The sequence below is a fragment of the Phaethon aethereus genome (assembly GCF_964289735.1).
Source record: "Phaethon aethereus genome assembly, chromosome: 3".
In the NCBI taxonomy this organism is placed as follows: domain Eukaryota; kingdom Metazoa; phylum Chordata; class Aves; order Phaethontiformes; family Phaethontidae; genus Phaethon; species Phaethon aethereus.
This window is the reverse complement of record NC_138576.1, coordinates 109,033,660-109,168,100: the sequence shown is the minus strand read 5'-3', so window position 1 is coordinate 109,168,100 and position 134,441 is coordinate 109,033,660. Positions and strand designations below refer to the sequence as shown.

Genomic DNA, 134,441 nt, shown 5'->3' with positions numbered 1-134,441 from the left:
TTCTCTCTCCACTTTCCTGTAGAACCTTTTTCATTTGTGCTGCAGCCTTGTGAACTGAAAACTTGAACTCTGTGTATTGGCTCCTGTAAAAAGTGATTCACGTTAGACAGTGTTCAGAGTTCCAGCCTCCTTGTGCACGAATTGTCTTGTGGTTGCCTATAGAGGAACTTCCCATGGGTATAAATCCTACCACATCAGCATCTGACACTAGCTTTGCACCAGAGTATATGTCTACATGAGCTGCAAGACAGTCACTAGAATTTGGGATTCTGCTTACAAGCTAGGAGGATAAAAAGAATCAACCTCATACATGCAATTATCTGTCACCTGCTCATCCTCCCAGAATGGGAGATTTACAGAGGGATCTCTCCGTTTGCATCGTTGCAGGCTGATGATCAGATCCATGGCTCACGAGTAAGCACAGAAGGAGCAGTCCTTTTCAAACTCCTTTTCGTTCTTTACTTCAGGCAATCCCGCTGAACCCTACTCAATGGTATGTTTTAGTTCTTCATTTCCATACAGTTCAGACAACCTGGCAGGCCTGGAAACTGAGAGCACATTTTTCCTTTCCATCTTATTCGGGATGCATATAAAGTCCCAGCCTGCTGTTGTTGTTATTCCAGCCTAAGCTTATAGACTGGAGATTCAAATGAAGTCCATAAGAGTGAGATTCTGGGTGCGAAAGGAACCCAAATTCCAAAGCTTTTGAAGTTTCTCCACCACTAATGATGTCCCCAGCGATAGTTAATCTTAAAGTAGTGCCCTGCTACTGCCTGACAAGCTTGTTGCCATGGTGTCTGTCTCTCTCTGTATAACTGGCACGTACAGCATAAAATCCTCTCTTTCTTTAACAGAGCAAATTACTGCACTTGTTACTGTTGGCCGCTCATTAACTCCTTCCTCCATCTTCGAAATCTTTGGTGCAGCTCTCACCTGAAGTGCAGGCCCCCACCAGTGCAGCCTCAGCTGCCTGCGTGGGTGGGAGGGCTTGGCCAGCGTGGTTCTTAGGGAGGGTTGCGTCAGAAAAGAGCGAGCACAAAGCAGAAAATAATCCATGGGAATGGATCTGGGAGATGGACTAAAGAAACACCTGGAAGAAGGGCTGGATAGCAGCCAGGAAGAAGCTGAATGAGTCAGCTTTTCGTCCATGCAGGAGCTGAACAATATTAGGAACTGGAGAAAATGGTTTCTTTTTTGACTCTTGCTGCTTTCAGGGAAGAAGGCACGTGCACTCTTTATAATACACAGGGTTGACTGACTTAGAAAAACAAATGCTCTTCTCGTATTTGGAAAACTCTGTAAAACATTGCTGGTTTTGTCTACTTGCTCACCTCTAAATGTGTAAAAACTACATTGTTGGCTCAAGGGGTGATTTACGTATTTCTTCTAACCCACCTCCTATTCATCCAAAGAAACCCCACCCAAAACCAGTGATGCTTTCTTTAAGTTCAAGCTAGCTGGTCTGCTCCTCGATATGATCCCTCACCAGCTTAGGTTTGCCTAGGCTAGTTTAAATGCAGTAGCTTGATCTAGCTCTTACACAGAAGGTAACAGTGAGGGGCTTCTTCCAATGTCTTAAAACATTTCAGGCTTCCCTACATTCCCACATCCTTTTTCATATTCTTTCTCTTATTCTCCTAACTGCACAGACGGTCACATTTTTATCTCTGCTGTGTGCTTCTTGCCAGTTGATATGGCGAAATGTTTCAGTGTTCCTCTGTTATACGTAAAAAAACCCACTGAATCTGGTTTTGAAGGGGAATTTCAATTATCCCCCTTAGTTATTCACTCCCTGCCAGCCAAGACACAAGCCATACCCAGGTAGCAGGGTCTATACTGGTGCCCCAGACCTGGTACATCACCACCAGTTGCTGAGGTGGAGCAGCAGGCATAGCTACAATCGCTGGCAAGGGGAACATCACCCGGGTGCTCTGCTGAGGCCATACACCACTTCGAAGCAGCTCACATAACAGAGGTGCGTAGGGTGCAGAGTCCCCAAGAAAACTGCTAGGCTATCCGTGTAGAAAGCATCACAAATCCTTCCAAAGATGTGTCTTTATTGCGTTGTAAACACGTGAGTACATGAAACACATTTCAATGTAAGTGGTTTTCTCAGTTTTCTCTGTGTCTTTATTCGACCCTGTAGCTCCAGGAGGACACTACTGAACTTCCCCCCGTGAATGTCGCTGCCCTGGCATTGGCATCACAGACTGCAAAGAGAAAATAAGTAACCGACCTCTGTGCCATTGAGGGCCTGTATTTAGACACAAAAGCAAACAAAATAGTGTGGCCAGCAGGAGCAGGGAAGTGATCGTGCCCCTGTACTCGGCACTGGTGAGGCCGCACCTTGAATCCTGTGTTCAGTTTTGGGCCCCTCACTACAAGAAGGACATTGAGGTGCTGGAGCGTGTCCAGAGAAGGGCAACGAAGCTGGTGAGGAGTCTGGAACACAAGTCTCATGAGGAGCGGCTGAGGGAACTGGGGTTGTTCAGTCTGGAGAAGAGGAGGCCGAGGGGAGACCTTCTCGCTCTCTACAACTACCTGAAAGGGGGTTGTGGTGAGGTGGGTGTTGGTCTCTTCTCTCAAGTAACCAGTGATAGAACAAGAGGCAATGGCCTCAAGTTGCTCCAGGGGAGGTTTAGACTGGATATTAGGAAAAATTTCTTCACCGAGAGGGTGGTCAGGCATTGGAACAGGCTGCCCAGGGAGGTGGTAGAGTCAGCATCACTGGAAGTGATCAAAAAACGTGTAGACGTGGTGCTTCAGGACATGGTTTAGTGGGCATGGTGGTGTTGGGTTGATGGTTGGACTTGATGATCTTGAAGGTCCTTTCCAACCTTAATGATTCTGTGATTCTGTGATTCTGTGAAAAATGATTTATATTACTCAGTACCCATACCTCTCATTGCCTTTCACACCTCTGAAAGAAGTCAGGTTACATCTTTGCTGAAGCCTTTAAAGGAAAAAGAGAATAGACCAGGGCAGTGTGACATTGGTTTAATTATAAAATCATCAGTGCTTTTTTTAATAATGAATCCTTTTGCCAGAGCTTAGCTACAGATAGCACAGGATTTGGGATTTCCAGAGATTTTTCATTTCCGTGTCTTATTTTCTCTGCAGACCTTAATTGCCTAATTAGCCAGCACACCTAGGCCAGTTCTTGGGCACAGCTCTCTGGATACCTGGATTTTAATGTCATCTGTCCTAATGTCATCCATGTGGGTTTGACTGGAAAATAAAAGCTTTCCTTTTATTTAAAGAGGTTTATTTTGTAACTGATATTAGAAAATATCTGGCACAGTCACTAACCTAGCTAACTTAAAATTGTATGTGTTTGTAAAACTGTACATATTTTCCCAAGCTGTTATCACACTCTTAGACTGCTGTGTAAATTTACCCAGCACATACGCCGAAGCAGGTATGATCTCTTGGGATTTTAAAGGGGCTTTGTGACAACACAGTTTATGGCAAATTGTGTTTTGCTAAGTTTTAGAAGCTCATCATATTTGTTCATTAATTTGCAGGGAGTTGGAGCTCAGGAAATGCGGTGCTCCTCAAACACAGGGTTGATTATTGGTGGTGGCTGGCGTTGCGGCAGGCAGCGGGGCATCCCGCAGGGTCTCTGTGCTGGAAGGCAGTGGCATCCCTGGGGCTGTTCTGGTGGGCAGGTTGTGTCAGATGAAGGATGCTCCCCACTGCCTTGGGTGGCATCTTCTGCTGGGAAAGCCTCGCCTGGGAGATGGTAACCGTGCATACAGAAAACTAGGAAAATATTTACAGTTTCAGAAAGAATCAGCACGGAATTATTTGAACAGAGGAGACGAGATTAAAGGAGAAATGAGAAAATTATATAGTACCAACCTGGCCTCTAATTTGTAAAGCACCTTTAGTCAAAATCCTGAGAGAAGGAGCCATCTGAAGGAGCAGTTGTGAATTTATTAATAATGAAATTGATTCCAACCAAGAGTGCCAGCCTTCTCCATGTTAATTTAATTTGAACTCTTCTCAGTTTGGGGTTGGGTTTTTTTGTGTGTATGTGTGCACTTTTATACATGCTGATAATCTTTGAATTTCAGACATGCTGGTCTGGTGCATGAAGGCTTGAATGAGAAATTATCTAACCAAATTTTAGTGCCCAAGCTGACTAGAGCTTGAACAATGAACAAGCTTTATGGAGAGAGAAAATAAAATTAATTTCACAGTTCATACCTTGCATTGTATGGTGATACCAGTAACATGAGTAACAAGAGAAAATCATGACTTGAAAATGATGCGGGTCACACCAGGGATTTCCAGTGTGTTCTGTCAAGTTAGTAGAAAGGTTTAGTGCAGCCTTCTGAATTAGGAATCTGAGGTTCAGTTCTCTTCGCTAGTGACTTCCAGGATATCCTTGGGGCATTCACTTAAACTGCCCGCCACCTGCATTTAGACCCCAACATCAAAGCTGCAAAGCTGCTCAGACTTGCCTGCGTTCAATTGCTACCTCCCTGTAGAGATACCTACGCTCGGAGGTGCTGCAGAGTTTTACTGGAGCTGCTGAGGTCCCTGAAAGCTGTGTTTCTCTAAATGTGCAGAAATATTGAAGTTTTGACAGTTTTCAGGTTTTGGCATCTAGCTCAGACTCAAGACTAACTAGGTTCCAAGTACAAGACGTTTCTCTAGGAAAGAGTCCTCTGAGAGTCTCAGTCCAAGAGGAATCTCTGAGGATGGCATCTCTGAGGATGCCAAAAGCATCTTGGGAGGATCCAGTTCTTTTTGAAACACAGTGATTTTCATCTGAAATTTGTCTACAGGGGAGTTGTTTCCCTGCCACTTTCACTCTCCTCCCATACATAATGGTGTAGTGGTTTAAGCACTTAACCAGGATGGGTGTGAGAAGCTCTGCTTCAAGCCCCCCTTCTCTTTAGATGATGCAAGTCAGAATCTCCTGTCCCCAGGAGAGGCTCTACCACCTAGCCCAGGGGCGATAATGGAGGGGAGGTGCCTCTTCAGTTTTTCTCTGGAAGTTACATCACTATACAAAATAAATTCAAATGTTTACATGCCAGGAATACAGAAAGCCTGGGTGCAACGGAGCACTCTGAGGGGTAGGTCTCCTCCATAGAGCAGTGTAGCCTGAGGTCTGACCCCAAGAAGAAGTGCTGCTCATGGGTGGGAGCTCAGCACAGATGACTCGTTGGAAAAGGTCTATGTTGTGGTTTAGCCCCAGCCAGCATCTACGCACCACGCAGCCGCTCGCTCACTCCCCCACGGTGGCACGGGGGAGAGAATTGGAAGAGTAAAAGTGAGGAAACTCATGGTTTGAGATAAAGACAGTTTAATAAGTAAAGCAAAAGCCGCGCACGCAAGCAAAGCAAAACAAGGAATTTGTTCACCACTCCCCATGGGCAGGCAGGTGTTCAGCCATCTCCAGGGAAGCAGGGCTCCGTCACGTGTAATGGTTTCTTGGGAAGACAGACGCCATAACTCCGAACGTCCCTCCACCCCTTCCTTCTTCTTTGTCCCAGCTTTATATACTGAGCATGACATTATATGGTATGGAATATCTCTTTGGCCAGCCTGGGTCAGCTGTCCCAGCTGTGTCCCCTCCCAGCTTCCCGTGCACCCCCAGCCTGCTCGCTGCAGGCCAGCACGAGAAGCTGGACTGTCCTTGAGTACTTAGCAACCACTCAAAACATCAGCACCTTATCAACATTTTCTCATCCCAAATCCAAAATATAGCCTCACGCTAGCTTCTATGAAGAAAATTAACTCTACCCTGGCTGAAACCAGGACAGTCTATGACTCCTGCATCCCAGGGTGTCCCAGTGACTCTGGCACCGACAGACTTAATTTTGCCTGTCCTCATAAGAATCCTTGAGCCAGTTCTGTCCACAGGACTGCCAATATTATTCTACTTTAAAGGATATCTCTCTTCAGTACCTGATGTCCTGTCACCATCCTGTGATGTAACGGAGCTATGTAATGGCAATGTCCTAGTTTCAATAGGGTTGCACTTTTTTTTTTAAGACGAGGTGCATTTTGGGAACAGCATCTACATGAGCACGTCTTGAAAAATCACGGTATTTGTCAAATCAGGATATTGCTTCTATGAATTCTTACACATAGAACAGAGGAAATTCCCTCAAATACCGGGTGTATGATTTTCTTTGTTTCAACTTGTTTTACTCTGAATGAACACTTCTGGTTTGGGATTCCTGGGAAAAAAAGTAAGTAAAATACTGTTGTCCAAGTGTCCTTTACTTCATTGAAAAGTAGCTGGCAACATAGTGATAATTGGCTTGAGGATACTTGGTGAGGAAATTTTTCCATCCCTAAATTCAAGATCATTGCATGGGTCGATAGAGACAGCTAAATCAGAACTTAGCTAGAAGATGAATGAACCTGACTGGACCAAAGAGGTTCACTGCATTGAGCAAAAAATGAACAGCATGTTTTGATATTGGTTTTGGTAGGTTGAAGTATTCAGATATATGTAGTAAATTATGCTCGATTATGCCACTGGAGTGGTCAATAGAGAAGTCTGGCAATAGAACTCATTCAGCGATACTGTAAAACCAATTATACCACCAGCAGATCTTAAAAGTACCACAGAGCTAGACAAGGCTGTGCTGCAACACGTCTTCAACCTGCACTCCCTAAACGTTTACTTCTAATTAATTTTCGTAATTGCATAACAGTGCACTTGCTAATTACACTGGGGAACCACTCTTGGATTGTAACAGGGTCTTTATCTACTGCTCAGATTATTCTGGCTGTCGCTCTATCAGCATACTCCCTGGCCTAATTTTGTGCTAGCCCGTATGTCTAGGAGCACAGACTGCTTGGGGAATGCTTGACAGATCCTTCAGCTGATGCAGTTACATCTCCGAGGACCAGATGGATACCCTTATTCACACTGAGTTACTACTTGAGTAGTGCCATTGAAATCAATGGGACTACTGTGGAGACGCTTACCGCTTGATGTAAGGGTTCTGTTAAGAGCTGCTATAAACAACAGCCAGAGGAAGGCATTTGCAGTGCACATCCACAGTTTTATTCATCCTACAATACCCAGGAGCTAGACTATGTGTTCTTGAGTGCCATCTAATTTGGGGAGTAACTGACTAAGCCCTTATCAACAGATGGCATGCCTCTGAAACAGGGCACAATCAGCCCCCAAATTAGTCGTTTTCACCTGATGCTAGCAGAAATGAGGAACCCATAGCCCCAGATTCCTCCATTTATCCTGTCATTGTGACTGGCATACACAGCGGTACAGGCAGGTATATAATAAAGCCATGCAAGAGTGATTACAATCAGGCAGTAAAAAGACAGGTAAGCCAAAACCCCAGTGTGAGGAGTCTGGTTTTGAAGGAACACACATCCCAATGCTGCCAAATACATCTGCCAGGCAGTAGTGCTCTTTTTGTTTCACTCGGCTATGCGTGTGACCGAGGTTAAATACCTTCACAGGTAAACACTGTGAAGTATTCCACATTTTTCAATGGCACCAATGTGCTTTAACACAAGTGTTGGTGCCTCTGGGTTTCCACCACCACTGGGAAGTAGCTGGAGTCTGGATCCTTTTTGCCCTATCTCCATATTTTGCTGAAACCAACCAAAAAATTCATAATAATGTTCAGTAGATTTTCTATCTCTTTTCCTCTGTTTTCAAATTTTGTAAAACCTGGCTTCCTAGCCAATGGTTTTACCAGGAGCTCCCCCAGAAAACACCTGCTTCACTCCAGGAGAAGATGTTCGATATAATATCAAAGTAAAGTAATACATTTAAACCTGATCAAAGGAAATATATTTTACAAAATGTTAACTAAAATGTGGAACTTATTGTCACTGGATGTTGTTGGTCTATAGTAATTGGCAAGATGAGAAAAGGGATCAGACATCTGTATGGACAAAAAGGGTAGTCAGTGTTTTAATAATTATCGCTACAACATCTTTTGGAAAATTATAAAACCTCATGGTTTCAGGCTTTGAGCTGACTGCTAATATTAGATGGAGAGCAAAGCTGCTGTGAAGTTTAAAATATCCCTCCATCTGTGTGGGTACTCTGAAACACTCGATCTTGGACACTTTGAGACAGGATGGTCCACTGGATGGACCACAGATCACTTCCAGGACACCAGCGTTAGCTTCACGTTATATCAAGTAGACTTGTACTCATTTGCTGTGCAGTCGCCACCGGCGCTTTGTACTTCACCCTTCTGTGTTGCTGGGAGCCTAATGTCATCTTCTGCTTTGCTGAGGAGGGAGGAGTTGACATGTCACAGAGCAGAAGGAACTTGTCCCCTCTCAGAAAGATTTCACTTCTCCTCCTCCTTCTTTTACTGCTTTTACTGCACCCTAAATAAATCCCTCTGAGTGGTAAGTTATATGTTTATATAGACTTAGAAGGCAGTGGAGACTGTGAAATGTATTTGCAAAGCACAGTCCTGGCCAGTTATTGAATTGGCTGAAATATGTTTGACCAGTAACTATTAGTCTAAAGCAGAGGACAACTTATAAAAGTGTAATTGTCTTTTTCTATAAAAATAACTTATAATGTGTGGGCTTGAGGGCACTAAGACATGTATTAAAAATATTTCACAAAATCCCGGTCTCTGCCAATTGTGAAAAATCTCTCTGGGTTCCTAGTGCTCCCTCCCTAGTGCAGCATGGGATCAACTCATGGCTCTGTTCTCCAGATCTGATGATAATGGTGACTATAGTCCCTGGATCACCTGAACACATCCCTTCGTAATCCTTGTTTTCTAACAGCTCTAGAATATTACTTGTGGGATTGAATAAAAACCCGATAGAATTCTAAATAGCTGTTCTGATAGAGATCAGTCTCCTAAAGGGAAGCATCTGGGTACCCAAAGGAACAAATATTTCTGTCTGCAAACATGCTTCTTAGTGATGATGATATACAAGCAGTAATGCTTCTTTTTCATCTAGCTCTTTTAACACAATCGCAGCAACACATGGCTTCAGCCCGAGTTTTTTCCTGTCATCCATTCCAGCGACCAAGATCTGTGAGACAGATCTGCTTTCAAATTGGATAAGACACGTACCAGGTGCTGCATCCATGAGCACTGCACAAACAGTGAAATCCAAAGATTGCCTTTCTACACAGCCTGATTAGAACCAGTATGAAACAGCAGCGGGGGCCTGCCTGAGCCTCCGGATCCGTCTTGCTGCTTGCCCTCTGCAGTGCACTTCAGACCGCCCTGCGGGTGGCTTTCCCACCATCGTGCGTTCTAAGAGTATAAATGGAGGCTGGCAGGCTTTGAAAGCAAAGGATGGTTATGCGGTTGCTATTAGACTGGGTCTTGGGAGATTTGGGTTAGACTCTCAGTTGTGTCACAAATGACTTGCCTGATTTAGAAAAAGTAATTCCATCTCTCCTGGGGTCTCAATTTCCCATATTTGCTGTCCTTTCTTCAACAGGTTGGCTCTCCCATCTACATGAACAGCAGGCATAAACTGCTGCTCAGCTCGCATTTCTGCACTAGCACTGTGATTCAACCATCATGTTGGGATCTCTCTCTATATGTGATAGTCTGCTATACTGGAAATGCAACACCATGTGAACAGTGCAAGCCCTCTTTTAAAAATGAAAAATTCCTCTACATGCAGTCTGGCAGAGCTCTGTGTCCAGATTTCCATATGAAATTATACGTTCAGTTTCCAAGTGAAAGAGTTGTTAACTTTCTCAGTGACACCCATCAACCTGGGCAGATGTCCCAGACCATCATGATGGGTACAGGTGCCACCAAACAAAATAGGCCCTGCTGTTTTTTCAGCCTTGACCCTAAGTGGCATCTTTGCTTTAAGTGAATTTGCAAAGTATAAATGTTTGGGAACTCAGTATGCGATTACCTTGGTGATATAGAAGGGAAATAAAATCTGGACCACACTTTTCAAGATTTATAGGAGTAACAGGAATAAAAGGCAATAAAACATGAGTTATGACTGAAGTTTGACCCTAGTGGAAGTAAAGGTGAGATCAGCTAATAAAACAGTTCATTCTTTCCAATTCAGATTAGGAGGGTGCTTTAATCCGGAAAACATCCTTATTGAATATACTCACATATGCCAGTGCCTGTGGCTAGCTCTAAAAATATTAAGTATGATTCATTTCAGTTTTGGACATGAGTTGAACTATGAGGATCATGACTCACTATATGGGGAAGAGTCAAGGGGATATGACCAGTTCATACTCTGATGAAGGAGTTAGTATCACTTGTTTTCAAAAGTAATTTCAAGGCTAGAACTCTTTAACTGCGGAGTTCTAGTGAGCACTTGTGCATAGCAGGACTATTGAAATGGTAACGTGCCAGCTCCTTTTGGCAGAGCCTGGACATTTTTAAGCAGAGCTTTTCTGGAAGTTTTCTTTCCAGCTCAGTTGCTCACAAGCAGAGGAAAATTTCAGGTCCCCTTGGGCTCTGCTGTAATGTGCTGCTGGGTGCTCTCAGCTGGCTGGTGCATGGTGGCACTGGAGAGATATGGGCTGCCTTGCAGATCAGAGGAGAACCAAAGTGAAAGACCCTTACAGGAATGTCCACCCCATTTTTAAAGGTCCTCTGCTGAGAAACCTGTTTAAGAAACATGGCAAGAATGAGCCAAAGATACATGAATGATGGAGAGGTGTTGTAAGTATCTTCTCTCTCAGAGAGACTTCTGAGTGACTTGGTCTGATCTATCCTTGCTGAAATGGTCTCGTTTTGGTTGTTGAAATTCTAATTATCTCTATTTCTTTTTTCCATGTAGAATTTATTATATCAATTTCTATCCTGAATGCAATATTTTCTGTCTCTAAAGAGACATGGACAGATTGCAGAAGTTACTAGGTACTGATTTTGTTAACACTCAACGTTAAATTAGAGCTAATTTCTGAGCACGTGTAAAGAATGTTGTGAATCTGTTTTTAAAAAGAACTCCATTGAAACATACTAAAATTGGTAGGTACCATTTAAATAATAACATAAACCTTATGATAACCAAATTTGAATACTATAGAGATGCATATCTTCTTCTCTTTAGGAAAAAAATACATAAAATGACAGGAGGATCAGCGATACCTAAAAAATCACGTAGAATAAAGCATTGCCCCTGGCTTTCCAGGTGGCCATATCCTTTATTTCCAGCTAGAAAGGGTGCCCCTAACTTTGTATTCAATACAGTCCTGCTGCCAGTGACTTCCACCCATGCCTGCCCGCTGGAACTGAGGACATCACTTACAGAGATGCTTCAGTGCAGAATCAAACTGTCAGCGTGGAACTAATCCCAAGCTTGAGCCCAATCCCAGCTCTGTCAGCTGTTTTGATCCAAACCTGTGTCCAGGCACAGGCTTCGGGTGAGCCCTGTCGCATGGCTGGGGGAGAGGAAGCAAGGACTGAGCCTGCATGTCCTCTCGCCCGTGGTGTGGATGATGCTGGTCCCCCGGCTGGGTCCTCCAGCTCTGCATCCCATGGCAGGGAGCCAGAGTCTGAGAGACACGTCAGCCAAGGTTCTTCTTGGAAGGACCTGTCATCCTATGGGGCAACGTACCATGGGGCATGGAGACGGACGAGCCGCTAGAAATTCAGAAACTGAGGGTGAAGGAGTACCAATGAGTATCATTAGAATAACTCTTAGGATTGTAATATTGTTTTTTATAAGCAGCTGAACGTCACTGTGAAAAATGTTTACATTTTGAAGAATAAACAGAATCTTTTTTATTGCTGATTTGAATCCCTCGCTATGCCTTTGCAGTGCCCCAAGGCTGACATTTCATGTCCTTATTATATTCATTTCTTAGTCTGTTTTTATTTTGTTTTGGTTTGGGGGCTTTTTTTTTTTCTTGTTTGATGAACAGTTTGTGTATGTGACCTGAACACCACAAGATAAAGTTCAGTTGGATAATTTTAATGAAATCTGGGAGGCTGGGAGAGAAAATCAGGAGGTGTTTGAAGAAAGTGCTTGTATTTCACACTGTGTAGCAGCAGCTGAAATTAAATTCTGATTAATGTTGTTCACAACCAGTAGTAAGGGACTGTATTGACCTTTGATAGTCAGTATTTTTTTAATACATGCCAGAGGTAAAACAAGTAAAAGACCAAGGAGGTATGGCCAGGGGGCATGATGGGGAAAAAACAGGGAGGGGGTATTAACGTGTTACACGTGGCATGTAGTAGCACGTACATGCCTGCTATTTAACTACAGTTCGTTCCTACTTCATACCCTCAGGCAGCCTGAAGCTAATGACCCTGTCATCTGGAGGGATAACACAACACTGATCATCGCAACTTCACTAAATAAGGAATTTTAAATTAATTATGTCACATCCTAATAAGACCAGCTCTGGTTGACTCCTTGCTTATCTTGGATTACTTTGTCAGGACTGAATATATTAATTTTACAGGTAAAGCTGTGTGTGTTTATACACCAGTTGATGGCGAGTGTCTCTCTGTGTCACCTACTATCTGCACCTCTCTGACCTCCTGAAATCCTGACTGAACCAGACTCACCGGGCAGGGAAAGCCAGAGAATTTTTCCCTTCTCATTTAGCACTGCATGATGCCATGCCGCGGCTGCGCACGCCTTCCATGGAGGTTGTTATTACCGTCACCTCAGCTATGCCAGTTTCTCTCAAGGCATCAAGGACTGCAATCCAAATGCAAGCCTGGAGCTTGTGACTCAGCTCTCCTACGTGTAACTATGCTCCGAAGCAGCTCCCTCGACCATTTTGATAAACCCAGAGTCTGCTGGTTGATAAAGTAGCCCCTTTATTTTGATATCCCAATGATACGAATGGCACCAACAAGCTGCAGAGAGGAGGGTGGGAGTAATGGGCAGGTAGCAGAGTGGGCAGAGGGAGATCTTGGAAAGCTCTCAGCCTGCCTCTGTAACAGCTACTTGAGAAACATTTCTTCAAAATGCTCTTTTTGTCAGAAAGTGCCTCTGTGTTGAAACAAATCAGGTCTACTGCATTTTCAGTCTCAGAGTAGAGGTGAAGCAGGATGGGAATACCAATGTACTGATTCAATTTTTTTTTCCTCAAAATTTTAATTTACAGGAAAAATGTTTGAAATCAAAACATTGATATGATTGTAATATCATCTTCAAGCAAAAACCCCTCATGGTTTTGGCTTTTAAACCTTGAATTAGAATAAAGGAGAAGCAGGGATATTCAAAGTAATGGTAATTCTCTTGGGGCAGCAAAAAATTCCCAACTGGGAATTCCCCCGGGGGGGCCTGGCATGTTACAAACTGGACACTAATTTCAATTTTTGAAGTCGTTTCAATAGTTCAGTGGAATATTCACCTTAGAGATCCTCCTGGCCCATGAAAGGTCTGGCCTTCAGAGATTTATGAACCAAAGGCATGTGACCTCCTCCAGTTTTGTTCAGCTCTGCTCTGTTTTCTAGGATGAAGTGCTACAATCCAGATGTCCAAGGTGAGGGGAAGGAAGAGGGAATGGAGGTGCAAAGTGTTACTGCATTCCCAGTACTTCTACGCAATGTTCTTTTTAATGTGATGGTGCATCAGTGAGTTATAAGAAATGATGGCTCCTAAATAGTAGGATTTGCTAAAGCGAAGATAAGCAATGAGATCAAGCCCTTCTTTTGTTGAAACCATTAGCCAATGCTTCAAAGAAAATGTGTCCAGGGACTTACATGGCAGATCAGGATGCCACCTGTGAAGGAGTAGTTTAGTAAGACTTGGGGATGGTGATACATAGAGGGTGAATCTGGGATTACTAAGTGTGCTTAGTAATTTCACTCTACGTTTTTAGTCAGCCTATGTTTGGGAGGTAAAGGCAGGTAAATGAGAAGCTGGGTTCCTGAGAAGGAAAAAGACAAACTCATGAAGTCAAGCACAAGAAAGTAAAAAGCAGGGCTGGAAATCCACAGCCGTTAGGTGGGAGCTGAAGAATGCGCATACCAGCATGTCATACTCCCAGAAGTGGTCTAACCAGGCTGCCACAGCTAAGACGCCTGAGTTAGACAAGCACTTGCCTTCTCTGGGGAATTATAGAATGCTACTCACCAACAGACACAGTATGCAGGATTTTCCCCCCCAGTATATAGTGTTCTCTAAAGCAGTGTGTCCTGCATGCAGTCAAGAAGAAAAGACAATCCCTAAATGCTCTGTGAGGTGCTGAACTATGCATTTATGAAAAAAAAAAAAGACCAGTCTAAAGCTAGTCTTGAAACTATACCTGTAAGTACAAATGGAGGCAAGTAGATGCCATCACAAATTGTGTATAAGACACTACATTACAGCAATCCTTGTTTTCACTTCAAATCCAAGTTCCTCAGGATTTGCCTCCTCCCAGAGGTCATATTTTCACCCTAGGAAAATGAGACATTGCCCAATTAGCAATATTTTATCCCTTGCGGTATAAGAGATCTCCTCTCTCAACAGCTGTTTACTTTATAGTATTCCCAGTAAAGCTTGCATCTATTTAAGATAACTGAGCCTTAATTTGCAACTGCTGTTAGATGTTCTTCAAAAGTTTGATCTGAATTCAAGGTTGATAGTAGGAGGAGAGAATTATAGACTTGAGTCTCTAGTCAAAGGAAATAGGTTTCAGTGTCTCCCCAGAAGGAATTTGGTTATGATTAATGTGAACCGGGCAGTATAACAGTTGGTGAGAGCAAAGACTGCTTACAGGAGGGAAAACGGTTATTTGCCATCAGAATTAAATTGCTACCTTTATTGCCTAGACCAAGTATGAAAACTCTGTGTCTTACACAGACATAATAGGGAGACACATGTCCCATGACAAGGAAGTAGTGGCAAAAGGAAGTGTTTTCTTTTGGGTTTCTTTTTTTTAAGACTGACTTTCTCCAGGCAAGGACACTTTACACTTATTTTACCTCTGTGTATTGCCTTAGTTAAGAGACACGTCCACAGAGGCACTGCATGGTCGGCTAAGACTACACTGTAATAAAGGCTACTTTTACTTCAAGTGGGAAAAGATTTTCAAGATAACATGCTTTTACCGAAGCTCCTGAAGTTACACAAATCAACAAGCTCTCAACACTTATACCACACCGATTTTTTAGTTCACTGGAGGTGTAAACAGTCCAAACTGGAAACTGAAATGGTGCTAGGAGCTGCTCTGACTTGTGTTCTAGCTCATGCAATCCCACAGGCTTTCTGCGTCAGGAAAAGAACTGAAATGAAGAGATGCTGTGACCCTCAGCTCTGACTTCTTCTCTCTAGCTGCTAACATACATTTGGGACATTTGCCAAATGGTTCTTTTACAGAGTACACTGAGGAACTACAGGGTCCAGCCTGAAGCTTTGTGTCCTGAGCAGCAGGACTTAACAAGAACCATACATTTGCCAAGGGACTAATTTAAAATGTATGGTTTTTCTCAGCTGCTCCACACAGGCACAGTGGTCCTGTCTATAGCATTACAGAGGGCCTTTCTCATTCTTCTCCTCCCTGGTCCACACAGTTTTCATGTGCTTTTATCTTTTTTCATATGGGATTTTTGCCATATCATCCTCAGCTGAGACAGATCTACCCAAGCAAGCAGAGACAGTTTCAGTCTTGCAGCTTGGATCTGGGGTATGTAATCAAATCTCTGTGGTCTTACAAAGGGTCTGAGGGTAAGACGTGGACCACTGTTGGCTCCAGTCTGTCACCGATGGCATGATGTAGTGCCTTGCAAGGGGACTCAAAACACCTTAAAGCTGATGCCTGTGTCTGTGGTTCTTTTCAGCAAAATGGGTTGTCTTTCTGCATTGTGTACTAGACTGTCATGTGCACTAGCTAGCCCTGGTTGCTCCTTGGGAAGTCCTGTTATAGTGGAGAGAACTGTGACATGTCACAGAGCCTTGTGTATGGGACTAACTTCAACCAACCCCCAAGCTAAACAACACACAGGTGGAGGCGGCTGTCTATTTTAAAGGTTTTGTACAAAACGCTGCATGCAGTTCATGAGCTTGTCTGAAAATAGTGACTGTATTTGGATTTTGTAATAGAGGCAGTTGTGGCTAGATTAAGAAAGAGGTGTGCTCCTAAACCTCAGTGGAATTTACCTGGGGAGTATTGCTCAGAGGAGACAGCCTGGCTGCTCAGCGGTGGGTAGTGTCAGAAATAAATGGCAGTTAAATTGAGAAGGAGAAAGAGGAGGTGAGAAAGTGTAAGGAATAATAACCAGAAGTTAAAAATCCCTAAGGATGATGTAAACTATAGTGTATCTGAAGTACAGTGCAATGTTTAAGGTCAGAGTAATTCTATTTTCAAGCCACATCATTGCCAGTATTAAGAATAAAAAGAAGAGATAATGTAAATAGTCTTGACTGTGTTTTCATTTCAGACTTAGTATAAATACTTGCAGTATCACTGTCATTCAAGTCCCTCCTGTTTAGACCAGACCCACCTTTTCCACATTATTTCTGTGCTTTTGCCATGTCCACCACACCAGCCTACTCTGACCTTGAGCAAGTGTCCTCCTCTATCTCTGTTCCCTTTCTGTTAAATGTGGGTGATAGTATAGCAAGCCTCAAGGAAAAAATGCCCTGGATTAGTATCATCATAGTGGGTGCCTGTGAACATGTTTTAAGGAAATAGTCTCTCAAACACAAGGTGAATTCAGGTTTAAAATGGCTACAATGGCAGGTTGATCTAAAATTTCTGTTCCAGTTGCCCTTGACTTTTTTGGGTATTTCAAAATCAGATTCCAATGAAAGACACTGCAGCAATATGCAATGCAATGTGTCTGAGGGCTCGCACGTGCTGGTTCACATCAGTGCCCTTGAGTATGTAGGGCTGGCTGCCAGTCAAAGGCTCCGTTTGTCCAAGCTCAAATTAACTTCATGTCGTTCAGCAGAGCCCACTCTGCATGCAACTGCTGCTTCTCATCTCGTGTTTAGACTAATGAGGACAGAGCCCGCATCTTTTGTTAAATGTACGCTGTAGTGTTCACAGTTACATTCTTGGAGAGGCTTGGAAAAAAAAAACCACCCAAAATTAACGCCAAACACAAAAGCATTTTCATAACAGGTTTAAATATGGCCAGCTACCCTGAACTTATTATTATATTTGATAAGAAAATATCTAATCAAAGATATTAAGATCTTCATGGAGGTGCTGGGAATGCCGCAGCATGTCCTGGAAACTTGATTGGAACTAGGAGTCAGCATGGATTCAGCAAGGGAAACCCTGCTTGACCAACCTGATAAACTTCCATGGTGTAATGACTGCCTTGGGAGTAGAGGGGATAGCAGTGGCCAATGTCCACCTAGACTTCAGGAAGGCTTTCCATGCTGTCTGCCAGTATACGCTCATGGAGAAGCTGAAGAAGCATGGCCTGGCTGACCAGAATGGGAGGTGGACGTCAGCTCAGCAATAAAAGCTAAGAGAAAGGAGGAGGAGTGGGGGGCATCCGTTTTCTGATGTTTGTCTTCCGGAGCAAGCACTACATGTACTGAAGCCCTGCTTCCCACGAAGTGGCTGAACTTTGCCTGTTGACAGGAAGCAGATTTACTAAAATTTTTTGTTTTCTTTTGCTTCCACATGTGGTCTTTGCATTCTGTTTATTAAACTGCCTTTATCTTGACCATGTGTTTGGTTATTTTTTTTTCCATCCTAATTTCTTTCCCCCGTCCTGCTGAAGAGGGGAATGATAGAGCAGCTTGGTGGCATCTGGCATCCAGCCAACGTCAACCCACCACAGTCCTTTTTGGCACCCAACGTGGGGCACAAGGAATTTGAGATAAGGATAGGAATTGGAAAAGGTAGTGGGCAAAACATGGGCTGCACAGTGCTAGAGAACAGAATGATCATGGGGAACTTTTGTTGTAATTGTGGTGAAGGGACGAGAGATGGACTGTCTGTGTAAATTGTCCACTTTCGTTTGGTGTTGTGTTGATGCTATTTTGATTTTGGTGTGGGGAGTTCTTTTTTGTTGATGTAAGTGAAGTTTGTGAAGGTTGTTAAGATGATGTGTTAAGATGTTAAGATGTTGTTAAGATTAATGTGGATTTTAATGATAATTTTTAAATATATGATTCACAGAGGCGAAGGGTGGAATGTATTTGGTTTGTGTGGTAAGGTTTTGGTAGCAGTGGGGGCTGCAGGGGTGGCTTCTGTGAGGAGTTGCTGGAAGCTTCCCCTGCGTCCAACAGAGACAGCGCCAGCCAGCTCCAAGACGGACCTGCTGCTGGCCAAGGCCGAGCCCATCAGCAACAGTGGTAGCTCCTCTGGGATAACATATTTGGAAATGGGCAAAAAACCCCAGTATGCAGCATTTGCAGCTGGAGAGAGGAGTGAGAATATGTGAAAACAGCTCTGCTGACACCTAGGCCAGGGCAGCAGGAGGGGCAGGAAGGGCTCCAGGTGCTGGAGCAGAGATTCCCTGGCAGCCCCTGGGGAAACCCATGGTGGGGCCGGCTGTGCCCCTGCAGCCATGGAGCTCCATGGGGGAGCAGATCTCCGCCCGCACCCGGGGAGGACCCCACGCTGGAGCAGGGGGATGCCCAAAGGAGGCCGTGACCCCGTGGGAGGCCAATGCTGGAGCAGGCTCCTGGCAGGACCCATGGACCCATGGAGAGAGGAGCCCACGCTGGAGCAGGTTTGCTGGCAGGACTTGTGACCCGGCAGAGGACCCAGGCTGGAGCAGTCTGTGTCTGAAGGACGGCACCCGTGGGGGGACCCAGGCTGGAGCAGTTCGTGAAGAACTGCAGCCCATGGGAAGGATTCACGTTGGAGAAGTTCGTGGAGGACTGTCTCCTGTGGGAGGGACCCAAGGCTAGAGCAGGGCAGAGTGTGAGGAGTCCTCCCCGTGAGGAGGAAGGAGCAGCAGAGACAGTGTGTGATGAACTGACCACAACCCCCATTCCCCGTCCCCCTGCGCCGCTCCAGGGGGAGGAGGTAGAGGAAATCAGGAGTGAAGTTGAGCCTGGGAAGAAGGGAGGGGTGTGGGGAATGTATTTTAAGATTTGATTTTAGTTCTCATTATCCTGCTCTGATTTTGACTGGCAATAAATTAAACTAATTTCCCCCAGTCCAGTCTGTGTTGCTGGTGATGGTGGTTGCTGACTGATCTCTCCCTGCCCTTACCTCGACCCACGAGCTTCTCGTTATATATCCTTCCCCCTGCCCAGCTGAGGAGGGGGGTGACAGAGCGGCTTGGGTGGGCACCTGGCGTCCAGCCCAGGTCAACCCATCACAGTGGTATAATTGCATCAGCTCCCCCAAAAAGCTTCTGAAGCCACTCCAACAGCAGTCGGACTGCTGAGGCTTTCGTGCACGCCGGGGCGATACAGGGGATGCCGGCACCCTGATAGAAGAGGAAGGGTGAGCACTCTCGCCATCGGTACGTAACTTTTGCTCACCGGCCATTGTGCTTTAACCTTGGGCAGCAGCTCAGCACCACACAGCCGCTGAGCAAAGAGCACAAGGGCTGCTGAGCAGTGCAGTGGGAGGAAAATGGTCTGAGCGGCCGGGCTCAGAGGGTGGTGACCAGTGCCACCAAGTCCAGTTGGAGGCCAGGAACCAGCGGTGAAGCCCAAGGCAAGGGGCACTGCCAGCAGGTGGAGGCAGGTGGTCCTTCCCCTCGGCTGTGTCCTGCTCTGGGCTCCCCAGGGCAAGACAGACATGGCCGTACTGGAGAGAACCCCCAGCCCAGGCCCCCCCAGGGCCCCCCCAGCATCCGTTGGGCTTGGAATGTTGGTCAGTTGGAGCCAATGGCCACCAGAGAGAGCAGGACGCAGCTGTGCTGGCACGGAGCGGCGCTGGGACGAGGCAGGCTCTGGCCGAGCAGCGCTGAGCCGGCACCGGCACCCTGCTTGCCCTCCTTGCTGTCGCCAGCTGCCCCACATCCTTGGTGCGCGGCGAGGGGCCTCCTGTCCCGGGCAGGATGGGCCAGGCCAACTGCTGCTGCGGCTCCAGGTGGGCTCCCCCCGCGGCTCGGGGACACGCGGGCACGGCCGGGCCCCGCAACAGCGGCCTTGCTCATGCCCGCAGCTCTCGGCTCTGCAGGGAGGCTCTGGGCGATGCCGAGCCGGTGCTGAGCGCGGACGTGTGACTGACCCGGGGCCGCAAGAGGAGCGAGAGGCGCCTTCTCCTCCTCCAGGAGGAGCTGGTGATTGCCAAGTTATAGTAAGAGCCTCAGAGCCCAGCTGCCTTTCCCCCACCCCTGGCCCTGGGACCAGGCCAGGGACACCCTGGCACCAGCCCCAGGCCCCGGGACCTTGGTGCTGGATGCACCAATGTCCGTCCCAATGGCAGGCGGAGGACAGGGCTCTGCCTGGAGGGACCCCAAAGAGGCCACTGCCAGTTCCCTGCCTGCCTCTCCTCCCTGCAGCTGTGGCACCACCCTGCGCCCACAGCTCTGCCTGGCCCTGGACCAGCTGTGGGTGCTGACTGGCGGGAAGGCAGCAGCGGAGGAGAAGGAAGAGGAGGAGGAGGAAGGCAGCAATGAGGACAGGACCTCCCTCATCTTCATCTGGCCCACCGGCTCCTGCGTTGCCACTTTTGGGTGAGCTGTGAGCTGGGCAGGAGAGGTTCCCAACCATGGCCACACCACACTGTGAATGGCCTCTACCCTCCGTGCAGGGCCTGGGCAGGGAGTAGGCAGCACACCAGCACAGGGAGGGATGGGGGCATTTTCACATCCCGCATCCCCTGCTCCCCTTTTTGTCCCCCAAAGGGAAGGGCAAGAGCAGCTGCTGTGGCAGGACAGAGGCCACCAGGGCTTGGGCAGCGCCTCTGTCCTGCCCCACAGGGCTTCGTCCTGCCCCTGTGTCCTTTCCCATGGGGCAGGGCTGTGCAGGCACCTGCCTCTTCCCACGGGATGGGGGTCAGTGGGGCCTGACACTGTTTCTCCTCCCTTTCTGCAGCTCCTGAGCACTGAAGGAGCTGTGGCTGGGGACACTGCTGGGGTAAGCTGGGGGGATGCTCCAGGCGCAGCCGGACGGGGGAACACGGCTCCCCAGCTGGGGAGAGGTGCCCCCGCGTCCACGGGCACCTCTTGGGCAGAGCTGCCTGACAAGGGAGAAGAGGCGGCTGGGGGCTCAGCCAGCTCTCTCCCTGTGCCTTCCCGCTGCGCAGGACACCAGAAGGAACCAAGAGAGCCCGAGTGAGCCGTCTGCCATCGCTCAAACTCCTCGAGAAGGAGCTGAGCCGCCGCCACGCCGTGAGTGTCTCTCTGCTCTGGGGTCTATCCCCCAGCACTGCTGCTCCAGCCAGACAGCAGAGGCATGGCTGCTCACCTTCTCCCACTGCTTCTCTCTTGCCCAGTGGAGGACATTCAGTGCCAGGAGCCTGGAGAGGCTGATGGAGGGCCAGGCAGAGGTGAGAATGGCTGCCTTTCATGCGCCTCTGGCTGTGCTGGCATGCCAGGGATGTGCGGCGAGGGGGGTGAGCCTGTGCAGGAGGGAGGGTCCTGTGGTGCCACGCAGGGAGTGGAAAGTGTTGGGGAGCCACCAGCAACGCCGGCATGTCCTTGCATGGTGACACTGGAAGGAAACGTGCCGTGTGGGACAGAGAGCCTGGGAGGGCAGAGGGTCCCAGCTCTGCCGCGCTGCGGCTGCTGGTGCTGGGTGGCAGCTCGCCAGTGGCCCTCGCTGCTGTGGGGCTGCCCTCTAAGCGCAACCCGGTTCTTGCAGGCTGATCCCCAGCAAGGGCCTCCAATGGTCCCATCTAGCAATGGAGGGGGACTCTGCCGCTCACCAGGTGAGTTTTGGAAAGAAAGGCAACCTCCTGCCACCAGTTGAGCTGTGCTCACGGGTCCCTTGAGTGTCACCATGCAGGTTGAGCACCCCAAGGAAGGACATCACCTGGACCAGCAAGGGCACCCGCTGGGCAGCAGCCACTGGACGAGGTTCTGTGGGGACATGGAGCCACTGCTGCTGTCCACAGCTTGGAGGAGGGCAGGGCGAGGGCTAGGCCAGGCTGTTCCAGGGGCATGCTGGCTCTCAGGAGCCTCCCAGCCAGAGCCACTGAGCCAGAGCCATGGCTGCAGCTGCTGACTCCCTGCCCATCCTGCCGCACTGCTCAGCACCACGGTGCAGGCAGGGCAGGGCAGGGCAGGCTCTGGGAGCACTGGCCTGGCAGTCTCCACTGACGGGCTCTTGCTCTGGTTTCCTTTGCAGCAGGAGGGAGCAGCAGGAGGAGGAGGAGGAGGAGGGGGCTGCCCTGGCCCTTTGCTCTGCGGCAGACCACGGCCGTTGCCCAGGCGCCAGGGCAGGCAGGCTCCAGCTGCAGCAGGCCGCTCTTTGGGCAGCCCCTGGCAGCCCTCTGCGGGGAGGACGGCATGCTGCCCCAGCCCATCCAGGTAAGCCAGCCTGGACAGGGGGGCCCCAGCCTTCCCTCCAGCTGCTCCAGAGAGGAGGTGGGTGTCCCCAGGAGTGCCGGGGATGGGGGATTGGGCTCTTCACCACCAGCAAGGAGCCAGGTCTGGGGCAGTGCTCCGGCTACCACTGTTGGAAGGCAGCTTCTCAGCCAAGAAACTGTCCTCCTGGCTCTCCTGCAGGAGCTGCGGGCTGTCTTGCAGCAGGAAGGGCCGGCAACGGAGGGCATATTCCTCAGAGCTGCCAGCGGGACAGTGCTTTGGGAGCTGCGGGAGGCCCTGGACCATGGCGCAGACGTCGACCTGGGAAGCCAGCCTGTGCTGCTGCTGGCCGTCATCTTGAAGGTGAGCGCTTCTGAGCTGCAGCTGGAGGAGGTCCTGGCTGGCCTGGAGAGTCCAAAGGCTCACCTGGAGCCCTTGGCATTGCAGGACTTCCTGCGAAGCATTCCCTCCAAGCTCCTTGTGAACGACCTCTACGAGGACTGGATGGCAGCAATGCAGAAGAGCAACAAGGAGGAGAAGATCTCAGAGCTGAAGGTGTAAGTGTGGGCAGTAGCCTGCGAGCCTGTTGAGCAGGAGACCCAGCCGCTGCCTGAGAGCCCCTGGAAAGCTCCGCAACACAGCCGCTGGCTCCCACCTGCCTTGGGCAAGCCTGGGGGTTGACTGTGGCCGACATCTGCTTCGTCACGGTGGTGTTCCTGTTCCCTCAGCATGGCCCATAAGTTTCCTGCAACCAATCTGCTCCTCCTGAAGCGGCTGCTGTCCCTCCTCCAGCACATCGGCCACAACGCAGCCACCAGCAGGATGAACTGCAGCAACCTGGCCATCTGCGTTGGGCCAAACCTACAGAGCCCAGCCAACGAGGAGCTGCTCCCACTGGAGGCCATGCTGGAGGTGACTGGCAAGGTAGGCTGCGTTGAGCAGCAGGCTGCAGCCTTCGCAGCCCATCAGAGCTTGGCTGCCCAGAGGTCTCTGGATGCCTCCTGCCTTGAGCAAAGGTTGGTAGGGTGGCTGCCTGCAAGAGCAGGCACAGGCACAGCCTTCTGCGCAGAAGCAAGGGTCGGGAGTAGGAGAGGCTGCTTGTTTCATTGTCAGTCAGCAGGGTTGAGACCAAAGGTTTGATGTGTGCAGGTGAAGGTGCTGGTGGAGTTCATGATGGAGAACTGCAGGGAACTCTTTGGGGAGGTGGCAACTGACCTCTCAAGCCCAGCAGCCACGGAGTTGCCAGCCCCCACAGGGGGATCCAGAGGTAAGAGGAGGGACTGAGGCTTGTCACAGTCTGGGGCGAGGGATGCCAGAAACCTCAGTGTTGTTTCTGGTGGGACTGGGCATCGAGTGTTTTCCTCATAGCCCCACTTGTCTCATGGCCTCTGGCTGCTGCCTCTTGGGGCATGAATGGTTCACTCTGCAAGATGAGCTGAAGCCTGCAGACAGGCCATTGGAGCGCTGAAAGCACACGTGCTGTAGGGTTTTGCTCTAGCTGTTGTCTGCTTCTGAGAGGTCACATTTCTGGACGTGCTTTTGCTTTCTAGGCCTGCGTTTGGAAGAGCCAAGTGTCCCTGCAGTCACAGCAGACACTGAGCATCAGGCAGAAGCCTTGCTGCATGCAACCCCCTCTCTGCTCAGTGTCCTCAAAGAAGCTGAGGGGGATATGGTGGTGGTGTCTGAACTGGGAGAGGTGTGTCAGGTCCCCAAATGCTGTGACAGCATGTCTGATGCAGGAGAGGAGTTTCTGATGGGCCCAGTGGCTGCTGTGCCTCTTCCTGGCAGTAGGGCGGGTGTGTGTTGGGTTCTTCTTCCATCCACAGGGTGATACATAGTAAGGGAAGCCGGCAAGGTGGTTTCTGCAATGCACTGGGCATGTGCTGAATCAAAGAAAATGCCCACAAAGTACCTACGAAAAGACAGAGGGGAGCAGCTGTCAACTTCAGAAGAGTTTTGCTCAGGTCCTACTTTGTCAGAACTTCATCAAGTCTATTTTGGGGGCGTGGGGGGACTGTGTGAAACGTGGCTGATGCAAACCAGGCAGAGGGATCTCCTCTGGAGAGCTAAGGTAACAATTTGGCAAATGGTTGCTTACCAGTGAAGGTCATCACTTGGCACCTGCCAACTCCAACATTTCTGTTGTAGGCACCTCCAGCTTTGCGTTCATCCACCCCCGAGAGCGCGGCAGACTCCTTGGCATGCCCAGAGGACTTGTCAAGCCTTTCAGAATACAGAAGGTAAAATGAGCTCACGTTGGTTAAAATCAGAACTGACTCCAGTGGAAGATGGCTTTTCCTATCTAATACCACTGTGGGACGGACAGGTTTGCAGGCTCTCCCCAGGACAAGGAGAGAAAGAGAAACAGAAAGAGAAAACAGGCCTGGGGAGAGGAGAGTGAAAGGCACACGGAAAAGAAGAGGAGGAAGAGAGAAAAAATTTCTATGGGTTTACCAATGAAAAGATGCAGGAAGGTGCCGAAGGTCAGGAAGCCCAGGTAGTCAATGCCAGCAATAGCTCTCTCTCGTGGGCCGTGAACTATTCCTCATAAAGTGTGTTCCCTAGAGAAAGGGGAACAAAATCCGGCCTCTTCTGGCCTTGATGGATTTATCAGAGCTTTCTGACTCTGTCGTTGCAGGTGCTGATTCCTTGTCACTGGCTGAACTGCTGTGACTCCTGGTCACAATAAAATGATCTTTCCTCTCTACCGACTGTGCCTGCCATAGGATATTCCGGAGTGGGGAGCTGTTGCTTTGTGAGGAATCCTCAGGGAGGAGTTTGGGATTGTCCCTTGTCCCCACATCCTTTCCAGCAGGCATCAGGGCTGAGTCGAGGTGCTTAAGGAGTGAAACCAAAGCGCAGTCACACAGGAGGGTGGAGGTTGCAAAGGACCTGTGGAGGTCATGTGGTCCAACATCTGCTCAAGCAGGCTCACCTTGAGCATGTTGCTCAGGACCACGTCCTGGTGCGTTTTGGGTATCTGCTCGGAGCAGTGCCATGAGGTCAGAGCGAGGGCAAGACATAGGCAGGGCTCAGTGGCCAGGAAAGGCTGAAAGCCCTTGTGCCTCGACTCTCACCTGCAGCTTGCTGTTCTCTGCAGCCATCCTCCTTGCACACTGATTGTCGGGCCGTTTCTTGAGACCCCCCTAACTCTGGGCAACTAGAGATTAACTTCCATGCTGGGTAGTATAAATGTGTTGGCTGCACTAAAAAGCTTTTGAAGTGGCTCCAACAGCAGCCGGACTGCTGAGGCTTTTGTGCATGCCGAGGCAATACAGGGGACACCCACACCCTGATGGAGGAGGAAGGATGAGCCCTCTCACTTTTGGTATGCAACTCTTTTGCTCACTGGACGTTGTGGTTTAAGTGTGGGCGGCGGGGAGAAAACTCATGGGTTCAGGCAAACACAGATCTCTAATTAAAAAAAATATTGTAAGAAAGAAACCCAACAACCAAGAAAGAGAGAGGAAAATAAAGGCCAAGGAAAACAAGTGATGCAGAAGAAAGCAATTGCTGACCACCAGTGAACAATGCCCTACTCTTGAAGTGGCAGACACTGGCAATAAGAAACAAAGCACTGTAAATATTGCTCCTTTCCTGCCTTTGAGAACTTATAGTGAAATTCAGACATGGCAAGGGGAGAAAAGTATGTAACAGAAACAGAGCTGTTGAGGGTGCTGAGAGCTAAGGACCTCAAAACTCCAGGCTTGTGCTTTCGCACAGCTACTCAAGCTAGTGCCGCGTGAATACAAAATCCAGGCACTCTGATTTTTTGTCATTTCATACCCATTGTGCATTTTGCATGAGGGACTTTGAAAACAAGGTGCATGGGAGAGAGTCTCTGGCATGAAGGTAGAGAATTGATGTATGAATACGGCTTTCCCTTGAGAAAGAAAAAATGACTTGCCCATGGCAAGCAATCAGGAGGATGCATCTGGTACATTATTAGGAGATGGGTACATGGGATAAAATGAGACTAGATACATGTGAGACTTTGAACAAGATGGAGAAGCCAATGATGGGTGGAGCAGTTGCAGGGGGAGTCCTTCATAACAGCATTTTGCACAATGTTACGTGTGAAGACAAGAAATGGGGGATGGGGTTGTTTTCCTGATAGATCCAAGATTTTTGGGTTCTTTTTGGTCTTCACATCTGGGGGTCTGCTGAAACATCTGCATCTGAACACGGAGAGATTTTCATTGAAATGCTGTATACCTTTGAAGGCAACACAAAGCATAGCCTTATACTTACAGATCTGGTACAAAGCATAGAAATAACCGGCTTTGAGAATGGCCATAGTAACCAGACAAGATACAAAGAGTTTCTAAATCCCCGTAGCCCAGTGGATAATAATGCTGGAGGCGGTTCATGCTGTAATTTGTATTCAAGGCCTGAACACTGCAGAGAGACCACTTCTTGTACCTGGAATTCAGAACAGGTCCACTATAAAGATATGGCTAGAAGTTAGCCAATAGATGTGATCTCTTATCACCTTAATATTTGAGATGAGTCAGTTCAAGGTTTAATTTTCTCCAAATAATATACAGCAATCTATGGGAGGAAGGGAAAATTGCAAAAATGAATAAGGAAAGATTGTTCGCTCTTTCTTATAACACAGGAATTAGTAGGCAACACATAAAATTATTAATCACAATAAATGAAAGGAAGAACATCTGCACACAATATATAATTAAATTGTGCACCTCCTTGCCACAGGATGTTTTGGATATCACAAGTATGAATGGGCTGAAGAAGCAATTAGAGAGAATCAGGGAAGAAAGGTCTCTCATGGGCCGTTAAGCTCTGGGAAGCAGGAACAGCCTCCAGAAATCCCTGAACTAGTGACTGTCAGTAGATAGAGGGTACAGCAGGGGAAGGACCATGCTCAGCTTATCCCATTTCTTATGCTTTTTTCCTACACATCTTTCACTGTTCAGACTCAGAGACAGGATGCTGAGCTAAACGAACCTTTGGTATGACCCCATGGGGTTATTCTCATGAATTATACAAGACTGAGTTCCATACATGCTACAGATGCAATTCACATTCATGCAGAGCATCAGCTTATGGCCTTGCAAATTCTGCTGAATATTTACAGCGAGAATTTAAGCAGAACCTAAGTGGCTGAGTTCATGCATTCACATGGTCCCATTTCACCCCATCTGAAATTACATACTGCCTCTTCTGCAACTGGTTTTTGGCTTGGGTGCAATTTGACATGCAATTAGTCAAACATCCTCTCCTGCGATATCAGTCCTGTTGTGAACAATTAACGTTGCATAAGGGAATACGTTCTGAGGCTTGCATCCTGGGGATTCCTGTCAGTTTGCATTGACAGCATGCTTACAAGAAAGGAGCTGACAGGTCCAGCTGGAATTGAGTGTTAGCAGCCACAGAGGCAGCCACACACTAGCCCACAGATGGTCCACTTTTTGCTCACATTCTTAGCTTTGCCTGCCTTGAGCATCCTTTTGTTTTTATATAAATGTTACGCAAGGTATTGAATGTGTTTGAATGCACTTCTTAATGTTTCAGCTATGGGCTAAGACCACAAGCGGAGTTCTTAGATATTTTAACGTGCAACCCCTGGGAAGGAAATCATTGGGTTCTTAGTTACATACAGGACAGCTTCTTCTTGTCAGAGAAGAGGGGACAAGCTGGCGGAAGGCTGATCTGATGCTGCTCCCAGGGTGGCCAGATTGCCTGAAAGCAAACTCCACTTGAAGAAGGGACAACTTGACTTTGCAAGGAAGATCAGTTTGCTTCTAATGGTGGTTCTCAAAAAAATCCTGCTTCATGATGATGAGTTTTTCTTCACATTAAAGCCTGCTCATGAGTAGCTGGGTATCTTACAAGCCCTTGCAGAAAAAATGCACCCCCCCCCCCGAATCTGCCCTCATCCAGAACTAAATTTTCTGGGTGAGGGCAAGAAGAGGCAATTTTTTCAGTGATCAGAGCTCATATGTTGGGAAAGCTATCAGATGTTGTCTTTTCTTAGCATTGTAAAGCCATTTAGCGGTGTTCTGGAAGTAACTGGCTTTTAGTACTCTGGCTAATCAGATCCCTTCTTGGTTTACCCTGAACTAATTAACTCTCATCTCTTCGAATTATTCCCAGTGCAGCTGATCACCTAAAGACCTCCCGTCCCTGTGCAGCAGCTGCGGTCCATTGCTGATAAGGTGAGACATTCTCCATCATGAGACGTCTTCCCAAACAGAACTAGGTCAAAATGCTAAGCAGTGCCAGAATATTGCACCAAATAACAGCCTTTTCCTGAGCTGCAAATTTTTTCTCTCTGGGGTCACTGCCGGCAGCTCTGGATGCTGGTTTTCTCTTACATGGGCTGCAACATGTTACCAGGAAACAAGACTCCATGCACATGGGACAGCTCAGCTTGATCAAGCGTCTTCGCCCTTCTGTGGCTGATGATCTGTGTGTGGTAAAAGACTACAGCCCCACATGGGTGCAGAATGCAACATCATTTTCCAAGCATGAACAGCATCCCTGGGTTATCATAGAATCACAGAATCATTAAGGTTGGAAAGGACCTTCGAGATCATCAAGTCCAACCGTTAACCCAACACCACCATGCCCCCTAACCACGTCCTGAAGCACCATGTCCACACGTTTTTTGATCACTTCCAGAGATGATGACTCCACCACCTCCCTGGGCAGCCTGTTCCAATGCTTAACCACCCTCTTGGTGAAGAAATTTTTCCTAATATCCAGTCTAAACCTCCCCTGGTGCAACTTGAGGTCATTTCCCCTCATCCTATCACTAGTTACTTGGGAGAAGACACCGACACCCACATCGCCACAACCCCCTTTCAGGTAGTTGTACAGAGCGATAAGGTCTCCCCTCAGCCTCCTCTTCTCCAGACTAAACAACCCCAGTTCCCTCAGCCGCTCCTCATAAGACTTGTTTTCCAGACCCCTCACCAGCTTCATTGCCCTTCTTGGGACACGCTCCAGCACCTCAACATCCTTCTTGTAGTGAGGGGCACAATATGTCATTGTGTTCTTCTGCACCAGTTAGGCAATGGCTTGAATGCAAAGAATGGCTAAATTAGTTGAGGTCATAAGAGGAAGCCAAAGACACACACCAATATTAAACCACAGGATTTGTTGGTTCTGAGACCCTTACAAATGCGAGGCGCAAGCAAACACCAGTTATTTAATGCTAAAAGATACAATGACGTGGGATGTTCTTTGGAAGAGAAAGTGCTGAGACAATCAAAGGAGTTTGGGTTAAGCATGCTTATGAACGCCATCCCAGGGGTTATGTATTTCCAGTGTCATAGCTGTGAATGTATTACCAGAAATTCCCCTCAAACATTCAAAAAAGTCACAGACGAGTTATAGATGTTCATTTTCCAGGAAGCTTTTGCTAATCTTCCTCTCTCTGATGCTAAAAGAGAAGTTGCAGCCTGCCTGTGTTATTACTTGTACCTGAATTCCAAGCCTGAGACTCAACATCATGTAAAGGAAGACGGTAGCAAACACTGGCTGAAGCTGTTTGCTTCTCAAAGCGGCCTCGGGTGGTGTCCATCCAGGAGCCTCAGTTTCTTTCCACCTAGATGGCCACAGAGAATCCCTTGTTATCCTTTCATGCTACCCTTGGTTATTATTTACGTGCCCAGCATTAAAGTCTTCAACATTAGTGTCTCCAGCGCTGGAATCAGTCCTTGTTAAAGCCTTGACACTGAACCCAAACTTTCAGAAGGGGCCCTTTCTTTGCAAACCATCTCAAAATGCAGATCTGAACAGCTTCTGTAATGAGGAGTGTTTGAAATTCATCTCTGGATCTGAGTGTTGCAGCATGGCCTGCAAATCTGTCTGTTACTAACTTTCCAGATGGCAATTGGAGGAGACATCCTTCAAAAGATGTGTGTGCGGTGAAATTTTAATTAACAGTCACTGACCTTTAGGAGTGAGGCATAGCAATCTATGTACTATGCCAGACATCATAGGTATCTTAGGAAACCACTGGAGTGTTGGAAAATACCTTTTTCTGAGGTGGGACATTTTTCTAATTAGATTTCAGCAATCTAGTTCAGATTTGAATTGTTGTTTATCTGCTTTTCTATCAAGGACCTTAACACCTTCTCAGACCTTCAGCAGACCACATCAGGGTGCTTTGATGGTTCCCTAGTGTAGATTGATCAGAGTCTCCAAATCTGTCCTCTAGCCTTACTTGTCCCAGGGCACCCATGAGAAATTAATCAACTAATTACGGTTAAACAGAGAGGAATCTGAGAGGATAGCTAAGCGGGAGGAAGTTTTTAATCTTGTTTTTCTTTTCTTGCTCACATCCTTCAATTTTGCGTCATCTAAAATTTCGGTCACAAAAATTACTCTTCTGCACTGAGCTTCATGAAGCCATTAGGTTTGAATAATGACCTTGCTAATATTCTACTGTTTCCATATGCCTGTGTATCTTGGATATGAGCACAAAATCACTTTGCAGACAGTTAATAAGCAACACCTTCAGCTTCTCTCCTGAAGATGTTTATACCAATTTGTCATGATCTCTTGTCATTACATGTCCAAGTGAAGAGTGCATTCTCAGCTAGTTCTTGACTCAGACTCCTAGTGAAACCCCAGATGCCCAGGAAACTACCTTTAGTTGCTGCAGTAAAAATGTGGGCTGTCTCAAGGTCCTTGTTCAGAGGGACTTAGCATTTTCCTCACATTTGATGTGGCTGGAGTATGTCTACTTCTTGTTGTGTGTGTGGATATGAGATAACTTGTCTGGTATTCAGACCTGTCTGGAAGCCTGGGTTAACGAAATAGGCCTGTATTATTAAATTGTGCTGAGAGATAAGACCATGTCTTTATGCTGTCTTGGAGCATGGGTAGAGTGGGTTCACTCCTGCCTAAGCGAGATCTGCAAAGGTGTACTGTACAGACCTCTCCCAGGACACCGGGGCGTTCTCCATAGCTGCTAGTGCTCCACTCTGCTCTTTTGTGTGACAGAAGCAGCGTCCAGGCTGAGTGATGTGACCCAAGGCTCCCACCTTTAGAAAACAGCCATGTGTCTTCTTCAGTAGGCCAACATAATAAAGAGTAGTTCAGAGGGTGCTTTACTTGATTCTATTCCCAGACTCTATTCAAAGCCGCCTCTTACTCCACATCTTCCAGACATATCAGCCACAGGGTCTGAAATTGCTTAAGGTCAGTGATTCTTTCTCTTAGGGTTTTGCTTATAGAAGTGTCCAGACCACAGGGAAGCCATTGGGAGTACATCAGTCTTGCTGTAAGTGCTGGGTTGCATGCCAGGTCTGGTGATGAATGTCGAGGAGAGAAGAGAGAGGATTTCTGCAAACGAGCCTGATCCCACCTGTTGAACACCCACAAGGAGGCATGAGCACTTTGAAGTATTTGGTTTACAGCGAACTGCTCCACTGATGTAATTTGCCTTGCATGTTAGCTACATGGCCCTTGAAGATGCAGCCACGCTAATTTGATGGTTTTAAGTACATGATTCCTCTGGACTGCAAATTTCTTGGATAAAGCAGACGTAATTTGCACAATGCCGTGATGTAAAAAGGATACCTGTCCAGATTACATCTAGTTACTTGGAAATTGCAGGAGGCAATGTGGAAACCGGCCTTTGGGACCACTACTTGATCCCTAGAAGAGTAACTAGCTAGAAGGATCTAAATGGGTAAGATTTCCGCTGTCATTTAGTCATACCCACCAACCTTTGCCCAAAGAGACTTGATCTATGCAGAGGGCCAGGAGACAATTAGATTTCTGCCTGCTCAACTTTTGAATTGTTATGACTCAGCATGGCCAGTTCAGCTGAACTGAGTTCCCCTGCTGTTTAGGGATTCAACTAAAGAAAACTCAAGTTCATTATATAAAGGCAAAGTAAAATACGTTTTCGATTGATACTTTAGGCTATTCCACAATGAAGAAGAATTAATAACATGCAAGCTTATCCAGTTATCTTTCTATTGAAATGGTTGTAACAAACAACATTCTTGTTATAAAAACAAATTCATTTCACCATACCACCGTGGCATTCCCTGTTTACTCTATTTATATATAAAAGATTTGTGCTGTGCTGTATAATTCAGCCATGCAGATTTTGAAAGGAAATAAATGATCTGAGTACCGAGCTATTAAGATTCCCTGCTACAACACAGAAAAACATTCATGTACACGGTGAGTATCCTCACAGCAGTGGAAACCGTGATATATACACAAGAAGCTGGAGACTTACTGCCCAGCCCAGGAAATCTGCAGGGCATTATCTAGGAGAAGACCAAGATCTCAGCACTAGGGAGGATGAGATCTTCACTATGTACTGTCAACAAAATATTAACGATGAAGAGGGAAAAACGTAAAATTTTCCCAGCTGCCTAATGAACCTGTAGGGATATAAATTTTGGATATTCTGTCCAAGATACCTAGAAAATGCCTTATTCTCTTCAAGCACAACTAGATGAGATGATTGAGATGTATATGAAGTAACCTTTTCACACTTTGTGCTGGCACTCACAGTAGAATGTGGGGCAGTGTTTTCAGAAGTTATTTGAATGTTAGTGAACTGCACATGCATTTTTTTACCTGGATGTGAGGTATGATTTCTTTTTTATGTGTTTTCTGCTTTAGGCTTTTTAGCACTGCTGAATATGACAGCTTGTAAGGTTTTAAACAAATCCTTGTTTCAGTTAAATGTAGAACTACATCCATGTTTTGTTTGGTTTTGGGGCTTGGGTTGGGGGTTTTTTTGCTATTATGTGTTTCAGACAGTGGGAAGAGCGTAAGAGAGAGAATCAGCAGCTTGCCAGCTTCTCTCTCACAATGAATGCATGTGGACTGCTTTGTAGAGAATGATATATCCACTTCGCTGTGATAGATCAGATTCTTCAGTGACTGCCCCCCAAACAAGACATAAGACTAAATATTGCCACAAAAGGATGCCATTCTGTAGCTTGTTGAGTTTTCAGTATCAAACTTACCATTCCACAATTGGGTGTGTTCATTTTCCTAAGAGATTAAAACACTTTCAGGTTTGTCTCAAGGCTTAGGTATTTGTAGAAGAAAATGAGTGTAGTGAGCTGATGCCAGAGCTGGTGTCTTGCAAGCATGCTTTGCTGTTGTTTTCATCAGAAACTGGTGGATCATTTCTATGAAAATAAGCACATAATCATTCCTCCCACAGCCTTCCTTCTCATCAGAATCAAACTTTATAGAGAGCAAGACATTTATGCAAGACATAAGCATAAACACTATAATGTGATTTGTTTTTAATGGATCTGCTCCTTCTGCAGTTTGAATGGGATTGCAAATTTTTTCTCCTACAAATACTGTACAGTGGTCAAGAATTTCTTCTGTTATGCATAGAAACTTTTATTTTACTGGTGGCTGTGCACAGCTTTTCACTTTCTAATCTGTGATACTAGCCAACTGAGCATGGCATGAAGCCTTGGTTTTTAGATGCACTTTACATGGAAATGCCCACTCATGGATTCTCTGAGGCAGCAGCAGGCTCTCAGACTTCCTTGGTGCTCACTTTGGCAATGCCCACTGTGGTTCTGCTTTTCTCTTCACGGCTGGAGTCTTCCCTCAGATCCTTAAATAGGTTAATCCATCGTGACAGGAAAGCAATAGGAAATCAATTATTGCGGTCTCTGATAAATAAAGCGAGCAGCAAACTTTCCAGTGGAGAGCAGTCTGGAGGGCCAGTCTAAATACCAAGAGAATTCAGCCAGAAGAAGAGACAGAGTCTCAGAGCATTAACCAGTTTAGCTTCTCAGAGTGCAGGAACTCTTCTATTTTAGAATTATTGACAAAAATTGCATCTGAAAAGCAAGAAATAAGAGCTTATGATTACTCCAGAATGGTTATCACAGGTGGATAGATAATGTAACAGCCAGAGGTGATAGTGGTCCTGCAGAGGCTTAAAGGAAAGCTGCTTAGATCAGAAGATCTGCTAGAAGCAATGCACAGGTGTGTAAGATCATCCTCTTTTCCATCAGTAGTCTGAAGTTGGCTACTATTTCCCATCTTAGGAGTTGGCTTCATGGTAGTTTTCCACTGGAATAACTCTGATTACTTATGGGGAAGTTCCTGATTTGCTCTGCTATTAGGAAGATCAGAAGCAACTTCATGTTTCTCCTTCTTTGAAGTCATTCAAGACTTGCTTGATCAGAGTTGAAGTGAAACTAGTGCTAACGTGAGTGAGCAGCACGATGGATGCCGCTTAGGAAAATGCTAGGGTTATGAACATCTTTTTTTCTTAAAGAACCAAAGTAGAAGCCAAATTCAAAACCTCGCTATGGTACAATAGAAACTACAGGTCTGTGGGCAGTGTTAAATGGAGGTATCATTCCTCGGCAGTTTGGAACAGCATAGTGCAACCATGACAATAATGAGATAAGAGGCAGATATGGGTGACAGTCAAGGAACTAAATCTGCTTTAATCTACTTGAGCATAAATCCACTTACTTCAGCTGCATAGCTCCAGAGAGCGATTCCAAGGTGAGAAAACACAATTTCGCCCCACTGTACTCCCTTTTTTGTTGTCATGCCTTTTTCTTTACGATTTGTTACCTCGTAGTCACAGCAGAGCACAGATAAAGTGAAACTGTAAATTGTATATTCTCAGCTGGGACTTTTCTGGTTGTAATTCTGGTATGTGTACGTACCTGTGATCAGGCAAAGGGGGTATAATCATCAACATTATCTGTAGGAGCACAAACAGGAGCGAGCAGAGAGCTTAAATATTTCAATAATGACCCTGTAACTACTGAGGTCAAAGGCAATGAATTACAAAGGATCTATGGTCTTGGTTTCCAGCAGATGCCTACAGTTGTCGTTTGCAAACCTGCCTTTGCTTGGACAGCAGTGAGAATAAACAGACTTCTGAAGGCATCAGGAAAAGCAAAGCTCTCTCTACTGGGACAATTAACCAGTTGTTTCTTCTTTTGTGCATGCTGGTTTCATGTGTAGAACCCATCGCAGGTTTTGGGTGGCACCAGCGGCAATGGCCGGGATGTCTGCAGCTCTGCCCCAGCCCCGGCTGCAACATCAGTCCCCCTGCTCATGGAACAACTTGTCAGATAATTATAATCATCGTTCAGATATATCCTGAGTAGCCTATAAATTCTTATGAATGAAATTGCCCTAGTCAGCACTGCAGCATGTTGGCATTAAATCACCACGGTATATAATCCAGAAGGTAAAACCTCTAAATCTTTTGAAAGGTTTGTTCTTCTGACTAGTAATTTAACAATCTTGTAAGAAGCTGAGATATAAGAGCTTTCTGGCAGAGAAATGGAGAAAAGGCAATGAAAAAAGTGTCATGTACTCTTCTGAATCAATTGTAGTGTCTAACTTACGTTTCTAATGGATTATGAAAGGTGAGATGACTTCTCTCTTTTTTCCTTTAACCTAACCTGGGATCAGACACCGTGATTAAATCTGTACAGAGCCCTGCTCCCTTACATGTATCTTTTGTGGAATATGCAGGTTTTTTTGGTAGGATAAAATATATATATAAAATCAGAATTTTCATGTAATGCCTGTATTTTGTTGGTTTGTTTTCCATGTCCTGTGGATGCGTATGGAGATGACTGAGCGATTACCAGTGTTTGATGAGTAACTTATTTTCAATGGTCCCTTACGTATCTCTCAGGCTTTGCTCAGTTTGTGTCTCTTGTTGGTTTTGCAGCTCATAACCTAAAAGCTTGACCCAAAGCCCCAAGAAATAAATCGGCGTATTTCTTTGGCCTTGAATGACTGAAGGACTAGACAACAGGCTAACTCAGTACAGCTCCTGTGTCAGGCAGCTTTCAGTTTTGCTTTTCCTATGCTGATATTTTCCCTTGGGGAATTCAGTAAATGTTGCCTAGAAACACCTGTGCCTCAGAAACATCTGAAGCACAGCAAAATAGCCACAGAATCAGGTTTGTGACGAAGCCCATCTGTTCCCACCAAACTGAATTCAGGGACATAATTCCCATAAATATATTTGTACTAATCAAAATGCTGTTCCACCATTTTTCCCCTCAAAGCTTTTTAACTACGGCTTGCATCGCCCACAGATTTACTAGTCAACCTTAAAAATGTAATAAGTGCAGTGCATTAGTATAATATTCTGCTCGCTCCTGAATCGGTATAAGTAAAGGTTTTAATTACTAAAATTATGCAGTTATAAAAATAATTTAATGAAATTATTCTTCCCATTCGCATTCATGGGCTGCCTGTATTCAGGCATTATGAAATGTGGTAAATTGCACCGAACTGTGGTGGAATAATTCTCAGCGCTGTAACTCTGCCTGAGGACCAGGTGCCTTAATGGTTTCCGTTCCCAGCAAAATCAAACCGCAGGGAAGCGCGCTCGGTATATTACAAGGAGGATGAAACGTAACGCATGGCTTTTGAAATCACTAGCCTTTATGTTCTGCTGGTGGACCTATGACCTAGGCACAGGTAAAATTATTTCACTCTCATAATCCAAGAGGACCGGTTTCTGCTTTCAGTGAAGTCTTTCGTATAATATCTTTTGCCATCGCTGGTGCGGAATGTATGCCTTGCAGATGGAGGTTTCTGGATGCTGCCTTAATTAAAGTGCATCCTCCCTAATCTGAAATGATGTCTGTTTATTTCAAAACTAATTACTTCTGCTAAAAAATCTTTGGTGCCTGAACAAGACTGCAAAGTCTTTGGGGCAAAGACCACGTACAATGGAATAGTGTTTTGTTTGCTAAATAATATATTAGGAAGGAAGCTTGTGAATAAAATACAGGCTGAAGTTTTGTGACTCAATTTTGGGTATAGGTAAAATTTTACAATTTATCCCACATTTGCAGTCATAAATAATATTTCTCCTCAGATTCATAAATAAATCATCAGCTGAAATACAACCTGCTACCCAAACAGTCTCAAATGTTAGGACAATAATTTCTGACTTGACTATGGTGGACCAAACAAGAACTCCTGGATTCAAATCGGTTGCTACAAAATTTCACATACACAATTCCTCTTCACAGGCTTTGTGTATGGAAAAAAATGCCGTATCCTCTGAGACTATTTTGAAGGCATTTTTTCTAAAAGTTACAAGCATAACTTCCTAACCTAGAACACCCACCCTACACCAAATCTATTCTGGACCCTTCTGTGACAGGTAAAGCTGAGTGGTCAACCAGGGAACGGTATTCACCGCTTGCTAATATTCAAAATGGGAAAAAAGAAAACAGACTTTTACACATTTTTAGTGTTTCAGAAGGACTAGTTTCCCAAAGATGAAGAAAAAATGATGAGACTGATAGTGAGAAAAAAAAAAATCAGAAGGAGCAAACGTGATGTAGAACTGTGAGCTCTTTCAAGAAGAGCTCATTAAATAGCCAAAAAGCTGTGATTCCAATGCCAAGAAAGATTACAGCATTGTCTGAAAGTCCATCCAGACTTTGTGGAAAAATGAAAGCAGTAATTAGGAATAAGCCACCACGTACGATCAGTAAAAAAGGGTAACATATAGCAATCAATTATAGATGGGAATTTGTGAAGTGTGGGGAATGGAGAGGGGACAAAAAGACATGACAGTGAATTCTTCCAGTTCCTTTCTGGCTGGGCACAAAGCAGTTTGGGCTTTTCATTAGGAGCTTTGTAGGGAGTTACCACTGTGCAGGACAGTGGTAGCTCCCTGCAAAGTCAGTGTTGGGGTTGGTGGTTGTCATCACCCGGCATGGAGTAATCCCTTTGAAAAGGGTCATGAGCTGCTACGAGCTTCTCAACAGTGAAAGCAAGCCTGAATTTTGTTACTCCAAGGAAGAGAAGGAACCATCTTCCCAGAGAGGACTGTCCACTTCAGCCTGCTCTTTCTCTCAGGACTGAGCAAAGCCTTTTCCACCACAGCACAGGCTTCTCCCTCCCTTGCACAGAAGCTCAGCAGAGCCGAGATGGTGGCAGTGGCTAGCAAAGGTGCAGACTCAAAAGCCCCCATCTCTTTGCTGCTTGTGGGGCAGGGGCAAGCTCAGTCGAGGCCATCTCTGCCCAGCAGTGCTTTTCCCTTATTGCCACCGCGGTGGGGAGCACAGCAGTGGGGAGCACAGCGGTGGCTTGAGCAGGTCCAGATCACATGGACCCCCGGCTCAGGCAGTTGGGAGCCTGGCATGACCCTGTCATCTGGGGGTCCTGCCCCTGCTCAGCCTCCCCGTGTGCCAGATGGCCCTGGAGCTGCTCCAACAAGCTCATGTTTAACACTGTGGGAGTAAGAAATGTGAAGAGCTTGGTCTGCTGAGCTTACCTTAAAGAATCTTGTGAAGTGGTTCGAATGTCGTATTGAAGTATTTTCATGGGAAAAAGTACAGCTACGGAAGGACTCTTAAGTCTAGATGAAAAAGGCTCTGAGAAATCATTGTTTGGGAGCTGAAGTTGACAAATTCAAGTTGGATAGTCGGGGATCTTATTTCTACAAGGAAAGTAACTAACTGTTTGAACAAAAAGTGCCACAAGACAACTGGATGCCCTTCTGGAAACTTAGGTTTAACCAAGCATAATACACTTGGGCATACAGAATGTAGTGGGGCAGCTGAGAGAAATGTAATGTCAGGGACACACAGAAGGTCTGAGCAGATGAAGATCTAATTAGCATTAGATTTTGAAAGTTTGTTTTCTGAAACTCTTGCCAGCATCACCACCATACATGGTCCCATCCCATAACACCTGATGCTTTATGCATCAAAAATGTGTTGACATTGCTATACCAGAGAAATTAGTTAATGTTTCAGTTTGTGTTCTACACTTTAAAGAAAACAATCACCTCATATAAACAATATAACCTGAACACCTAATTACAAAGAAGGGCAAAGCTTTTAAATGGCACCAAACTTAATAAAAAGGAATAATTGATATTATGACAATTAACCTGTTGATGAAGACTAGACCTGGATGGATTCGCTTTTCATTAGCAAGCATGAAGAATTAGATGATGCCCATGGGGATCCAAATACCTGAAGGTCATCTTAGTCAGAAAAAAGACAGACTCCTTCCTCTGTGTAGCTAAGCAGGGTTTCAGCCCTTGCTCCGGGGAGCGGTTGTCCCTGGAGGGTGCAGCAGAACTTGTGTGGAGAAGAACATGAAGAAAAGAGGAAGGCAGCACCATTTCAGAGGTTTTTCCAATCTGCACCGTTGCCACTTGCAAAGTGTCATTGGAAGACTGCTGCCCTCTCCTTCTCCAAGCTATAGAGGGCTTGCTCTCCCTCTCATGTCTTCCGTTCCCAAACAGATCGCCACAGGGTAATTCACCCCAATTCCAACCGTGCCCTTTTTTCTCACTCCCCTCTCCTGCATTCAGTTGCCCAGCGGCTCTTGACCTACAGCTTTCCCTCCATGGACTACAGAGGGGAGGGACGGCCACCAAAGTCACACACCCTGACACATTCCAGCAGGGTTGAGCGTGGACTTATCCTGATCTTCTTGCACATCCCCCTCCCCCTTTAAGAACTGATGATGTTCTTTTTTTTGTGTTTTGTTTAGGGTTTTTTTGCTGAAGGAGAATAGCTAATCCAACCTAATCTAGTTTAGTCTTCAATTCAAGAGAATCCTGTTGTTGCTATGGATTTCAGGGTGGCAACAGTATGCAGTAATGGTCATCGTGGCTTTTCTAGACAGCTTTAGATTTGCTATCCTCTCACCTGGTATGAGCTGACAGGTATCCAACTACAAAAATGCAGCACCAAAAAGGAAAAAAGGATCACATACAGGGAGAAACCTGAACACACCTGAATTCTTGCCTGTACTGAGAGCCAAATGAACAGCTGATACCATCGGCACAACTCAGCCATAACGTGGCTATGGCTGAATCAAGTTATTTTTGTGGCTACAAGAAAAAAAGTAGAAAATAAACATGGAAATTAGGAGATGAGAACAGCTCAGGTCCAAATCTCTGCTTCTTCAAAGTCTGCTAATGCCAAGCGCTGTCTGGTAGGTTTTTCTTGCTGGTTCCTTTCTTCTGGCTGCACTAGTTCATGCTATATGGCTGTTGCTTTACATTGTGGATTTTTGTAAAAGTTTTGCAACTTGATACTGTGCTTTTTAGTACGTCCATCAGAACAGATGCCAAAGTAAGTTACAAAAATTCTGGTGTAACAATGATGGAACTGTCCTTTTGTAGCTTTTGCATGGCTTTGCTATGAAACGAAGTTAACGCAACCTGCTATATCTCTATCAAGAAACATAAAAATGTGTAGATGTGGAATCTCTAAGATGCATGTAAAGCAGTTCTTACCAAATTCGTATTTGACCACGTGTTATGAACTTACGGTTTTGCAGGGCATTTGGTTAGGACCCAATATAAAAATTCTCAACGACTCAGAAAGCCATTATGTAGTGCTATAAAATTGTGACATTTTACCTTTTTCTGTTATTCTGCTTTCAGGATTGTAAAGGTACGAGTATCGGCACTGGAAGGGTTCTCAAACAGCAGCACTATTTGTGCCGTAGCCTTTCAAAGAATACGTGTGAACGCATCTGCTTCAGCTCTTTCATTTTCCTCTCTCATGGGGACTCCACTCCGATTCCTCCTTTTTCCTTCCTCGTGTCCTGAAGGAACACATAAAGCTGCTCTTTATGTGAGGAAAAAGGTAACGCACTTTTTTTTACTTTTCTACCTGGTTAATTAAACGCTTCTAGGCAAACGCACTGTGTCTACACGAACGCTGCGGAGACGCGAGACGCAGGGGCCTGAATCCCCCCGGGGCCGTGGAAGCAGATTTCTTCTGCACCTGGGTGGAAAGCTCAGCGGCTCGGTTTGGACAAGGGGAGTCACATCCCTTCTGGTTTGAAAGAGACCCTTCCTACTGGAAGCATCTCGCTAGCTCACACGCTCCTGCCCAGGCGGCACAGGGAGGTACACCGCTTCCCAGGCGAGCGCGAGGTCCCTGCTGCCGAGGCTGAGCCCACACCCAGAAACACACCCCCAAACCCCTGGGGAACTTTTCTAAGGAACAGTGCAGTGCCTTTGAGTTCAATCGCAGCTGAGCAGGGGTCTGGAGACCTTTGGGGGAGCTGAGGCCAGGGGACTTGCTTGCAGTTGGAAGTTCAGGCAGCTGTAGGAAGGAATTCGAGTCTCGCCGTCCTTGCGCGCCCCGGGGGGTGTGGGGGGGTGTCCCTCCTCGCTCTGCTCTTTGCTGCCTCTGCCAAACCGGTGAAAAGGGCCAGAAGGTCTGATTCGGGAACCGCTCCAGTGGGAAAATGGATGGGGCTGGGCACCCTAATTTACACAGACCAACCTTCAGTGAGCAATGAATTTGTGAGCGGGGGGTGAAAGACGCCGGGTCCTCTTACGCAGAACTTCAGGTATCATAATAAGAAGAAAATTAACCGTGTCAAGTGTGCTGTGGGCACAGAAAAATTAATCATGAGCTTATACTTCAGGGTGATGAATACCGTTCGTGCTCGGAACGGTGTTGCACGTCAAATACTGCATATTGCACTTTGTATTTGCTAGCCTCTTCTTGTCCCGGGGGGCGAAAAGAAAAGCACTCATAACCAGTTTAAATGGTTTCAGGTCCTGGAATTGTTTTACTTGACATTCTTCTGCTGGAATTTACTGTCTAATGGAAAGCAAGGGCCAGATGTAGTCACAGGACTAGTGGCAAGTACAATTTGTCTCTAATCAGAAAAGTACAAAAATCTCTATGTGTTGAGCTGAAGGACAGACCTTCCAGTAAGTGCTAGGTAGTACAATTCTCCAGTCAGCCAGGTATCATTTTTTTTCCTGTAATCTCCTCTAAACTATGTTGATGGAAATAAAAATAAAGTATAGTTTTATGTTAACTAAAACTTTTAATTAGTTATGTAGGTCAGTAAAAAAAAAAAAGTGGTTCAAACTCCACCCTCCCTATGCTGCCAGTTTTTCTAATGAAATGTAATTAGCACTAATTGGTAAAACCACACTGATGGCTGGTTATTAATGTTTGTGTATTGGTCCCAGATGTGGTTTTATAGCTGTCAGTGCTAATGGCTCAGTGAAGGAAAAAGAATTCTCCCTTCTCATATTCCTGTCATTTTCTTCAGGGTGCCCCCCCTTCAAACAAGAGTGATTATGTTTAGGGAAGGGAGAACCTCTTGTTAAATCCTGACTTTGTGAGAAACTGAATGCCTTCAGCTCTCATTTGAATTTGGGAGGAGTTGAAAGCAGCCAGCACTTAACACCTGCACAATCAGGACTCAACTATTTTAGGGCTGCTTTTGTTGAGCCATCATAATTGTTAGTGGTTCGGAATTTATCAGGATAATTATCCTCCTAATTGCATACCTGTTCTTGAAAGCACACTTACCAGGCAAGCCTCTCTCCTAAGCAATGACCTTAAAGTATTCTGTTTAGGATAACTGCTTTCCTGCAATCCCTGCAATTACTGAATGGATGGCAATCATCTTCTCCAGGTAGAAGTCGGTGAGAAAGCCGGCCTTTTTAGACAGGGATGCACCGAAGTCAAGATTTCCAATACAAATCTACCAGAGGTGCGTGGGGTAGCCTCTTGCAGAGCCAAGGAAAGGCAATGTCACGATGAAGAGGAGGGTGTCCGGGCACGCTCTGGTAGGGACCAAAGCACACTTGGAAATGGATTGGAAAATACTCAGCAAGTAAGTCGCTTCCAATTGTTAACAGTAAGACATCAACATTAACACTTAAGAAGACAAAACCTTTCTTTGAAAAGCCTCTGTGTATTCTTAAATGGTTTAATAATGTACAACTCCCCAGGCCACCCATGCACACCTTATTTTTGTGAAATCTTAGGCCCATTAATGTTTCTAAGTTAAAACTGAAATATAGCATACTCTAGGTATGAAGAAATTGCCTGAATGGTTTATCTCGTTTATAGAGGGGTAAAATCAGCAGGGGCACATGCTTGGCTGAAAATGTTTGAATACTTGAGCCTGTTAAGAATACAAGAAATATCATATATCTTAGACTATTATCTGCCATAAGGAGACGACAAGGTCGTTATTAAATCTCAGCCCTTAATAATTTTGTGCCTCACAAGGCATGCAGAACTCCCCTTAGCACACCCCTGCACTTCATTGGATGATGCTTGAATTATTTTTCTTATCTGCACATGCAGAATTGTCTTTAACACCATACCTGTGGGCTGGGAAGCAATCGCTCTTCCTGGTGGCCGATGAAAAAGGAAGCTGGTCTGTGGCCGGGAGGTCTGGAAGGCCTGGAGGACATATTGCAACAATATGTACTTACAGCTCGGAATGATGTTCTGCCAGCCAAATCTCAGTGTTAGTCATTGCCGTTTTATATTTTAAAATAATTAATTGCAGACTTCTGCGTTAAGCTGTTCTTTTCGCCATGGACTGACCACCCTATACTCATTCAACTGCAACTAACATGCCCCGATGGCTTTTTTTACAGTCTCACACTGCCACAAATAAATTCTCTCATTACCCTCAGCTACAATCACCTGTTCACCCTTGCCAGAATCTAACTAAAGGACGAAACTTACCTACCCAACAGCCACACCACTAGGACAATTCCTTCTGACCTTGTTTTTGAGCAGGTAAAATATGGAGAAGGACTATCTTAAGAGATAAAATAAAATTTAAAAATATTTAATCACACAAAGACACAGTGCCTGACATTTTGGGTTACATTTTTGCAAGCAAATTAAAGGTGCCGACAACCGCTCTCAGAGCAGCGAGGCCAAGTGGCACAGGATGGTTGATGTCCATATCAATAAAGTCCTTTACTTTCTGAAACTGAGAAGCTGTACACAAACCACCTACGGGGAATAGTCTCTGTCCTGTAGCATCTCCTGAACCAGGCTTGGAAGAGTGTTAGGTAGCCCAAGCTGATGGTGTGATAACATTTTGACAATACCAAGAAATGAGATTTGGTATCCTAGAACTGTTTAATATACTTACGTGGATGAAGCTACAGTGTCTATAGTGCCTGTACACTGACAAAAGCGAAGAGATCCAGGTTCGAGCTCCTTCAGACCAAGGAATTTGACTTCCCAGTTCCTGGATGAGAGCTCTAACAGCTATAGTGTCCGGAAAACGTGGGCAGAACCACCTGACTCTGACCTAGTTTGCACACAGTTTGCTTCGTGAAAAGCCCGAGCTGGCTGGCGTCGAGGAGAGCCCTGACGGTGCAGGTCGCACACAGCCCTGGGTGACTCCTGGACCTGGACAGGCTCGGGCTCTTGAGCTGCTGAGCATGGGCCACCGCTGGAATGACTGCAACAGTGGATGTCCAAAGGCTTCAGGTAAAAACGGACGAACCTAATGAATTTTGGCATATTCCAGGCTAAGAAAGAGCTGTTTCAGTTATGGGAGGAGAGCCGTATGGTAAATTTGGACTTAAAAACCTCCCTCCATCTGACTCCTACCTTAGATACTGACCTTGGGTGTGTCTGCCCTATTTTCACTCAAAGGTCTTGGTCGCAGATAGTCCACATTCTGTTCATGTTAATTCATTCCCTAACTCTTTTCTGGAGTGAATGAATTTGTTCCTTTTGAAACAAAACCTGTCTGCAGTTCTGGAAATAATTTAGTTCAGAGACCTTCCCAAAAAGCAGTGTGAACGAGACTACACCAGATTTGACTCCCCCTGCCCTTCCCCCCCGCTTTGTCCTGGCTTCGCATCCTCGAGCATCCTCGAGCACCCTCGAGCACTTTTCCGTGCCGCGGCACCAGCCGTGCAACATCGACCGTCAGGGGCGCGTTGCAGGAGCACCACACGGGCACAGGCTTCGCGTTGTCTTGGGTGCTTTGAACAGCACTTCCTACACCCTCACACACAGGGAGAATGATTATATTGTATTAAGGACTCGAGATCAAAAGCTGTGTAGGGTGGGCACAGTCTTCATGTGCTCCAGTCCTCAGCAGCAATGTGACTGCTCTTGTCGCTTGGCGTGGAGTCAGGGACCACTTTTGGGATTGGATGCATTTAGCTGCATTTTTTAATCTAGTCTTTTATCCAGCATGGATCTCAGAATAAGATAATCAAACAAATGAGTGCGCATGGGAAGATAAAAACAAGAGAATTAAATAGACGAGTGTGTATGGGAAGATACGAATAAGGTCCTGTAACTTCAAATGTATGCACAATGTTTTACTCGTGAGGAAGATTATGAATCTCAGGGAGAAGGTAAGCTGTAAGCCCACAAACAGCCAAAATCTAGCTGAGATGCCCACCCTACACTTGCTAGAAGCAGCCAGGAGCCTGCTGTGCCCACCAGCTGCGGGGAGCTGAAGCCCTCTCCCTCCGACGAGGGCGAAGCCGTCCAGAAACGCCTCTCACCACATGGCAGCACCCACGACCCTCCACGAGGAAGCAGAGACGTCCCCCCGCTACCAGCACTGCCTCGACATCTACGTGCCCAGCCAACAGGAACCTGGTCTTGGTGGGTGCAGGTAAGCGCGGGCGCTCTGGGCAATGGTTGCTAACGAGAGGCAATCTTAGCCACAGCGGCGGCGCGGGGAGGTGGATGCAGCTCTGGGAGGATGTATGGAGGGGAAAAAAAAAAAAAAGCATCACGTCATCTCTCTGACTTGTTTCCAGCCTGTCTGTGCCAGCGCCGGTGAGGGGTTATCCCCAACAGAGGCGATTCAGGATTAGTCCCTACAGGTTTGAGGCACAGCTGTAAACTTGCTTAAAATAAATAGTGGAGGGGCAACCAAGTGTGGGAAGGCACAAAATCTGTGACCGTGAAACATGGAGGGGGATTGTCAGGGGACAAATCCTCCCGTATTTTACAGTCTGTGCTGTGTAACAGCAGCTCAGAGCTTCAGGTCCAGCCCGTTGATCACTGCTCTGGCCCCACTTCAGCTAGGAGGGATGCACTAGAATTGATCACAGATGTCAGTTCTGGTCACTGAGCTGTTGTGGCCCTTCAGGCAATCTAGCCCTTCCAGAAACAAAGTCCAAGCCAAAGCGGAGCAGCTCCTTCCCCTCTGCCTCTCTGCGGTCAGGCTTGCCTCAGCCTCCATCCTCCTCCACCTCTCGTGGCCCCTGACTCAGTTCGGGCTGCAGGAGTCCTTCCCGGCTCTTGGCTGACAGGGATGCCTGCCAAACTCCTTCAGCCCCTGGGGGCCACCCCCCAGCCCTTCAGCCGCCGTCTCCATCTTACATCCGACACCCACGCACTGCTCGGCAAGAGGTGAATTTTTACCGTTCATGAAGACTTCGAAGAAGAGCCACTGCACAAGGGAACATTGATGTCCTGGTGCAGTTGGCAGTGCTGGTACTGCCACTCACCTGGGGTGGCTGACGGACACGCAGAGCGCTTGGTTGTCCTTCCTCAGGCTGAACAGCCACGCACACGTGGGGAAAGGTGCAAACGCCAGTAATGAGGGTTAAGCAGTACCTATCAACACTGACGGATGTTATTTCATTTGTCTCTTCCTCCTCGGAAGGCCCGTATCTATGCGGGTGTAATGCCCCCGTCTATGTTGAGCACAGACGTAGCAGCCAGCACTTTGCATTTTAATCGGGGCAAAACAGGAATAGTGCTAGCTCGCTAGGGACATTCTCTTTTGCTATTTTGATTTCAAAAATTAAAGCTACTGACATAAAAATAAAATCCTCCTATTACAGATAATAGGAATTGCTGCATTATTGCTCTGTCCTGCCTCTTGTAGTAGCCAACAGCTTATTGCCTTGGCAGAACCATCTCTGTCATGAATTGTGCCTGTGTTGTATTTGCTCAACTTGAAAGAGCTATTACTAACCTGAACTCTCCCTTTGGGCTGGACTGGGGACGTGAAAACTCACCCGGTCAGGAAATGATGCTTGAGGGAAAAGGCTCTAGAGTTTCCAAATCTTCCTGTTTAAAAGGAGCAGCAAAGGTGTCTCAGAGATAAAACACTCTCTTAGCTGAGAATTGACCACACACGTTTCCTTTCTTAATAGAAAAACCTCTATTTCACTAGGAGGTGCCCATTTGCTCCAGGGGAAAGTGAAGAGATGGAAGAACTGTGCTTCTTACACTGCTCTCTGAACTGATACATGATGCACTGATTTGGGCTAAAATGCCTCTTGAATAGCCCTAAGTTTTACCTTGGAGGAGACAGCATCAGGTAGCTGAGACACTTGAAAGCAACTCCAGCTGTACGTATACCTTTACCAATATTGACTATTAACCTGGAAGCACCACGATGTGCTGTTTCCACATGCTGTTAGAGGGAGCCCATGTGTCTTTGGGCATGGTTTTGCATTGAGCCAAGTATGCTTTGGCAGAAATGTGTCTTCTCTTTTCCCTGGTTTTCTTCCCCACGCGGTATCCCAGGAGTGTGCCGCACACCTTAATCTACTTCACCAATGCCACCTCTGCAACCTCCTCAGCCAGAGGACATCCTCCGCTACCTCGGAGCAAGGGAAGGCCTGCAATGCCCAGCTGAGGTTAAGGGGCGATACCCCTAACTCAGCGCGCTGGAGATGACACCAGGAAACGCAGAGCTGTACCACAGCTGTTTAAGCCAGGAGACAGTGTCTGATTCGGTGATTCCTGGCAGTGAATTTCACAGATTTATTAAATTCAGCTGGGTGCTGCTTCCTAACAGGCAAATTGCTTCAGCCGGCAGGCCCGGGCATACTGCCTTTCCCCAATGGCAGTGGACGGGCGAGAGCGCTCTCTGATACACCTTCTCACTCCCCCTAATTGTGCATGGTACGGCACGGGCATCGGCGGTGATAAACCGTGTTTCATATGTAACGTTATGCCTTCCTGATGAAGCTCAGGGCATCTTCAAGGTGCTTCCTCAGAGCTGCCCACCACGAACCCCCTTTTCGAAGTTAAAACGACCATAAAACTACCAGGACGGCAAACCTTAACTTGGCGTTTTTCTGCCCGTGGAAGTGTTTCGGCTCTCCCGGAGCGGGGCAGGGAGAGCCGCCCAGGCTCCCCGCCGGCAGCCCCCCGCCCCTCCGGGACACCGGTGCCGTGCCGAGCGCGGAGGGCGCCGCGGCCCGCCCTGCCCGCCGCTGCCATGCGTGTGCGCCGCGGCGGGGTTGCCCGCGCTGCCGCTGGGCGCCGGCGGTCCCGCAGCGCAGGGCTCCCCGCGGCAGCGCTCCGCTCCGCGGCCGCGGACGGGGGGGCCGGGCAGGTGCGTGGTGCGGAGCCCCGCTGCCCCCCTCCCAGGTAGGGCCAGCCGTGCCGGTGTGTGTGTGTGCGCGCCGGCGTGTGTGTGTGTGCGCGCGCCCGGCCCCGGCAGGCTGCCGAGCCGCAGCGGCGGAGGCGGCGGCAGCAGCCGCGGAGGTGCCCGCCGGAGCTGGCGGGGGGCCCCGCAGGTAGCGGCGGCGGGGGCGGGGGGGTGCGGCGGGGCAGCGCGGGGGCGCACGGCCGGGAGGGCGGCGGGGCGGGCGGGTGTGCGTGCCCCGGGGCGGGCGGTGCGGGGGCGACCCGGCGGAGCCGGCGCTGAGCCCCCGGGCACCGGCGAGGCGAAGCGGCTCTCTCGTTGCAGGCGGCGGCGAACCGGATGCCTTTGGCGGGCAGAAGATGTGTCATGGGAAGCAGGCGAGCGGCGGCGGTGCCCTCCCGGCGGCGCGGCGGCGGGCGCTGGCCGCGGCTCTGTGGCTGCAGCTGGCGCTGAGCCTCGGCCCGGGGCCGGCGGCGGGCGGTGAGTGAGCGGCCCCGGCCCCGGCCCCGGCCCCGTCCTCCGCCCGGCACCCGGGCCGAGCCACCTCCCTCCCCCTGCCGCCCCCGCAGCCCCGGTCCCGGGGAGGGGGGAGCGGGGCCCCCCCCCACCCCCCGGCGCCCTCCGAGGGGAGCGAAGCGCCGCTCTGTCCTGCCCCTCCCGACTCCCCCCTGCCCGCCCCGGGGGCGCGCAGCCTCCGGCGCCCCGGCTGGGGACCCCTGGGAGGAGGGAGCCTCACCCCTGCTAGGGAGCAGGAGCTCCGTGTAAGTACAGCGTGATTTTTTGAAACAGCCTATTGATTTTTCGATTTAATTCTAAAAATTTTTTAAAAAGGCACCTTCTCCTCCCCCCCCCCCCCACCCCGCCGTGCACTCAGACATCTCTCAGATGAGTCTTGGTGCTAAACCCCCGTGCAGCTGGGGAAAGCAGAAATTTGGGGAGGAAGCAGGCAATTTGGGGCTGAAAACGGAACGATTGGAACGTCCTTCAGCACTCTCCTCGCGGAGGAGCGACCCAGCCTTATTTGGCTTTTTTAATTTTAATTACATTTTTACACTATCGTTTTAAATTATTGAGCCTGTGAGATATTTTCAGCAGGTACATTTAATTACAAAATTGCTTTAAATTGATTCCGTAATTAGACTTGGATTGCTGGAAAAGTCTTAAAGTAAACTGCTTTGCTGTAAAATGAACTTAGCTGGGATAATGAGAGGAGCTTCACATTTCTACTCCGGCGTGGTATTTTATATTTGTGTTGAAGGAATAAGCCATTTTATGATTGAATCGCATCACTAATGGCAGACAGAGTCCAATATAAAAATTGCAAGGGCTTCTTCTCATGCCAAAGACTTATGCCAAAATTTCCTAACTTGAATGCCTAAGCCCAAGCAGCTCTGATCCAGATGTGTTTTCTGCCACTAGAACATAGACTTAGAGAAATACAGCTGAAGAGGACCTCAAGAGGTCATCTTGTCCATCCTCCTCCTGATGTGATGCAGTCCTAATCTTCTATCTCGAGGCTATAATGCCATTTTCCAATAGAAATCCCGTGAGTGCAAATGTGATGCCAGTTAAACGAGCTTTTAAACTGTTGCAGTCTCTACGAATCCCTCTTTAGAAATCAATGGCTTTTTTTTCTGCAACTGCGTTACCCTTGGTTTCCTGGCCAGCTTGCGTTTCAGCGTGGCGATGCCATTCTGCCTGTCCTGTGCCTTCCTCGCAGTTGGAGTTGTGTGAGCTCCTGTCCTTCTCTAACCTCCTTCTTACGCCTCCATTCATAAAAATGAGACTGATCCAAGGCCCCCTCCTCCCTGAGGCCGTGTATATCCTGCGGTTTGATTGTCGGCATTTATTTAGCTGATTAGTGAAAGAGGTTCTTCAAATTGTGGTTTATGTCTCTCTTGAATGTAGTAGTTTTCCTCACAGCCTGCAATAAATTCGTGTGTGATGTTGATATTTATTAACGCCGCTGCCTTTCACCTTGGTAGTGTAACTAATTCTATATCAAATTTCATTTGTAAGGCATTTTAGGACCTTTCAAGTCCAGCGTCTAAGAAAAGGCAATGCACTGAACGATTGCGCATGGTTAAAATAACCAGTGAAAAATACTCATGGCTGTTCCTAGGTTATTACTGCTATTATTTCCCAGTGTGGTTGTGCTCGGAAGTTAGGTACTATATAAATACCGGTAAATGTACAGATCTTTCCTGTGGTAGAATATATGGTTGTTGGGTATTTTTCACCCTGAGTCATTCGAGTGGTAAAAATAATGAGCTTTGTAACTAGAACAGAGGACTGTAAATTAGGATTCCTCCTGTTTTAGGCTCTGTTGCATCCGTGAGCGAGCTTACTCAGCTTACGCAGCTTGCTGTGAAGGCTCAGGTTTTGGCTCCCCAGCCTGTGACCCAGAGTTTGAGAACTTGTAAGCAGCTGTTCACATCGACCAAAGTTGTGGTTTCCTGGGACTTTTGAAAATTTCGTGCCTGTAGGACTCCCGTTTTCTGGATTTGTATATCCAGACAGAAAGCACCCGGCATTACTGACTGCTTTGGAAAACGTAGCTCCAATCTCTTTCTATCTTCTCATTATCTCTTAAATAAGGATAATCATACTTTTCTCAAAGATTTGAAAAGAGCTTTGATGACATTGAATGAAAATACTATGGAGGTGGAAAGAATTTGTTTCAAAAGCATTAGAAAAACAGCAGTGACAATATGCTGAAATAAAAATTCTCTCACATATTAGAAAATGAAAATGAATAGTTTAGGGGGTTGTTTGTTTTCTTTTCTAGAAAGCAATCCACGGCTTACATTTTGGATCCCAATTAGAGCTTCCTGTCTTCCTCAGCTGATACCAGGATTTGGCTCCTGTAATAATCCTGTCATGACTTGTGTGGCTCCTTCTATTTCATATCTGACTAAGCTCTATTGATTGTCACGTTCCACCACTTCACCCCAAATCAATACTACTTATAACTCTTCTTTTTTCTTGTCAATAACCGTACAGAAAATAATTCTGTTTATTACATTCTGACTTTCTCACAAGTGGATCTAGCAGAGAATTTGCTGTAGAAGTGACCTCAAATGAACAAACCTTTCAGCTATCAATATACCTCATTCCTCCCTGATCTATTTAACTCTGCTGACACCGAGGCTAAAGTAAATATCTCATACTTCAGCTTGCAGCTTTCATCTAATCGCCTTTGTTTATCTTGCTTTTTGCTATAATTCCATAATGTCTTAAAAAAAAAAAGAAAATAAGTAAGTAGGAGCAGGGTGGGAAGGCTAGGAAGAAGACAAATGAAATGTGCAAGTGGATGGAGCTGATGAAAAGTGATTTCAGAGTTCTAAGGCATTGTGGAGTTCACTGTTAAACCTATAGTATGGAGATAATAGCTGTAAGAATATATTTTTACATGTATTTAAAATTCCTGGAATTATATTAAAATTGCAGGATGGGGGGGCACAAAGTCAAAAAGAAGGGGGAGAAGAAAATTCAGTAGGCTTCCAGTTTTGAGTTTTATGTGGCCTTAGAATTTTGTCATTGTACCCGGCTATCTCCTGGGCACGTGTCTGCTCTCTTGTCCTATGTCAGTTGGGTGAGCTCCATTCTCCTGCAGTGCCTTCTGCATGGCCCCGGGGAGAGGCTCAGGGCTGCAACAGGCATCTCCGTCGGCTTGGATGGGGCTGTGGGCTCTCGCCTTGCCTTGCCTGCTGACCTCAAGCATGATCAGGTGTACTCATGTTCTTCTTGCAAGATGTTTGTTTAATCTTCTTCTTAAAAATTCCCCACCTCTCCTTTAAGCACCCTCTGCACCTTCATCAGCCTTTACACTAGAAAGTTTTTCCTAAGGTCTAACCAGAAGCATCCTTTGCTGTTGAAGGTGTTGAAGCCTGCCATTTCTCATCCCGTTCACAGCAGATGTTCAGCAGAGCTGCTGCTCCTCAGCTTCGTGGCTGCCTTCTGTGTACTGTTCCATCTCTTCGGTCCTCCGCCATAGACTGGACGGCTCCAGTTCCTCCAAACTTTTCCTAAGTCTCCATCATACTCTTCGCTTGCCGGTCGTTCAGACCGCTGTCCTGTGAGCTTGCGCCCACAGAGCCACATCCCTGTGGAATACCCTGGTGGCATGCTCTGCAGGCAGCCTCCCTTCACGTCGGGGGGTGCTTTTAAGATGGGAAGTACTGTGCATCGTGCCTGACGGTGAAGATATCTGGCATGTGGTGAAGCCTTCGACATTATATTGAATGTTAGTGATGCCATGCAGAGTAGTGGTGGGGTTTTTTCTAGACCAAAGCTGAATTTTTACTGCTCTGTGGTTTTATTGCATTTGAATGAAGTCTTGGTTATGCCATTGTCATACTGTCTAATCGCTGCCTTTGGAGGTAGTGGTTACCAAAACACATCCCTCGGGTTTCTGAGGTGGTGGACTTGTTTCTTCAAGATAATACAAACTTTAGTGTGTGCTAATAATGCAGGCCCACCACAGGGCTTACTTTTTGTCTACCTGCAGTTGTTTTTGGCAACAGAAGCCGGCCAAAGATTCTCCCTAACTGCCTTGCATAAACTTTTGACATTATAAAGAGTGTTTTCTGGAAAATCAGGATGTTTTCTGATACCCTCTCGCCAAGTCTGCAGTTAAACATTAACAAATACACAATTTTACTCACTCCCTCTCAGTGCGTCTGCATCGCTTGTCAAGCAAAATAGACATTTCAGCCTGGAGTTCTCAGAACATTTGATGAAATCATCAGTTATTTTGCAGGAGTGTTTTTAACCTCCAGCTTATTGGAGAAGCTCAGTATTTTGGAAGGGACGGATTTTTCCCGCTGTCACACGATCTTATTCTCAACCCCAGGTCTGCCTCATACAAGCTCCGTTCCGCCTCTCTGCAGACTTAAGTTAGCAGTTAAGTGCTATTTTGCAGCCATTCTGGTTGCAACTGGCAAGGCCAGCAACGTCGTAGGATGGCAGCTCATCGTTTGTCTTCGTGGCACATCCTTCTGCCTACAGCCTTGCGGGAGGTGGGCATATTTGATAGATTAATCTTAAATCGGTCTCTTAGCACCCTGCAAGAAGGAGGTTTATCCCCGATTTTACCCTGGGATTCGGAGACTGACGTTAACTTCGCTTCTGTGTTTTGCTCTCTTACTCCCAGAATTACCGTAGAGTATCTTTGATCTCTGTATTAGGAATGATTACAACTTTAGAAGAATGAATTAATTACGCTTTGCTTGATTTTCTCATCTGTAAAGTCAGTAAGCGATGCATTTCACAGGCATGCTATGAGGCAGTTTGAGAACATCCCAAAGAAAATATTATAGGAGTGAGAAATAGGGATTTTAGCAAAGTATGAAGTAAAGTTTACCAAAGTAGAAGGTTCTCTAACGTTCACGATTGCTGTTGTTGTGTGGATTAATAATTAAATATTCTTACCAGAATTAGGAAGACATTATCTGGTTTGACTTTTACAGCTTCTTGTGGATTTTGTCTGTAGCGCTGATCGCGTACTCCAGTTTTTTTCCAAATACTGCCTTGCCTCTGATTGCGTTTCGTATTTTTTGCAGCAAAATGCACATTATTAAAAGCAGAAAACCTTGTACTCATGCTGTGCATTCCAGTGAGGTTTTAGGCATGAAAAGGACGACGAAGTGTGGCCCAAATTCATATTTCCTATATGCCAGTGCAAACGTGCATGAAAAACTGGGCTGCATTTAGTGGTGAACATAACTTAGTCAGAAAATGAGCTCGAGGATAAAGCGGTGTAGTGTGCACAATTTGATTCAGTAAGTGTAAAAATTTGCTTTGCGAACATATTAAGGGGACAGAGGTGCATGTATCTTACCAAATTCAGCAATTTAACTGTGAAAACGACATCTCCTCACTCGGTTTTACATCTTCTCAGCTGCTTTCTTTGACGTGGCACAGGCAGGGCGTTAGGAAACCCTTTACAGGCTGTACATCTAGATTTCACGGCGGAGCGGTTGGCAGTAGCAGTTTTAAACGTCCACGCTTACCTTCTGACTACCTTACCCCATGGCTTCTGCCGGCGCCGAGTTTGGCCGCCTGTTTCTCGGAGGAGGCTCCCGATGGCTTTTCCTGAACAGCTGGGCTGCTGATGGGACTTATCCAAACCGGGGTGTTTCTTCCTCCACGCACTTAAAACAGTTGAAGGGGTTGTTGGTGCCATCTGTGCTCACTGAGCTCCCGCAGGGAAAATGTGTTGGACGTGCTTTCACGCTCGTGATGGGTGACCCCTGAATTGTACCAGCTTTTAAATTGGGTAGCGTCCACCCTGCGTTCCTCTTCTGCTCGTTATTAAGGGATTATACAAGGCTTTTGCTCATTCCAGAATTTGTCATGGACGTTTCTGTCTTAAACAAGCCTTGTTTTTGTCGGTATGACCACCTTTAGAAAGCAGTATATGGGGCTTTTCTGCCAGTGTCATGACTTACTGTTGATAAGCATATCTCATTGAATCCATCATTTGACAAATATTGTTGCTTGTGTTAGGTTAATAGCAACAATAGTGATAAAAATGTGACTTTTAAAAAATATAGCCCTTCTCATCTGTAGAGTTCACGGCACTTTATAAAGAAAAATAAGTTTTATTATGTCCTTTCATAGATGGGGAAATAACTATAGAAAGATTAAGTAATTAAAGACACGTTTCACGTAAGAAATAGATCTTACCATAGACTGGGAAGAGATATTCTGGATCTTCATCCAGCACTTCCTTCTGTAAATAGAATTTAGGGAAATTCCTAATCCACCTTTGTATGATATAGCCTTTATAATAGGATTTTTTGTCTGTGACTCTCTTCTAACTGAACTGAGCGGCAGATTTCCTGTTCACATAAATTGCTACTTAAGAAAATCACAGAGGGAGCTTTTCCAGTGTGGTTTATTTGCCTTACTCCTTTATGTCTGAGGTAGCACATGGCATTTTTCCAGACACTGAAAACATATTCTTCTGAATAACAGAAAGTATAAGAAAATGTTGTAAGTTAAGGTTGAGCACTGGGAAACGGTATCGTGCAGTTTTTCTGCCGTGCTCGATGATGTGGTTTGTGACCATAGTTTACAAGGGCAACATTAGAAAAGCATTGCATGTGATTTTTAAATAATTCTAACATACTTGAGTGGTTAGAGAGAAGAGCATTGCATGACCAGGTAGTTCCATGCAGACTGCGTCATGAGAGCTGTTGCCTTATACCGCCCGTCGCAGTTTAGAAATCAGCGCGTATATAATGTAAAAAATGTAAAAAATTAGTTCAGCTTGCAATTGTGTGCTCATGAAAACATAAGGTGTAATGTAAAGGACACAGAAGGATGAAATTAGTCCCTGGTCCCTCGCTGTTTCATTTGCTTACTAGAGGTGGTGAAGCGGTGCAAAATGCGGAGCTGAGAAGCATACCAGGGCTAAGGGTGCAGCAGAGTTCCCGTGTAACGCCAGATTCTCCACCTTGTAAAAATTTACAAAATCTGGGGAGGGGGGGGAAGTTTGCTTGGAACCTGAAAAGAGGAGACAGGGCTTATTGAAGAAGAAAATAGGTTAGGTTACTAAGAGTTAGATTATGAAGAAGTTGGCTTATTAAGGGTATCATGAGATAGTGTGCTAAAAATAAACTCTCTTGTACACTGCTAAAGAAAAAGCGGGATACAGCACGCACATGAACCATGGGAATCGTCATATCACTGGGCGTCCATTCCGGAGACCTAGGGAATATCCTAAAAAGAAGAGGTTGCCTTTGAAAGTGCAAAGCCTTCAGATCTTCTTTTTTGGTACTGCGGAAAGGCAGCAGCACGTATGGTTGTCGATCTGTCAGGAGGCTGGAGAGCACCATACAGGTTCAAGAGAAGAGCTCCCGTACGTGCTGGGAGGGAGGAGGAGATGCTCAGAAGTGGAAGCCTGTAAACGTGGCATCCTGTTCTCACTTCTGTCATTAGCACCAGTGAATGCATACACTAAAAAAAACATGGAACATCTTTCTGGAGGTGGGACAATAGACTTGAGAGCAGAGTCGCAGAAATAGGACTGGAAAAGACCTCAGAAGCACCTGTAGATCATCCTCCTGCCCAGAACAGGACCCACATACATACCTCAGGGAAGTTAATCGTTCAAGACTTTATGTTGGAAACTCTACAATCTCCCTGAGTATCTATGTCGGTGCTTCGCTCTCTTAACCATTAAAATGGTTTTTCTGAAGTCTAATTTGAATCTTCACTGCTGTAACGTAAGGCGCTCTGAGGATTTACGTCTCTAGCATGGGATTCCCAAGTGTTAATTCCTCCACTGTGCTGCCTGTCAGTGCAAATCCACCAGTGCTGTGTCTTTGGCCATCCTGACTGCTGCTACCACTTCCCTGGGTCAGGGTGGGAAGAATCCCGACTGCCTCTAAAAAGTCAGATATTAAATGAACAGTCTGGGAACTAAGGTTTAGCTCTAACTGGTCTGTGTTCATATGTTGCTACCACCATAGAAGGAGCCGTTGTGATTCTTCATGGTGGAACTTAACGTTTTTCTGGTTTAGTTAAGGTCACAGCTAAGTTTGTACTTAACACAAGAACAGTTATCTTACCAGCAGCTATCAAAAAGGTCAGCTTTGCCTTGCTAGTTTGGAAGGGCTTGCAAGGATTTTCCAAAGTCACAACTGGAAAGAATCAGGAATAAATCTCAGAGCCCTCCTATAAAAGATGCTTATTTACACAGTCTGTTCTCCTTGGGGATATTAGACCAACTCTTTGTACTTGATCGTGATGCAAACAGGATGGTGATTGCCACACTAAATTGCACCCAAGTGAATTTGTATTTTACTTCTGTCGACTGAGTGAAGTTGTATATACTGAATAGCCCCATCATAATAGATTAGATCCACACAAAAGCCAGCTTAAAACTTCCGTGTGTGTTTGCAAAGAAACAGTTTTAACTGGCATTTTTAGAAGCAGCTACTTAGAGCTATCACCGCCAGCGCCTGAGGTCCCGTTCCCAGTAAAATGGGTGCTGATGGTGGGTATCCAGAAAGACTGTGTCATTCAGGAATCTGGAGTGGCACAGGGGGAGACGGGGGATATTAGAGAGTGTGTAGGGAGGAGCTGCATTTTGGGACTAAAATGTAAGTTTGAGAGATTTAGAGCAACGCTAAGGGCTGAATTAGCAAGAAGAGGACTGAGATGGTGTGGGGATTGAAGTCAACAGGACTACTTGCTCGAGTAAATCTTTTATCTCTAAGAACCTCATGGCATAGCGTGTGTCTTTTGTCTACTTCTAATACTCTATGGAAGCCTACCATGCTATTCCTGCGTTTGTGTAATAATGATTTGTATTCGAAAGCCATGGGTACTTATGAGACAGACAGTCATCTTTCTGTGTCTCTCCACTTAGTCGACGTTTTTAGGGATATTTTGTACACATCGTGTTACTCAGAGAAAACACAAATGATCCACTTAGAATTGAAAATAAATAATAAATAATTTGGTCTCCTGTAAATTGGTCTTATAAAATAGCTTGATTGCAATTACCAGCTTTGCAGTAGAAAGAATCTTGAAGAAATTAAGATAAAATGGCATTATCGTGAGCAAGAGTAAAAATGAGAATACACAGACACTTGTCTCGGTCTTGTAAAATGCAGAACGTCCTCCTCTCCTTTGAAGGGGGACCATGACCCCTAAAAAGTACAGCCACAGCTGTTCTGGGTGAGCACCGCACCGCCTGACCGCAGCACTAACTCCCGCTCTACCCATCCTTAGCTTCAGAGATGGGCAGTCTCATTCAGAGATAACCATCCTGGACAGTTCTTCCCATTGCTGGCTCGTACGAGCGCACGCTCTCATTTTTGCACTCCTCTTTTGCTCGCTTCTCTGAGACCTGAAGTTCTTCTGTGCGGCCAGGGAAGACGTATGGAGGATACAGCCTCTCTTTTCGTTAAATGTGACTCCAGTTTAGTGCCACCTGGAGTTACGCGGGTGAGCTGGAGCATACGACGTGGTTGTGGCAGCACAGCCCTCTCATCCCACCTGGCCGTAGCTAGCCCAGAGGGGCAGTCGTCTGGTGTCCCACCTCCCTTTGAGCTCCTCAGCAAGACCTTCAGTCACAGCAGCAGGCAAGAAACAAAGCAAAAGAGCTTTACTTCTGTCTGGAAGCATCAATGGAGTAGATTTATCTGAGGCAACAAAATCCTTAATTTACACAACTTATTGTGATTACAGCCCTCTTTTATGTCTTGTGTGCCCCTGTGCAATTTACGCTGCTGTAGTCTCGTCTTTTGACAGCATTTAGATACCTCTCCCAGCGTGGTACCCACATGTTAAAACTCTTTCTCTGCCTATATGTTTCATCTCCCAAAGAGTGGGGTGGTTGTTTCAGGCTTTAGCCCCTTCTCTTTTTGGAGAATGACACTCAGAAATGGTTGCGCAGATGGAAGAATCCATCTTTCAAACCTGGCAGAGCCGTTCACTGCTGATAGCCTGTGCGTCGCCCGTCACTGTTGCCCTTATGCAGTGCGTCTGTCTTGGAGACCAGCACAAGGAAGGTACGGTCTAGGACTGATTTTGTCAAGACTAGGCTGGTTTGCAGAGGCTAGGATGTTTTAGTCCAAAGGGAATATCCCAGTGAAAATAGTCGCCAAGCAAAACATGCAAATTACTGTAAAATGTGCGAAGGTGAAGCCCAACTCCGTTATACCTATGATCTCTTTGAAGTTGGGCCATGGTGGGACACACCACTGCGCACCAGCTGTAAGAGGTGCAGTGGAAGGAATTGCAGGAAAGGGCACATGGACTAGCAAGGGCATCTGGGCATAAAGGAGGGGAACATAACTGCCTTTGTGTCCACACATGCTCTAATGCACTTAAGTGTGCCCTTATTAATCTTACGTGGAGACAGGTAGGTAGGTAGGTAGATAGATGCATAGATGCTGGATATGAGTAAGGAACTCAAAAAAGACCAGCAGTGAAACTGTAACAAATATACTACTCTCATTGACAGTCATTTCAAGGTTCTTATGTTTGTTCTTAACATTTACCAGGTTGCTTTTTACACTGCAAAATGGATGAGTGTTGCCTCTAATGCTTCTGTTTGGGTGCAAGAGTGATACTGGATTAATGTGAGGGATGGAGAGCAGGGTAGTGTTGGGTATATTTAGATTCTATTTAATTTTTATTTCATATAGAGTAACATTACAGAGAAGGACTTAATTCCTCTTTTCAAAGAGAAATCCATCAGATAAATTGCATTCACTGTGGGGAGAGGGATTTTGCCAAAATCAGGATGACAGATGCCTTTTTGCAGTAGCCTTGATGCAACAGGAGGTATGTTTCCGGGATGCTACTAATGCGTACGTTTTTTCACTCTGGGTTCTGGATGTGGTAGAGTTTTCCTGGTTCTTCCAACAGGCTGTCTGAGAAACCTCGTACTTAGAGCAAGTAGGTCTATGCAGTTCAGAAAGTGAGTATGACATTTTACGGGGATCTAACTTGATATAGCAGACTGAAAAAAACTGTATTTAAAATATTTTCTTAGAATGCTATCATTATTGGAGCACTCATTTAAAGTAGCTCAGGATTAAGTCAACTAAAGAGATTTTGCCAAGATTAGTATCGCAGGTAAAGGGTTCATTACATTTGCCATTCTGGCCTGTTTAAAGCTGTGATTTAAAAAAGCAAACTTTCAGAGGAAATAGTTATAAATCTGATCCGAAATCTGATAATTGTTTTTTCCAAGACAACAACGTAACAGCTCCCAGCTGCAACTGTGTAGTCATCTTAGCATTTGCTGTTATGGTCACTTTTTGGCATACTTAATCTCAGTTTAATTCTTCGCTTGTTTTGATGGAGAGGAAAAAGTCCTTTTATAACGTAGCTATACATACTTTGATAGAAAAATGTGTTTTCCTATGCTGCTGTTTTCTGTCTTTGCAGTCAAGTGATTCTGTTATCATAGACTCTCCTCTGAAGTACAAAACCAAAGCAGTACGGGGAGCTGCAGCAGAGCTTCAGGAGCCAATGAGACCGATATGTGAATGTTAACGCGACACTGCTATTTATTAGCAGTAATTCTGTTTTAACGGTACTTGGAAATACCATTTGCTGGTTTTTCCCTGCTCTGAATGTCTTTGGAAATAGGATGATGCAGGGATTTTCCTATTCATCAGCTTTCCATTTCTCCGGTGAATTTCCTTTCTTGCTCCGAGGCAGTCGTTCGGGCTCTGACCGCCAGCGGCGCTGCCAAAGTTCCTACAAGAGCAAATCTGGAGTCTCTTTTTTCCTCCTACACTTGACCTTGGGAATGAAGGAGGTAGGGGTGAGTGGAGGTTGTACGAGATGAAGAGATTTGGCCTTCTGAAGCAGTTCTAAAACAATGCCTCACCTCGGTTTACATGCAGGGATGAAGAAAATCTCGTATTTCTAGAACAGAAGATGATGCTGGTCCTTCTGGTTGGATATACAGCCTCTCCTTTCAGCATCTGAAGGTCACTCATTCTTGCTCCCCTACGGCCTTGTCAGTCCATACTTATCTCCTCCTCGGACCTATTTTCAGAAGTACTTACCTGAGAATAAAACGAGCAGGTGGACTGGCGCCTTTTCTGGGAGATTCCCTGGGAAGCTACAAGGCACTTTAAAACTGTTTAATATGTTTCTTTTGGAATTTGGCTCCTGTGCAGCCTTCTACAGCTCATCTGGTCTGTCTGTCTAGATCAGCTAGCTTTTAAAGAAATTCTTCACAAACACTGTATAACCATTTTCCTTGATCTGAAATACCAAAAAAAGAAAAAAAAAAGACATGGATGTACTAGATGGGGAAAAGAGGGATTGAGGGATGTACTCTTCAGAGGTTTATGTAAAGCTTCCCTTTTCTTCCGAGGTGTAGTGGTAATTTCAGTCTTCACTCTCTTATTGAACTTGACTGTATTAATTTTGTTTATTCTTGAACTAGCCTACTGAGTTTTGAAACCAAGGTCTGGTCGGTGCTCAGTTCCTGAGTGCTCATGTCCTTACTGACACTTCACGATCCGCGGTAGAAAGGGAACGATTCTGTGCATGTAAGCCTAATGACCTGAATTTGTACAGCTAAATAGCAACACTGCTACTGGCATGGCTTACTATTATTTTTAGCTCTGAAGGGGAGACAGTGGAGCAAAGGTTCATCTTTCCGTACCAGCTGTGTCTTTTGTGGAACAATCTGATATTGCTGCGAGGTTTAACTTTCATGTTTCTGTTTTTAATCAGATTTCTGCAAGATGTTAGGCATCTATTTGGTTTCTTTTCGTAACAGGCTCACTCGAGAGAATGGCTCCCTGCTTTTGTACAGTACGGGTCCTTGCTTAGTATTTCTAAGGACAGGCACTTTGCAACTTGAACTGTTGCTAGAAACAGCAGAAGTAGAAAAGGTAACTGATTTAACTGACACAGCAACATAGAAAACTTTGGATCTGGTTTGTCCTAGTTAAAGCATAAATATTTTCTCCATTTCCCTTCAGCATGCCAATTATTTTATTTTTGAAGAATAAGTTTCAGAGGTGAAACATTTGGTGGTACTGATACAATAAAGGAAGAATCACATTTTCCTGGGGGATAACTGATCCAGATTCAGTTTGGAAAATTACACCGATTTCAGAAAGCTTTTGCTCCTGGTCTTGTAGAGTGTTGCAAAGCCCAGCAGGTTGCATGGCCTCCGTGTTCCTGCCAGGGTTACTTGGGCAATTAACTGGTCATTAAGATCCCCTGTGGCCCCCAAGCAGTTCCAGTTTCTAACTCTGAGTTTCTGAGTAAAGATGAGTAGCGGTACTGTCAGATTTGGAAGGAAAAAAACCCCCCATGCTTACATCTTAAAAAAGCAGTTAAGTGACTTTGGAGGGTAAGAGCTGCTTCAGAATTGGCGTAGGCAATGAAGTAAACTTAAAGTTCATAAACATTCCGTGCAACAAAGGTCCTGAGCTACAGTGAAGGTACAGGACAGACCGGAGAGGTGCAGCTGCCTTTGGGATACTTGCTAGGAGTATGACCAACGCAAAAACCTGCATTCAGATTACCTGGGGTTTAGGTCTTAGACTGTAGGTCATGGTGGTGATGCAGCATATTTGATAAGGAGATTACTGCTTGTGTGTTACGTTGAAGAAAACATATTTTAAGAAAAGATTTTTTTTTTAATCACAGTGGGGAACTGCACATCCAGAAACCTTTTCCTGGAAAAAACTTACCAGTATTTAAATCTAATTTGATTTATTTCTTAAGAAGGACATACGATGCTGAATGTCAACAGAGTGATACTAGTATGTTGCCTGTAATCAAGCCTCATTCTGCTACATATGGAAGATTTATCTGAGCCAAAAAGGGAAGTAAGGGCAGAGAATAAGGAATACGGAGGACGAATGTGCCTTGCATTATCAGGGGATTGCAAACTCAGATAAAGTAAGACACAGACATTTTGTCACAGAAGTCGGGTATGTAAGTTTAAAGCTCGCTTGAGGCAGTTTTAACTTAGCCAGCACTTCCAGCAGCTGATAACCCAAAGTGACACTGACCTTGGCAGACTCACAAGGGTGAGCTTTGCACAGGGATGAATTATTTCTTGATCGGTTGCTCAAGTATATGAGGCACAGTCCAGCATTCCTTCAGTATTGATTATGGATGTTTGTTTTATCCCAGAACAAATGTACTGATATTAGATAGAGGAAGCAGAATCAGCCTCTCTGTGTATTTGAGCCCTTCTGCGCACGTTATATGATATCCTGGGGCACAGTGATGCCACCCGAGCTTATGCTATGCCTCTCTTCCCTGGCTTTTTTTTACTTCTTTTTAAAGATGTAACGCGTGGAATAGGAAATACGGGTTTTGTTCGGTAACTAACCTGCGCTATCAGGATTTTTTGCTGGGTTGCCTTTTTTTCTGGCCTTGTTGCGGTCATGTCCCGGGGATGCTTCATGACCTTTGCTCGTGGACGCACAGTTGCAATTGCACAGGTAGTTTTCAAGTACCACAAGTGGCTGCTTTGAGGTTGTCAGTGTTCAGAGACAGAGTGGAGGCAATTTAGCCACAATGTCACTATTTTTAATCCATCCTCTGTGTGCTGAATCAACTGTACCTCCTGCTAAATCTGTCAGGGTCCGTGGGTGTTAAATGCTGCTAGGATGTAAATCCTTTTTTCTTGTGGGGAGCTACCCAGGCTCAGGAAATACAGTGCCATGGTGGGAACAGAGCTCGGCTGTACCCTCCCCATGCAAAGTGCAGCGGTGTCTGTCAGCTGAATAGGGCAGATTGAGAGTCATCGTAATCCAAGCCCTTGTCTGCAAGGCCATAAGTTCTGACCCAGTGGAGAGACCAGTTTTTGGTCCAAGAAACCGAAACCCAAAACCTTTTGGTTTCTTGGACTAACAGAATGCTGTCAATGCCGAAAGTCCCACAGATATTCTCATTTTAAGCTCAATATTGAAGTTAAGATGCCTGTGATGAAAAAAAACCACAACAAAGAACCATCACCAAAAATGTCGTCGGGTAACTTAGGGGACGTGACAGCTGAAGCGTCCCTTCTCGGTCTTCTGTTGAGTGACTTGCTGGGTTTTCAGAGATGCTTTTGCACATGCTACTTTGCCCATCTGTTCTCCCTGCTTCCTCAGATCCCCTGAGCAGGCAGAGATGCAAAACTCAGAAGACTTCTCCTCTCTCTGCTCTTCAGAGGAAAGAAATTGTGTCAACTGCAATACACTGCTTGGACATGAAAAAATGAGCTGGCAGGAAAAAAACAGATAGCATCCCTGAGACGTGCAGGGCTGAGTGCAGAAAGGCTCCCAGGCACCTTGGTTTTAGCAGTGGTCATTGACTTACAGACCTAGATGCTAATTTTTTTGGACAGCTCTGGTTTTTGTTTGTTTGTTCCGCTGTTAGACGTTTAAATAAAGGCTGTAATACTGTGGTGAGAAATGGCTTCATTTATATAATTCTCTTTAACAGCGTGGCACTTAAGGCAATAACACGTTGTAAGACTCAAAGTTCTTTGTGAGCTGAACCTCTGCTGACAGCACATGATCGATACAATTTTGCAGATGGGGCAGATTTCCTTGTTGCGTCTCAACCTGTCTTTTGATTACTTGCACACAGAACTAGCCAGTGGCAAACCAAAAATGTTAATACGGATGAACGCTCACACGTATGCCTTGCCTTACACATATGTGAACGCCCACTCCTTTATGCATTTCTTGAGGAAAAAACATACTTGTACGCAATAATCCTATTCTTTACACGCGTGTAATACAGAATGCAAAGTTACGCAGCCAGGAATAGGAGCAGGGGTTTGAAAAGTTGACTTGCAAAAAAATCGAAAATGAATATTGAATGGGTGTGTATTCAAGAGGGCCGAGTACAACAGAGATTTGTAGTTGATCATCGATCCTTTTTCCTTCAACAGGTCATCACTTGTTAGCTCCAAATCTGAAGTTGCTTTCACCTGAAGGCCTTCTCTTACTGTGCTCTTACAGGATACCTGTCTGTCTCATAGCCCCAGGTCACTTGACACTAATTCCTAATAATTGCTGTCAGTTTTGAAAGGAAAGCCAGTACTGAATGGGCAAAGAGTCAATTGTTCTCCTGCCCCTGAAAGTTTTACATCAGTCAGTCAGTTGTCACACGAGGCTACTGCTGTGGCCTCTCCTGTGTATTTTCCGCATGTTACCTGGTTCAGTGAAGACCACAAGAGTTACGCTTCGGACCGCATCAGAAGAAAAATGTCACAATTAAGTAGAGGTGTTCAGTTTCCAGATTTTCCTCTTAGGATCATACTTCTAGAGATACTGTATAGACATTGAAAACTTTTTAAAATATAAAATTTAGCTCACTTCAATTTTCTTTATCTTAATGACAATTTAGAAATTGATATTTCTGTTCAATAGACTTCAGTTGTAGTTGGCCAACGCCTACACAGCAAAATTTTTCTGCCCTACCTGATCCTGTAACTTACAAAAATGAGCGGGGGACATCCTTCATCCCTCTGAAGGTTATATTGCAACTGCAGCTTATTTGGACAACTGATGCTTGTGTTTCTTGTCAGTTCCAGAGTTTGTCCTGTAAGCATTTATTTTACCATTGAATGTAAAATTTTTTACTGGGGCTGAGCCCTGACACAAGAGGTGGCATCCCAAGATCAAATGTTGTTAACAAAAAAGAAGCACTGGAGACCACCGGTTTAATCAAAGTGCTTAATTTTCAGAGGTGGTCTACCCCAAATTTCTAGTCGAAGTCCTTGCAAGTTGTGATTTTGTACCATCTTTCAAAACTGGATCTTGACTTAAGACACCTTAATTGTACGTCACCGTTACTGGGGAATGACTTCTGGCCACTGTGCTGAAATCTCTTTAAAACGTGACCATCTACTCAGTGGTCTGCAAAGGCAGGAAATATTAATTACAGAATATTCTGACAGCTCCGGATTTATAACACAGCTGAATTTGGCCCGTTATCTTTGCAAAACTGACGTTAATCAGAATTTATGTAGATGAAAAACTACATAGCTAAATAGCGCTTTGTTTTCTGAACTGTTTTACCTTTGTATAAGAATATTAGACAAAAGGAGTATATTTTTAAAAGACATTCAGTACAGATTTGCATGAAAATGGTACTGTTGCTACAGGGCTTATTATGAACTATTGTATAAATAATCTGCTTTTAGACAGACTCTAAATATCTGTTTATGCAATGTAGCTGTTAGAAAAATTAGTATGTATTTTAAGACTGACAGTAGCTTACTGTGTTCAACAGCTTTGGTTTGTACAGCAGAACATTTTTCACTTAACAACATATTTAAAAAAAACAAAACAAATACCAAGAGACATACTGTGCGCATGCACTGTATTTAAATATAAAGTTCAAGTTGCATAATGAGTCAGCTACAATGAGGAGATTATTAAATCTGACAGTTTGTTAGTAAACGTTCTCCTGTGCCTATATGTTATAAGGGTTATTTGTCAGTAGATAGTGCTGTATACACTACAAGTTGAATGAACTAAGACAAAAAGCTTTCTAAATGGATAAATTTTAAGCACTGGAGCTACACGTCAGAGCTACAGTCTGGTCCCCTTAGCCAAGCCCATGAGAGGACTCATCTTCTCTTCAGCCACACTGTTCAGTTCCGCTTACTCTGTCTGCAAACCCGCTCACAGACTTGGGTGCCTGCTAAATCAGGGCAATGCCTATATCGTCTTGCTCTTTTAACAGTAGTGGCTCTTAATGTTGTCCTCTTGCTTTTGAGCCCCGCTCCTGATTCTTGGCTTTGTCCCCTGGGTGCTGACTCTGAACTGAGAACCTCTACCACAGCTTCTGGGCGGGAGGTCATGTATCCCTTGCTACCAAAACCAAATGCACCATATGGGTGGATTCACCTCTTGTTAGACCATTAATGAATCTTGCTCCAAACGTCAAGTTTAACAGCAAATTTGCAGGTTTTTAGTAAGCAGTGAAATAGTCTTAACGTTGCTCCAGGCTTGGGTTTGTGGGGTTTTCATGCAATGTACTTCTGGAATGGAGTGGAATATTATATTCTACCTACTCATTCTTCAGTTCTTCCTGTAAATATATACTCAAGCATTTGCTGGAGGCAGTGATTTCTTAAACCAAACAAGTTATATTTATTTAAGCATGGATCTTCTATCCACTCCACCAGAGCAGGTGACAGTTCCTAAGACTGATTACTCACATGAACACCTCTCCCTCACTGAAAGCCTACGTGAGTGTGTCTTCTGTACGTGTAGGAAAGCATTCCTCTCATTCTGAAGTGGTCACCACCCTTGCTCACAGATACTGTCCCTGCTGTGGCCTCACCACGTGGCTTCTTCAGGCACCGCTTGTGCCTACAGGTACCCTTGGAATCAGTAGCCGTAGTGTCGGCTTTGTCTTCTTCTACATCTTGTATGACCACATCGAAAAGCGTGAAATAAAGGCAATGCCTGTCCGTAGTCTACCTCAAATGAGCTGAGCCACTACGATTCCACTGCATGTTGGCCTTGGCATACAGAAGCAGCTGAGATCTCTCTGTGCACCTTGGTTCACTGGGACACAGCGGTGAGAACCCTCACCCATATCCCGCCTGCAGGGTGAGTTTATTTCAAGGGTGGAAAGCTGTGGCTTCATATTTGAAATCTGAAAGAATAAACAGCTGACGTAATTGTTACCAAATTGTATTTCTATTCAGTTTTGAAATGGATATATGGTTTTTCAGTGATGTGTTAGCATTGCCAGCTGGGAAGACTCCTAAGGCAAAAGATCTGACTTTTTCTAAATTATAATGGGACAGAATAGATATAACATGTAGAAGATGATAGTTTCTTCCTTTGGGCATGTGTCTGTGTAGGCTGAAGAAATTAGTGGAGCTGGTCTCCTGCCTCAGTTTCCTTAATGCCCTGTATGTATTTTATACAACATTTCAGTTTTATAAACAATCATTCACACATCTGGTTTCTTTCTGTTCTATTTTCTAACTCTGGAAAGTTCTGCCTTGTATAATGGGTCTGGAGTTGATGAGATACTGAAGTTAAAGATTTAAATTGTGGAATATCTGAAATAAAGCGCATTTTTCTTTAGAGACACCCTCAAAACTCAAGCTGCTATTTGTTTTGAGTGCCTCTTGAAGATTAACCTTCTTTATGTCACTGTCTTCTAAATCTCCTGGGAGGAGGATCTGATCACTTGTAGCTTCTAGTCTGTCCTTGTACTAGGTACAGTCCTTTGAGATGCATTGAGGTCATTGGTAATCAATCCTGCATTCATTTTCCAACAAAAGAATTAATCTGACTGATTTCAGTAGAATTTTGCATTGAGAGAGAACTGCAGAAGCAATGTAAACCATGCACTTTGGCTTTCATATTTTTAACCTCAGTTTGCCCTTGTGCATCTGTCTAATCTGTAAACATGTCCAATACTAGAGCTTTCTGTGCAAAAAAAAAAGTCAAAAAAGCAATCACTGGCCATATATATTCCCCCTTTCCTCTGCAGCGCATTATGCAGGAGTGCAACATAGCTAAATTTTTTTCTTGATGCTTTTTCCTCTTGTTTTCATTGAGAAAATCCCTGTAAAACCCCCCAGATTTTGACAGGAGTCTCTTGTTTCATTTTGGTAACAGTAAGTTTTGAGATCACAATCGTATTCCATAGGTAAGAGCTCTGCAGAAGAGGTGAAGTTCTGACACCCTTTGTCACTTGAATCTGTTGCAGTTTCAAGTCTTGTCATTGGCATCTTGGTCCTAGGAACACCGAGCGATTGCAGCTGCTGTGGCCGAAAAAGAGCAGTTGCAGGAGAGAGTGGAACCTTCTCACTTTGAGATTTGGAAGATCAATTGGATTTTGGGTCCTGAAACAAATGTGGCATGCTGGGTCATTGGGAATGTGTTCTTCTTTCCCTTAGTTATAAACTCTGTAGCTTCCTTGTCTGTCTCCATGTATAGTGTGATATGGTAGTTGAGCCAGAAGATGAGAAAGATATAGTGTGCTTTGGCTATGGCTTCCACTCATAAGTGACTTAACAGTGGAAGAGGTATTTATAATTATAGAAGCCATGTGGATATCAAGCGAAGAATCCAGAAGACACTCCAGACTGCAACAGGCAACCTACCGCTTGCCTTGGATTGAAAGCAATCTTCACAATGTAGCAAATTCTTTAAAATATTTTCAAGGATTCACTTCTTCCTTGGCCAGACCTGGGAATCAAGATAGCTCAGTGAAAGTTTCATCCCTGTCTTTGAAATGATGGCTGTACAAAGTAGAGGATCAGCTGTGTTTCACAGGAGACATAAAACCTCACAGCGTTCACTGGAAATTTATCTTCCCTTGTACAGGAGTGAGTTGAATCTTATCAAACTACACCAGGGAGATGTTTTCAAAGCAGAAGACTAGTTGTGTGTTCTGATCCTATGTGGATGTCTGGGAGGAATGTTTTAAGTCAGGGTAGTGCAAGCTGTGCTCCTCCACTTTAAGTCTCATGTTTGACTCATCAACACTTCATAGTCAGCTGTAACAAATTCCACTGCCTGGCCTAGTCTAAAGTACCTTTTTTTGCTATTTGTCCATCTACACCCAAGGCTGGTGTTAGGCAGGCACACATTTTAAAGGGGAGTTAATTTTCAGACGCCAAATCCTATCCGTCAGCTTGGGGCTGCCCGGGTGGAAAGCAGCTCTGCAGAGAAGGAGCTTGGGGTTCTGGCGGCCAACGAGCTGCCCACGAGCCAGCAACGTGCCTTTGCAGCAAAGGCGGCCAACAGCATCCGGGGCTGCGTTCGGGGGAGAGAGAGACTGGGCCATGTTCCATGAGAGGCTGAGAGAGCTGAGACTGTTCAGCCTGGAGAAGAGAAGGCTCAGGGGAGGTCTTACTGGTGTGTAAAAATAACCTGAAGGGAGGGGGCAAGGAAGACAGAGCCAGGCTCTTTTCAGCAGTGCCCAGTGGCAGCACAAGAGGCAACGGGCACAAGCCGAAACACAGGAGGTTCCCTCTCAACATCAGGAAACACTTTTTCACTGTGAGGGTGACCGAGCACTGACCCAGGGAGGTGGTGGAATCTCCATCTGTGGAGATGTCCGAACCTGACTGGATACAGTCAGCCCAGGCTGACCCTGCTTGAGCTGGGGCATTGGGCTAGATGATCAGAAGGTCCCTTCCAGTCTCAACAGTTCTGTTATTCTGTGATATACCACATATCAACACACATCAGAGGAAGCCTCCCTATCAGACTTGTCTACCAGTCCTGGCAAGGACACGGGAGGTGTATGAGACACACTCTGTTACACAGACATTATATATAGTTAGTGTTCCTAACATAAAGAAGCAGCTGAAGATCTGAGACCCGCTATGTGAATTTTTTAAGTGTATCCAACAAGATTTCTATGTATCGTACACACACGTGGACATTTTTGCTCACGTTTGAGGACCTGAATGATTCCAGCCTAAAAATACGGCCTAAGAAATACTTAATTCTGGCAGCATGTAATCTACCTTTCCTCTCCTTTCTTTCATCTCTCTTCTAACTGTAGTCCAGAATGAATGTAGTACTTGATCAAGGTGAAACAATTTAGCAACCCTTTCAATACGGAGTTAAAGGTCTATAGTGCAATGTAAGTAAAGGGAATGACCATTAGAAAATAAAAAAAAAATATAGAGACATTATGGCAGTGCTATTGTGGTCTGTTATTACTATTATCATCACTGTTATTGCTATTATGACTGACATAGTTGTTTTTAACATAGTCTGGCTACTATCCTCAGCTGAAATTAGGAACGCTTTGTTGCATTGGCATCTTTACGAACACGCAACATGACCGTATGCTGCCTTGGCGCAAGTCGGACCAAACGGCTAAGGCACAGCTCACGTTCTTCAGTGCCCTTGTGTCGCCGCTTTCATTACGGGAACAGATGGCTTAGCAGGAGCGTTCCCGGCGTGGTTAAAACAAAGATGCAGAAGGTCATATAAACTGGCTTTTATTGGAATATGCTGGCTATTACAGCTAGTTTTTGTTTAACGATCAATCCTAAATGTACTTCTCCATCGCACAGGTAGGCTCAAAGGTCTCTCAAGTGTGGGAAGCATATTCAACACAGAAGTGAACGGAATGGTTTTAAGAAGTAAGATGCAAAACAACTGATTTCATAGACGTATATGCATTTTGAGACATTTCTTCCCATATCCGATTCTGAACGTGCAGAGACAACATTTTTGTCTTATAGCAATGAAATGCCTGCTCTGCTGGCAGCATCTCATAGTTGCTTACATAAAAGCAACGATGGCCTTGAAGCCTTGAATCTGGAGAGAGGGATAAAGAAACAGTCATATTTTAAGCTCCCGATTCAGTGACTTTAGTTCAATAGTGACAAAAGATTGCTGCCATCTAAATAGGTATTAGATGACCTCACAAATGTAAAACAGGTTTTTTGGTTGCTCATGTGTCTGCGTCACACATGGTCTCCTCATGACCTTTCACAGTCTCATCAGAGATGCCAGTTTTGGATAAGATCTTGGAAGTCAAACTGTGCTTGCATGTAGACGTTAACTACCTGGGGCTGGAGAGGTGCTGCTGGGGCCACAGAAGAAATTTGCAACCCCCCTCCACTAAGCGTACTGTTATTTTACTTTCTAGCACTTTATATCCATGCCAAAAGGAAAATCCTTTTTATGCTTTTTAGACTGTATTCACTGATGTGTGCTCACTGTATTCTGGCCTTCTGTGTGTGCTACTAGATGTAGGCTAATTTATGTTGGCATGTGATTGCTCACTATACTTGTTCCTGAAACTGGTGGTGGTGGGGGGGAAATGCTAGGAACGGATCTACAAAGTGACTTTATCTCATTTTCTCATTTATTGCTTTTGCATTAGATTGTTCTACATTATTTTCTTTGTTCTGACATGTATTTCTCGGTCTCTTAATTTTCTGCATGAAACTTAAATAGTTACTCACTGATCTATATATGTATCTAAAGGGGAAAGAGGTCAGTGAAGAGACTAATGACGAGAGGGAGAGGAAAAATGCTTTTGAAAATATGTTTCTAGTTTGATTAGATTTTGCTCCTGGTTCTAAATATAAAATCTTTGCAAACGTTTAACTCCTGCAGCCTTGTTAGGTTATATTCCCAATCAACTGAATATTTTGGCCAGCATACCGTTAAATGGATATTTTCTAGTTCGTGACTGTGGTAGTGACAATACAGCAGACTTTGTGAGGAAGGCCTTGTGTGACTCCAAGATGGTCCATTTTTTGTAATTAACTTAATTGGTCTAGCAAAATATATTTCTTTTCCCTACAAATGTCGCCTTGGCGTATCGTGGAGGCAATCACAGCTACAACAGTATTCCTGCTGCTCTGGAAGTCACAGCTGAATATGTCAGTGGGAGTCAAAGTAAAAGGTGCAATAGAAATGTTATGAATTATTATTAAGATAAACGAGAGAGCTCTGCAGGGAGGAGCTGGAACATCTTGGGAAGTGGTCTGCAGCCAGCCAGCTGGGAAAGCTGGAGACAGAATGTTAATAGAAATGTTGTTTTTCAAAATCACCATGACATCAACGTTTATATCAAGCGCCTTGTGCTGGGGCCAGTTATATAACCGTGATTCTATTAGGTGTGATGAGCAGCTGTGGAGTCGAGAGGGGCTGTGCTGTGCAGTGGAAGGTGGGGTGGGTAGCGGCGCCTGTAGCTAAACCTGCTTCGGCAGGAATCCTTGTTTTACGCCCTATAACTTTATAACCTTATAGCTGAAATTTTCCACGCTTGTTTTGTCTCTGGCTTCATAGCTTCGGGTTTCAGGAAATGTTAGAACAAGACTTTAACAGTACCTAATTGTGCCCAGCGTGTTCCTCCTTTGCCTTATCTAATTATCAGAGTTTGCAAATGCTCAAAAGGCACGTAGGTGCTGGCGAAAGTATTTCAGTATTCCTGCGCTGCGTGTTATCCTGCCCCACACCTTTGGAGCTTCAGGTTGCAGGAGAGAGGCGTAGCCTCCCTTTTGTAATGTAAGGGAAGGAGTAACTGGGCTCCAGGCTGAGGCAGGAGCTACCCTTTGGCCCAGAAGAGCGTTGGTCAGAACAGAGCCACATGAAGGAATGCATCAGTTTGCCTTCTTAAATTCATACTCAGTTAAAGTTAAAGACATACTAGAAGAGGTCGAAAGGACATTGGAGTACAAAATCCCTCAGGTTACAGAACGCTGATGGTAGGCTTGCTCACATGGCCATTCTTCCAGTCCTCTTGTATCCGAGCCCATTATAGACATGTTCTCCAGACTATCACTTCTTGTAACCCAGGTGGCCTGCGTAGAGTTATTTCAGAAACGTGACAGAAAGATAGCGTCAAATGATCAGTGTTACCAGTATGGGTTCCAGCAGGATATTTACTTCAGTTAAGGAAAAGAAAAATGCAGAACTGAAGTCCCCTAGCATACAAGAGAAGATCTTGAGAGAGTATGGTAAGCACCATGCGTCAAAGAGCAATCGGTCTGCTGTTTGCTTGGCAACGTTCTCCCCCATTAGTAGGAAGAGAAAGGGAAGCGTCCCCATTCCAGCCTAAGTAAACTAAAACATAAGTTCTCGTCATTGTGAAGTAAAGCCCCTCTGGCAAAATTTCTTGGTTAGAAGGATGATAGTTAAGAATATCAACATATAAAGTCTTTCTATGGCAAGCATCTTCTCAGAAACGGCATGAGCAATTCAGAAGTAGTTCAGGGACTAGAACGAGTGATGAATATTTCAATAAATGTACTGTTGGAGATACCAGGTACAAACATACTATATCCTTTTTCATCCTCTAAGCAATATATGCTTTAAGGCAGATTTCTTCTGAAGAGCCATGGAAGGAATAAGATTTTATATCATCACAGATGCTACTCTGGGTAGTAGCGTATTTTTAATATTTCATATTTTTAATGACATTTTGAAGGTCAGCTGTCTAGGGAACACGAGGGGGATTGTGCAAGATGTTGAGAGGTCTGAGAAAGCTCTGCTGTCTTTTCTGAAGAACACTGCTCTCATCCATCCGCTCGGCAAGGCAGCTGTGATGCATATAAAACCTGCGTACACACAGGCTTCATACATAGGAAACGAGCTATATGTTTTCTTTCGCAAAATCCATTTAGAAGTTTATGTCTAGATAGTGAAAATTTAATGCTATTCTATTACCTTAGTGTATTTATATATTAATATCCGGTTGCAAAAGGCTAGCTCTCTCGAGTACTCTGAATTGCTTCTAGCTACTCACCGAGACTGAAGAGTTGCTGCATTTTCAGATGAGGCAACTGTTAATCAAAATGGTTCGCATTCTAGTCTGATTCTTGTCCTTCCTCTGCATCCTTTTGATATTGAAAGGAGCCACTTATGCCGTAAATTACATCTTTTTACAAAACCTTACTCTGAAATAGAATTTGGTCTTAAGGCAAAGCTGCTGCTTCTTGGAACTCAATTTCTCAACTATAATTATTTTCATTAATTTCTCTGTCACTTTCAATAGCTTTTTCTTCTCTAGAAAGATATCAGAGGCTCCCTCTCGTGGTAACGTTAACTTAATTTGGCTTTTGTTTTTTTGAGAAAGAAAGATGAAAAAAGCAGAGTACCCTGTAAGATTGAAAGCCCAAACCAAAAGAAACAATAATAATAATAATAACAATGCAGCTGTTGTACAGGAGCAGCAATGTAGATTCATACTGAAGAGGGAAAAGGTAATTTCTTGCAGCAGTAGCTGAAGGGTTTGCAGCACAATATGAGGTTTAATTTAACACATTTGTACATGGTTGCTCTTGAGCGGTATGCTCAGATAGGAACAGGACGTGAGATCTACTGAGGGAGAACACAGCCTCTCTTTTTGATTATCCAAAAAATTAGACCTGCTATCTCTTTTAGGATGGGAAACTACTTCGACTTTTGAATTATTTTTTTAAATAGAAGTGTAATATACAGAGGCTTTTTGAAATAATGGTGGAATCGGTTGCGCTCAAGAACGCATCACTCGGTTCCCGTTAGGTACTTCTTTTGTGTTTATTTTTTCCCAAGCTTTCTGAGCATATGTAAAATAATTCAGTAGTTTGGTTCTGTTGCTCATTAGGAATCCATCTGGCGAATAGTCTGGATGCAAAAAGTTAAAGCTAACGCATTTCATCTCATGGGCAAAGAGCACACAGCTTATGCTATCCAGTTCATCCATTTTCTGTAGGGTCTCGGAAGGTTTGAGGTTGAAAGCTGCACTCCCTGGTCTTCACATTCTGCCTCTCCCCTTCCACTCTCTGGCACTGAAAGCTGCCCAGGAATGCAGCAGTCATAATTTGCAGCAAAATCTCTTTAAATGGCCCATTGGGTTATGTATTCGGCAAATTTCAACCGGTTGGTGGAAGTTTAAAAAGCCTGGTGTCTACAGTGTAAATAAAACTAAAATGGAGAGATGATCATGGGTTATTACCGGATTTACATACAGCCCTCATTCTCCTGAGGATTTCACAGTTTCGCTGTTAGGGTAGATGTCCGTAATGGTAGGTGAGACAGATTAAAATACTTCAGAAGCTTACTCCCAAGAGAGAAAATACATCGCACAATGTCATTACCAAAAAGAATATAACTCTTCATTACTGTTACAGATCACGCTGAGACAATTTCCTCCCAGTTTGGGTATGCTGTATTTCAAAAGTAAGTGTAACAAGATGTGTGTTTTGGCATCAGATTAAGTTTACCTGATTATGGATTAAATGAATTTTTAAAAATTGCTGAATTCATCCCAGTTTGGATTATTTGTTCTTGTACTTCCTCCATACCATGTAGAACAACTGATAAAGTTGAGACAGCATCCCTAGGCACCCAAGAGAAAGCTGAGGTGTTTCAAGCCAGAAATGCATACAGAGGCTTTGAGAAGTAGCAGTTTCTTCAATTTTTCCATGGGATACAGTTGTTTTACTTCAATCTTCACTCCATTTCCAATTAGTCTTATGTATGTGGTGAACTGTATGCATGGTTGTATCTATGACATAGGAAGCGTGCTGAGTTTTGAGATGTACAGGGATATATATATATATATATACAGAGTTATTTTCATTAAGACAGCAGAGTTATAAGGCATTATGTCTAGTAAGGCATCAAGTAAGCTATGGAGTGGGTTGGCTTATGAAGTGATGGACATGCAAGAGGAACTTGCCTTTTGTCTTTCCCTCAGAGAATCAGGCGCAATCATTACCATTGCCTAGTTGGAATTTTACTGAGAAAGTTCCCTTTTAACTGAGTTTAAGAAGTTTAAACTTGCAGTATCAATGAGTTAGCTAGGCAGGAAGAAGGGTGAAGTCCCTAGAAGAATCTTTCAACCCTCTGTTCCGACTAAAGCTAAAGCCCAGGGTATGTTTATGTATGTGAATCTGTATGTGTGCATGTGGCGTGTAGGCTCCGTCCTTCATCACAGCTCCCTTCCAAGTGGCACGCAGGGTCTATACAGTTGTACTTACTGCGTCAAGCCCAACTCTAGCGTAGCAAAACATTGAGGTTGCTCCTCTGAGAGACCTCGTTGACAAGGGATAATAAGTGACATTGGCCCTTCTTAATGGCCGAGTAATACCTGGGGTAAAGGGGAAGCTGCCGGTCCCATGTTAAGACAGCTACGGAACATGAAGTTGGCGTTTATCCCTTTACACTATCGTATATATGTCCTTTAGCCTTTCATTTAATCTTAACTGTAACAAAACGATATAAGGTTGTCATTCCTGTAACTGTGCTTAGTTTCAACGTGATGCTGATAGGGCACAAGACACTGCATTTTTGAGAGCAGTAGGTCCAAACGCACAGAGGACAGGCATGCTCTGTGAGCGGGAAAGATCTTAGGTCAAGCCAGATGCTTCACACCACGTCGCAACATCTCAGTGTGGGAACTCGTAACTACCTGTGGAGGTCACTCCTGCCTGATATGTGATGATTGATGCATCTTTGCTGAGCAGCATGTGGGCTACAAAATGGCTTAAATCAGAAATCAGGAGCAGAGATAGACACTTCTTCTCATACCGGGAACAAGTATTGCTTAGAAATAAGGCAGATCAGATCAACGTCAATCTCTCTGGTTTTTGGTACAGCGACGTACTCACAGAAGAATTAATGGCAGGTGAAGAAATGACTGAAGCTCCCGTGGGTTTTTTTTCAGGAATGCAAAAAACTAATTAAAAGATGAAAATTTTCAGGCCACAGTTAGGATGGACCATGTAAGAGACCACCAAGTGTGGAAAGACGCTTTCTTGTCTTTGGCTTTTATAGCCTAAACTCAAAGGCCTCATGGAGAACAGCCCTCAAAGTGGAAAGCAGCTGGGCCTGGCAAAGGATAAATGAAATAAGTGAGGTTTTGAGAAGGAGTTTAAAAGACAACAGGACATGAATGGAGGAAAATGGGGGGATAGGGAGGTGTCATAAAAAGATAAATTCAAGCTTGAGAAAAAACAAAGCAGCTAAAAGTATATCCCAGGGAGAATGTAGAAGAAAGGTAAGGCACAGAAAAAAACAAGAATAGGGACATATGGTGAGGAAGAACAGGATGAGGGGCTGGAGCAAAGAAAGGAAAGCAGTGAAGGGAGCTGGGGGTATGTGTGGCCTGGCTGAAGCGTCAGGGAGCAGCAGGAGCGGTGCTGCTCCACAGAGGGGGCCAAGCCAGGAGCCAAGGGTGGCCCCAGCACAGCTGTGCCCTCACTGACCAGGGCACAGTCCCACAGGGTCTCAGCAGAGCTGGGTGCTGGTAACGGGGTCCATCGACAGCCCCAGACCCAGCCAGAGGATGAACTAGGTCCAGGAGCCACCCAGTCAGAGAAGCAGGAGATGGGTCTACAACATAGGTCCAAGGTCCCCCCAGGAGGAGGGGCCAGAGATAGGGCTGGAGATAGGCGCACCTACAGCATAGCTCAGGCAAGGTCTGGGTGCCCAGGGCTGGCCTACCTGGAGCTCCTAGGCCATGGGCAGAGCGGGGGTCCCAGGTGAGGCCAGTCAGGGCCATTAAGGTCTGTCGATGCTCTCAGGGTCCTGGCAGGGATTGACGCAAGAGCAGAGAAGGTAGCAGGAACAGGGAGGAGACATGGGCTTTGAGGCAGCTCTAGAAAGGCAGTTTTGGCAACAAACACTAGATGCCAAGTCATGGTGGATGACTCCCATCAGGTAGCATGGGAAGAAATGAAAAGATTTTAAGTGAGATTTTTGGAAAGTGGCACCAACAGAGACAAAGAAGAAAGCTGGGTGAGGATAGAGGAGATATGAAAGGAAAGGGTTGTTATCGTTGTTGGGAGGACAGTAAAACTGGTAATGATGAAGAGAAAGGAGGACTAGCAAAGGGGAAGGATAGCGTAATGGTCAGGAATCTGGTGCAGGGACTTCTTCAACCAGCATTATCAACAGCCAAGTTCAGGATTTTGTTGTGAAACTGTTTTTTGAGTTATTGGAGGCAAAAAAATACCCATTAATTTTGTGCTTAAAAAAATAAAGCTATTAGTCTTGCCTAATCCAGCCAGGCCTGCAATAATTGCCTGAACTTCCTAAAGCAGTCTCAAATGAGGCTCGAGACGGTGTCAGATTACCCCAAAAAATCATTCTAAGGTGGTCAGAAACTGAAAATGGCGGTATATTTAGGCACGTTCCGCTCACTTTTAACCTTAACCCAGTAAGGCATATTGGACAAGGTACTGGCTGACTGGAGTTTGGCTTTCTACTCAGCACTGTGCCATTAGCCCGTGCTGTTTATGACCTATTTCTCAGTGCCCTCAGTTTGCCCCTTGTGTATACTGGTAATATGTATATGCCTGTCTTCTTTATAGGGGAATGTGGAGTCTGGTTATAGGAGTAAAAAAATCGTTTATAATCATAAGATTAGTACTGGCGTGCTGTAGTCACAATAGCTACTGAAAGGCCATGCCTACTTAATAAGCTGCTTAACTAACTCAGTATTTTGAGCTGCATTTGTAGAAAGAAGCTGTAGACGCAAAGTGTAGATATAATAATTAGGAAGAACATAATTGGCTAAATAACCCAACTGTTCTTGCAAGTCAGGAAGCTTGATGTGTTCCGTGGAGACCGCGATTCGCTGAACACTGGAAGGCAGGCTCGAAAAATCTGTGCAGTTATAAAAAGAAATGGCTAAGCGGAATATTTTGTAAAAACAGAGTAGGATTTGAAAAGAGAGACCCTGAATTAAATCAGGCAACCCATTATGTGCGTGGCTGGAGCCTATGGTGTAAGGAGGGAGCCAGACTCCTGCATTTATTTAAATCTGCTTACTATATAATTCAGGGTAGCGAGGTGAACTAAGGATGAAGCATTAGCTTCAGCATAGAATTTTTATTCTGATCATCGGAGCCTGAAGTTATTAAAAGAACAAACACAATTATGACATCCTAGGGGACTGGCACACATATAAATCTGGGTATGCTGCATGTTTTTCGCAAAGCATATGTATGGATCTGTGTACTGCCTGCTTTTTATTTTAGCTAGGTTTGCTGCAGTGGTTGCTCTGAAAAGAACCATTTAACACTCTGGGGAAAGAGAAGCTGCAGAAATCCTTGAATTAATATCTATTAACAAAAATCAGTTTAAAATAAATTGCTTTTTTATGTGGCTAAAACTCTTATCCCTTGAACAGAACAAAGAACCATTCCTTTGCTAGTTCTAGACCTTTCCTAGCTTGCAGCTAATCAACTTACAGTACCATAAAAAATTTAATAACAGCTTATTCTTCCTCTAGTCCTTCAAAATTATGAGGTTCTATTTTCATGAAAGGTAGGGATGTGAATACTTTCTGAAGAACAGAAGCCCATAGTCTTTAAATTTAACCAGTATATGCGATTTTTCGATTGACTGTTATGAAAATATTTTGAGCATCAGGTAGCTCAGCATTACCTACCATCTGTGCACATGAATGCCGTAACTCCCAATCTTTCAACGGACCTAATAGCGATGTGTATACATTTTATAAAGTGTATTAGATTTCGTCTGACAGTCTCAGCTTCGGTGTTATCAATGCAGAGTACGTCACGGGGTCTGTAGTTTTTAGAGGCGTCAGCAGGGGAAAAAAAAAAAAAAATCAGGTTGTTCTGGTACCCACAAGGACAGGCCATTGACTCTTGGGGAGGCTCTCGTAGCGTATTGCCAGGCTCCGGAGCTCTCCTGCCAGGCATCGTCCTGGCGCTGATGCTCTGTTCTTTCAGGGACTGCCCATCCTCCCAGCCCTGCTGCCTGTGACTCCCCATTTCCCCCGCTCTTCCCTCTCGTCCCTCTCTAGCTGCCCATCTTAGCCTCCCGGGAACCCTCTTGGGCTGCTTCTTGTGTTCCCATCTCCTCTCTTATCTTCTAGTGGTATCACCACCCAAACAGCTGCCAGTCAGCTTCCAGGCTGACATATTTTTGTGTGTCACTGCATCCCATCTCTGTACTTTTGCCAAGTCGCTCCTGCTCTTCCTGCTCTGGCTTCTTTGGTTTCTCTCCTGTCCTCAGCTTCCTCCTCTTCACTGCCATATCCATAACCGAAAGGCAGGGACTTCCAGTAGTGCCCTAAGACAATATCTGTAATACCCACAGGTTAAAGGGGAAAAAAAAAAAGAAAAGAAAAGAAAACCCCATGATCTGGCTACTCAGGGACTTTGTTCTCTCACTTCAGTAAATCACAAGGTTTTAGATTTTTTTTAAGGTGGAGAGATTAAAAGTCTTGGAGGTATGTTATAAAATAAAGCATAGATGTATTAAAGAAAGGTTGTGTCAGACTAATCTGTTAATCTCCTGAGACGGCAGCTGGCTTCCCGGGGAAGGGAAATGCAGCAGATACTGTCTAGCTTGACGTTAGTAAACTGCCACCAGGGAAGGTATACGTGAAGATTTGGATTAATGGAAGAATTGTGGAATTGATAAGAAACTGGCTGGAGAGGAAACAGATTTCATTGAAGGGGGAAATACTGGGCCAGAGGGGACTTTACACACTGATGATTTTTTGATGATGCCACAAAAATTGAGAGTGTGCCAGTGAAATTTGTCACTGACATTTTTCTGGAATTTGTTTTTAGGGGGTTAAATACAATGGTTCTGTAGTGGCACAACGTTTTATTTATTACAGAATCACAGAATCATTAAGGTTGGAAAAGACCTTCAAGATCATCAAGTCCAACCATCAACCCAACACCACCATGCCCGCTAAACCATGTCCCAAAGTGCCACGTCCACATGTTATTTGAACACCTGCAGTGATGGTGACTCCACCACCTCCCTGGGCAGCCTGTTCCAATGCTTGACCACTCTCGATAAAGAAATTTTTCTTAATATCCAATCTAAACCTCCCCTGGCACAACTTGAGGCCATTTCCTCTCGCCCTCTCACTAGTTGCCTGGGAGAAGAGACCAACACCCTCGTCACCACAACTCCCTTTCAGGTAGTTGTAGAGAGCGATAAGGTCTCCCCTCAGCCTCCTCTTCTCCAGACTGAACAACCCCAGTTCCCTCAGCCGCTCCTCATAAGACTTGTGCTCCAGACCCCTCACCAGCTTCGTTGCCCTTCTCTGGACACGCTCCAGCACCTCAATGTCCTTCTTGTAGTGAGGGGCCCAAAACTGAACACAGGATTCGAGGTGCATCCTCACCAGTGCCGAGTCCAGGGGCACGATCACTTCCCTGCTCCTGCTGGCCACACTATTGCTAATCCAGAAATAGTGATTATAAATGTTTCCATCTCGCTCCCTAGCTCTGCTGTGACTTTGCTCCTCGAGTTGCTCGCTCCGATGCGGCGCGCAGGCTGCTGTCGCTCTCCAGCCATTGGGAGGTCCTCGGGTAGGACTGCACCAGGGAAATGGGCACCTGGGGATTTTTATTGGAGAGAGCCCCGCAACCGGATTGTCTGCTCTTACATATTATCTGCTGCTCCTAACCAGCTGTTTAAACAGCGTCCGGAACAAATTTTACAGCGGGGTTTACTCTATATTGAGCAATTAAGTTGAACACAATTATGAGTCAAAAAGAAAGGAAAAAACGTGCTTCTGCATCATCTTACCCTACTACTGATTTTTCCAGTCTTTTCAGTATGGACAGAATAACTCACAGGACAGAGCATTTTAAATGAGTAATTTAAGTAACAGGTGTTTCGTTGTAATGACAATGCTTCATTATCTGTGCCCAACTAGATTCCTGCCACCTTTCCGTACAATTTTGTGGGTTTGTCTCATTCTTGGGAAATAACAAGCCAACTTTGTGTCATTTTTCTCAGGTGAGTGTGTTCTCACGAAGGGAAACAACAGACTAAAACCTGTGCTTAATGCTAGCAGTACTAGCAGAACATAGGAACATAAAGTCACTTCCTTCAATACCGAAGGAAATCAGAAGTTCTTCCTTGGGTCCAGATTAGGACCAAAACCAATCAGGGTATTTTTTTTCCAGTGGATATTACCTGCTTGCTTTCAAAAAGCTTTCCTTGAAGAGAAGTGCTTTGCAGTGTGATCCAAAGCAAATGTGAAAGGCGCAATGGCCGTCCTCATGTGGAAAATACCTGGTGAACCAGCAAAACCGCCTTATCTTCCTTCACATCATCTAGATCTGTTGGCAAATAATGTCCCGACTTTGCAAGGCTAAGCAAATAAATACCAGCGAGCAAAACGTACACAGGGGAAAAGGCGAATAAAAAATGGCTGGCTGTGATGAGGTCCCCATCTAAGAGGAAAGGTCACAGTTTCACGGGTAGGTGCAGGAAAAAAGTAGGGCATAAGAGCTGTCAGAGTATCCAGAAGCACCAGATGATTTGTGATAAGGAATCAAATGCAAAAGATGGAAACCGTGTCTTTCTGCTCTCCTGCTTTAAGTATGTACCAGCTTTTTAAATCCCTTGTCTCTCAGTCTTCTCTAGTGTGCACTTTATTTAAAAGTTTAATATTATAATACTCACACATTAATCCTGATGGTCCCTATATCCAATTCTGCCCGTTCTTGGGAAAGTATAAAATCAGTTTCTATAGCACAGCTGAACATCAGAAATTGTTGGATTACCATACTGTTGTGTGCTATAAAAAATAGCATTGTCTAGGGAAGTCTGTAGTTGATTCAAGCATAAATATCAAATGCCCAACTCACACTTCTGAGTATTTGATTCCTGCGTCTTATAGAAACAAGGATCTCTGCTGAACACTGTGACATTTCATTACTTTGCATTTGCTATGATGAATATTATTTTATGCTATTGGCCTAGAAGAAATATTACTATAGTAACTAGCTCATGATTAATTTTTTATGGGTTTTTTGCTATATTTCCTAAGGGATGCCTGTCTAGACTAAAAATGTTTAAACTAACTCTTGGTAATGGTAATTAATTTTTTCCACAGTGCTAAAAATATAGGGCAGATAAACAACAATACTTAGATACTGCTTTTTAAAAACACAGCAGGCCCATAACATTCTTCAAATTATGGGAGTACAGTTTTATTTTATTTGGCACTTTTTTATTAGTAGCTTTCTGTTTTGTTATTAATCCTGTTTAGTGACCTAAGGCTGGATTCCCACATCGACAATATTGCAACTCTAATGAAATCCTTAGACATAAAATACATAAAATGTTACATATGAGGATGAAAATATAAGTGGTATTGATTAAGTTAATGAGCTCAGTTATTCATTTAAATCAGTAAAAAGGAAATCTTGGCATAAGTGATATATTATTCTTATTTTATATTTTGGATTTGTACATATTTAATTCCTTATGATGATTCTTATGGGTCACCAGTCAACAAGCACATGTTTGTGTTTTTGTGGCAACTATAATCTTTATTACAGTGCCTTATCAGCATAAGGAATAGGAGGATGTGTTAGGTATGTGCTCATTTATTGAAGCACATATAGAGCTTAATGTGCATTTACTGCATCCTTGTTTATATTATGGTAAAAGATGTTGTTTGATTATTTTTTAATCAGATTGTTTCAAAAACTCATCAGCTATGTCAAAGCATGTTTGTCTCCAATTAGAATTCCTAGATACTCTGTTCAGTTAAGAAGCGTGGAACTACTATTTTAAAGAAGAACCGTTGTAAAGTAGTTAAAATTGCCTTAAGTATAATAAATATGCATAAAAATAAGCTTATTTAAGCACATTTTATATTTACAATCCACTTAGAAACATGAAATATTATCTGTAACAAGGAAATTGAAGAATTCTTTCATTCTCACCTGCTGCTTTTTCACAGAATAGAAAAGAAAACCCTAGTTTTGTACTTTTTGAATTCCTGGTGGAGTTTGCAGCTTGAATAGAACTAGTCATTAAAATGCACTAGCTGAATAAATGGAAATGAAGAAAATAGTCACCTCATATTTGCAGAAAGCTGAACAAACTCTGGCTTCAGGTTTTTAGTTATTTCTGCCTAATGTTTGATTTGAACTGTCCTCCGTTCAGGCCTCAGTGTGCCAAGCGTTATCGTTTTCAACGGCTTTGTTCAAAAACTAAATACCCAGTTTAAATGTTTAGGAACTGGGAGGAGGTTGTGGGATTTCTTGTGTGATAAATTGGCTTTTATTCGCCCTGAATCATACCCCAGGATAGCCGTGGTAACTTTCTGTAATTACAACACAGAAGAACGGAGCTCTGTCAGCACAACCACCAGCAGATTCGCTTTCTGCCTTTTGTTTTTCATCTAAGTGATGGGAGGTTCCCAGGGTCACCCAGCAGCATACGACGTTTCATAAGGGTTCTTAAATTATGCAGTCAGACTTGTTGGATTACAAAAGGCTGGAAGCAACAAGTGCTTCTTGCATTATAAATGAAATGGCTTCTTTACAAAGGTGACATAGCTATATTAATTGCAAGAAGTTATGATTCAAGGGATGGGCCTGCGCCGTTTAGGATGCTAATTAGAAGAAACTCATTTTCAGGAAGGAACGCGTGCATCTTTTCAGTTCGCTGTGGGTTTGCTGAAGTGCTCTGCCGACTGCATTCTAAACCGTCTTCCTTTTCCAGCAAATTTAGGTGGGTTTTCCTCGTGCATTAGCCTACTGTCAAGGCAATAAAAGAATCCTGTATCAAGGTTCACGTTCAAAATTAAAAACAGTGATCGCCTCCGTGGCGTGCCATCATCTATGCGGGGTCATTGACCCTGCCCTGCTGATGCTGCGGCTTTTCCCCCTCTCTCCCTGGTGAGGTTCCCAGGCGGAAGCAGCTCCAGCCCAGCTCCTGGAAGACCCCTTCTGCCCTCCACGGGTGCTTCATCCTTCCCCGCGGCTCCTCAGGTTCCCCGCCGGTGCCCACTCTGTAGGGACCAGCAATCCTGAGGCTTTCCAGGGAGATGTCAGTTTGATTTAGCACAGAAATGCCCAGGGATGTGTCACGCCCAGGTAAGGGATTTTCAGGTTGGGCTGACCATCGCGCTCAGGAGCATCTCTGAGCGACTGCTCCTTTCCAAGCTCACACTGAGGAGAGGAGAGAGAGAGGTGGTGAGCATGGTGGTGGGCAAGATTTGGGAGCATGGAGAACTTAATAGGAGGGTGCAAGGGCAGGTGGTGAGTTTGCTTGGGGTGGGTTGGGGTGAAGGAGGATGGAGAACACAGGTGGGAGGCCAGGGCTGGGGGAGAAGAGGGTGTGAAATGGAAAGATACGAACACACTGATTTTCTTATTTTTCCTGCGATGATACTCTTGGGTTATACGAAGCAGAATGAAGCTTAATGGTGTTCCTGATTTTATAGATCGGCTTGTGGGTTAAGCAAAGTACCCACCCCCTGGAGGTCTTATTTGCTGTTCTGTTTCTCCTACAAAGTAATTTAAACTTCTCCCTTTCTTCCAGTGGCTGGTTGGGCTGCCCTGGAGAAGGCCCAGCCGAGTGAGGGGGGATATCTAACAGCGCTGGGTGCTGGGAGTACGTTCTGCAAGGGTAGCGAGGGAGGTCGTGATTCACACCTTAAACAGGGCAGGGTTTTACAAAGCTGCTGAAGTCTCGGGGGAGCTTAAGCGTGAGTGACCCTTAAGAGGTTAAAGAGAGTTTAGATTTTCAGCGGGTATTTCACTAATGAAATCACAGGTTTATAATTTCATTTCACGTCCAAGGCTAGATGCTAATCGAAGCACATCCTTCCTTTTCTTGTTGGGGGTTGGGGGGGGTGTTATGTGGATGGTTCAATTAACGTCATCAAGAGCGAGGAAGCGTAAACAGCCGCAGGCACGAGGTGCTGTGCCTGCATGGCTTTCGCACAGACGGGGCCGACACTCTCACAGGGATGAAAATGACTTTTCCTTTGCAGAAGGCAAGCAAGCCCTCGGCACGTTTGCGCTTGGGGCCCTTCTGCTTTAATCCTAATACGGCTTTTTACGGAGAGAGAAGCCCGAGATCAGCGGCTCCCGCGGTGTTTACAGACTCCTGGTAACAGGCGCACGCAGGCAGCCTGGTGCGGGCACGGGCGGCAGAGCCGCTGCCTCCCTCTACGACCGGCTGAGCGGGGAAGGGCTTGCGGGGTGCTGGACACAAACGCGGGTGTTGCGGTACGAGCAGCCCGTTCTCCACCCAGCTGAAGGCAAGTACTGAAAATACTCCGTACCTTTAACGTTATCACGCCTTGTGTGTCACTTTCCCTTCCCTGTGTGTATGTAACAAACTGGAAGGGGAGTGATGTCCCTGTTCAGGGAGGAGTGCGGCCACTCCTGAGCTAACCCGCGTCAGCGGCGTGTCAGTGAAATGCGATATAGCAGCTTCAGAGGCAGAGCAGTCCATCGGGTCTAGATTAGAAATCACCTCGTCAGCACCACGAATTTACAAGGTGCTCTAAAATATGGAGGTGAGGGAGGAGGGAAACAGGGAAAACAAAGGAGGAAACTGAGACAAAGGTGCGGAGAAATGGAGAATGACAGGAAGAGCTGAGGGATTCTTCCTCCTGACTTTTTTCAGGCATGTCTGAAGTTCATTTGTGGCTATCACGATTTCTTGTCATCATAAATATGTAATTTTTCCCCTGGTTTCCAATATTTCAAGCTTTTCATCAGGGATGAGATGAATCATTATATGCTTGAGAACATAAAACGCAGAATTCTAGAAATACAGTCCATTCAAATGAATTATAATGGTTCGTTTTACACCCCAAGGAGGATATTGCTTATTTTTCAGTCTTCGGATTAATTTGACATCATTTTTATATGGCTGACAATACCGAGTAATTTAGGTAAAATAGGAAGCCATATAAACTGCTTGTATTTTATCCACGTTAAAAGCACTGCTATTTTCTGATGACCTCCTGCTGGTCCAACGGTAACATGGTAAATAACAGAACTAAAATATATTCTTTATCAACTGCACGTTTTACTGGTGATGGTGACATTATGTACTCATTAACCTTATCAGAAGGTATTATTGTTCATTGTATTTTACACAACATTCCTGAAAGGTGCCATGATACAGGAAGTCTGCAACCTAGGCTAAATGTTAAGCTATTTTGATTACTGAAATAGTCAGTTCCAGCAGTAATTGTGTAGTCTTTACTTTAAGGATTTAAAGCCTTAAAAAAAAAATAGTATCCCATAAAGTTGTTGCTAGTGATGCGGTGTTGATTATGACAATGGCTGCTGACCCTACTAAATTTTTACTATATAGGTAACATGAAATTTTACTGCTTTATTTGACAAGTGTGTTGTACAGTTTTTACTAGTAGGTGCTGATGATTCCCTCTTCCCTCTTTGTAACCATGAGAAAAAGTCCGGTAGTCAAAGTGAAATTTCATTCTTTTCCCCAAAGGCGCATTGAAGGTTTTATAAAGAAACAGAATCCGTTGTAGTTCTAAGTTATTTTTTATCTTATTTGATATACTCTTTCCTGCAGGATAACACCTTTTTATTACAACCAAAAGATTGGCTTTCCCATTTATGTAACTCTTATTGTTCTTTCCAAAGATTAATCTTGTGGCTTTGGCTGAAAATTGTTTTGACTGGTTTCATCGGGTTCTAAAGGGACCAAAGCAAAAGTCCCGTCTATAACGTGAGATTATTCCTGCCATTATAAAAATACTGTATCACAACTTTGAGTACTTGCTCTTAAATGCATAGCTTTGAAAAAGGAAAGAAACTAAAGATTGTGAGAAAAATGACTTAATTTACCAAGCTGTATTTAATTGAAGACATGCATTTTCTCATTTTTGATAGGATGGAGATTAACTAGATGAGATTATATGAAAAGGATTATTATGTAAAGGGTCCAAGTCTCATACCATTAAGGACAACTGGAAGATGGCATTTCTCAGGGATGTTTCAGCATTGTTGTTCTTGAATATTGTACCAGAAGTTTCATGCTTAAATTGGAAAAGACTGATGGACTTAGCGCTCAGCTAAATGAGCTGTTGAAATACTCAGCACACCACTTGTGCAAGAGAGGAGCAACCCTGGTGAAAAATCAGAGCAGTTCCTGACTTCTCTAGATTGTAACAGCCCCTTCAAAACACCTGCGGTGCCCTCTGTGCGCTGGGAGATCCCCAGCACAGTGGCCATACCTCCTGCTATACCTGCTATACCTCCCTCACACACGTCCTTGCCTCTTTCTCGGCCAAAGCACGGGAAGAGGTGGCACAGCGCTGGTTTCACTGCTTTGTGCCTGGATCATATACCTCTTCAAGAAGAAGCTTGCCATACAAGTGACTTGCACTGATTTTAGTAGGACTGAGATTTGGGCCAAGTCTACTGTTGATAGCTATGGAGAAAAGATGGGGCTGGGGTTTTGTTTGCTTTGCCTTTATGATCTTACCATGAGAAGCTGCCGTATTGTGTGTGCGATCCGCCTAACTGGCTGTTCCGTGAGGCTTTTTCCTTCTTCCTTGCTTCAGGAACAAGAAATGGAAATGCTGCATGGAAGCAGTGATCCTGTGCTGATTCCATGTGTCATCTCTTATTCAGTATCTGAATAACAGCTGGCTCCTGGCTTTGTAGAAACCAGAGGGTACATAATTCAATTTTTCCATTCGTGTTCCATTCCATCTTGGGAATTCCCCTTGGGGATAGATTTGTCTGCTCACAAACTGCACTCAAGAAAAAGAGCCTAAGAGACCATCTTACTGCAGAATGATCCCTAGGAGGAATGAACGTCTTTGCTTGTGAAAGGTCACGCAAAAAGTGGCGGTGGGGTCACAGAATTAGGCTGCACCAGGGAAAAAAACATTCTTGCCTTCTATGTTGCGTTTTGTACTGACGGTCCCAAAATCTCTAACTTTGCGTATTTGACTTAATGAAAACTGAGGAACGAGCTTGACTCATTTTTTTCCCAGGCAAATTGTACGTGACCTCAGCCTTTCTTTTTTCTGTTGTTGCACAGGCAGAGTAGTAGGCAGTCGTGTACTTTTCCCTGATGCACCTAGTAAGAAAGGTGGGTTTCATTTATTATAATATTTCAAGGTGGGTTATAATATCCCTTGCCTGACTGCAAATTCTGAGATTACCGAAGTAACAAAATTGAGCTAAATGTCAGGTTATCCCTTGGTTTAATGGAAAATAATTAAGATCATCATTGACTTTATTGAAGGATGTGGGTTTGCTGCCTGAAGCATAAGAAGCTTCTTTATAATCTCCAGTAAAAATGGACAGCCCTTCTCTATTATTAAGTATTGCCTACAGTGTGTAACCCCATGAACATAATGACTGTATTTCTCCTTGTTTGTCATGTTAGCAAATGATATTGAGTCTTGAGCCATGCGGTAGGTGAGCGGGTGTGAAGTTCAGAGATTTGTTTGACTTGGCTGCTGCACTGACCCATCGGTTCTCACGAAAAACTTCACTGGGCAGAGGAGTAGAACCGCATAAGAGCAGATGCTCTGCTGCTCTTGTGCTGCTTCAGCAGTTGCAAAGAGAGGAGACGCTAGTGTAAGCTCTTTAGGTGAAGTGCCCCGGGCATCGGAGCACTGCAGAGGGGCTGAGGCTGGGTGTAGGTGACGGCTCTCTCCGGCATGTAGTTATTCGGGGTGGGTTCTGGCCATCAGGTCACCTCTACAGGTCATCGCTTGTAGTTTGGTGGGGGAGTTCAGCGCAGTGGCCTGGACTCAAATAAAATGAGCTGTGTATGGAGTCAGGAAAACGCAATCCTCTGTGGTGACCCCATGGTGGGCCCTGCCTCTGCTAGCGCGGGCAGGTCACTGGCCGCACGACACAGCGGCTTGGGGTCTGCTGCTTCTGCAGCCTTTGGCCAGGGGACTGAAGGCAGAAATTCAGCATTCAAATGCAAGAGCCCTTTACCACCCTCAGTGTTCTCCATTTGGCTGCCACAGCATCACACCGAGCCCTCCAGCGGAGGGAATGATTTGGCCTCGGGAAACGGAGATTTATTTTGAAAGGTCTTCTACTGTAATATCTTCCTTCTCTCACAGCGGCACTTCATGCTTGTCATGCAGGGACTAGCTGAGGCTCTCTGATACTATTCTTTTCAGCTCAAAACTTGCATATTTTCCTCCCACCGGCATTAATTGCCCCCCTGCTGTTCCTGTTGCAAAGCTATTCGCTCTTTCAGTATGCAGTACTTGTTCAGCGCTGCACTAAACCGTTGTTGCTTTGCAGTAAAAAAAAAAAGCTTCAGTTTATGCAAATGACATTGAAATGAGTTTGATGAAGTGATGAACAGTCACGTTTTGTGATTGCAACTGTTGGGTTTTTGTTTGTTATTTTACAGTTAATTTTGTGGAAGTAAACGGCTTGACAGACTCCCTTCTGGCATCAGTGCCGTAATGCAGCGCTCCCGTAACAGCGTTTTAAGAATTCGGTAGGGCCACCAAGCCAACGTGATAGGGGAATCACATAGACCCAAAAGGGACACGTCCAATGTCCCTTTTCCCTGTGGTAGAGCTCCCTCCCGGCTCATAATCTCCCTGTACTTAGCAGCTCATCTTCTATTTTAGTTGCTATGTCTTTGGATGGCAGTTAGGCTTCATGTCCTTTTCTTTATTTCCTCTTCCTCTTGGCTTCTGACATGTTATTATTCTTTCCAGTGACTGTACCAGACCTCCAAAATCCCATAGTCCCCAAGAGTAATTACAGATACATTACCGTGCGATCCCCACAGGTAGGTTGGGTCAAGTGCTTTATTTTTATACAGGTCAGCTACTGAGGACTGTGGTTGACTTTGCTTCCTCAGTAGCTGCATGACAAGACGAGAGTATTTCTGTCAGCTGAATATTTCTGCTGTAGCTGGAGGCTGGTCCTCTCCTGAGTCTGGAGTACCTGGTACACAAGTAGGGCTGCTAGTGGTCATTAATGGATGATGTGAGGCCCGCAAGAAAATTAAATGTCAAACGGAAAAACCTAGAAAAAGCATGACTATGGCTGCATGAGGAGTAAATGAACACAGTTTGATTGTATCTTTGTCTGACATAGGGTTTGATGACCTACATGCTTGTGCTGATCCTGGAGCTCCTGAACATGGATACAAGACACCCAGTGCAGGTGTTTTCTTTGAAAGTGTGGTAGTCCGGTTTCATTGCCAAGAAGGATACAGGCTTAATGGTACTTCAAAAAAACTTTGTGTGAGACACTTTAATGGCTCCCTGAGCTGGAAACCAAGTGATAAACCTGTGTGCCTACAAGAAGGTAAGTCAGTTTTCATAAAGCACTTTACCAGCGTCAGTTCTTCTCACTTGTCCATGTACCATGTTCGTGTGTCTCAGCACAAAGCACAAAAGAGTGGCATCCATTTCACTGCATCTTATTTGATACATACTTTAGTTTCCCATCCATAATCCCCATTTGTCAGTTAAATTTACACCGTGAGAGGCTGTGTGTGTGCATGTGCACATGTGTTGAACGAGACATAAAGAAATCGGAAGGAAAAAAGATAATACATTTCTCCTTTTACCTAGTTACAAATTGATGCAGAGAGAAAAAAACAACCTCCCGTATCAGTAAACTGTAATGATTTATTAAAGCTGTCCACTTAATACTCTTTCTGTAATATTTTACTGGGAAAATATAATGAATTTCCAATGCTACTGCTGCTGCTAATCAGGAGTTTTAAAGAATTATATTTTATGACATGTGCATGATTCAAGTAGGGAAATCAAATACGCCTGGACTGCAGAAATTTAAAGTCGTTGAGATAATTCAGACTGTTACGGCATAAACAAATTTATTTTTATTGAATTGCATTTTTGAAATTGTATTTGGTTTTAAATAATTAGGGCGTTGAATTAGTTTCTTCTTCCAGGAGTTAGATAGAAGGAGGATTAATTTTTCCATTTCCAAAATGGAAATTTTGTCCAAAAGTACATTTAAGCAGCACAAGTGATTTATTTCACCAAGTATATTAAAGCTATAACTTGTTCTTTTTTTAATTTATTTTTGGTCAACAGAGCTATTAAAATCAACAGACATGAAAAGTGTTAGTTAAATCAAGTGCATACATTTTAGTGTTGTGGCTTCTCCACTGAAGTCATTAGCCATTGCCTTGTTGCCTTCAAGAAGAATTCTATTTTAGGATTCTTCCATCTTTTAAAATCGGATAAATATATGGGCTTCATTCAAAAGCAGTTGAGACTTATGCACCTCATAAACACACCACACCATAGGATCATGCATCACTCGGCACGTATGAAAACTGCAACAACTTGTTTATGCTGATGGGTGGATGGGTATGAGAATCCTGTGCCGGAACAGGGGTGCATGAAGGGATGTGCCACAACAGGAGCAAGCCAGGCCTGGAAGGACCGTGCTCAGGAGATACGCACCCTTCAGTGGGGTGTCACACAGACTAAACAGTGGTCTGTGTCAAGGTGGTGCATGAGATACTGGAGAGAGTAGCCAGAGGCAGCTGGTATGTAGTCCATGGTCTTTCAGGTAGCTGCCCTGTTGGCAGGAGAGGTCTTGGTAAAATATGGACTCCTGGGCATGTGTGAGGCCACAGGCTACAGAGCCGTGAGGGACACAGTCTTGAGCTGTCTTGGGGTACGCACGGAGATGACAGCTGATGTGTGGAACATAAAGGCAATGGGGGCCAGTAACACCTGGTCATAATGATGGTGGGGGGCAGCTTCAAAGAAACAACCTGATGCCTTTAAAAATCATGTATGTGTGAAATTCACGCCCTCTCCTGCTACAGCCACTTTCCATAAATGCCCTTGTCTCTCATCTCATGGTTATGTAAGGAAGAATACATGTAGAGTGACAGCAGCGTATGTCTAAACTGGTTATTTGAAATACCAGCAAAAGCTATGATGCTTGGAAAATCTCTTTCCTTAACCACTGCAGGTAGCTTCTAGGAATTTTGATGTGCATCTTTGAAATAGTACCTGTATCATCCAGTGCAGTTGTTAAAACGAGCATCAACATGTTTTACTGAATATTCAAACCTCTTCCCAGGCCCCCCAGCCCAGTGGCAATCTGTGGAGGAGGTTTCTGATCACAATGCCATCAACAGCAAAACTGATGGCAGTTCGATCAACACTTGAGCTGGGTGTTTCTAAAAAAAAGAAAGAATTGGAAGATGAGAATGTGATGGATGATGTGACAACAGTTGCTTAAGAGATAATCATTACTTTACAGCACAGAACACTTAAAAAGGATTGCAAGCCAACACTCTGATCAAGCAAAGCACTTAAGCTTGAGCATAACCATAATTATGTGATTAGTCTTGTTAAAAGTTCTGTGCTCAAAATTAGGCATATGCAAAAATGCTTTTTATTATTTGGATTGAAGAGTAGGACCCTGATTTAGGATTTAGTGAAGCAAGTGCTTAAGTACTTTCCTGATTAACAGTGTAATAATACCTCAGGTATTATTAAAACAATCCTAGGGTTTAGCAATAAGAAAAAAAATTAGATGATGGAATTAATTCTTCTTTCCAATGCACAATACAACCACTGATTCAGAAGAAATACTAAGCAAAGGTAAGGTTAAGTTGCGATCCATGAGACCTAAGCATTTGCTTAAGTGGTTTTTAGAGTGATCCTTTTGTGTACTGGGAGCAGAATCATGAGAGAGGAGCACGATAGGGAGGTGGGTAGTGTAGGAATGTGGCACATCTGGAGAGCAGTTAAGGAGGAATTCTAACAGGGTTTGTAATTCTCAGCTGTCTAATGACATACATAAAAGCCCTCATTACAGAAATTCTGTAATGATATATAAAAAGAAATTTGAAATTTGTATCAACTACCAGAGAAGTAAGAAGTTAATGTTTTACTATTCATCATTAGCTATCACAAGGCAAAATGAACTTTATATTGCATTTACTCATTTAAGGCAGGGGCTGATTGCCATGTTTGCTATCGTATGCTATACATGCCTCTCATCCCAGTATATGTAAATGTCAGACATTGCCAGCTGAGCTTGAACAGTAAAAACACTCAATACTGCAGTTCATTTTAAGTTAATCTCAGAAGTTTGGATTCAACTAAGGATGGTTACATATAATTTTATGTCTCTATGTTATGTACATTTAATTGTCATGTGTTTACTGAAGCAATGTCTAACCAGAAACGAATGCTATTTACCAAAGGAAGCAAAGAAACACATTTCAGATTGTAATTGATTTTAAAACTAATACATTCACCTGGAGCTCTTCATCCAATCAATTTGATTTTATAGGTCAGTCATTTCTTGTTAAGAGGCAGGAGATTTTAAGTGTTAGTATGAGAATGAAGTTGTGTGACTAGTTGCCCAGTAAATGCCCTGTCAAAAATCTGTGTGCTTAGAGTTATGTTCTCATGTTGATCTACAGCATGTTGTGACTGTAGCTTCCATCAATTTTAATACGGTTATGCACATAAATACCAAAGCTCTAAGGTAGGAATTTTGTATTTACTGTTTAAGAGCAATATGTCATGTTGTTCACACTTCAATCTAATCTTCTCCCACTGTGATAATGTTGCTGCTGAGGCTGTTGCCCTACTTGGAACAAATGCTACCTCTTTCCTATGAGATTCAATCTAAATTTGCAGTGTATGTGGGGATGGCAACCAAGCGAAGAGCTGTGTCCTTCTCTCCCAGTCCTTCTGCAGGCAGATGCCTTCAAGATGTCCTCAGTGCCTCATTCTCCCAGTGACAGGGATGATAAACGTGCAGTAAAAGTAGTGGACTAGTACGTAGCTTGGCTACAGTTTTCCTGTATAACGTATAGCACTCCTTTCTCTTTGCCTTTGTCCATGGATCTGTGAGATGACTGAAATATTTTTATTTCTCCATGTCTAATCTGTCTTGCCCACTGTTTGTCAATCCTTAAGCCTGGTTCCAAGCGCTATCTGATGTTTGTAACCTGCGCTTAGCATGATGGCCACAGATCTTAGGCGAAGTCTCTGTGCACTGTTGTAATACAAGCAGAGACAATCTTTATACAACCTCAGAAATTTAATATACACTGAATTACTGTGTTTACCATCCACAGAACTATCCTACTAACACAGTACTATGGATTTAACGCTAGTGAAAAACAAGAGACAGTATCAGTCTTAAATGTTTACTTTTAAGAGCACAGGGTCCAGATGAGCTGTCCCTGCATTCAACCTATTCTTTGTGATGTTCCTTTCACCCTGTTCCTCTCCCTTCCAGTCCGTCAGTGAGGCTAGATGTAGTCAAGGCTAATTCAGAGACTGCTCCGCAGTGAGATATGTAGGAGCACTGGACCTCTGCATTTGAGTTACATAGACTAGTAAATAAAATAGTGCCAGAGCATGGGCTAGGGCACTGTTCTTCAATTGCACGTACCGTTACAGCATTAGAAAGGTCCCTGACATGGATTTGGCCAGTGTCAAGTAGTAGTCCCCAAGCAATGCCTACAAGTACCTTCCGGATTAGCATGGACCAGGGACAATTTTTGGAGGCTAAGAGTTCATCTGCAGTAGACACAAGCCATGCCAAGCCACCTGGTACCCATGGATGGTGTGGCTATCTCTAGAGTGTCCAGGTCATGCCTTCCTTCTGAGCTGCCTTTATGGTCCAGTTGTTCTTGGGAGCAGGGAGGGTGGTCCTCCTTCTGCATGGGCTGGAAGAAACAGTTCCATCTGTTGGAGTTGGAACTCCAGAGAGATGATGCATGGTTTGCACATAAACTAAAGCACTGTAACTATAGTGTTTAACAAATTTTACTCTTCAGCCCAATCTTCCTGTGATGGAGGACACACTTGGTTTGCTAAAGCCAAGAAATCCTGATGTACAAAGCTGCATCTTCATGAAAGTTAGGTCAAGATGAACCCTTGTACCTCACAGGCTGTCAGGCCTGCCGACTCCACCCCACTTCTTTGTGCCTCTGCAAGATAAGAAATCTGTTCCTAACTAGGGTGTTCTTTTGGCTGACCCATTTTAATATTCACACAGTACATATAAGCAGATCATGTAAAACTGCCAGAAAGGAGTGTAAGTCGTAGCCATTGCTGTTCGATGCTGGTTAAAGACCCTGTATTCCCTTAAATGGTTTAGCAACTTCCACGATTTGCTGAGAAGTACTTAGAATAAAGCAGTTTATTTTCTAGGACAGGATATTTTAAAATCCAGTCACTTATTCTCAGCTTATCCAAGCAGAATTTGTGCCCACTAATCCAGTTGTTTGTGGAGAGACGGCTACTGCAATTTATGCCTAAGTGCTAAACAATACGAATTCAGCCAGTGGGAAAGCATTTGCTCGCAAGGCATCAGGAAAAAGAGCTGTCATACTGTGGTCCATTGGTCTTGCGTTCAGCCGGTGCTTATAATAGGCCTGTTATCAAAGTCAGCCAGGACGTCGCAGGCAAAGGATGGTACAGTGAGCAACTTATCACTGTTCCCTGCCAACACCTAGCCGATTGAAATGATTCGATCTATAGCTGTTACTTGGAATAATGGGGATGAAGTCACTGTAATAGATCATTCTTACAGAATCAATTTCCCCCGCTTTGAAAGTGAAATCTCGTATTTTCCTGCAGTGTATGTATATACACACCTCTTTTATTTGTATAGCAACCGAAAGCTGTTATGCCAAAAGCGTGAGATATTCATCTGCTGGCATCCATCTCCGACCTCTTCCTGCGTGGCCGCAGAGCGGGATCCCCATCTATCTCATCCTGTCCTCGGGGGTGCCCAGGGCAGCCTCTTCATAACAGCATTCAAGGCTTAGCGTCAGGCATTTCTTACGGGACATCCTCTGCTGTCTCCCCTATGGATCATCTTGCCTGAGAGAGAGAGAGAAAATTGTTCAGTCTTTGAAGGGGATGTCTGCATCCTCAGGCCAGTGCATTTTATAACGTTCTGTTAGGGTACACATCCTGCCAGACTTGGGCATTTATAAATGAATAAATTCTAATAAAACTTCTAGCCGCGGGTTCTCAGACTGCCTGACAGCCGTTCCTGTTACAGGCAGCAGGAGGTGCCTGCAGGAGGTACCTGCAGCAGCAGCCGAGGAGCTAAAAGTAACAAGAGAAATGGGGGAATTTTTGACTAATAATACGTTCAGGGCCCATACTAGAAGTTAGTGAAGTACAAGGTGTTTTAGAAAACATCCCTATAATGGGAGGGTAAACAGAAAAATATGTTTTAACTGGAGAAGCAAGACTCTTCCACTTCATATTAGTAAAATTTAGTGATGGAGTCTCAGAAAAATAGATACCCTAGTTTGCCTAAATAAATAAATACGTTATGAAATACGTTTGCTCTTAGTAGTTTGCGTGTGCTATGCGAAATGACAGTTTATCTTGCTTCTAGTTGCCCTTTTAAGCAAATAAGCAAGCTTGTTGCTATCTACTTTGTGCATGCTCACAATTAATTGCTAAATACAAATTTAGAGTTGCCTCTTCCTCTTTAGTGAGAATTACCCATGAAAATGGCAGAAACTTTCTTTTTTATGTAAGTCTCCAGGGACTTCTGAAACTACTTTTTTTTAATAAATACTGCATTCTTAAATGATGATAATTGTCTTTTGTGGTAGAAGTGTTGGGAAAAAAAGAACAGCATAAAAAAGGCTTATAATACTTTTACTGTCTTGCTTTTATTTGAAATACGTTGTGGGTTTTGATGCCTGGAAACTTTTATCACCATCTCTGTCATGGATTGCCTGCTGGCAGATAAACAGATAATTTTGATTATGTTTTCCCAATATTTAATTTTTTCCTCTCTTCTGTTTAATCTCACTTTGCATTTATGAGGAGGATGAACTTCGAGTCACCTGGGCTATTCCCTCATATCCTCATGGCTTGTCTCTTAATTATTCAATATTGGCAGAGGGTTTGTAACCCGCCTCACCCTTTCCTTGCACTTTCCACAACATCTTTCATTTTTTAGTCTTCTGGGTTTTATTTTATATTTTGGTGTCTTTGGCACTAGTATATACACTGAGATATAAGACTGTCCAATACATGTATCACAGATAGGTAATGGAGCCCATGCCTGTATATCACTAAAGGTTTGCAGTCATTTCCCACGTTGAGAGTCTTCTACAAGCACTCTGAGATGCTGCTCAGGGCCTTAAAAATCATGCCCTCTAAAGGCATATGAATTGAGGCACATAAAAATACCTGATTTAAAACAGACTCAATGAGATTAAGGTGAAAACATTCTCATAATGAACTCTGTGGAATGGAGCTGGATAAACCCTTGTAAATGTATCTGATTTTCATCTGTGTCTCTGCTAAAACTGCAGTTTTTCTGTGTTCCTCATGCCATATCTGTATTTTATCTTTTCTTTTGTCCTGTCCTTAGTGCTGTCAAAAAGTCTGCCTTCGCTTGGGACTTCGGGATAGTCAGACTGGGTGGTGTAATTTGTACACATGATGAATGGAAGGACAGAATTAAAAACAGTCTTCCTAAACGCTCTCAATTTTGTTTGTTTAAAAAGGTCTGGGGGAATGATCCATTATTGTAGCATGTCAGCTTCTACTACAGTGTGATAGACTTTGTAACCAATGGTTAACTAGGGAAAGGACATATTTACTAAAATGCATGTATTTTCCAAATGGTTTAAGCAGAGCACTTATATTAACTGATGACTTTTGCTTAAGAGCTTGATTATTGAATAGCTAGCCATGTTTTTTTAATTAAGTTACTATTTTTTTTTTCGTGAAGTCACAGATTGCCTTGTTCCACATGTTGAAGATGCAGAGATTCATAACAAGACATACAGGACTGGCGATAAGTTAATAATCAGCTGTCATGAAGGATTCCAGATCCGTTACCCTGACTTAGACACCATGGTTTCAATATGTCAAGACGATGGAACATGGGATAATCTGCCCATTTGTCAAGGTTTAGTACACCAGCACATCCTGTTTTATAGCTCATGCACCTTGTGATAGTTTGCCAATATTTTTTTCTACAGTTGTAAGGATGTCAGTGATCTGATAAGCTCCACTCTAGAGTATTTGAATAGTGCTGCTGCTAAAGGTTTTTTTGATTTCTCCTCCCCGTTGTTCACTGCAGGAAAGAACATGCCACTTTCTGAACGTACCCATGCTTAAAATACTACTATAAATATTGCTTTTTTTTGCTAGTCTCAAATCTGACACAGATACATTGCATTCTAAAAAAAATCAGGATTAAATCAGCCAGAAGTTCAGCAAAAGATCTGATGGGCAACTGACATCTTTGCACCAATTAATTTCTGAAAAGATGTAAGCTTCTAACTGCAGTTTACCTTTCTTTTGCTTTATGCAGCAGTCAGGGATAGAGAGAAGCTGGAACCTGTTCTTCTACTGGAGTTTCCAGCAGGGTTATTGATCATGTTCACAGTCCATTAAACCCATAGGTGTTGACTGAAAATTCAGGGTATGCACAGGAACAATTTTGGCCAGAAAAGCCATTAGCCATAGAACTAGTGGTATGAGTAGCATGGGATCCCAGCTTCGCTTAGACTGCAAGAAATGGCTGGAGGAAAGCCAGCTTTAGTGAATGGAAATTCAATAACCCTGGGCTGCTATTACCTTGACATTTCTAACACACACGTGTTAGCACCATTGACTTGGTTTTAACCAATTCACATCTTGGTAACAAGCTTTATCAGCTGAACAGCATCGAGAGATTTTAACTGTTTGTGCTAAGGAGAAGACCAGTTAGTATTAACTTTCCTCAAACCCATCTGTGGTCTCCTAAAGCTGACAGGTCTTTGTACACACTTACACCATTACATCAATTTGCAGAATCAGGGCAAGCAGGCAGAGGAGCTGGGACACTTCTCAGGACTGACGGTGGCAGGGTGAGACATAAAAGTCAGCGCTTGGCCTTTCTGCTGTGAAGTGATGAGGTTAATGGGTGCCAGAGTCCAAAGTTACAGAAGCTTAGTTTGTATGGGTCTCCAGGGCTAGGACCCTCAGTTTGGGGCACATCAAACTCTGTCTCAAGGTCTTGTTGTAGACTCTGGTGCAAGCATGTAGAAATTTAGGCACATTACAGCTAGCTCAGTGTATCTGAAGAGGGCCATCAGAAAAGGGGAGTTTTCACAAACCCGTAAAAAAGCGGGTGCTAGTTTCAGGATGTCTTATCAGCAATGGCATGGGGTGTGGCAGTATGAAATATACAGCCCATTTTTGGGAGTGAGTGTACCTCACATCTAATTAAGGTAGATTAAGACTCTTGCAGTTAGGTGAGATGACTACTCAGAAGATTCATTTATAGGTACAGTATTGCCAAAGATCCAGGTGGAAATTTTGTGAGAGTCAGTATTAACTGGGTAAGCAAAAGTCCCCCAAGTACCCCTCGGCATGTTACTTTCTTCTGTTGCTGTATGTATACAATGAAACACAATCAGTTGCTGCTACTCAATATTCAATATTAGCTGCTTTTAAAAATAAAAGCAGTGTTAATAAAATTTATGAAATCAATTGCACAAGAGCAAAGTGCTGCAACTACCAGACAGGTAGAGAATGGGCAATTCAGATTCAAGTATCTATCTGCCATATTTTGCCAAATTCTATAAGCCTGTTCTAAAATTGACTCCAGGAATTTTCTTTTTGCTATGTCAAGCACTAATAATCTCAAAGGCACTTGTCTATTTGCACTAGGTAGGCTGTCAATTACATTTCCATGGCCCACCCTTTGATTACAACAGGCAGGGGAGTCTCATGACACTAACAGTGGGAAAGGATTGTAAAGCGTGTAAGAATCCAACTTCAAACTACTTTTGCCATGAGATAATAATGATAATTACTGATCTGGAATTATGTGAATTACTTAGCAAAAAAAGGTCAAAATGACATTTTCAACCAGCTTGAGGTGTTTGGAGACCTAGGGCTTTTCACAAACACTTGGCGCTCATACAAATTCAAGCAAATCTCTGCCCTGCTCCCAATGAGAATTAAAATTCTGAGCCAGCAGGACAAAATTTTCCCTGCTACAGTTCAGACGAGAGTAAGCTTGGTCTTGCTTGAGCAGTCTACTCTCTCTCTCTCTCTGTCCCACTGGAGGCTGCTTATATCATCCTGCTCAGTGGGCTGCTCGGTTTACAGGCACTGGTGTGTTATGTGTGAGGCATACTTGATCAGGGGTACGAGCAGTAGCCTGTAGATAGGATGCTCAAGCTTTATTTGAGCAGGGAGATAACCAGCTAGTAAAACAGCTATCAAAACCATTGCTCTGGTAGTACAGTGTGCTGTAAAAAGCTTTCAAGTTTTTTCTGTTGTTTTCTTTTGCTTTCCTCCCTCAAAAGGCCATTGTAAGGGAATAACTACTTGAAGCGCTGGCGAGACTTCTTTTAGATGCCAGTATCTTACAAGAAGTTCTCAGACTGATTTTAGTTTCCCCTGCAGGCTTAAAATCATGAGAGTCCCATGAACATCCTTCACAAATTCTTAGTAGTGGCAAGAGACCTATTTATGGATTGCCATAATGCAGCTCCTATTAGTCTCATAACTTTAGAATATTATTTTTCATTCCCTGATTACTAATTATCTTTCCGCCACATTACTGCAAATTAAAAAATCAACAGTATTAAGTATTACCCAGAGGGTCATTTCTAAGGCCATGAGGAATTTTTTTTTTCTCTAGTACAAACTCTCATCTAAATACCAGCTCAAGACAGACTCTGAATGTATGTAAATGACATGTTATAAAGTCATGTCATCTATTAAATTCACTGCTCTTTCTTGCACCAAATATGGCTCGTGACCATTTAGCTGTCACGGCTCAGTGCCATCCATGGTACGAATCCCTCAGAAGTAATTCCAGAAGTAGAACGTAGTCTCTGACTACATTTACAATTTCTGGTGGTAACAAGTACCTTTACTTTTTGATAACCTAATTTGAGACCTCATTCAGTGTTTATCCTGGGACTGCTCATGGGAAGTCACGTCCTTTCAGACTTTCTCAAACTGGAATTTCAAAATCATTAATTCTGTCTGCGAATCTTTTACAGTTGTGTGCACTTTGTCACAGGAGCAGTTTTAATATTAAAGATGGTTTACATGCCTGTCAATTTTAAGAGGAGGAATAAAACTCATGGTTTATATAAATGTCAATCTTTATTTAGTAAAGATTCTACCTCAAAAAGAAATTGCCATCTGCTTAGCCAGTGAATGTTTGTGAAACAAACCTTTCCTGGATTTGCTGAGAGTGAATCCCATGCTAGCAAAGCATGTGGGCTAAACAATGAAAGGGTTTGAAACAGGATAATGAGGCATATGTATCTGAGGGAGATCATGCAGGCATGCCATTCATAGTAGAGAAGATGAAAACTATCACACTCCTCAATTTAGGAATTATAACCAAGATGTGTAAAGATGACTGAGGTAAGCACCTTATAATACAAGATACTTCCCTCTTCTTAATTTGCAGGTTGCCTGAGGCCATTGGTTCTTCCTCATAGTTACATTAACATATCTGAGTTCGAGTCCTCCTTCCCCGTAGGAACAGTGGTGCATTTTCAATGCTTTCCTGGATATAAACTAGAAGGGGCAGAGTTCCTTGAGTGCATGTATAACCTTATCTGGTCAGATAGCCCACCTAGGTGCCTTGATGTGGAAGGTAAATGTCTTACTGTTTATTTATCTTTCAGTTTTGCAAAATCAGCATGTTCTATATGATTTTAACCCAGGGCTATAACCGTGGTTGTGCTATATGTAATGTTTCCGCAGGCCATGCAGAGTGTATCTGGATTTTGTTGCGTGCAACCTATTGTGGTTCACTGCACTGTTTGCTCGTGGCGTTCCCTAACTAATATTTGCTCTCTTGGTGTCCAAAGTGCAAGAGAGGAAGCTCTTAATGATAATTGCTTTGCTCTTAAACTGTAAATTCTTTGGAGCTTTTATAATGAAAATACTGGGGAAGTTATGGAATTCACATTCATGTGCAGATAGTCTGAGTTTCTATATATACAGATAGGCTTCCATGATAAATGAAAAAATGCTCCATAGAAACTCTTAGTTTGGGCTGTACCTGCTGCAAACATTATTCAGTGCTACACAATGCTGCACGCTTTAATATTTGTCTCTCACAGAAGTTAACCTTAAAGATGGATTTGCAACCGAAGTGACTGAGCTAATTTATTGATTAGGAACATAAAAACTATGGTCACTTGGTGTCAAACAGAGGTAAATCTTACCAAGCCAAAAGGAATAACCTGTGACTCTAGCTGCAGTGCTGGAATGGAGGATCTTGTAGTGCCTTGATATTTGCGTCCCATATATTTAAAACAAAGATACCAAATGGATTGCTGCATACACTGTCAAAACCTTGTGAACTACCTTCCTCCATCTTCATATTGCAGCTTGAATGCAACATCCTAGGAAGTTATCAGAATCCAAATATATCCTCTACATTTCATTCCCCTGAAAGGACTATATTTTTGCTCTGTTTCAAGCATGTAAGGAAGCTATCTGTATGTAGAATTTAGCTAAAAGCAACTATAAGAATTCGTATGTGGTACTTACTTATGTCACTGAGCTAAATGCTAAGCATTCTGGAAGTGCAAAAAATTTGCCAACAGCATCAACAAAGTGATATACTGCACAAAAATAATAAAATGATCCTTCTTTTTAACTGTCAATTCAAGTTCCAAAATTCTAAAATGCCTTTGCAATTTTGGAATGACATAACAAAATTAAACTTTTTTTTTTTAATTTAGCACACCATAAAAGAGTAATCCCAAATCAGCTCTATATAAACTGTTTTTGGAAGGTTTGTTTGTTGTTTCTAGCATGGCAAATATGTTGAAAAAATCAGAAGGGCCCTGTTAGGCTTAATCCAAACAGCATAACTATTTTGATAAAATTGCAATACTCCAGTTAGGAAGATAAGAGCATTAAAATACAGAAACTCAAGTGTATGAAACAGAAGAAGTTGTGTCGTACCCTCACTTAACACAGGTGAGCATTCCAGCTCCTGTAAAAATACCTGGGAAAACTCATGTGCTCATTGTTTATTGCTTGTATTCTAAAGTCATTAAGAGGGTTTTTTCCCTTGAAAATTTAAAAATGGGATAAGGACTGCTGCCCTGAAAGTTCTACATTTTAAATAACACATCAAAAGTTATCATCCCCAGTCAGCTATGATGATCTGTGATAGAAGGGATCAGTGTGTCAGCTACTGGGTCAAGGCCATCTGAGAGGCCTCATGAATTTTGATTTACATCCAGCCTCTTTTTTAATAATTTTCTTATTACTCTCTCTGTGAAAACTTTCTGTGGTGATTTCATGTTGGCGACCCATCTGTGCATGTGTTGAGTGAACCACAGGAGACCAAAGTCTAGAGCATAACGCTTGCAAAAGCAGGTTCTCCTCAGCTTTGGGGCCGTCCCTGCTTCTATTGGGGCAGGAGAGAGAGCGGCATCGCTAAAAGGTCACCCCTGACAACTCCCCTTGTGAACTCTATTGTAGGGATGCTTCAGCTGGTATGCAGCGAACTTCAAAATTATATCCAGACAGGGTAAATCGACTTGAGATGCTCTCGTTTGAAAGTGTTTTGTTCAAGTGATTTATCCAAGGAGTGCCAGTCTCCAGGAATCTTGTTACAATCCACTACTCTTAATTAGCGGTCAAAGCTCCCTCCCTGCATATTTTTTATTCCGCACCTTGCATACCAATGTCAAGCTCATTTTTCAGCATTCCTTGCACGTGTGAGGTATAATCTCACCAAGCAGTATTTTTCACAGAGGAAATCTGCAAATAAAAAATTAATTCCATTTATTTATTTCCATGATCAGTTCAAAATTTATTTTAATGACATTTCCTGCTCAGTATTTTAATATGGTAATGATTAAAAGCAAATGGATGTTAGGAAGCTGTAGTAAACCATGTCAGAGCTTTTATTCTTCTCTAAACAATGCTGCTTACAGCTTTCTTATTTTGATATATGTTCTTCTTGAAGCCTTCACAAGAAGGAATTTCTTAAATGTGTGTGTAATCACAGAAATGCTATATGTCAATCTCGTGAATTTTTCCCTCTTTGGTAGGCCAAATAAATTCTGAATTAAGGGTTTGTAGCTCCATTTAAATAAATAATTACACCAGGGACCACTCAGCTCCCATTGTACAGCATGCTTTCTTAATGCTCCGTCCAGTCTTATTCTTAATATTGCGAAGCACAGAGCTTCCACCAGCTCCGGCAAGAGACTGATTTTTGCTGATAGGGAAGAAGAATTTTCTGATAATTAAAATCACTGTTGCTGTAGTCACAGTAGTGCATAAAAATTGTGTTACCTGGTACTGAAGTGCAGCCAGCACTGCAGAGTTATGCAGTGGCTTCTGAGAAACAGCTGGTTTCTTCTGATCAGGGAAGTTGTTATAGCTCAGGCAAATAAGGATGCCTTTAGCTCAGATTGCCAAGTATTTACTGGTATAAGATCCTCTTCTTAAATGCTTGTACCTTTGCCAAATTTAAAACATTCAGATTGATTTTTGAGTGTCTGCCTCAAGCTGAATCATTTGGGAAGCTTCAGTTGAAATGGTTCAGCTATATCTGAGAATGACAGTAGAGGAAATGGTGTTGTTTTACCAGTGCTAGAAAATTTTACAGTCATTTAGAGGGTAAGATGAAGCATTTAACACTGAATCTCCTTCTCTGTTAAGTCCTCAATTTGCATCCTTAACTTTCATAATCTCCTTTTTCTAGTGGAATTCCATAATTATGCAAAAGGTTTTTAAGCTTTCTTTTGTAATGAAACTCGCTAGACACTTCCAGGGATATACGAAAATCTAAGGAAAATGTTATTTTTTTAATTTATATGATTTTTAAATTACCAATTTGGGGTTAATCATCCATCTGTAGAAATTGATGTAAGTTAGTTATTGCCTTCTGTAAAATTAGATATGCAAAAGATGGGTGGGAAAACCTCAAATGGAAGATTACCACATGGGGTATAAACATTAATTGTAAAATCAGATGGCTTCCAAAAACATTGGAGGAGAGCAAACACTTGAAAACATACCGATATGGAACTCTGTGAAAGAAAATGTATAGAACTAGGAAATGTTTATGATACGATACTTTAAGGTGAATAAAGAGATTACACAGGATTTGGAGAAATTTAGAAACAAAACCAAAAAAGCCTGGCCATCAGTACTTTGAAACGTGATCTGCCTATGATTACACACCTTGCCATCTGGACTCTGTATTTTAATCTTTCATGCACTTTGGAAGACTTCAAAGAAGATGTAAAAAATAGTCCTTATAAAGAACTGGGAGGGAAAGCAGGCAAAGAGAGGAAATGCTGGAAGAATTTGATTATAATGTGCTAATGCTAGAATGTAAAGCATTTGTCTGGTTAGTGTAATTGGGAATTCCTGGCTTTGTATTTAAGAGTAAAAGGGAAAACAAGTTGACTGAATTTGCAAACAACAGACATGATCCTATTATCTGGAATGTCTGGTTTCAGCATCATCCCAGCTGAACAGAAGAGCCGGTCCTGCAGGAAATCAGATATATTGCAAGATCAAAACTTCATTCTACATGCTAGGATCAATAGAATCTGTAGCTGACATTAAGCTTGAAAGGATGTAAAATAGAAAATATTTCAAATTTTTGTAGATTCAAAATTGAAATGAAACAAACATGAGGAACAGACTTCAAAGAGGAGATTTGATGGGTAGAAGAGAGGAAAAACATAGAAGAAAACTGAAGGCATGTCACAACTCTGGTATATAAAACCACCTCATTGTGAGGGGAGGTGAAAAGATACAATGCTAAGCAACCACCAATAACAGAAAGGATCCTGAAAATTATAGAAACTATGGAAGAAAGATAGGAGAAGGAAGGGATTAAGAAAGTTGCACAACAAAGCCAGAAGAAGTGCAAGGCAGCCCAAAAAAACCTACCTGGAGCACCAGGAAATTTCTGGAGAATGAAGAGTAAGACCAGCAAAGTATGCTAGAAATAAAAAAAAAATTGAAAGACAGGCAAGAATACAGGACAGAGCTTTAAAATGATTCTTCTCAGAAACCTGAGGACAGACACTCATAGAGAGGGTCTGGTAATTCTGACACAGAACCTAGAAAGTAAAGAGCATGAGAGAGCTCTGGAGGAGAGTGATGTGACAGGTGAAATGCCATAACCACTTAATATTTCTAAACAAAGTAGCTTAAACTTTCTAACCAATTGCATGCAGGATACTTTGAAGAAAACTTCAAAAATCTTAATTTTTATATAACAATTGCTAAGCCATAAACAGTGACTGACACTGAGCTATACATTTGATAAACTATGCCCTCAAAATATTTTAAATTCTTGATGGAACATAAAGCAATACACTGAGAAAAAAGATACAAGTCAGCCTGCAATCAGTTTATGTTCAGGAGTCAGAATAAATTAAGCAATCCTAAGCCTGAGATATTGTACATTGGTAAGAATGGATTTCTCTCCGTGTTTCTTTGTTGACATTGAGAAGGCTTTACGTAAATTCCAACACGACAGACTGATGCGTATCCTCAGGGAAGATAACGTTGATGTAGCAGATCTCCAACAGATAAAAACCTGTAGAGGGAGCAGAGGGCAACAATACAAGCAAGCTGTGAAACACTGTGGTATTAAGAAATTGACAGAGGTAGATACCAGGATTCTGTTCTATGTTTACACCTACTCAGCTCACAGGCAAGAAGGAGAACAACTTAAATATTGCTCAACTGCCAAAAGGGTTAATCCAAGTTAACTGAGTTAATGTTAACATAAAGACGCATTGATAGCCTTGTTTTTAATAGTTCTGACTAGAGTGGCATTTCAGAAGATATTCACTGCCTACAGCAATACTTCTTGTAACTCAGGAACAACAACAAGCCATAAATGCTCAGATAGCAGCAGCCAACAATATCTGTAAGCACCTTTACTTGGGCAACACCTTTACATAGGTGACACCTTAGCCTGATGGACAAATGATGAAATAGGCTGATAGTGTTTTACCCAGGGGGTGATTAAGTTGTAGAAGGCAGGTGTGATGAAGTTTAAAAGGGTAGTTTTCTTTTAAAAAAATCATTCAATAACTCTACGTGTTTCTGCACTGTAGACAGTCAATTCATTCATCACCCAGCAGTGCAGAAATGATACGCGTCTGGCCACCCTGTATGAGTGTGGACATTGAAGCACTTTACAGAGCTGCTCATAGTGACTTGGAATGTCTGGATTTCTGTGCTGTTGGAGAATGCTGAAATTCATCTGGACACCTTTACCCACAGCTGAAGAGGCGTGGAAAAGAATTGAATTCAGAAAGAGCACAGTGACATGAAATCCTAGGCAGACAAACCATGTTCTTCTGTGGACATACTGCTTAATAATCATCCAATCCCTTAACTCCAGCAGATGTGCTGCAAAGTGAAACAGAAAGAAAACCAGACCACATTTTGAGACAGAATGATATACAAAAGTGGGCTTTTTACAGCTCTTGTTACGAGGGATGGTGGGTTTAGAGAACAGTCTTCAAGTTGAAGACATTGTCTGAAGAAGATAAATACCATTATATTTCTAAGTGAGTGCTCCTTTTTTGCATTGCAGAAATCTTCTTTGATCTTGGCTGTGATTGAAATAGATGCCTTCTCCACTGTTCACAGTTTTTCAAGAAAAACTTTTCAAGAAAGTTTTTCAAGAAAGAACAACAACTCATAATCTGTTTCTTTTGTCTTCTGTTTCTGCTTGATGCACAGGATTGTCACAGTAAATCATTATTTTACACCTGCTCTATCACCTGTGTACATTTCAGAAACTCCTTAGCATTTCCAGAATCAGCCAGACATCCCAACTTTTTTATGGAGCCATAATTTCTGCCCTGTAGTTCCCCATTAGCTGCCAGATGCATGTAGTGTTTTACCCACTTTGCTTTAAATATGCTGAGGATTGGGGGAGGGAGGGGGAAGCAGACAAAATTTCTCCCTGAGGCCTGTTTTATAATATTAATCTTTAACTGTATCTGGCAGGGCTCCTCGGAAAGGAAAAGCACACTACATTGTCTACCTTGAAATCAAATATCTCTGTGCTTTATGGACACATTCATTAAATTTGGCTACACAGTGCAATCATAAAGCATCTTCCACAAAAGGAGGGAACTGTAGCTACAGACCCTGTGCATTGGGAAGTCTACTTGCTGCATAGGTTTGTTCACTCCCAGAGATAAAAAACAATATTTAAAGGGTGGCAGTTTCACCAATCAGTGTAGGGAGGCACTTGATAACTAAACATAAATAACAGAAACCGATACTTTTCCATGCCTTCCTAGTCTTGTAAGCTGGTTTGTGGTATTACAGTGCTAAGATCACCTGCTGGGTTTCTTCCCCCTTTTTTTTTTCCTGGTAGCACTCTATTGGGAATGGGACCTTGTGCTTTTCCTTCTCCCAGGTAGTATAGCTTTATTTCCTCAGCCTTCAACTAAGTCCTGGAATACAGCTTGTCTATTCTGGCATTCTTTCTCTTTGTCAATCCCTGATGAGTGGTGTAGGTGACACCACACAGGCTCAAGGGATTCTTGCTTATAAACAAAGAGGAAAAAGCTATTAAAGAAAGAGGGATTAAAATAACATAAAAACACTGATATGTCCAGCTCACAGTGAGCACTGGCTTCTTCAGACAGCCCTGTCAGGTGCTTTTATCTGTCTGGTTTTCTTAGCCAGCTTCCCAACAGCTTTCTTTCCCTCCTCCACCTCCATTCTACTTCTAAGCACATTGAGCTTTTCCAGGTCTGGGGTTATCCTGTGATGCCTGTCAAATACCCAATCCTTGACTTATTTTGAAGCTCTCTGATTCCTTCTTGTTAGGTGTCTGTGCAGTCCCCAGCATCTGCTTCTCAAAGTCCTAAAAAGACCATTACTGATCATAAAGTCAGACACTCATGAGAAAAGGAAGAAAGAAAACTACAAGCAAGTGATGAAAAAAGCTAAAACGATCTGCTGTAAATGAGACCACAGTGCTCCAAGCACTCCCATGTGAATAATGAGTATAAATATTTCCTTAAAAATAATTATGGGCCTCCTGCTAGAAGGAATCCTAGCTCTCTATTGTGCAAATTCGTCATCAATTATTTGTAGTTTAAATTAAAATTGCACTTTTTAACTTATGACTTATAGGAGAAAGATCACCTGGGGTGTGTTTCATCCCATATCTGTTGTGAAATGCATTTGAAACTGAAGACTTTGGCATTAAGATCAATGTTTCACAGGTTGCTGAGCTGTGAACGGCAGTATTGTGGAGCATGAGTGCGAATTTGGCGTGATGCTGCTGTGGGAGCTCAGCTGACTGGAACTGCAGAACGGTCTTGTTAATTTGTAACTCCAGTAATAAGGAAGCTCTGTGTACAATAAGTGATTGTAAATCACCTTCTGTTTCCATTTAGGAACCAGCTAATGTTAAACTATTATTAAAATAGGCTTGAAACTAGCTTTATACTGTTTTGTTTAGGCTTATACAGCTGGTGCTAGTGATAGCAATTTTCAGCAAGATGGTGTTTGTCAAAGCTAGACCAGAGAAGCAGCTTTTCATTAATTATTTAATTCATTTCACACTTTGTAGAAGGTGAAAAGTGCTTCCCACTGTGTGCATGTTGAAAGGCTTACCTTGCTATTGTAGCTGGTATAAAATTACCTGGGATGATGGTCTAGGGGCAGAGCAAGCAGCCTGGAGCCATGAGACCTGGGGTATGTGCCTAGGTACTTGAACATTGATTTGTTGAATGGTTGAGAAGAAGTTGCTTAACTTTTAGGTGTCTTTTCAGAAGAAAACATGTAAGTGGCATTGTGAAGGTTAAGTAATTGAGAAATTAGATTGAAAAAAATTTGGAACTTATTGCTAAGAGTATAGTATTTGTAATAATTCTTGCTGTAGGCTTTCAAGAAATAAATTTTCTGGCAACTTCAGAGTTCAAAATAAGCATCTTCTATCTTCATTACTTTAAGTTGTGTCTACTGTTAGGCTTAATGTGAGTCAGCGTCATGGAGCGGTGAAAGATTTACTGCTGTGTGATTAAAGTTGGGCTCTGAAAATGAAATCAAATGCAATCCATTGTTGACCCTTACAACAGGTTTTCTCCCAGCTGGAGCCAAACAAGTAACCTACTGTAATGTGGTAAACATCCTGCAAATCTGTAATTCATCCTCCTCTCTCATGTATTTGGATCGAAGAGAAAGACTAATCTTGTCAGCTGCTAATGTCACATTTGCAGTGCCTGACTCCATGATGTGGGGTAGCACGTGGTGAGTGAAGAATCCCCCTCTCACAGGGAAGGGTGTTGGCTTTGTGACCAATGTAAATTTTCAGATGATGTGCATCATTTTCCAGCTCAGTTAGAAATGCAAGATGGGAAGAAAATGGAATAAAAAGAAAAAGCTTTGTGGATATAGAAGCTTCTTTGTTTAAAAAGTGGTTAAGGAATTGGGGGAAGATCTTTCTGGGAATGCTTTTTATTGTCTTTGATCAAAATATAACTTTTTACTCAAAAGGTTCTAATATACAGATTTTTTGGAGGCTATTTTGTTCTTACCTTGTTTCCCTATTTGAAGTACACTAAGATGGCACTTAGGCACACGGTTTAGTGGTGGACTTGGCAGTGTTAGGTTTATGGTTGGACTTGATGATCTTAAAGGTCTTTTCCAACCTAAATGATTCTATGAATCTATGATTCTACTTTGTATGTTAGGGCTCACTTAGTTGTTTCCTTTAACCTCTCTATTCTGGTATTACTATTACAACAAATTGCTGTTGTTTGCTGTGGGAATAAGTAATCAGAAAAGTTCATCAAAGCATGTCTTAACTTTCAAAACGCAAATTCAATGGCCTCAAAGTTTTTCTCACTTGTTCCAGTACAGCTATAATATGCACTAAGTCTCCCTTCACAATGCTGACATAATTTGTTATAGGAATGTATCATTAGGAGATCGTTAAGCTGATGTTCACAATAAATTAAAAGTTACTCTAGTAATGCTTCCTGTTCTGCTTACATTTCTGAAGAGTTAAGCATCTGTTCTAGACTGAGAGGTTTTGACAGGGCTTATTTTAAAGCAAGTGGGTTTGCTACTTCCTTCCTTTTACAAACCTCTTAATTTCTTCCTCAAGCTCTCAACAGGGTGGTTGAGGCAAACAGTTTTTCTTCCATCCTATTTACAATACTGGACAATTTAATGGAAATTTTTGTTTTGCAATTTTAGAATTAAAATTCTTTTGGTTTTTTTACATTACTATAACTTGAAATCTAAGGATAGAATAGAAAAATCCTTTCTTAATATTTAAACTATAGAAGTAATAGAAGTAATTTCCTTTGCCTCCTCTTCTTCCTGTTGGCCATCCACTCCCCCTTCCCTCATGTATTCCTTATTTGATATTGCACTAGAAATAACAATTTTTGTCTACCAGATTTTGTCTTGAGATCTTTTTGGCTAACAAATCAGTAAATTCTCTAAACAGTATAGTGTCTTTAGAGTTTAAAAATCCACAACTAACAGCTACTTCTTTTTGAACACCACTGATTTATTTTCTTTTTGTTTGTTGTTTTTTACAAATTCATAACTATTAAGAATCAACTGAATATAGGATATAGGCATTACATTCCCCTGCATACTGACTATCTTATAGCATGCTGTTATGTGTATGTGAGAGGATGAGGAGCTTCCAATTACGGCTCTGTACTGTGCAGTGCAAGTGTGATTCATGTACTGGTAATACCTGTGGAATGGCCAGGTCTGTCAGGTGAACTGTACAGGAATTGTTGAGGTATATGAGAGAAAGGTTTCTTGGTTGAGTATTTATTTTAATCTGAAGGGTGATGACACTGAAGTAACCAGGGAATGCAGTATTTATTTGCACAGTGTTCACAAAGCAGCCAGAAAAGGAACAAACATAATCTTCACCTTCTATGTGCCTGTTAAAATGTATTTTCAGATCCTAATACCAAGCATGTGTTTGTATGAAGGCAATATATGGAAAAGGATCCTTACTGAGGCCCCAGAAGCCAACCAGTAAAGCCAAAGCCTCAGGTCACCCTAGATGGGAAGAGACAGACATGCTGGGATGTATATTGCCGTGGTCTCATGGAGAAAATCATGGCTCGAATTAAACATTGGTTGGAATGCAGTAGCCAGAGATGACAGGTGTCCAGATTTCTGATGTTAATTAGTGTCCTGATATGTACAAGACCAACAACTGAGGGTCACGAGAAGCTCTTGTTCTCTTCCAGTTTGTGCTCAAACCAGACAGTGTGTCCACCTCTCTGATTACTATCATAGAATCAAGGTTGGAAAAGACCTTTAAGATCATCAAGTCCAACCGTTAACCCAGCACCACCATGCCCACTAAACAATGTCCTGAAGTGCCACGTCTACACGTTATTTGAACACCTCCAGTGATGGTGACTCCACCACCTCCCTGGGCAGCCTGTTCCAATGCTTGACCACTCTCTCGGTAAAGAAATTTTTCCCACTATCCAATCTAAACGTCCCCTGGCACAACTTGAGGCCATTTCTTCCTGTTCTATCGCTGGTTACTTGGGAGAAGACACCAACACCCGCCTCACCACAACCCCCTTTCAGGTAGTTGTAGAGAGCGATAAGGTCTCCCCTCAGCCTTCTCTTCTCCACACTAAACAACCCCAGTTCCCACAGCTGCTCCTCATGAGACTTGTTCTCCAGACCCCTCACCAGCTTCGTTGCCCTTTGGACACATTCCAGCACCTCAATGTCCTTCTTGTAGTGAGGGGCCTAAAACTGAACACAGGATTCGAGGTGTAGCCTCACCAGTGCCGAGTACAGGGGCACAATCACTTCCCTGCTCCTGCTGGCTACACTATTTCTGATACAGGCCAGGATGCTGTTGGCCTTCTTGGCCCACCTGGGCACACTGCTGGCTCATGTTCAGCTGGCTGTCATCCAGCACCCCCAGGTCCTTTTCCACCGGGCAGCTCTCCAGCCACTCTTCCCCAAGCCTGTAGTGTTGCATGGGGTTGTTGTGACCAAAGTGCATGACCCAGCACTTGGCCTTGTTAAACCTCATACAGTTGACCTCGGCTCATTGATCCAGCCTGTCCAGATCCCTCTGCAGAGCCCTCCTACCCTCCAGCAGATCAATGCTCACGCGCAATTTGGTGTCATCTGCAAAATTACTGATGAAGTACTCAATACCCTCATCCAGATCATTGATAAAGATATCAATGAGACTGGCCCCAAAACTGAGCCCTGGGGATCACCACTTGTATCTAGCAAGATACACCAGTGCTTTCTCCACACATTGGAACTGGCAGGTTTTTATCTATGTCTTTCTCATCATTAAAGTTCATCTTAACCTTTTTCTCTGCATAATGAGCAGGCATTCACAGTGTGTTTGGAAGAAGCGTTATTTTTGATTAGGTGCAAATGTCTCTAACACTGTCCATCCCTGTGTCAAACAGAAAATGGCTGGCTTTGCACTGCACTGCTAACCCAGCGAACCAAGCAACTAATGTCCTACATGAAAGGCAGACCAGTAGCTAGAGAAAAAAACATACTATGCAAAAAATCAAAGGTGGAAAGTAAGTTTCTTGCTTACTCCTACCCCTTTTTTATAAGTAAGTGCCCTGTATTTCAAGATATTTTTGCTTTTATTTTTTGGCTCATGTACAAAAGCTGGGCAAAACCTGAATAATTTACCTCCTGCGTACTTTGACCAAAGACTAAACCGACTAGCCATTGAACTGATTGACTAAAAGAAGGGATTGAGCATTGTAAATATCTGTAACTCCACTGTTATGTCTCTGCTAGTGGCTTTTAAAAAGTGAGGGGACATCTTTATTCTGTGCCATCTATGTTAATTGAGAATATGCTAATACCAAAAGATCTTCCCTCCTATAGTTCCAGTGCCAACAGTGCAGAGTTACTGCAGCATCCTGTGGGCAGAATTTAAAAAGCTTCTTGACCATAATGGGTAGGAAAAATTACTGAGTGAAGCCCATTTATTCCTCCAGTGCCTGGGCAGTAAGCGCCCACAGTCTGCATCACCCTCGCTGTGACCCTGGTCCAAGGGATGTGGCTGTTGCACTGTGGAGGCTGCGATTGAAGGGGCACGCCGTGGGGCTGACCTGCCTTTGCCTTTGCTCCAAGCCAGTATGTGACAGTGTTTTTAACACAAGGCTTGACTCCCCAGGTTTTAAGCTCTTCCTGAGCACGCTAATCTTTCATTAAAATAAGTCAGAGCAGAAAGGCCATAGTTTATCTTAGAGGAGAACACTCGGCTCTCCTGAGAGCAGGAGAGGAAGTCCATCAAATCAAATTAGGAACTCCTCCCTTCAACTTCCTTGAGTAACAGGCATCTTGAGCATCCCAGAAGGGATTTCTTTGCCACATAAACACACTTGTTCTTTCTTTTTGATGAACAATTCAGATTTTCAGCCAAGAATGTTGAGCTGTGAAGTTCCTGTAAGTCTCCTTACAAGCTGTGGCCAATTGCTCTACAAAGACAGATCCAGAGATCCAGGATCATGTGCTGCAGAACCACCAGCAGACACAGCCTGAATTCTGTCCATCTCTCTGACAAGCTCCAAAATTAAGGACACATGCACGTGATCTTTCAATGCTGGTTGTCAAAAGATACTACTGAATTATCCATGCTAGATGTTGTAATTTGTGCACTGAAGTCTCAAAATCCTTACAAAGTGAAGATGCTGAAAGCTATTGGTAGTAAAGATCTGGTGTCATATTTAAGAACAGCACCTAGGGCCTTTTTTAAGCTGTGAGAACTTCCTGAAGTAGAATTCACTTGTTTCTATGATTATTTATCATTCATACTGCTGTGGGCTTTGACAGTGAAAAGGTTACTTGTCAGACACACTTTTATTTTAATCAGTTTGTGGCTATTTTCATTCTGTGTTTGATGCATTTTCCTGAAGTCCATGGCCTGTAATACGCAAATCTAATTAGGGTTGATCACTGGGAATGCTAGAATTTTAACTTTCCTAGAAAACTTCAATGGGCTTAAGTTTCCCACCAGAGTTTTCCTCCATAGTTGATCTAGCACATTCCTTTAATCTGTGTAACTAGCATCATACACTGGTATCCAGCATAAATAAGGGATCTGACCCTTTAAGATGACTAGCTCTGCACTAAACATCGTCTGTCTTTGGGAGCCAAGAGTGTTCAGCAGCCCTCCAAACTTTCATAATCTTGCTTTTCTGTGATCAAAACTAAGGCCACTTCATGGCTGTCCTTCCACTGACTTTAAGGGATCTTGGGCCAGGATGACCATGGGAATGGAACAAGTTGAGAAAGGGACCGGGTGTATGACTAACTGCCCAGAGCTCAAAGTGAGTTCATTTTTGGTTGTTTGTCATGTATGTCATTTGACTTGATTTGGAAAAAAAGGCTCCAAACCTGCGCATTTCTGATTGTACATGGGGACCAGTTTGCCCATGCAAATGTTGAGGGATCCTGAAACTGGATGAACATAAAGTTCATAGGAGGTGGTGAGGGATACCCCAAGTGAATTGAGAACCCCTGACTCTGACAGTCCAGTTAGCATAAGAATGAAGCACTGTTTCAACTGAGCTAAACGCCCTCATTTTCAAACCTGCTCCGCTGCATCTGCTGGTTCTAAGAGTGTTTAATGCAAGAGCTGTTGGCAGGTACGATGGCTTAAAACATGTCTCTAATTCATGACTAATGCTCAGCAGTGCATTAAAGAAATGTTTGTAGAAGTTTCCAGGCAGCACCAATATGAGCGTTTCCCTTGAAATATGGAGGGTGTTAGTGGAAGGGGTGGCACTGTTTTTTAGCACTGGGGACATATTCTACACAAGGAGTGATGCTCTTATTTTCAGGTTTTATAAAATACAGCTCCCTATCTGGGTTGCCCCCACAGTGTATTGTTTTTAATCTGCCGGGGCAATGTGTCATTCCTGAGCTGATCCACATTGCTGGGATACCAACTTTGAGGCTTTTTTTATTCAGCAGGCTTCTTTGGCCCTTAATGACATTAAGAGGTTAGGGATGAGGCAGCACATACATTGCTGGAGAGGAAAATTTGTTTCTCTGAGTGTTGCTCTTTGTGATAAGGTGTGCTCCACTTGCTCATTGCTAGAAAGGTCCTGGGCATCTACACATCTCTTGCAACTTGCCATAGCTGGGCAAAACTCAGTTGCAAAGAAGCTTAAATTGCTGTTTTCCTTTGTTCTCATGCTCTAAGTGTAGATAATAAAAATATACCAGGTTTCCCTATGGCAGGCCAGAATAGTTGCTTTCACTGATCATTTTCTTTTTACTAGAAGAATGATTCCTGATATGGACAAAAGGTGCTTTCCTACTATTTCAGCCTGACCTTTGCCCTAGTCTTAAGAAAATTGTTTTCAAACTTGAGTTGACTTCCCAGTAAAGCATTTCTTTCTTGTGGGCCCAGAGACTTTGGAAAGTATGCAGAGTATTGAGGATGTGAATTTTATGTGAATTACTTGCTCTGATTTCGAGTTATTATTAAGCCTTGCCAGTGAAAATGCAAACAAAACCATGTCTCCAGGGGATGGCGAACAGACATTGCTGCACATTGTAATCAGCTTCTCTTGAAGATTCATTTAATATCTTGTGTATTTTTTTATGAAATGCATTATTCATGTAACAAGATTCACAGAGAGAAGCAGCTGAATTGTAATTTCTGGGAAGATTCTTCTTCTGAGAAATGACATTTTCATTATTTAAATCAATGCAGAAAGTATTGGATGCATGAGGGAGGCATGAAGAGAAGGGAACAGCCTGTAGATGGGGCACTGAGCCAGTTAGTTGCTGCCTCTGAAGGGAAATAAAACAACCCATCCAGCTAACTGAAGGCCTTTTTGGGTCAGTATGTAGCCATCTGAGACATCATTACACTTTGTAGGTTTTTTTTTCCCCTCTGTGTTAAGAGCACTTAAGAAAATAGTATCAACTAACACTTACTAGGTGGAAATATTATGAAAATACTGCTTGTGAGCTGCTTTCCCCGCTGCTGTTTCCTAGAGCGCTCCCTCGACTCTCCATTGCGTTCATCTGCCCAGCCATGTGAGAGGTCATTTCATTTCGTTTCAGGGTCTACAATAAAAATTGCACATGGTTATATTGCAATTCCGTCTTCTTTACCTAACCTTATGTAAGCCACTGTACTTAATTAACACAGGCTCAGCCTCTGTTATATTTATACCACCTCACTCCACCAGCAATCCCACTGAGATCAGTAGGGCTGCTCAGAGATAACAGAACACAAATAACACCAGTAGAGTCTGAGCCCAGCTTAACAACATTACAGTGGTACAGACTGTAAGTATTAAGCAGTATTGCTGTGCATCTCCTGCTGCATAGTGGACAGCAAATTCATTTTTAAAAGTGAATGTTTAGGAATTTAATTAGTGCATATAACCATTTAATTATGTTAATGAAACAACAAGTAGAATGTTACAGCTGAATTTGCGATGCTTCATAAGGAGAGGGATTGTCCTTATTTTGCCTGTCCCCCTCCAGGCCCGTATGGCCATCTTACAGGCATATGTGTCCCCTTTTGTTTTCTTCCCGCTCTCCCCTTCTCCCAGAGGATGGGAAGCTTCACAGATCCCACCTCTCAGGCCTTTAAATAAGCACGTGACAGCAGAACTTGCTGGTGTTGGTGAGAGCCGAAAGCAACCCCTCCGGCACATGTTGCCACCAGGGAGATGATGCATCCATCCACCGGTGCAGATGGGCGCCTGGCCTCCCAGCAGCAGCAGTCTGGTACCACTGAGATAAAACCCAAGACTGCAGGGAGCCTGAAAGGGAGCCTGCAGTGTGCCCTGTGTATTTTGACATATGCTGAAGCCACCCAGCCGTGGGTTGCTGGCATTAATGTCCTTCTCCTTTTCTCTTTGTTTATTTGCCCAAGTTTGTCCACTACCTCCAATGGTGAGTCATGGAGACTACATCTGCCACCCAAGGCCTTGCGAGCGTTACAACCACGGGACGGTAGTGGAGTTTTACTGTGATCCTGGTTACACCCTCACCAACGACTACAAGTACATCACCTGCCAGTACGGAGAGTGGTTCCCCTCCTACCAAGTATACTGTGTCAAAACAGGTAAGGGAGCAGCAATGGCATTACTTCTACCCTCTTACAGTCCCTCTCTTTTAGAGCAGATCTCTAGGTCTGTAATGCCTGGTGAACTTAATAATGAACTTATGAATCTGTTTCATGCTTAAGTGATGAACGTCATTGATTTTAGATACTATTAAATGCAGTATATTTTTATTTCTGAGATCCTGAATGATCCTAAACCATTTCAATAGTTAGCTCTTCAGTATATTTTGGAACATCTTCTGGATATTTTTATATGTATATAAGCTAAATTCATGATTGCATGTCTAAAAAATAAAGTCAAGGGGATAATGCAAGGTCCAGCCTCTGTGGCAGCTTACTGTTAAGGTTGCTTTTGGTATATGGTGTTAGGTTCATGTGTATTTATTTCTACAACATACATATAAAAGATCTTTTCTCCTAACTGGCATTGACGAGCATTGTTGAAGTATTAATACAAAATAACAATTGTAATAATCAAGCCCAACTCTTGTATTGACTTTTTGTTACAGAACAAACCTGGCCAAATACACAGGAGACTCTCCTGACTACATGGAAAATAGTGGCGTTTACTGCTACCAGTGTTTTATTAGTACTGCTTCTGGTTATTTTAGCCAGGATGTTCCAGACCAAATTTAAGACACATTTCCTTCCAAGGTTTGTCTTTTGTTTTTGTTTTTTGTTTTTTTTGTTAAGATTGAGGACCTTGATTCAGGTTTTTCTCCTCGCCAAGGAAACAGAGCGGCTCACCAGCCTTGCAGATACCTTCTTCTGCTCTGAGCAGAAGTTTCTGAACCACCAGTGTGGAAGGGCACCCCCAGAAACCTGCAGCAGTCCTTTCTGCAACTAAGATAAAAGGCAAAGTTTGCCAGATTCACTTTGGGAGTAATTACAGCTCTACTACTGAGAATTGCTGCTTCTGCATGTAAAAATAGCTGACAATATTTTTAAATACTCATTTTCAGGTGCTGGGGGAATTAATTTTTTAACTACTGTAGACTTAGTAATGTAAGTTTTAAGAAATAATTTCTTTTTTCTCTATGGACAAATTCATATTAAAAGTTTGCTTTCCCTTCATAAGCATTATTTTCATCACGGTTCATAAACATCTCCTACATCTTCCTTTATTTCCATAAAATACCATGCAGCTATGAGCATTTGTCATTGATTCTCACAGAACTCCTCATGAGACAGGCAGGTGGGTATTATTATTATCTTACAACTGGAAAACCAAAGGCAGGTGTGCAGAGTTTTAGGCAAAACTAGTACTATACTGGGGTTTAAACTTGCTTCTAGTTTTCAGTCTGCTCAGTTTGCTATGGACCTTGACTGTGTGACTGCTTCTCTCCTGCTCTTGCTTTTTCTCATGCCTTTATTCTACCACATGCAGAAAACAGAGATGGAAAAACTGTATGTCAATAAGTACATGCAGCAGAAAGGACTTGGTGATCTTAATGTTAAAGAAATGTGTGCATAAAATTATACAGATTGTATATAAATTTACACATTACTTATATATACATATATGTGCATATATGCAGTATATGGGGAGTAGTATACATATATGTATGTAACTAGGAAGATCTTTAGGGTAATGGGTTGCACCACAGATAGCTTTATAGTCCATATTCGTCTAGCTTATTGAAATAGCTTTCTGTCCTCTTCTTTTCAGACGTTTTCAAGTCCTAAAGGTACCTGGGACCAATTCCCTCCTGCTAGGACTCTACTGTGATTTAACTGGCTAAAAAACAGATACTTTAGGGTTTAACAAACCTTCCTGATTAATAGAGAGACTTTATTTAAAAAAGAAATCAGCTTAATACTGTTTAAGGAAGCCTTCATCCTTTGAAAGTAAGACCCGAAGGAGGCCACAGATCTGGCCACCAAAGCTCTGTCATCCAGCAGTAGTCATCCCAGTGCCTGTTTACATGGACTGTAAACACTTTTGTGCTCTAGCACACATCTTTCCAGGGGTTCAGACACTTCTGACTGGTGAACTACATCTGTGATCTTACATCCGTGATACTTACTATGCACAGCACAGCAAATGGTGCTTCTTAGCATTTCCAAACACCTGCTTTCCTTCCCTTCTTGAAATTTTTCTTCACATTATTATTTTCATTTTTCCTATTGTAACAGATTCCACCTGATTGTCAACCTGAACAGAGTTTTGCAAACCCATGAAGCAAACATTTCTGTGAATGTTGATGACCCTGTAGATTCATTTTGCATGATTAGAAAGTGCTGTGTTTACTTAAGTTCAGCGATTGCTCTGAGGTGCTTCTGACGTGCTTCTGCTCTCTGTGATAACTCATCTGTGTTTGACGTAGAGGCAACCAGGAGGGCTCCATGGGTGACCCTGACTTTGTGGTGGTGGATGGTGTTCCTGTCATGCTGCCTTCCTACGATGAAGCTGTAAGCAGTGGCTTGAATGCTCTGGCACCCGGATACTCAGCTACCACAGACCAGGGGCATATTTTGCAGACAGAAGATCAGAATCCTCCTGCTTACCCAGGCCCCAGGATTACAGACACACTGCCTAGCGAATTTGAGACCTGTGACAGTAGGTCAGGCTCCTCTGAACTGCTCCAAAGTTTGCACCCATCCCCAGCGTGCCAAGCCGCAGCGCTTCCCAGTTCAGATCGAACTGATGAATCCCATAGCACTGTCGGGAAGGCTGCGTCCATGAGTCCGCGGATCGATATTGCAGATGGTGAGTCTTGCATAGGTGTAATAGGTGAGTCTGTAAACAGGAGCCATCATTGGTTTGCACTGTCAGAGCAGGAATAAACCCAGCTGACCTGCTCCTATGTTCTCTATGTTTTTGTCCACATCTTAATTTGGACATGTTTTAACCCATACTACTCCATGGTCATAGAGCTTCGTGTCTGTAATATGTCCTTGATAGCTGTGGTGGAAGGGATTTGAATCCCAGGACAGAAGGTTCCTGTCCAGACCCCATAACAGCAGTCTCATCAACAGGGATGTCAGCAGGCACCTGTGTACAGCAGCGAAGCCAACCATCATTTTGCCTGCATTGGTCTGTTCATCTGCTCCTCAACTCCTACACTCACAACTCCCTCACATGCCATGGCTTTCACAGCAAAGAACAGGATTTTCGTCTTAAAATGGAAAGCAAATCATGTTTTCACACTAAGCCAAAATTAGAAGCCTCTATTAACAAGCTTACGGTGTCTGCGCGTAAAGCAAACTGTTCAGTCTAAAGCATGTATGCCATTAAGCCATGGACATGGGAGTTGCAGCGTTAAGAGGAATGTACCCATACGACCATGTATGAGAACGGAGATTGCCATATATTATCGTCTGCATTTCAATTGAACATGAGCATGCGTTGATATCGTTTCATTGAGTTCTAACGGAGCTGGATGATGTGCTGCTCAGCATGTTAAGGAAACTTGATAGCTTCCCTTGGAGACATTTAAAAGGAATAGCTCTGATCCTGCTCTCCATATTCACTGAGAGTCACTAGGCAAAGCAATCTCTGTGTGATTTATCAGTAGCAGAGCTGAAGCCCAGTGTCCTAAATTCAGTGTGGGTAAAGGTCTTGGTGGAAGACGTCTTCTTGCTTCATAGCGTTGGGGCTAACCTGTGATGGCATCAAAAGGGGAGGATGATAGCTAGAAGGAGGAGGGAGAAATTATGATAATGCCAGCAAAAGCCTCTGCCTAGTCTGAATGCCAATTCAGTAATTAATGTAGTAGAACGCATTTAGGTTTTTTGTGGGCCTAACTTGTTTTAGAAAATCTGGGTAGTTTTAGTAGGTTAATTTTCACATAGGTGTTAGAGCGTAAGTGGGTATAGAATTGGAGACACTGCATGTGTTGTTCGGGTTCAGGTTTTTGCAATGTCAATTTCTATTTTTGCAGAATTGCTAATACTAATACTCTGCAAAAGTATGCGGGGAAGTTACAATCAGCAATCAATGCTATTTCTTTTTTTTCCCTAGAGATTCCTTTGATGGAAGAAGACCCTTAGCCTGCACAGAGACGTGTCATCATCGCATTGCACTGTTGGGTGACATGAATCATAAGGATTTAGAGATAGAAAAGACTATCTGTGGATTTGGGGAGGGTATTTTCCTACTTGTCAATCTTCCACGCGATGATGTCACCAGATTGGGTGTACACCTTAATCCACAGCAGGGATAACAGCATCAGCATTTGGAACAGCAGCAGTTTTATGAATGAATCCTGGGGATTTGATGAGAGCAGATGTAGAAAAAGAACTGTGGCTTTTTAGACATGAAATGTATATCTGCATCGCAGAAAGTCATATGGTTCTGTAAGAAATACGGTTGGATTTTGATACTAACTGCCTCACAAAAGCATGTCAAAGTATGTAAATTTGCTTATAAAGAGTGCTTTAAATGATCTATGGACCTCTAAGTTTATGAATAATCCTTACAAGTTTAAAAAAATACTAGTACTGAAACACAAAAAAGGAGGAGATCCTCTTTGGCTCTCCTATGTTAACCAGGAAGCTTTTGGTTTAGTTGTTGGTGATTTTGTTTCAGACCATGTCTGCAGAAAATATAACAGGAATGATGGGATTCATATATACTTTGATGTATGATAGGAAATATATATAAATATATATATATATATATATTTAAAAACTCTTAAAGAGAAAGAAAAGGAAAGACTCCAGGTCACATAATGATCTGGAGATTTTTTTAAAGGTAAGGCAGAATTTATATCATATACAATATCCAAGGTAAAGTATCAATATTTGTATTTATGCAAGACTTCTGTGACTACATTGCATTTGATAAATCCTGCTATAATATGAGAGATCTAGAAAATGTTAAAATTATTAAATATGTGCTTAAGAAATGTTGAACTGCCCTGTTTCAACCTCTCTTAAGCTCTTACAAATATATATATACTAGAGTAATCTACAGTCATAGCCCAGAGCACTGCCTTGTCCCTGTACATTGTGGTAGTATTCTGAGCCGTTATTGTAGAATACTTTCTAAAAAAAAAAATAAATAAAGTTCCGTTTCAGTTCTTTTGACTTATCTGACTGTGTGTAGTTGGCCTTTTTTTCCCTTCCTCACTTCTTTCACCAGCTCCTGCCTGAAGGCTGAGATGGCGACAAGAACACCTGGGGCAGAGTGGTTTTGGTTAAGCAGAGCACATGAAACGGGGACAGCAGTGGCATAGCTTCTGTAGCTGCTACGCAGCTTCTGTAGAGGCTTTTGTCTCTACTGCATGCTATGCCAGAGCATCGTGCTGAAGCCTGTATGATCGGTTCACCTTTGTGGCATTACAGGCTATTCGCTGTTTGTCAGGAAAATTTCTGGCTGTTTCGTATACTTACTGAAAGCCAAGCAGATTTTCTCATCTTATTTTTAGTATTGCGCAAATGAAACATATGTTAAGCTGGCAGTGTTTGAAGGAAGAACTTGGTGTATGTTAATGATAGAGATTGCCATCATGTGGGCTAATCCAAACAGCAGGAAAAAACAAGACTTGAGTTCTGATTTTACATACCAAGTAAACCAATAATATCTCTATTGCCCTAAATAGAGGATCGCTACAAGTTGCTCTATTACTTTTTCACGATTGTTTAATTATTTATTTGTATTGTGGTAGCATCTAGCTACTCGCCCACTCGTGAGTCAGGCTAGTAGAAAGATAAATGTGCTGCAACCATTCAAGAAAACTGTTTATTAGCGTCCTGTCAGCAACTGTATATGACAGCAAGAAGCAAATGGAGACAAAAAACTGTATAATGGAGAGGCAATTATTACAATAATCTCAATTATTCTACGGTATCATTGATGGAGAATGTAGTGATTGGTACTGAGAGATAAGACATATTCCACATTATCCTCTATTCTTGCTTACATAAGATTTGCATTTTTTTTCTGCTGAAATTGTCTCAACTGCAATCGTATCTTCAGGTTTATCCCAGAGCCATATCTATTGGGTATTAGTACTTTCTTTGCTACCCCTTCCTTTTCAGGTCCAGAGATTTTGCACTACCAACTCAGGTTGAAGACTGTCACTCCAGCAAACAAGACAAGAGTGCTGCAATACCAACCTTGAATCGTGTGGTTGAGTTTGGGGTTTCTGCATGCTTGAATATTTGGGGTGAGAGGACTGTTTCTGCTGCTTTTTTTTTTTCCCCCCACATGGGGCTCGAACTCTTATGAAAAGTCTGCTGGCCCCCGGATCTACACCCGTGCACTGTCTCAAGCCTATAGTCAGTTAAGTGATTTTTTTGTTTCATAATGCTATTGAAAAGTATTGAACTTACTTTAGATGCCCTATAAAATATTATGAAATCTGTCTTTGCTGGTCTTTTAACAGCTTGTGAAATTTCATTCCTTATTAAATTTCTGGACTTCCATTTATTAATTTCTGTTATGAAAGCTTCCGATTAGTATTTGGAGCTCTAAGGTTTTACAGATTTACACTGCTGTATGTATTGTATTGCAGTCATTTTATTAAGGGAGCCAGACAGGGTAACTTAAGAAATGTAAATTTATGGCTTATTAGACCATTTTTATTTTAAAAAGTGCAGAACTGCAAATATACTAGAAAACATTGATGTATTAATATTGCTTGATAGTCCTTTGATAGCACCATACTAGATATAACTTGCAAAGGTAAAAGAAAGGTTTTAACCATTTTTTGCTTATGATGTATAGGACTTCCTAAAAGGGTGTTTTGGGGGGATTACTTGTGTGGTTGAGTTTGGGGTTTCTGCATGCTTGAATATTTGGGGTGAAAGAGAGGACTGTTTCTGCTGCTTTTTTTTTTTTCCCCACCTGGGGCTTGAACTCTTATGAAAGGTCTGCTGGCCCCCGGATCTACATCCGTGCACTGACCCATGAGCTGATGCCCTGGGCTGAGGGCTGACCCCAGGTACCCCCCAGCCTGCCCAGCTCCCTAGCCACTCTGCCAGCCTGGAGAGCCTCACAGGTCCCTGCCCTGAGACCTCAGGTCAACTTCGAGCACTCCCTGAGCCCCAGCAGCCAAACCTTCAGGAGGGTGGATGCTCTTAAGGCCTCAAGAGACTGGAGAACTGGTAAGATCATGACAGTATGTTTGCCATGCAAATGAAACCAGATGGGAGGATGAGCATGTCTTACACAGATCATAAGCTGTTTTCACTTCAGCTAACTAGATGTAAATAAAAACAAACCCCAGAAAACCCTTGGTGGTGAGGGGAGAAGCAGCACGTTAGTGAAGACAGACAATCCATAAAAGCCTTCAGCAGAGGGAGGAAAGGGTATGTACTGAGAAATCCAGGAAAGAAAAACAAGAACTGGCTGCAGCGTGCCAATATTTCTAAAAATGAAAAAGGAGGAGTAGAAATGAGCAATGTGTCAGCCTTTAACACTCCCTTATGAACAAGGGCTTGACCTGCAGAGTGCTGGGGGAAGGGTGGGGATCCAAGGTCTCGCAGCAGCTCTGCAGGGAGTGAATCACAACCTGAGCATGAGTCAACAGGACCTGGCTGTTGTGAAAATGTTAAATGTCTATATGAGGATATTTACACAGAGCTTATTAAATGCATGAAGCAATCCTTCAGCTCCACTCAGCACTAGTAAGGCCTTAGCTACAGCAGTGTGTCAAATACTGAGCAAATTTTTCCCCTTCAAGGGAAATGTGAAGTAGCTGGAAGGAAGCCAAGCAGAGCGAATCAAGAATTATTAGAAGTTTGGGAAAGCCTGTCCTCATAGGTCACGTTAGAGATCATGTAGTGTTCAGTGTGAACAACAGAAGACCAAAGGGGACATAGAAAACTGTTTTTCTGTAAGAAGCATATTTTGCAAAGAAGGGAATTATGTAGATAAGTAGGACAAGAATAATAGGCTTAATTGCCGTTTGAGAGAATTAGGTTAGATATTAGGAAAAAAACCTTCTAGACACAGGGATGGTTACAAGCGGGGAGAGAGGGTCTGAGGAAGGTGTCAAAAACCTCTGTTACAAGAGATTTTTGAAGACTTTTAAAAACAAATAGAGGCCAGGAAAACACTGGGGTGGGATGCATTATGCGAGCTTTGGGGCCCCTTCTCATTCTGGTTCTGTGTGATTCTCGGCTTGTGAGAACTAAACTTGGCTGATGCCTGGTTTTCCCTATATAGACTAATTCCAAACTGATGGTACTGGGCAAACTGGTCAAAATCACCACCAGAAATACTCTCCGTTCCACCAACAGAAGCTTTTTGTGTAGCGTGGGCTGAACACCAGTAAAATCCTGTGAATTAAACCCTGTTGCGTTAAAGTGACATTGATTTCAGAATCCTGTTCTGTGACAAATACAAATTTGGGATTTTCTGGTCTTCGTGTCTATCTTAGGCAGTTAAATGAATGCAGCCCCTCTAATACTCCCCTATGCATTGGGTGAAGTAAATCCTCTCTTGGCAATTATCTGAAGATGCCTATTCAGTTCAAGGAAAAACAGCAGCTCAGGCACTGGAGCACAGAGACCATTGTCATATGTATGCAAAATTTGCTTCCCATGCCCCAAAAGCTGTTTGTTCCTCTCTGTGCTGTACTGCAGATGGTAGCATAGCTTACCACATCAGCTGTCAGAGGAGTAGCACAGATGAGAAGCACATCTCAAGCTCCTGTTCTTGGGCTCCTGTGGATTCCTGGGGAGGACTTGGGGGCAGGAAGAACTAGAAAGCAAGTAAACATCTGCCTTAAACCCAGGAGCATCTCCCATTGTCAAGGGCATTTCCAGTCTCTTTGGCATGGTTCCCAATAGACTTGCACTATGGCAGAGGAGAGACAGGCCCTGCTTTGCCTGTTGGTCTTCCAGGCCAAGGTGTGCAGCCAGAATAGACAGACAAATCCTTCTCACCCAGAATAATGTACATAACTTCCTTCATGCATTATGGATATCTCTTGTCACTACCATTATACAACAGTGTGCAGCCCATCTTCCAGCCCTACCATTTCCAGGACAGTAAGATATGTTATTTAACAATAACAGAAAGGGCATTAGCTTGAAATTAAATTATTTGCTGTCCAAGTATCAGAGCAGACTTTAATAATTCTCACAGACTCCGTACAGAAATTGGATGGATAAGGCTGACTGGGATTCTTGAGGCAGCTTTCCTCAGCAAGGAAAAGGGACTGTCCTGCAGGGCAAGGGGAGCTGCTGTGTGGGGACATTTTGTAACCCAGGAAAACTGGACTCATCTGATAAAATATATTACACAGAAACTTGGAGAAGGAAGAAAAGCCACTTAAATTTTAATAAAGTCTGGGGGGGAACATGGATAAACTTCCCATGTTCTCCAGTAAGAACAGAGGGAGCTGTTTCCTTAATACAACTGGTTCAAAAGAAATCAAGAGGCAGGGAGGGAAGACAAGCTTCCCAGTTTGGGGGGTCCAGCAGCTCTTTTCCCTCACCCCTGCCTTTCAATGCTTGCAAGAAGGGCCCTGGTTTTGGTTTGGACCCACTTTTTCCATTTTACTGTTTTTTGCCTTCAGTTTCCCCTCTGCTTATCCTTCTAGTCTCTTTCTCCTTTCTTTTTGTAACTAATACCGTTGTTCCAGTTTCATCCTGCCATTTGGTCATGCTGGGAAGTGAAACGAGTTGCGTAATTGCAGTGCAGTACCCTGCAGGACACGTCCCCTCTCTCAGAGGAAGTTGCTCTTATTTGCCTTCCTCATTTACATTCTCAGCAGATAGGACAAGAAGGGACATGGAGCTCCTCACTATGCTGACAAATGGTCCATGAAAATTATTAGAGAGGAACACTGAGGGGAGCCCGCATTACTACATGTTTTATGCATCTATATGCCTTCGTCCTAAGCCTATCAGCTCACCATCTTTCATTGGCCCAGAATTCACAGGTGCATGTGAATGCTCCTATACAAACACAATAGCTAAGATTTTTAAGAATTAGCAAATATTTTAGGGTGTTTCAAGGTAAGACATTTTAAAGAGACCCTCCTTTCTGAAACTGGTGAGCTCACAGCTTCAGAAAATGGGCACTGATACGGTCCAGATAGGGAGTACAGGGTGCACAGCAGGTCACTTCATCTGTTCCCTTCCTGGTGCTCCAACAGGAATTTTTGTCCCCAGGATAACTGCTTGAACTAAACAGTTGCCAGTTGCTGAGCTGTCAGCTTCACATCTTTTTCTTTTTTTTTTTTAACCTAATTAGGCTAGATTTATTTTTAACGCTCTTTATTTACCATTCGCTTCTGACTTCCATCCATTTACTGCTGAGTACATGCTGCTCTTGCCAAAACAAGTGTTTTTCAGCAGCTATCTCAGCCCCCTGAAACTGTACCACCCCGTGGGAGATCGCACTTGCCACCATTGTCCCTTCTATTAATTCCATGGCAGCACATGCTGTTCATCTGCCTTCTCCAGTGCTCTTGTGTTAATAACTGCGCAACCAGTTGTTATTTCTTTCATAACCATTACCATAGCTGCCTGTTGTTGATAATTCAGGGTTAATTACTTACTAAGAAGTTTAGCAGAACAATTTAGCTTCACTTAGCCTGTTCGTTGTTGAAGACTATAAATGTCTGCAGTCTATCACTGATATAGATGTTACTGGAGTTTGCTATAATTGGCTTTCACTGAAGTGGTGCAGCAAAAATGAGGGTTAGTCCAACTGGCAAAGTCAGCTGGCTGCTTGTACACCTACTGCTTGCTTTTCCACTGGATTTTGGGCAACCACTTGAAGAGAACTGCCACAGTGACTCACCCTGTTTACTTAACATAGCCATTCACATTGCAGCAGTGTGCAGCATGGATACAGCTACAGAAGTGTTGATGCTCAGCATTAAAAAGGACAACATGGCAGCTGTAAGGAGTCCAGCATTTCAATTAGGCTTACGGTGCTGGGCTGATCTATCACAAACACATCTTACTGGAGATAGACATACCTATGACAAGACTTAGATGATAATGTTCTCTCTGTTTGTGGAAAAAATGAGGGGAATATTGCCAAGAAGAAGTATCATTAAAGGTAATGGTGCATCTCCAGTCAGTTTTCTCCAATCTGGCAGTCTCCTGTGCCCTGAAATTTTGAATTGAGGAGCTGTTACATACAGAAGACTGGATATATGCACTGCTTTTGGTTTCCAGTGAAGCGGATGGAAACTGGGACCTCCTCCAGCAATGAGCTCTTTCTGACTGTGCAGTCGGGAACCCCCATCTCCTGATTCCCAGACGCAGAAGAAAGGCCATGTGCTCCCATCCAAGGGAAGGTGGTGTTTAGCATTACACTCCTGTAGAGCAAAACGGGACTCTGGAATCTCCACCCAGCTCTCTGATTTTACTTGCATTACACTGCAGTGGGTTGAGGATGACTGGGTGCATTGGAGTACTCTGCGTTCATTTAAGCCTTCACAACAGGTCACTGATAGCCTTTGGCTGCTCTAAGCACTGACGTGCAAGTGAAAGCAAGACAGCTCCCCTCTTAGACACTTTTTAAATCCAGCATGGTGCTGTCTTCATCCTTGGATGCTTAAGTATCCTAAATATGCCTAAATATCTTTGTATTAAATTATGAGTGAGAAAATGATTAATTGTTCCCTGACCTTCAGTTTCTTCACTGAGACTGTATCACTAAACCATATTTTATGTCACTAGGAGACAGCAGATGTAAATCAAATATCTGCCTGCTCTAGAATATCTAAAAAGGGAGGAAATTACTTCCATCTGTTAACGCAGACAGATTTTCTTGAGAGGATTTCTGCCTTCCAAATTCAGTTTTAAAATGCGATTTCATCCTTACAGGTCTGTCTGTTGGTTTCCAGCACAAGGGGCATTGCCTCAGTTTGTTTGCAGCCCTGGCAAGAAAAACAGCCTGCCACTCTCTCTCATCTTCAAAATGCTTTTTTTCACTACATAATTTAAAAATTGTAAATAATTTATTTTAAAAAAACCCAACACAAATTTAGATTTTTGGGTCCCTTCAGAAGGAAATGTAGTGGGTATTCTTTCTCAAGAAATTAAATGCTAATTTAATTAGCTGAAAAGAAGACTGAACACCATGCACTTTACATCTGTGTTCCAAGACACAGTAAATAGAAAGGAGACACTTTTCCCAAATAATCAGCAAGAAATGACAGTGGGCCTTGGGTCTCTGAGAGCACCTGTGTTTGCAGCACACAACATCTGCACATCCTGTAGCCACATCTGTGGATGATGAGAACTGGGAGGCCAATGCCTTTGCATGCAATGGGCGGAGAGTGCAGCGCTCTGTCCCCCATGCCATCTTGTGCCACCCATGTTGCTACTCTTGCCTGCTCAGGTACGCTGGGCACTGCAGCCCCCGCTGAACCGGGTATATTTACAGTACATGACAGAATGGGTCTCCCCCTGTGACACTGCTTTGTAATTTCTTTTCCTTGGTTTGTCCTTGTAGGTTTTGGCATCAGCAGCATTCAACGCTATCGGATCATTGTATCAGCATGTTCTTCAGGCCCCGCTGTATGAGGTAGTGAGTATTTTCAACTCATGTCAGCTCCAGAGTGAATGCCATTGAAAACAAAACAAATTGAAAAAAACTTAAATAAAAAAAATCAAGCTTAGGAGAAGCCTTGTTGTGTTGTCCCCATGCATTCATTCTTCTGTTCAGAGTAGTCATGCACTTGAAGAATATGAAGTGCACAACAGGGCAGCCAAATCTCATGTTCAGAATTAGGACCCTGAAAGGAAAAACCAGCATGGAAACCAGAAAAATATTAGCCCATGATTGCATTGAAATTGCAACGCTTAATGCAAGATGTGTTCATAAGTACTTTTGCTGGAAAGAAACCACCTCTGCCATGCAATTACATGTTTAAGCTCTGTGGAAAATATTTGTTTACTGAGGGAGAAAGGCATACACCCAGGCTGCTAGTCAGAGAGAGTCCTGTGTAATCATCACAGGCCGCAACACAAATACAACAGTTTGAAGGCCTTTGACATTTGATTAGTATTTTTCTCTTCTACAGAGTGAAGAGAGTTTGGACCTTAGAAGGAAAATGAGCTAAGGCTTTAGTTAGTGGGGCCACAGAGAAAGAAAGGAAGAATGACTGTAGAGAGCAGTAAGTATATGCTGAAGCTTACAAGGGAAACTGATGCCAAGCACATTGTGAGAGACTTTAAATTCCAAATGTAGATGGACAGATGCCAAACACAACTGTTTCTATAGAATTCTAAGAGGGTAAGAAATGCAAAAAAAAATCAAAAGCACAAATTTGTGGTAACTGGGAAATGCTCTACTTGAGCAACTGCTTTACCCTTCAGCATGGTCACAGAGAATTGATTCTGCTGTCTCAAAAACAACAGCTGTGCTGAAGGCTGTTTCTGAATTTGCACCGCCTACCCTTTTGCAAAAGAGACAGAAGTTTATGCTTTCGTAGCCCATGTGTACTGGGCCTTGACGCGTACAGCTCCACCAGTACAAATACTGGTGCATTGGCCAGTAAAACAAGTAGCAGAGGTGACTAGACACAAAATTCTCTCAAATGTACAAAGTAAATGACAAAATATCAGCAATCAGTGGGGTTACTGAAAATGGCAAGTGTACTTTTTTCAGGCAAATGATTTGTGAGGTGATGGTTGCTTTACAGACAGTGAGTCACGGAAGCTTAGCCTCTGCAACATCTCTCTTTTCCTTAGGCAGCACTTTTCAAGGCAGGAACAGCTATAGGTAAGAGCAGTGTTTTAGGGCTTGTGCTGATAGCACAAAATGAGCAGAAACTGCCGCCAAGTCAAAACAGGTAGGAAAAATACAGGAAGAGGCCATACAAAAGTAAAATACATTTCACGTTGGAAAGGTTGGACTCTGAGCTGTGGATGAAGCCAGAAGCGATGTGACATCCCGCTCCAAGCGCTTTCCCCAGTTATTCCTGGCCAGCAGCTGTTGTCGGCATAAAAGCAGGAGTGCAAGCAGCACTGGCTGGAGGTTGGCTAAACCGGGCACTGAGTGAGGTGGAATGAGATGCCTCACAATTGCTGTATTTTTCTATCCTGGCAGGTGAGACCCCAGTCGATGTGATTACCTGCTGTGGGGCAGGAGGCTGAGTGGCAGGTTACCTCTCCGGAGAGGGCGGTGGTGGCAGGGCACCACTGGGAAGCACAAGCTCTGGCACAGTTCTGTGGTGGGTAGGTCCTGCTATCTGCACCGCGCTGGGGCCTCCCCCGCCCTGGGCGTAGGTGCCAGAGGCAGCACCAGCAGAGGGTCTGCTGGCCAGCCTATTGAGACTTCAGATTACTATGTGATGCCTGCAGACATCTTTCCATGTGAAAAAAATATTAAGGACTTTTTCCTCTAGGATGTTACGTGCTTTGCTAATAAACCACTTTGGGGATCCTTAAAAGAACAATGTTCCTGGGAGTGCAAGAAGTAATGTGCTGTTTTTACGCTCTCTTCAGCCTTTGTGTTTTTGAGTGGCACAGCATGACATGTTGCAATTCATCTGTCATTTTCACATTTGGAGAAGCGGCCAGAATGGAACAATCCAGCCATCCCAGCTGAATACACTGTTGTTAACTGACAGATATCTTGAGTGCAACAGGAGTCACGAGGCTGTCATGGAGGTGCTGACTTTTAAATCGCAATTGCATGCAGAACCTTGGCATATTGTCAGCACATACAATTTTCAATTTCATGGGACATTTCTTTTGGTGTTACCGGCAGATTTTGTTTTACCTTCACCTTCCCTTTTTGTTAACACTGCAGGAATTACTTCTTGAGGCTCTGTCATGTCTCACCTGATGCTGTGTGCGCTGTGTGATTCCTGGGGAGTTTCTGCGGGCAGAGACCCGAGCTTACACGAGTGCACGCGCATGTACACTCACATACAAATGCTGGACAATTCAATAACATGAAAGCTGTCACACGCCAATTTACTACAGTCCCCACACTTGAAAGGTATTTAGGTTAGTATAAAACCAGGTTTCAGCTCCTGTCAGCTTTTCTTTGCAGAATACAGGGAACTGCTGCCTGGCAGGCAGGCGCTGCCTAGACAAAGGTCTCCTTCTACTCTGAGTGGCCTTGGGGGGAAGCCGCTGCTTCGTCTGGCTGGCCTGGCAGCAGGGCCCAAAATAGGGATTTGCCCTGTACAGCTGTGGAAGTCAGACAATCGAGGGCTGTATTTTTTGTGTATATATATATATATATATATATATATATATATATATATATATATATATATATATAAGTGTGGGAGTACATTTTTCTCCTACTGCCTACTCAGACCTGCAGAGCAGGCTGAGTCAGTTCCTCAGACACTACCCTTTTGCATATTTTTACCTTATTTTTAAGAATCCAAAACAGGGTAAGCACAGCTCCGTGC

The 134,441-nt window shown here is 43.7% G+C and overlaps 1 protein-coding gene across 1 annotated transcript; it reads left to right on the top strand.

Moving 5' to 3' along the window:
* Positions 1-48,727: 48,727 nt before the first annotated feature.
* On the top strand, positions 48,728-123,141 carry SUSD4 (sushi domain containing 4; the record flags this gene model as incomplete). The annotated part of the gene is made up of 8 exons (XM_081997143.1): positions 48,728-48,848; positions 91,150-91,362; positions 98,791-98,970; positions 102,490-102,678; positions 118,957-119,148; positions 119,658-119,802; positions 121,476-121,858; positions 123,113-123,141. 8 exons carry the CDS (start codon positions 48,728-48,730, stop codon positions 123,139-123,141), a joined length of 1,452 nt encoding a protein of 483 aa, XP_081853269.1.
* Between the last annotated feature and the right edge of the window lie 11,300 nt (positions 123,142-134,441).